The 113,792-nt window shown below is 38.6% G+C and overlaps 26 non-coding genes across 26 annotated transcripts; all 26 read left to right on the top strand.

The window, feature by feature from the left end:
* Positions 1–2,504: 2,504 nt before the first annotated feature.
* Positions 2,505–2,586, top strand: TRNAL-AAG (transfer RNA leucine (anticodon AAG)). The gene has a single exon. It is a non-coding gene; the product is annotated as a tRNA-Leu (tRNA).
* An 18,834-nt stretch (positions 2,587–21,420) lies between these two features.
* On the top strand, positions 21,421–21,502 carry TRNAL-AAG (transfer RNA leucine (anticodon AAG)). Its single transcript has one exon. It is a non-coding gene; the product is annotated as a tRNA-Leu (tRNA).
* Positions 21,503–22,881: 1,379 nt separating this feature from the next.
* TRNAL-AAG (transfer RNA leucine (anticodon AAG)) lies at positions 22,882–22,963 on the top strand. Its single transcript has one exon. It is a non-coding gene; the product is annotated as a tRNA-Leu (tRNA).
* A 15,581-nt stretch (positions 22,964–38,544) lies between these two features.
* TRNAL-AAG (transfer RNA leucine (anticodon AAG)) lies at positions 38,545–38,626 on the top strand. The gene has a single exon. It is a non-coding gene; the product is annotated as a tRNA-Leu (tRNA).
* A 1,379-nt stretch (positions 38,627–40,005) lies between these two features.
* On the top strand, positions 40,006–40,087 carry TRNAL-AAG (transfer RNA leucine (anticodon AAG)). The gene has a single exon. It is a non-coding gene; the product is annotated as a tRNA-Leu (tRNA).
* Positions 40,088–44,348: 4,261 nt separating this feature from the next.
* On the top strand, positions 44,349–44,430 carry TRNAL-UAG (transfer RNA leucine (anticodon UAG)). Its single transcript has one exon. It is a non-coding gene; the product is annotated as a tRNA-Leu (tRNA).
* A 1,359-nt stretch (positions 44,431–45,789) lies between these two features.
* On the top strand, positions 45,790–45,871 carry TRNAL-UAG (transfer RNA leucine (anticodon UAG)). Its single transcript has one exon. It is a non-coding gene; the product is annotated as a tRNA-Leu (tRNA).
* Positions 45,872–50,150: 4,279 nt separating this feature from the next.
* TRNAL-UAG (transfer RNA leucine (anticodon UAG)) lies at positions 50,151–50,232 on the top strand. The gene has a single exon. It is a non-coding gene; the product is annotated as a tRNA-Leu (tRNA).
* A 2,819-nt stretch (positions 50,233–53,051) lies between these two features.
* Positions 53,052–53,133, top strand: TRNAL-UAA (transfer RNA leucine (anticodon UAA)). The gene has a single exon. It is a non-coding gene; the product is annotated as a tRNA-Leu (tRNA).
* Positions 53,134–60,288: 7,155 nt separating this feature from the next.
* TRNAL-AAG (transfer RNA leucine (anticodon AAG)) lies at positions 60,289–60,370 on the top strand. The gene has a single exon. It is a non-coding gene; the product is annotated as a tRNA-Leu (tRNA).
* Positions 60,371–71,276: 10,906 nt separating this feature from the next.
* On the top strand, positions 71,277–71,358 carry TRNAL-UAG (transfer RNA leucine (anticodon UAG)). Its single transcript has one exon. It is a non-coding gene; the product is annotated as a tRNA-Leu (tRNA).
* A 1,379-nt stretch (positions 71,359–72,737) lies between these two features.
* On the top strand, positions 72,738–72,819 carry TRNAL-UAG (transfer RNA leucine (anticodon UAG)). Its single transcript has one exon. It is a non-coding gene; the product is annotated as a tRNA-Leu (tRNA).
* Positions 72,820–74,180: 1,361 nt separating this feature from the next.
* On the top strand, positions 74,181–74,262 carry TRNAL-AAG (transfer RNA leucine (anticodon AAG)). Its single transcript has one exon. It is a non-coding gene; the product is annotated as a tRNA-Leu (tRNA).
* Positions 74,263–78,550: 4,288 nt separating this feature from the next.
* Positions 78,551–78,632, top strand: TRNAL-AAG (transfer RNA leucine (anticodon AAG)). Its single transcript has one exon. It is a non-coding gene; the product is annotated as a tRNA-Leu (tRNA).
* A 2,837-nt stretch (positions 78,633–81,469) lies between these two features.
* On the top strand, positions 81,470–81,551 carry TRNAL-AAG (transfer RNA leucine (anticodon AAG)). Its single transcript has one exon. It is a non-coding gene; the product is annotated as a tRNA-Leu (tRNA).
* Positions 81,552–84,312: 2,761 nt separating this feature from the next.
* On the top strand, positions 84,313–84,394 carry TRNAL-UAG (transfer RNA leucine (anticodon UAG)). Its single transcript has one exon. It is a non-coding gene; the product is annotated as a tRNA-Leu (tRNA).
* A 1,379-nt stretch (positions 84,395–85,773) lies between these two features.
* TRNAL-AAG (transfer RNA leucine (anticodon AAG)) lies at positions 85,774–85,855 on the top strand. The gene has a single exon. It is a non-coding gene; the product is annotated as a tRNA-Leu (tRNA).
* A 1,379-nt stretch (positions 85,856–87,234) lies between these two features.
* TRNAL-UAG (transfer RNA leucine (anticodon UAG)) lies at positions 87,235–87,316 on the top strand. The gene has a single exon. It is a non-coding gene; the product is annotated as a tRNA-Leu (tRNA).
* A 1,379-nt stretch (positions 87,317–88,695) lies between these two features.
* On the top strand, positions 88,696–88,777 carry TRNAL-AAG (transfer RNA leucine (anticodon AAG)). Its single transcript has one exon. It is a non-coding gene; the product is annotated as a tRNA-Leu (tRNA).
* A 1,379-nt stretch (positions 88,778–90,156) lies between these two features.
* On the top strand, positions 90,157–90,238 carry TRNAL-AAG (transfer RNA leucine (anticodon AAG)). The gene has a single exon. It is a non-coding gene; the product is annotated as a tRNA-Leu (tRNA).
* A 6,643-nt stretch (positions 90,239–96,881) lies between these two features.
* On the top strand, positions 96,882–96,963 carry TRNAL-UAG (transfer RNA leucine (anticodon UAG)). The gene has a single exon. It is a non-coding gene; the product is annotated as a tRNA-Leu (tRNA).
* A 1,379-nt stretch (positions 96,964–98,342) lies between these two features.
* On the top strand, positions 98,343–98,428 carry TRNAL-AAG (transfer RNA leucine (anticodon AAG)). Its single transcript has one exon. It is a non-coding gene; the product is annotated as a tRNA-Leu (tRNA).
* Positions 98,429–102,700: 4,272 nt separating this feature from the next.
* Positions 102,701–102,781, top strand: TRNAL-AAG (transfer RNA leucine (anticodon AAG)). The gene has a single exon. It is a non-coding gene; the product is annotated as a tRNA-Leu (tRNA).
* A 1,378-nt stretch (positions 102,782–104,159) lies between these two features.
* TRNAL-AAG (transfer RNA leucine (anticodon AAG)) lies at positions 104,160–104,241 on the top strand. The gene has a single exon. It is a non-coding gene; the product is annotated as a tRNA-Leu (tRNA).
* Positions 104,242–107,279: 3,038 nt separating this feature from the next.
* TRNAL-AAG (transfer RNA leucine (anticodon AAG)) lies at positions 107,280–107,361 on the top strand. The gene has a single exon. It is a non-coding gene; the product is annotated as a tRNA-Leu (tRNA).
* A 1,377-nt stretch (positions 107,362–108,738) lies between these two features.
* Positions 108,739–108,820, top strand: TRNAL-AAG (transfer RNA leucine (anticodon AAG)). Its single transcript has one exon. It is a non-coding gene; the product is annotated as a tRNA-Leu (tRNA).
* The last annotated feature ends 4,972 nt before the right edge of the window (positions 108,821–113,792 follow it).

The following is a 113,792-nucleotide window of genomic DNA, read 5'->3' as shown; positions in this document are numbered from 1 at the left end:
ACTGAACTTAAAAGCTTGCTGAAAAGGAGCAAAGAAATGAGTATCAAATGGAAAGAAGGGTTCATATCTAAAGAAGAATATAATGCTGTCTGCAGGGAAAGCTGGGCTAGCGTTAGAAGGGCTAAAGCCAGTAATGAATTGAGGCATGCAAGAGAGACCAAAAGCAATAAGAAAGGATTTTGAAAGTAAGTCAAAAGTTAAAGAAAAGCAAAAGATGCTATAGGATTTTTAAAAGATGAAAAGGGTAATGTGGTCAATAATGATGTTGAGAAGACTGAACTTTTAAATTCCTATTTGGCTTCTCTGTTCTCTAAGAAATCAAATGTAACATCAAGTGATCTTCAATGTGCTGTAGAAGAAAAGGAACATTTGAAAAAGTCATACGTATGAGTACTGCATATGAGTGTTCATGTTAGCTTTAGGCATCAGAATTAATTACATAATTTACCATCTATGTTACATCCATGTCAGTTCAATCAATGATCAACCATTCTCAAAATTTGCCAAAATCAATCTTGGTCAAATGAGGTCTAACTGCTAGCTCATATCCCTGCTGCCTTTTTAGGATTATCAATACAGGATGAGCACAGTGATTAGCAAACATAAACAGAGCCATGCTGCTTCTGCTGCTTTCCAGTAAGTCACCCTAGTGATGAACTCATAGCTACACTGCTCTGCACTGCTGTATAATGTCTTACTTGCTGCTGCTTCTGATTATCTGTTACGTACAGGCAGGGGTGTAGGAATCCTTCATGTTTGAGTGTCCTGTATGTGGGAGATCATAGCAAGTAATCTATACCACCTAATTCAGTGATATCTAAAAATTAGCGGATGAGCCAACAGAGGAAAGATTAGTTAAATATCTGGATACAAGTCATATGTTTTGCAAAATGGTGCCCCAGAGTCAATGTAAAAACAAATCCCTGATAACTACGTTGCTCATGCATAATAACATTTGTATTTTTGTCTAATTAGATATACAATGTTTTCTGCCACTTATATCATTAGCAAATTTCTGATTTAAATAAGTTAGAGCATCCGTATGAGGTAGTGTGGCCGAGCGGTCTAAGGCGCTGGATTAAGGCTCCAGTCTCTCTGGAGGCGTGGGTTCAAATCCTATTGCAGCCATTATTTATTTGGATCTAATTTTTTCCAAAAATTAGAAAACAGTTGAGGAAGTAAAGGGGATTGAGAATTTACGAGGCAGCGTTAATTCTATCCTATACTTTTGAACTACAAAAGGTGGAAAACCTGTGAAAACTAAGATTTTAAGATTGGACTCTAGAAAGGCAGTTTTTATTGGACTCAGTAAAAAGGAAGGAAAGGTAGAATGTTATAAAGTAAAGAAATGTCCAGGAAGGATGGGAGATTTTGCTAAATTAAATTCTCACTGCACAATCAGTAACAATCCCGAAAAGAAGGAAGAATGGAAAGCATTTATGGAGACCAGGATGGCTGAATACTGAACTTAAAAGCTTGCTAAAAAGGAACAAAGAAATGAATATCAAATGAAAAGAAGGGTTCATATCTAAAGAATATAATGCTGTCTGCAGGGAAAGCTGGGCTAGCATTAGAAGAGCTAAAGCCAGTAATGAAGTGAGGCTTGCAAGAGAGACCAAAGGCAATAAGAAAGGTTTTTGGAAGTAAGTTAAAAGTTAAAGAAAAGCCAAAGATGCTATAGGATTTTTAAAGGATGAAAAGGGTAAAGTGGTCAATAATGATGTTGAGAAAACTGTACTTTTAAATTCCTATTTTGCTTCTGTGTTCTCTAAGAAAGCAAATGTAACATCAAGTGATCTTCACTGTGCTGTAGAAGAAAAGGAACATGTGAGCAAGTCATACATAAGAATACGGCATATGAATAGTCATGTTGGCTTTAGGCATCAGAATTAATTACATAATTTACCATCTATGTTACATCGATGTCAGTTCAATCAGTGATCAACGATTCTCAAAATTTGCCAAAATCAATCTTGGTCAAATGAAGTCTAACTGCTAGCTCATATCCCTGCTGCCTTTTTAGGATTATCAATACAGGATGAGCAGAGTGATTAGCAAACATAAACAGAGCCATGCTCCTTCTGCTGCTTTCCAGTAAGTCACCCAAGTGATGGATTCATAGCTACACTGCTCTGCACTGCTGTACAACGTCTTCCTTGCTGCTGCTTCTGATTATCTGTTACGTACAGGCAGGGGTGTAGGAATCCTTCATGTTTGAGTGTCCTGTATGTGGGAGATCATAGCAAGTAATCTATACCACCTAATTCAGTGATATCTAAAAATTAGCAATTGAGCCAACAGAGGAAAGATTAGTTAAATATCTGGATACAAGTCATATGTTTTGCAAAATGGTGCCCCAGAGTCAATGTACAAACAAATCCCTGATAATTGCGTTGCTCATGCATAATAACATTTGTATTTTTGTCTAATTAGTTATACAATGTTTTCCGCAACTTATATCATTAGCAAATTTCTGATTTAAATAAGTTTGAACATCCGCATGAGGTAGCGTGGCCGAGCGGTCTAAGGCGCTAGATTAAGGCTCCAGTCTCCCTGGAGGCGTGGGTTCAAATCCCACCGCTGCCATTATTTATTTGGATCTAATTTTTACCAAAAATTAGGAAACAGTTGAGGAAGTATAGGGGGTTGAGAATTTAGGAGGCAGCAGTAATTTTATCCTATACTTTTGAACTACAAAAGGTGGAAAACCTGCGAAAACTGAGATTTTAAGATTGGACTGTAGAAAGGCAGTTTTTAATGGACTCAGTAAAAAGGAAGGAAAAATAGGATGTTCTAAAGGAAAGAAATGTCCAGGAAGGATGGGGGATTTTGCTAAATTAAATTCTCACTGCACAATCAGTAACAATCCCAAAAAGAAGGAAGAATGGAAAGCATTTATGGAGACCAGGATGTCTGAATACTGAACTTAAAAGCTTGCTAAAAAGGAACAAAGAAATGAATATCAAATGTAAAGAAGGGTTCATATCTAAAGAAGAATATAATGCTGTCTGCAGGGAAAGGTGGGCTAGCGTTAGAAGAGTTAAAGCCAGTAATGAAGTGAGGCTTGCAAGAGAGACCAAAAGCAATAAGAAAGGATTTTGGAAGTAAGTCAAAAGTTAAAGAAAAGCCAAAGATGCTATAGGATTTTTAAAGGATGAAAAGGGTAAAGTGGTCAATAATGATGTTGAGAAGACTGTACTTTTAAATTCCTGTTTTGCTTCTGTGTTCTCTAAGAAAGCAAATGTAACATCAAGTGATCTTCACTGTGCTGTAGAAGAAAAGGAACATGTGAGCAAGTCATACATAACAATACGGCATATGAATAGTCATGTTGGCTTTAGGCATCAGAATTAATTACATAATTTACCATCTATGTTACATCGATGTCAGTTCAATCAATGATCAACGATTCTCAAAATTTGCCAAAATCAATCTTGGTCAAATGAAGTCTAACTGCTAGCTCATATCCCTGCTGCCTTTTTAGGATTATCAATACAGGATGAGCAGAGTGATTAGCAAACATAAACAGAGACATGCTGCTTCTGCTGCTTTCCAGTAAGTCACCCTAGTGATGGATTCATAGCTACACTGCTCTGCACTGCTGTATAATGTCTTCCTTGCTGCTGCTTCTGATTATCTGTTACGTACAGGCTGGGGTGCAGGAATCCTTCATGTTTGAGTGTCCTGTATGTGGGAGATCATAGCAAGTAATCTATACCACCTAATTCAGTGATATCTAAAAATTAGCGGTTGAGCCAACAGAGGAAAGATTAGTTAAATATCTGGATACAAGTCATATGTTTTGCAAAATGGTGCCCCAGAGTCAATGTACAAACAAATCCCTGATAATTACGTTGCTCATGCATAATAACATTTGTATTTTTGTCTAATTAGATATACAATGTTTTCTGCCACTTATATCATTAGCAAATATCTAATTTAAATAAGTTTGAACGACCGTATGAGGTATCGTGGCCAAGCGGTCTAAGGCGCTGGATAAAGGCTCCAGTCTCTCTGGAGGTGTGGGTTCAAATCCCACCGCTGCCTTTATTTATTTGGATCTAATTTTTACCAAAAATTAGGAAACAGTTGAGGAAGTAAAGGGGATTGAGAATTTAGGAGACAGCGGTAATTCTATCCTATACTTTTGAACTACAAAATGTGGAAAACCTGCGAAAACTGAGATTTTAAGATTGGACTGTAGAAAGGCAGTTTTTAATGGACTCAGTAAAAAAGAAGGAAAGGTAGAATGTTATAAAGGAAAGAAATGTCCAGGAAGGATGGGAGATTTTGCTAAATTAAATTCTCACTGCACAATCAGTAACAATCCCGAAAAGAAGGAAGAATGGAAAGCATTTATGAAGACCAGGTTGGCTGAATACTGAACTTAAAAGCTTGCTAAAAAGGAACAAAGAAATGAATATCAAATTAAAAGAAGGGTTCATATCTAAAGAAGAATATAATGCTGTCTGCAGGGAAAGGTGGGCTAGCGTTAGAAGAGCTAAAGCCAGTAATGAAGTGAGGCTTGCAAGAGAGACCAAAAGCAATAAGAAAGGATTTTGGAAGTAAGTCAAAAGTTAAAGAAAAGCCAAAGATGCTATAGGATTTTTAAAGGATGAAAAGGGTAAAGTGGTCAATAATGATGTTGAGAAGACTGTACTTTTAAATTCCTGTTTTGCTTCTGTGTTCTCTAAGAAAGCAAATGTAACATCAAGTGATCTTCACTGTGCTGTAGAAGAAAAGGAACATGTGAGCAAGTCATACGTATGAATACGGCATATGAATAGTCATGTTGGCTTTAGGCATCAGAATTAACTACATAATTTACCATCTATGTTACATCCATGTCAGTTCAATCAATGATCAACCATTCTCAAAATTTGCCAAAATCAATCTTGGTCAGAAGAAGTCTAACTGCTAGCTTATATCCCTGCTGCCTTTTTAGGATTATCAATACAGGATGAGTAGAGTGATTAGCAAACATAAACAGAGCCATGCTGCTTCTGCTGCTATCCAGTAAGTCAACCTATTGATGAACTCATAGCTACACTGCTCTGCACTGCTGTATAATGTCTTCCTTGCTGCTGCTTCTGATTATCTGTTACGTACAGGCAGGGGTGTAGGAATCCTTCATGTTTGAGTGTCCTGTATATGGGAGATCATAGCAAGTAATCTATACCACCTAATTCAGTGATATCTAAAAATTAGCGGATGAGCCAACAGAGGAAAGATTAGTTAAATATCTGGATACAAGTCATATGTTTTGTAAAATGGTGCCCCAGAGTCAATATACAAACTATTCCCTGATAATTACGTTGCTCATACATATTAACATTTGTCTTTTTGTATTATTGGATATAAAATATTTTCTGCCACTTACATCAAAAGCAAACTTTTGATATAAATATCATGAAACATAAGTAATATGTCGCGTGGCCGAGCAGTCTAAGGTGCTGGATTTAGGCTTCAGTCTCTCTGGAGGCTTGGGTTCAAATCCCACCACCACCATCATTTATTTGGATCTAATTTTTACCAAAAATTAGGAAACAGTTGAGGAAGTAAAGGGGATAGAGATTTTAGGAGGCAGCGGTAATTCTATCCTATACTTTTGAACTACAAAAGGAGGAAAACCTGCGAAAACTGAGATTTTAAGATTGGACTGTAGAAAGGCAGTTTTTAATGGACTCAGTAAAAAGGAAGGAAAGGTAGGATGCTCGAAAGGAAAGTAATGTCCAGGAAGGATGGGAGATTTTGCTAAATTAAATTCTAACAGCACAATCAGTAACAATCCCGAAAAGGAGGAAGAATGGAAAGCATTTATGGAGACCAGGATGGCTGAATACTGAACTTAAAAGCTTGCTAAAAAGGAACAAAGAAATGAATATAAAATGGAAAGAAGAATATAATGTTGTCTGCAGGGAAAGCTGGGCTAGCATTAGAAGAGCTAAAGCCAGTAATGAATTGAGGCTTGCAAGAGAGACCAAAAGCAATAAGAAAGGATTTTGGAAGTAAGTCAAAAGTTAAAGAAAAGCCAAAGATGCTTTAGGATTTTTAAAAGATGAAAAGGGTAAAGTGGTCTATAATGATGTTGAGAAGACTGAACTTTTAATTTCCTATTTGGCTTCTGTGTTCTCTAAGAAAGTAAATGTAACATCAAGTGATCTTCACTGTGCTGTAGAAGAAAAGGAACATGTGAGCAAGTCATACGTATGAATACAGCATGTGAATAGTCATGTTGGCTTTAGGCATCAGAATTAATTACATAATTTACCATCTATGTTACATCCATGTCAGTTCAATCAATGATCAACCATTCTCAAAATTTTCCAAAATCAATCTTGGTCAAAAGAAGTCTAACTGCTAGCTCATATCCCTGCTGCCTTTTAGGATTATCAATACAGGATGAGTAGAATGATTAGCAAACATAAACAGAGCCATGCTGCTTCTGCTGCTTTCCAGTAAGTCACCCTAGTGATGGATTCATAGCTACACTGCTCTGCACTGCTGTATAATGTCTTCCTTGCTGCTGCTTCTGATTATCTGTTACGTACAGGCAGGGGTGTAGGAATCCTTCATGTTTGAGTGTCCTGTATGTGGGAGATCATAGCAAATAATCTATACCACCTAATTCAGTGATATCTAAAAATTAGCGGATGAGCCAACAGAGGAAAGATTAGTTAAATATCTGGATACAAGTCATATGTTTTGTAAAATGGTGCCCCAAAGTCAATGTACAAACAATTCGCTGATAATTACGTTGCTGTTGCATAATAACATTTGTCTTTTTGTCATATTGGATATAAAATATTTTCTTCCACTTACATCAAAAGCAAACTTCTGATATAAATAACTTTAAACATATGTAAGAGGTAGCGTGGTCGAGCGCTCTAAGGCGCTGGATTTAGGCTCTAGTCTGTCTGGAGGCGTTGGTTCAAATCCCACCACTGCCATTATTTACTTGTTATCAAATTTTTACCAAAAATTAGGAAACGGTTGAGGAAGTAAAGGGGGTTGAGAACTTAGGAGGCAGCGATCATGCTATCCTATAATTTTCAACTACAAAAGGAGGAAAACCTGAGAAAACTGAGATTTTAAGATTGGACTGTAGAAAGACAGTTTTTAATGGACTCAGTAAAAAGTAAGGAAAGGTAGGATGTTCTAAAGGAAAGAAATGTCCAGGAAAGATGGTAGATTTTGCTAAATTTAATTCTCACTGCACAATCAGTAACAATCCCGAAAAGAAGGAAGAATGGAAAGCATTTATGGAGACCAGGATGGCTGAATACTGAACTTAAAAGCTTGCTAAAAAGGAACAAAGAAATGAATATCAAATGAAAAGAAGGGTTCATATCTAAAGAAGAATATAATGCTGTCTGCAGGGAAAGGTGGGCTAGCGTTAGAAGAGCTAAAGCCAGTAATGAAGTGAGGCTTGCAAGAGAGACCAAAAGCAATAAGAAAGGATTTTGGAAGTACGTCAAAAGTTAAAAAAAAGCCAAAGATGCTATAGGATTTTTAAAGGATGAAAAGGGTAAAGTGGTCAATAATGATGTTGAGAAGACTGAACTTTTAAATTCCTGTTTTGCTTCTGTGTTCTCTAAGAAAGCAAATGTAACATCAAGTGATCTTCACTGTGCTGTAGAAGAAAAGGAACATGTGAGCAAGTCATACGTATGAATACGGCATATGAATAGTCATGTTGGCTTTAGGCATCAGAATTAACTACATAATTTACCATCTATGTTACATCCATGTCAGTTCAATCAATGATCAACCATTCTCAAAATTTGCCAAAATCAATCTTGGTCAAAAGAAGTCTAACTGCTAGCTCATATCCCTGCTGCCTTTTTAGGATTATCAATACAGGATGAGCAGAGTGATTAGCAAACATAAACAGAGCCATGCTGCTTCTGCTGCTTTCCAGTAAGTCACCCTAGTGATGGATTCATAGCTACACTGCTCTGCACTGCTGTATAATGTCTTCCTTGCTGCTGCTTCTGATTATCTGTTACGTACAGGCTGGGGTGCAGGAATCCTTCATGTTTGAGTGTCCTGTATGTGGGAGATCATAGCAAGTAATCTATACCACCTAATTCAGTGATATCTAAAAATTAGCGGTTGAGCCAACAGAGGAAAGATTAGTTAAATATCTGGATACAAGTCATATGTTTTGCAAAATGGTGCCCCAGAGTCAATGTACAAACAAATCCCTGATAATTACGTTGCTCATGCATAATAACATTTGTATTTTTGTCTAATTAGATATACAATGTTTTCTGCCACTTATATCATTAGCAAATATCTAATTTAAATAAGTTTGAACGACCGTATGAGGTATCGTGGCCAAGCGGTCTAAGGCGCTGGATAAAGGCTCCAGTCTCTCTGGAGGTGTGGGTTCAAATCCCACCGCTGCCTTTATTTATTTGGATCTAATTTTTACCAAAAATTAGGAAACAGTTGAGGAAGTAAAGGGGATTGAGAATTTAGGAGACAGCGGTAATTCTATCCTATACTTTTGAACTACAAAATGTGGAAAACCTGCGAAAACTGAGATTTTAAGATTGGACTGTAGAAAGGCAGTTTTTAATGGACTCAGTAAAAAAGAAGGAAAGGTAGAATGTTATAAAGGAAAGAAATGTCCAGGAAGGATGGGAGATTTTGCTAAATTAAATTCTCACTGCACAATCAGTAACAATCCCGAAAAGAAGGAAGAATGGAAAGCATTTATGGAGACCAGGTTGGCTGAATACTGAACTTAAAAGCTTGCTAAAAAGGAACAAAGAAATGAATATCAAATTAAAAGAAGGGTTCATATCTAAAGAAGAATATAATGCTGTCTGCAGGGAAAGGTGGGCTAGCGTTAGAAGAGCTAAAGCCAGTAATGAAGTGAGGCTTGCAAGAGAGACCAAAAGCAATAAGAAAGGATTTTGGAAGTAAGTCAAAAGTTAAAGAAAAGCCAAAGATGCTATAGGATTTTTAAAGGATGAAAAGGGTAAAGTGGTCAATAATGATGTTGAGAAGACTGTACTTTTAAATTCCTGTTTTGCTTCTGTGTTCTCTAAGAAAGCAAATGTAACATCAAGTGATCTTCACTGTGCTGTAGAAGAAAAGGAACATGTGAGCAAGTCATACGTATGAATACGGCATATGAATAGTCATGTTGGCTTTAGGCATCAGAATTAACTACATAATTTACCATCTATGTTACATCCATGTCAGTTCAATCAATGATCAACCATTCTCAAAATTTGCCAAAATCAATCTTGGTCAGAAGAAGTCTAACTGCTAGCTTATATCCCTGCTGCCTTTTTAGGATTATCAATACAGGATGAGTAGAGTGATTAGCAAACATAAACAGAGCCATGCTGCTTCTGCTGCTATCCAGTAAGTCAACCTATTGATGAACTCATAGCTACACTGCTCTGCACTGCTGTATAATGTCTTCCTTGCTGCTGCTTCTGATTATCTGTTACGTACAGGCAGGGGTGTAGGAATCCTTCATGTTTGAGTGTCCTGTATATGGGAGATCATAGCAAGTAATCTATACCACCTAATTCAGTGATATCTAAAAATTAGCGGATGAGCCAACAGAGGAAAGATTAGTTAAATACCTGGATACAAGTCATATGTTTTGTAAAATGGTGCCCCAGAGTCAATATACAAACTATTCCCTGATAATTACGTTGCTCATACATATTAACATTTGTCTTTTTGTATTATTGGATATAAAATATTTTCTGCCACTTACATCAAAAGCAAACTTTTGATATAAATATCATTAAACATAAGTAAGATGTCGCGTGGCCGAGCAGTCTAAGGTGCTGGATTTAGGCTTCAGTCTCTCTGGAGGCTTGGGTTCAAATCCCACCACCACCATCATTTATTTGGATCTAATTTTTACCAAAAATTAGGAAACAGTTGAGGAAGTAAAGGGGATAGAGATTTTAGGAGGCAGCGGTAATTCTATCCTATACTTTTGAACTACAAAAGGAGGAAAACCTGCGAAAACTGAGATTTTAAGATTGGACTGTAGAAAGGCAGTTTTTAATGGACTCAGTAAAAAGGAAGGAAAGGTAGGATGCTCGAAAGGAAAGTAATGTCCAGGAAGGATGGGAGATTTTGCTAAATTAAATTCTAACAGCACAATCAGTAACAATCCCGAAAAGGAGGAAGAATGGAAAGCATTTATGGAGACCAGGATGGCTGAATACTGAACTTAAAAGCTTGCTAAAAAGGAACAAAGAAATGAATATAAAATGGAAAGAAGAATATAATGTTGTCTGCAGGGAAAGCTGGGCTAGCATTAGAAGAGCTAAAGCCAGTAATGAATTGAGGCTTGCAAGAGAGACCAAAAGCAATAAGAAAGGATTTTGGAAGTAAGTCAAAAGTTAAAGAAAAGCCAAAGATGCTTTAGGATTTTTAAAAGATGAAAAGGGTAAAGTGGTCTATAATGATGTTGAGAAGACTGAACTTTTAATTTCCTATTTGGCTTCTGTGTTCTCTAAGAAAGTAAATGTAACATCAAGTGATCTTCACTGTGCTGTAGAAGAAAAGGAACATGTGAGCAAGTCATACGTATGAATACAGCATGTGAATAGTCATGTTGGCTTTAGGCATCAGAATTAATTACATAATTTACCATCTATGTTACATCCATGTCAGTTCAATCAATGATCAACCATTCTCAAAATTTTCCAAAATCAATCTTGGTCAAAAGAAGTCTAACTGCTAGCTCATATCCCTGCTGCCTTTTAGGATTATCAATACAGGATGAGTAGAATGATTAGCAAACATAAACAGAGCCATGCTACTTCTGCTGCTTTCCAGTAAGTCACCCTAGTGATGGATTCATAGCTACACTGCTCTGCACTGCTGTATAATGTCTTCCTTGCTGCTGCTTCTGATTATCTGTTACGTACAGGCAGGGGTGTAGGAATCCTTCATGTTTGAGTGTCCTGTATGTGGGAGATCATAGCAAATAATCTATACCACCTAATTCAGTGATATCTAAAAATTAGCGGATGAGCCAACAGAGGAAAGATTAGTTAAATATCTGGATACAAGTCATATGTTTTGTAAAATGGTGCCCCAAAGTCAATGTACAAACAATTCGCTGATAATTACGTTGCTGTTGCATAATAACATTTGTCTTTTTGTCATATTGGATATAAAATATTTTCTTCCACTTACATCAAAAGCAAACTTCTGATATAAATAACTTTAAACATATGTAAGAGGTAGCGTGGTCGAGCGCTCTAAGGCGCTGGATTTAGGCTCTAGTCTGTCTGGAGGCGTTGGTTCAAATCCCACCACTGCCATTATTTACTTGTTATCAAATTTTTACCAAAAATTAGGAAACGGTTGAGGAAGTAAAGGGGGTTGAGAACTTAGGAGGCAGCGATCATGCTATCCTATAATTTTCAACTACAAAAGGAGGAAAACCTGAGAAAACTGAGATTTTAAGATTGGACTGTAGAAAGACAGTTTTTAATGGACTCAGTAAAAAGTAAGGAAAGGTAGGATGTTCTAAAGGAAAGAAATGTCCAGGAAAGATGGTAGATTTTGCTAAATTTAATTCTCACTGCACAATCAGTAACAATCCCGAAAAGAAGGAAGAATGGAAAGCATTTATGGAGACCAGGATGGCTGAATACTGAACTTAAAAGCTTGCTAAAAAGGAACAAAGAAATGAATATCAAATGAAAAGAAGGGTTCATATCTAAAGAAGAATATAATGCTGTCTGCAGGAAAAGGTGGGCTAGTGTTAGAAGAGCTAAAGCCAGTAATGAAGTGAGGCTTGCAAGAGAGACCAAAAGCAATAAGAAAGGATTTTGGAAGTACGTCAAAAGTTAAAAAAAAGCCAAAGATGCTATAGGATTTTTAAAGGATGAAAAGGGTAAAGTGGTCAATAATGATGTTGAGAAGACTGAACTTTTAAATTCCTGTTTTGCTTCTGTGTTCTCTAAGAAAGCAAATGTAACATCAAGTGATCTTCACTGTGCTGTAGAAGAAAAGGAACATGTGAGCAAGTCATACGTATGAATACGGCATATGAATAGTCATGTTGGCTTTAGGCATCAGAATTAACTACATAATTTACCATCTATGTTACATCCATGTCAGTTCAATCAATGATCAACCATTCTCAAAATTTGCCAAAATCAATCTTGGTCAAAAGAAGTCTAACTGCTAGCTCATATCCCTGCTGCCTTTTTAGGATTATCAATACAGGATGAGCAGAGTGATTAGCAAACATAAACAGAGCCATGCTGCTTCTGCTGCTTTCCAGTAAGTCACCCTAGTGATGGATTCATAGCTACACTGCTCTGCACTGCTGTATAATGTCTTCCTTGCTGCTGCTTCTGATTATCTGTTACGTACAGGCTGGGGTGCAGGAATCCTTCATGTTTGAGTGTCCTGTATGTGGGAGATCATAGCAAGTAATCTATACCACCTAATTCAGTGATATCTAAAAATTAGCGGTTGAGCCAACAGAGGAAAGATTAGTTAAATATCTGGATACAAGTCATATGTTTTGCAAAATGGTGCCCCAGAGTCAATGTACAAACAAATCCCTGATAATTACGTTGCTCATGCATAATAACATTTGTATTTTTGTCTAATTAGATATACAATGTTTTCTGCCACTTATATCATTAGCAAATATCTAATTTAAATAAGTTTGAACGACCGTATGAGGTATCGTGGCCAAGCGGTCTAAGGCGCTGGATAAAGGCTCCAGTCTCTCTGGAGGTGTGGGTTCAAATCCCACCGCTGCCTTTATTTATTTGGATCTAATTTTTACCAAAAATTAGGAAACAGTTGAGGAAGTAAAGGGGATTGAGAATTTAGGAGACAGCGGTAATTCTATCCTATACTTTTGAACTACAAAATGTGGAAAACCTGCGAAAACTGAGATTTTAAGATTGGACTGTAGAAAGGCAGTTTTTAATGGACTCAGTAAAAAAGAAGGAAAGGTAGAATGTTATAAAGGAAAGAAATGTCCAGGAAGGATGGGAGATTTTGCTAAATTAAATTCTCACTGCACAATCAGTAACAATCCCGAAAAGAAGGAAGAATGGAAAGCATTTATGGAGACCAGGTTGGCTGAATACTGAACTTAAAAGCTTGCTAAAAAGGAACAAAGAAATGAATATCAAATTAAAAGAAGGGTTCATATCTAAAGAAGAATATAATGCTGTCTGCAGGGAAAGGTGGGCTAGCGTTAGAAGAGCTAAAGCCAGTAATGAAGTGAGGCTTGCAAGAGAGACCAAAAGCAATAAGAAAGGATTTTGGAAGTAAGTCAAAAGTTAAAGAAAAGCCAAAGATGCTATAGGATTTTTAAAGGATGAAAAGGGTAAAGTGGTCAATAATGATGTTGAGAAGACTGTACTTTTAAATTCCTGTTTTGCTTCTGTGTTCTCTAAGAAAGCAAATGTAACATCAAGTGATCTTCACTGTGCTGTAGAAGAAAAGGAACATGTGAGCAAGTCATACGTATGAATACGGCATATGAATAGTCATGTTGGCTTTAGGCATCAGAATTAACTACATAATTTACCATCTATGTTACATCCATGTCAGTTCAATCAATGATCAACCATTCTCAAAATTTGCCAAAATCAATCTTGGTCAAAAGAAGTCTAACTGCTAGCTCATATCCCTGCTGCCTTTTTAGGATTATCAATACAGGATGAGCAGAGTGATTAGCAAACATAAACAGAGCCATGCTGCTTCTGCTGCTTTCCAGTAAGTCACCCTAGTGATGGATTCATAGCTACACTGCTCTGCACTGCTGTATAATGTCTTCCTTGCTGCTGCTTCTGATTATCTGTTACGTACAGGCTGGGGTGCAGGAATCCTTCATGTTTGAGTGTCCTGTATGTGGGAGATCATAGCAAGTAATCTATACCACCTAATTCAGTGATATCTAAAAATTAGCGGTTGAGCCAACAGAGGAAAGATTAGTTAAATATCTGGATACAAGTCATATGTTTTGCAAAATGGTGCCCCAGAGTCAATGTACAAACAAATCCCTGATAATTACGTTGCTCATGCATAATAACATTTGTATTTTTGTCTAATTAGATATACAATGTTTTCTGCCACTTATATCATTAGCAAATATCTAATTTAAATAAGTTTGAACGACCGTATGAGGTATCGTGGCCAAGCGGTCTAAGGCGCTGGATAAAGGCTCCAGTCTCTCTGGAGGTGTGGGTTCAAATCCCACCGCTGCCTTTATTTATTTGGATCTAATTTTTACCAAAAATTAGGAAACAGTTGAGGAAGTAAAGGGGATTGAGAATTTAGGAGACAGCGGTAATTCTATCCTATACTTTTGAACTACAAAATGTGGAAAACCTGCGAAAACTGAGATTTTAAGATTGGACTGTAGAAAGGCAGTTTTTAATGGACTCAGTAAAAAAGAAGGAAAGGTAGAATGTTATAAAGGAAAGAAATGTCCAGGAAGGATGGGAGATTTTGCTAAATTAAATTCTCACTGCACAATCAGTAACAATCCCGAAAAGAAGGAAGAATGGAAAGCATTTATGGAGACCAGGTTGGCTGAATACTGAACTTAAAAGCTTGCTAAAAAGGAACAAAGAAATGAATATCAAATTAAAAGAAGGGTTCATATCTAAAGAAGAATATAATGCTGTCTGCAGGGAAAGGTGGGCTAGCGTTAGAAGAGCTAAAGCCAGTAATGAAGTGAGGCTTGCAAGAGAGACCAAAAGCAATAAGAAAGGATTTTGGAAGTAAGTCAAAAGTTAAAGAAAAGCCAAAGATGCTATAGGATTTTTAAAGGATGAAAAGGGTAAAGTGGTCAATAATGATGTTGAGAAGACTGTACTTTTAAATTCCTGTTTTGCTTCTGTGTTCTCTAAGAAAGCAAATGTAACATCAAGTGATCTTCACTGTGCTGTAGAAGAAAAGGAACATGTGAGCAAGTCATACGTATGAATACGGCATATGAATAGTCATGTTGGCTTTAGGCATCAGAATTAACTACATAATTTACCATCTATGTTACATCCATGTCAGTTCAATCAATGATCAACCATTCTCAAAATTTGCCAAAATCAATCTTGGTCAGAAGAAGTCTAACTGCTAGCTTATATCCCTGCTGCCTTTTTAGGATTATCAATACAGGATGAGTAGAGTGATTAGCAAACATAAACAGAGCCATGCTGCTTCTGCTGCTATCCAGTAAGTCAACCTATTGATGAACTCATAGCTACACTGCTCTGCACTGCTGTATAATGTCTTCCTTGCTGCTGCTTCTGATTATCTGTTACGTACAGGCAGGGGTGTAGGAATCCTTCATGTTTGAGTGTCCTGTATATGGGAGATCATAGCAAGTAATCTATACCACCTAATTCAGTGATATCTAAAAATTAGCGGATGAGCCAACAGAGGAAAGATTAGTTAAATACCTGGATACAAGTCATATGTTTTGTAAAATGGTGCCCCAGAGTCAATATACAAACTATTCCCTGATAATTACGTTGCTCATACATATTAACATTTGTCTTTTTGTATTATTGGATATAAAATATTTTCTGCCACTTACATCAAAAGCAAACTTTTGATATAAATATCATTAAACATAAGTAAGATGTCGCGTGGCCGAGCAGTCTAAGGTGCTGGATTTAGGCTTCAGTCTCTCTGGAGGCTTGGGTTCAAATCCCACCACCACCATCATTTATTTGGATCTAATTTTTACCAAAAATTAGGAAACAGTTGAGGAAGTAAAGGGGATAGAGATTTTAGGAGGCAGCGGTAATTCTATCCTATACTTTTGAACTACAAAAGGAGGAAAACCTGCGAAAACTGAGATTTTAAGATTGGACTGTAGAAAGGCAGTTTTTAATGGACTCAGTAAAAAGGAAGGAAAGGTAGGATGCTCGAAAGGAAAGTAATGTCCAGGAAGGATGGGAGATTTTGCTAAATTAAATTCTAACAGCACAATCAGTAACAATCCCGAAAAGGAGGAAGAATGGAAAGCATTTATGGAGACCAGGATGGCTGAATACTGAACTTAAAAGCTTGCTAAAAAGGAACAAAGAAATGAATATAAAATGGAAAGAAGAATATAATGTTGTCTGCAGGGAAAGCTGGGCTAGCATTAGAAGAGCTAAAGCCAGTAATGAATTGAGGCTTGCAAGAGAGACCAAAAGCAATAAGAAAGGATTTTGGAAGTAAGTCAAAAGTTAAAGAAAAGCCAAAGATGCTTTAGGATTTTTAAAAGATGAAAAGGGTAAAGTGGTCTATAATGATGTTGAGAAGACTGAACTTTTAATTTCCTATTTGGCTTCTGTGTTCTCTAAGAAAGTAAATGTAACATCAAGTGATCTTCACTGTGCTGTAGAAGAAAAGGAACATGTGAGCAAGTCATACGTATGAATACAGCATGTGAATAGTCATGTTGGCTTTAGGCATCAGAATTAATTACATAATTTACCATCTATGTTACATCCATGTCAGTTCAATCAATGATCAACCATTCTCAAAATTTGCCAAAATCAATCTTGGTCAAAAGAAGTCTAACTGCTAGCTCATATCCCTGCTGCCGTTTAGGATTATCAATACAGGATGAGTAGAATGATTAGCAAACATAAACAGAGCCATGCTGCTTCTGCTGCTTTCCAGTAAGTCACCCTAGTGATGGATTCATAGCTACACTGCTCTGCACTGCTGTATAATGTCTTCCTTGCTGCTGCTTCTGATTATCTGTTACGTACAGGCAGGGGTGTAGGAATCCTTCATGTTTGAGTGTCCTGTATGTGGGAGATCATAGCAAATAATCTATACCACCTAATTCAGTGATATCTAAAAATTAGCGGATGAGCCAACAGAGGAAAGATTAGTTAAATATCTGGATACAAGTCATATGTTTTGTAAAATGGTGCCCCAAAGTCAATGTACAAACAATTCGCTGATAATTACGTTGCTGTTGCATAATAACATTTGTCTTTTTGTCATATTGGATATAAAATATTTTCTTCCAGTTACATCAAAAGCAAACTTCTGATATAAATAACTTTAAACATATGTAAGAGGTAGCGTGGTCGAGCGCTCTAAGGCGCTGGATTTAGGCTCTAGTCTGTCTGGAGGCGTTGGTTCAAATCCCACCACTGCCATTATTTACTTGGATCAAATTTTTACCAAAAATTAGGAAACGGTTGAGGAAGTAAAGGGGGTTGAGAACTTAGGAGGCAGTGATCATGCTATCCTATAATTTTCAACTACAAAAGGAGGAAAACCTGAGAAAACTGAGATTTTAAGATTGGACTGTAGAAAGACAGTTTTTAATGGACTCAGTAAAATGTAAGGAAAGGTAGGATGTTCTAAAGGAAAGAAATGTCCAGGAAAGATGGTAGATTTTGCTAAATTTAATTCTCACTGCACAATCAGTAACAATCCCGAAAAGAAGGAAGAATGGAAAGCATTTATGGAGACCAGGATGGCTGAATACTGAACTTAAAAGCTTGCTAAAAAGGAACAAAGAAATGAATATCAAATGAAAAGAAGGGTTCATATCTAAAAAAGAATATAATGCTGTCTGCAGGGAAAGGTGGGCTAGCGTTAGAAGAGCTAAAGCCAGTAATGAAGTGAGGCTTGCAAGAGAGACCAAAAGCAATAAGAAAGGATTTTGGAAGTACGTCAAAAGTTAAAAAAAAGCCAAAGATGCTATAGGATTTTTAAAGGATGAAAAGGGTAAAGTGGTCAATAATGATGTTGAGAAGACTGAACTTTTAAATTCCTGTTTTGCTTCTGTGTTCTCTAAGAAAGCAAATGTAACATCAAGTGATCTTCACTGTGCTGTAGAAGAAAAGGAACATGTGAGCAAGTCATACGTATGAATACGGCATATGAATAGTCATGTTGGCTTTAGGCATCAGAATTAACTACATAATTTACCATCTATGTTACATCCATGTCAGTTCAATCAATGATCAACCATTCTCAAAATTTGCCAAAATCAATCTTGGTCAAAAGAAGTCTAACTGCTAGCTCATATCCCTGCTGCCTTTTTAGGATTATCAATACAGGAGGAGTAGAGTGATTAGCAAACATAAACAGAGCCATGCTGCTTCTGCTGCTATCCAGTAAGTCAACCTATTGATGAACTCATAGCTACACTGCTCTGCACTGGTGTATAATGTCTTCCTTGCTGCTGCTTCTGATTATCTGTTACGTACAGGCAGGGGTGTAGGAATCCTTCATGTTTGAGTGTCCTGTATATGGGAGATCATAGCAAGTAATCTGTACCACCTAATTCAGTGATATCTAAAAATTAGCGGATGAGCCAACAGAGGAAAGATTAGTTAAATATCTGGATACAAGTCATATGTTTTGTAAAATGGTGCCCCAGAGTCAATGTACAAACAAATCCCTGATAATTACGTTGCTCATACATAATAACATTTGTCTTTTTGTATTATTGAATATAAAATATTTTCTGCCATTTACATCAAAAGCAAACTTTTGATATAAATAACATTAAACTTATGTAAGAGGTAGCGTGGCCGAGCAGTCTAAGGTGCTGGATTTAGGCTTCAGTCTCTCTGGAGGCTTGGGTTCAAATCCCTCTGCCACCATCATTTATTTGGATCTAATTTTTACCAAAAATTAGGAAACAGTTGAGGAAGTAAAGGGGATAGAGATTTTAGGAGGCAGCGGTAATTCTATCCTATACTTTTGAACTACAAAAGAAGGAAAACCTGCGAAAACTGAGATTTTAAGATTGGACTGAAGAAAGGCAGTTTTTAATGGACTCAGTAAAAAGGAAGGAAAGGTAGGATGTTCGAAAGGAAAGTAATCTCCAGGAAGGATGGGAGATTTTGCTAAATTAAATTCTCACAGCACAATCAGTAACAATCCCGAAAAGAAGGAAGAATGGAAAGCATTTATGGAGACCAGGATGGCTGAATACTGAACTTAAAAGCTTGCTAAAAAGGAACAAAGAAATGAATATCAAATGGAAAGAAGAATATAATGCTGTCTGCAGGGAAAGCTGGGCTAGCATTAGAAGAGCTAAAGCCAGTAATGAATTGAGGCTTGCAAGAGAGACCAAAAGCAATAAGAAAGGATTTTGGAAGTTATTCAAAAGTTAAAGAAAAGCCAAAGATGCTTTAGGATTTTTAAAAGATGAAAAGGGTAAAGTGGTCAATAATGATGTTGAGAAGACTAAACTTTTAATTTCCTATTTGGCTTCTGTGTTCTCTAAGAAAGTAAATGTAACATCAAGTGATCTTCACTGTGCTGTAGAAGAAAAGGAACATGTGAGCAAGTCATACGTATGAATACAGCATGTGAATAGTCATGATGGCTTTAGGCATCAGAATTAATTACATAATTTACCATCTATGTTACATCCATGTCAGTTCAATCAATGATCAACGATTCTCAAAATTTGCCAAAATCAATCTTGGTCAAAAGAAGTCTAACTGCTAGCTCATATCCCTGCTGCCTTTTAGGATTATCAATACTGGATGAGTAGAGTGATTAGCAAACATAAACAGAGCCATGCTGCTTCTGCTGCTTTCCAGTAAATCACCCTAGTGATGGATTCATAGCTACACTGCTCTGCACTGCTGTATAATGTCTTCCTTGCTGCTGCTTCTGATTATCTGTTACGTACAGGGAGGGGTGTAGGAATCCTTCATGTTTGAGTGTCCTGTATATGGCAGATCATAGCAAGTAATCTATACCACCTAATTCAGTGATATCTAAAAATTAGCGGATGAGCCAACAGAGGAAAGATTAGTTAAATACCTGGATACAAGTCATATGTTTTGTAAAATGGTGCCCCAAAGTCAATGTACAAACAATTCCCTGATAATTACGTTGCTGTTGCATAATAAAATTTGTCTTTTTGTCATATTGGATATAAAATATTTTCTGCCACTTACATCAAAAGCAAACTTCTGATATAAATAACTTTAAACATATGTAAGAGGTAGCGTGGCTGAGCGGTCTAAGGCGCTGTATTTAGGCTCTAGTCTCTCTGGAGGCGTTGGTTCAAATCCCACCGCTGCCATTATTTATTTGGATCAAATTTTTACCAAAAATTAGGAAACGGTTGAGGAAGTAAAGGGGGTTGAGAACTTAGGAGGCAGCGATCATGCTATCCTATAATTTTCAACTACAAAAGGAGGAAAACCTGCGAAAACTGAGATTTTAAGATTGGACTGTAGAAAGACAGTTTTTAATGGACTCAGTAAAAAGTAAGGAAAGGTAGGATGTTCTAAAGGAAAGAAATGTCCAGGAAAGATGGTAGATTTTGCTAAATTTAATTCTCACTGCACAATCAGTAACAATGGCGAAAAGAAGGAAGAATGGAAAGCATTTATGGAGACCAGGATGGCTAAATACTGAAATGAAAAGCTTGCTAAAAAGGAACGAAGAAATGAATATCAAATGAAAAGAAGGGTTCATATCTAAAGAATATAATGCTGTCTGCAGGGAAAGCTGGGCTAGCATTAGAAGAGCTAAAGCCAGTAATGAACTGAGGCTTGCAAGAGAGACCAAAGGCAATAAGAAAGGTTTTTGGAAGTAAGTCAAAAGTTAAAGAAAAGCCAAAGATGCTATAGGATTTTTAAAGGATGAAAAGGGTAAAGTGGTCAATAATGATGTTGAGAAAACTGAACTTTTAAATTCCTATTTTGCTTCTGTGTTCTGTAAGAAAGCAAATGTAACATCAAGTGATCTTCACTGTGCTGTAGAAGAAAAGGAACATGTGAGCAAGTCATACATAAGAATACGGCATATGAATAGTCATGTTGGCTTTAGGCATCAGAATTAATTACATAATTTACCATCTATGTTACATCCATGTCAGTTCAATCAGTGATCAACGATTCTCAAAATTTGCCAAAATCAATCTTGGTCAAATGAAGTCTAACTGCTAGCTCATATCCCTGCTGCCTTTTTAGGATTATCAATACAGGATGAGCAGAGTGATTAACAAACATAAACAGAGCCATGCTGCTTCTGCTGCTTTCCAGTAAGTCACCCTAGTGATGAACTCATAGCTACACTGCTCTGCACTGCTGTATAATGTCTTCCTTGCTGCTGCTTCTGATTATCTGTTACGTACAGGCAGCGGTGTAGGAATCCTTCATGTTTGAGTGTCCTGTATGTGGGAGATCATAGCAAGTAATCTATACCACCTAATTTAGTGATATCTAAAAATTAGCGGTTGAGCCAACAGAGGAAAGATTAGTTAAATATCTGGATACAAGTCATATGTTTTGCAAAATGGTGCCCCAGAGTCAATGTACAAACAAATCCCTGATAATTGCGTTGCTCATGCATAATAACATTTGTATTTTTGTCTAATTAGTTATAGAATGTTTTCCGCAACTTATATCATTAGCAAATTTCTGATTTAAATAAGTTTGAAAATCTGTATGAGGTAGTGTGGCTGAGCGGTCTAAGGCGCTGGATTAAGGCTCCAGTCTCTCTGGAGGAGTGGGTTCAAATCCCACCGCTGCCATTATTTATTTCGATCTAATTTTTACCAAAAATTAGGAAACAGTTGAGGAAGTATAGGGGGTTGAGAATTTAGGAGGCAGCGGTAATTTTATCCTATACTTTTGAACTACAAAAGGTGGAAAACCTGCGAAAACTGAGATTTTAAGATTGGACTGTAGAAAGGCAGTTTTTAATGGACTCAGTAAAAAGGAAGGAAAAGTAGGATGTTCTTAAGGAAAGAAATGTCCAGGAAGGATGGGAGATTTTGCTAAACTAAATTCTCACTGCACAATCAGTAACAATCCCAAAAAGAAGGAAGAATGGAAAGCATTTATGGAGACCAGGATGGCTGAATACTGAACTTAAAAGCCTGCTAAAAAGGAACAAAGAAAAGAATATCAAATGAAAAGAAGTGTTCATATCTAAAGAAGAATATAATGCTGTCTGCTGGGAAAGGTGGGCTAGCGTTAGAAGAGCTAAAGCCAGTAATGAAGTGAGGCTTGCAAGAGAGACCAAAAGCAATAAGAAAGGATTGTGGAAGTAAGTCAAAAGTTAAAGAAAAGCCAAAGATGCTATAGGATTTTTAAAGGATGAAAAGGGTAAAGTGGTCAATAATAATGTTGAGAAGACTGAACTTTTAAATTCCTGTTTTGCTTCTGTGTTCTCTAAGAAAGCAAATGTAACATCAAGTGATCTTCACTGTGCTGTAGAAGAAAAGTAACATGTGAGCAAGTCATACATAACAATACGGCATATGAATAGTCATGTTGGCTTTAGGCATCAGAATTAATTACATAATTTACCATCTATGTTACATCGATGTCAGTTCAATCAATGATCAACGATTCTCAAATTTTGCCAATATCAATCTTGGTCAAATGAAGTCTAACTGCTAGCTCATATCCCTGCTGCCTTTTTAGGATTATCAATACAAGATGAGTAGAGTGATTAGCAAACATAAACAGAGCCATGCTGCTTCTGCTGCTTTCCAGTAAGTCACCCTATTGATGGATTCATAGCTACACTGCTCTGCACTGCTGTATAACGTCTTCCTTGCTGCTGCTTCTGATTATCTGTTACGTACAGGCTGGGGTGTAGGAATCCTTCATGTTTGAGTGTCCTGTATGTGGGAGATCATAGCAAGTAATCTATACCACCTAATTCAGTGATATCTAAAAATTAGCGGTTGAGCCAACAGAGGAAAGATTAGTTAAATATCTGGATACAAGTCATATGTTTTGCAAAATGGTGCCCCAGAGTCAATGTACAAACAAATCCCTGATAATTACGTTGCTCATGCATAATAACATTTGTATTTTTGTCTAATTAGATATACAATGTTTTCTGCAACTTATATCATTAGCAAATATCTAATTTAAATAAGTTTGAACATCCGTATGAGGTCGCGTGGCCGAGCGGTCTAAGGTGCTGGATTAAGGCTCCAGTCTCTCTGGAGGCGTGGGTTCAAATCCCACCGCTGCCTATATTTATTTGGATCTAATTTTTACCAAAAATTAGGAAACAGTTGAGGAAGTAAAGGGGATTGAGAATTTAGGAGACAGCGGTAATTCTATCCTATACTTTTGAACTACAAAAGGTGGAAAACCTGCAAAAACTGAGATTTTAAGATTGGACTGTAGAAAGGCAGTTTTTAATGGACTCAGTAAAAAGGAAGGAAAGGTAGATTGTTATAAAGGAAAGAAATGTCCAGGAAGGATGGGAGATTTTGCTAAATTAAATTCTCACTGCACAATCAGTAACAATCCCGAAAAGAAGGAAGAATGGAAAGCATTTATGGAGACCAGGATGGCTGAATACTGAACTTAAAAGCTTGCTAAAAAGGAACAAAGAAATGAATATCAAATGAAAAGAAGGGTTCATATCTAAAGAAGAATATAATGCTGTCTGCAGGGAAAGGTGGGCTAGCGTTAGAAGAGCTAAAGCCAGTAATGAAGTGAGGCTTGCAAGAGAGACCAAAAGCAATAAGAAAGGATTTTGGAAGTAAGTCAAAAGTTAAAGAAAAGCCAAAGATGCTATAGGATTTTTAAAGGATGAAAAGGGTAAAGTGGTCAATAATGATGTTGAGAAGACTGAACTTTTAAATTCCTGTTTTGCTTCTGTGTTCTCTAAGAAAGCAAATGTAACATCAAGTGATCTTCACTGTGCTGTAGAAGAAAAGTAACATGTGAGCAAGTCATACATAAGAATACGGCATATGAATAGTCATGTTGGCTTTAGGCATTAGAATTAATTACATAATTTACCATCTATGTTACATCCATGTCAGTTCAATCAATGATCAACCATTCTCAAAATTTGCCAAAATCAATCTTGGTCAAAAGAAGTCTAACTGCTAGCTCATATCCCTGCTGCCTTTTTGAGGTTATCAATACAGGAGGAGTAGAGTGATTAGCAAACATAAACAGAGCCATGCTGCTTCTGCTGCTATCCAGTAAGTCAACCTATTGATGAACTCATAGCTACACTGCTCTGCACTGCTGTATAATGTCTTCCTTGCTGCTGCTTCTGATTATCTGTTACGTACAGGCAGGGGTGTAGGAATCCTTCATGTTTGAGTGTCCTGTATATGGGAGATCATAGCAAGTAATCTGTACCACCTAATTCAGTGATATCTAAAAATTAGCGGATGAGCCAACAGAGGAAAGATTAGTTAAATATCTGGATACAAGTCATATGTTTTGTAAAATGGTGCCCCAGAGTCAATGTACAAACAAATCCCTGATAATTACGTTGCTCATACATAATAACATTTGTCTTTTTGTATTATTGGATATAAAATATTTTCTGCCATTTACATCAAAAGCAAACTTTTGATATAAATAACATTAAACTTATGTAAGAGGTAGCGTTGTCGAGCAGTCTAAGGTGCTGGATTTAGGCTTCAGTCTCTCTGGAGGCTTGGGTTCAAATCCCACCGCCACCATCATTTATTTGGATCAAATTTTTACCAAAAATTAGGAAACAGTTGAGGAAGTAAAGGGGATAGAGATTTTAGGAGGCAGCGGTAATTCTATCCTATACTTTTGAACTACAAAAGGAGGAAAACCTGCGAAAACTGAGATTTTAAGATTGGACTGTAGAAAGGCAGTTTTTAATGGACTCAGTAAAAAGGAAGGAAAGGTAGGATGTTCGAAAGGAAAGTAATGTCCAGGAAGGATGGGAGATTTTGCTAAATTAAATTCTCACAGCACAATCAGTAACAATCCCGAAAAGAAGGAAGAATTGAAAGCATATATGGAGACCAGGATGGCGGAATACTGAACTGAAAAGCTTGCTTGAAAGGAACAAAGAAATGAATATCAAATGGAAAGAAGAATATAATGCTGTCTGCAGGGAAAGCTGGGCTAGCGTTAGAAGAGCTAAAGCCAGTAATGAATTGAGGCTTGCAAGAGAGACCAAAAGCAATAAGAAAGGATTTTGGAAGTAAGTCAAAAGTTAAAGAAAAGCCAAAGATGCTATAGGATTTTTAAAAGATGAAAAGGGTAAAGTGGTCAATAATGATGGTGAGAAGACTGAACTTTTAAATTCCTATTTGGCTTCTGTGTTCTCTAAGAAAGTAAATGTAACATCAAGTGATCTTCACTGTGCTGTAGAAGAAAAGGAACATGTGAGCAAGTCATACGTATGAATACGGCATGTGAATAGTCATGTTGGCTTTAGGCATCAGAATTAATTACATAATTTACCATCTATGTTACATCCATGTCAGTTCAATCAATGATCAACCATTCTCAAAATTTGCCAAAATCAATCTTGGTCAAAAGAAGTCTAACTGCTAGCTCATATCCCTACTGCCTTTTTAGGATTATCAATACAGGATGAGTAGAGTGATTAGCAAACATAAACAGAGCCATGCTGCTTCTGCTGCTTTCCAGTATGTCACCCTAGTGATGGATTCATAGCAACACTGCTCTGCACTGCTGTATAATGTCTTCCTTGCTGCTTCTGATTATCTGTTACGTACAGGCAGGAGTGTAGGAATCCTTCATGTTTGAGGGTCCTGTATATGGGAAATCATAGCAAGTAATCTATACCACCTAATTCAGTGATATCTAAAAATTAGCGGATGAGCCAACAGAGGAAAGATTAGTTAAATATCTGGATACAAGTCATATGTTTTGTAAAATGGTGCCCCAAAGTCAATGTACAAACAATTACCTGATAATTACGTTGCTGTTGCATAATAACATTTGTATTTTTGTCTAATTAGATATACAATGTTTTCTGCCACTTATATCATTAGCAAATATCTAATTTAAATAAGTTTGAACGACCGTATGAGGTATCGTGGCCAAGCGGTCTAAGGCGCTGGATAAAGGCTCCAGTCTCTCTGGAGGTGTGGGTTCAAATCCAACCGCTGCCTTTATTTATTTGGATCTAATTTTTACCAAAAATTAGGAAACAGTTGAGGAAGTAAAGGGGATTGAGAATTTAGGAGACAGCGGTAATTCTATCCTATACTTTTGAACTACAAAATGTGGAAAACCTGCGAAAACTGAGATTTTAAGATTGGACTGTAGAAAGGCAGTTTTTAATGGACTCAGTAAAAAAGAAGGAAAGGTATAATGTTATAAAGGAAAGAAATGTCCAGGAAGGATGGGAGATTTTGCTAAACTAAATTCTCACTGCACAATCAGTAACAATCCCGAAAAGAAGGAAGAATGGAAAGCATTTATGGAGACCAGGTTGGCTGAATACTGAACTTAAAAGCTTGCTAAAAAGGAACAAAGAAATGAATATCAAATGAAAAGAAGGGTTCATATCTAAAGAAGAATATAATGCTGTCTGCAGGGAAAGGTGGGCTAGCGTTAGAAGAGCTAAAGCCAGTAATGAAGTGAGGCTTGCAAGAGAGACCAAAAGCAATAAGAAAGGATTTTGGAAGTAAGTCAAATGTTAAAGAAAAGCCAAAGATGCTATAGGATTTTTAAAGGATGAAAAGGGTAAAGTGGTCAATAATGATGTTGAGAAGACTGTACTTTTAAATTCCTGTTTTGCTTCTGTGTTCTCTAAGAAAGCAAATGTAACATCAAGTGATCTTCACTGTGCTGTAGAAGAAAAGGAACATGTGAGCAAGTCATACGTATGAATACGGCATATGAATAGTCATGTTGGCTTTAGGCATCAGAATTAACTGCATAATTTACCATCTATGTTACATCCATGTCAGTTCAATCAATGATCAACCATTCTCAAAATTTGCCAAAATCAATCTTGGTCAGAAGAAGTCTAACTGCTAGCTTATATCCCTGCTGCCTTTTTAGGATTATCAATACAGGATGAGTAGAGTGATTAGCAAACATAAACAGAGCCATGCTGCTTCTGCTGCTATCCAGTAAGTCAACCTATTGATGAACTCATAGCTACACTGCTCTGCACTGCTGTATAATGTCTTCCTTGCTGCTGCTTCTGATTATCTGTTACGTACAGGCAGGGGTGTAGGAATCCTTCATGTTTGAGTGTCCTGTATATGGGAGATCATAGCAAGTAATCTATACCACCTAATTCAGTGATATCTAAAAATTAGCGGATGAGCCAACAGAGGAAAGATTAGTTAAATATCTGGATACAAGTCATATGTTTTGCAAAATGGTGCCCCAGAGTCAATATACAAACTAATCCCTGATAATTACGTTGCTCATACATATTAACATTTGTCTTTTTGTATTATTGGATATAAAATATTTTCTGCCACTTACATCAAAAGCAAACTTTTGATATAAATATCATTAAACATAAGTAAGATGTCGCGTGGCCGAGCAGTCTAAGGTGCTGGATTTAGGCTTCAGTCTCTCTGGTGGCTTGGGTTCAAATCCCACCACCACCATCATTTATTTGGATCTAATTTTTACCAAAAATTAGGAAACAGTTGAGGAAGTAAAGGGGATAGAGATTTTAGGAGGCAGCGGTAATTCTATCCTATTCTTTTGAACTACAAAAGGAGGAAAACCTGCGAAAACTGAGATTTTAAGATTGGACTGTAGAAAGGCAGTTTTTAATGGACTCAGTAAAAAGGAAGGAAAGGTAGGATGCTCGAAAGGAAAGTAATGTCCAGGAAGGATGGGAGATTTTGCTAAATTAAATTCTAACAGCACAATCAGTAACAATCCCGAAAAGAAGGAAGAATGGAAAGCATTTATAGAGACCAGGATGGCTGAATACTGAACTTAAAAGCTTGCTAAAAAGGAACAAAGAAATGAATATAAAATGGAAAGAAGAATATAATGTTGTCTGCAGGGAAAGCTGGGCTAGCATTAGAAGAGCTAAAGCCAGTAATGAATTGAGGCTTGCAAGAGAGACCAAAAGCAATAAGAAAGGATTTTGGAAGTAAGTCAAAAGTTAAAGAAAAGCCAAAGATGCTTTAGGATTTTTAAAAGATGAAAAGGGTAAAGTGGTCTATAATGATGTTGAGAAGACTGAACTTTTAATTTCCTATTTGGCTTCTGTGTTCTCTAAGAAAGTAAATGTAACATCAAGTGATCTTCACTGTGCTGTAGAAGAAAAGGAACATGTGAGCAAGTCATACGTATGAATACAGCATGTGAATAGTCATGTTGGCTTTAGGCATGAGAATTAATTACATAATTTACCATCTATGTTACATCCATGTCAGTTCAATCAATGATCAACCATTCTCAAAATTTGCCAAAATCAATCTTGGTCAAAAGAAGTCTAACTGCTAGCTCATATCCCTGCTGCCTTTTAGGATTATCAATACAGGATGAGTAGAATGATTAGCAAACATAAACAGAGCCATGCTGCTTCTGCTGCTTTCCAGTAAGTCACCCTAGTGATGGATTCATAGCTACACTGCTCTGCACTGCTGTATAATGTCTTCCTTGCTGCTGCTTCTGATTATCTGTTACGTACAGGCAGGGGTGTAGGAATCCTTCATGTTTGAGTGTCCTGTATGTGGGAGATCATAGCAAATAATCTATACCACCTAATTCAGTGATATCTAAAAATTAGCGGATGAGCCAACAGAGGAAAGATTAGTTAAATATCTGGATACAAGTCATATGTTTTGTAAAATGGTGCCCCAAAGTCAATGTACAAACAATTCGCTGATAATTACGTTGCTGTTGCATAATAACATTTGTCTATTTGTCATATTGGATATAAAATATTTTCTTCCACTTACATCAAAAGCAAACTTCTGATATAAATAACTTTAAACATATGTAAGAGGTAGCGTGGTCGAGCGCTCTAAGGCGCTGGATTTAGGCTCTAGTCTGTCTGGAGGCGTTGGTTCAAATCCCACCACTGCCATTATTTACTTGGATCAAATTTTTACCAAAAATTAGGAAACGGTTGAGGAAGTAAAGGGGGTTGATAACTTAGGAGGCAGCGATCATGCTATACTATAATTTTCAACTACAAAAGGAGGAAAACCTGAGAAAACTGAGATTTTAAGATTGGACTGTAGAAAGACAGTTTTTAATGGACTCAGTAAAAAGTAAGGAAAGGTAGGATGTTCTAAAGGAAAGAAATGTCCAGGAAAGATGGTAGATTTTGCTAAATTTAATTCTCACTGCACAATCAGTAACAATCCCGAAAAGAAGGAAGAATGGAAAGCATTTATGGAGACCAGGATGGCTGAATACTGAACTTAAAAGCTTGCTAAAAAGGAACAAAGAAATGAATATCAAATGAAAAGAAGGGTTCATATCTAAAGAAGAATATAATGCTGTCTGCAGGGAAAGGTGGGCTAGCGTTAGAAGAGCTAAAGCCAGTAATGAAGTGAGGCTTGCAAGAGAGACCAAAAGCAATAAGAAAGGATTTTGGAAGTACGTCAAAAGTTAAAAAAAAGCCAAAGATGCTATAGGATTTTTAAAGGATGAAAAGGGTAAAGTGGTCAATAATGATGTTGAGAAGACTGAACTTTTAAATTCCTGTTTTGCTTCTGTGTTCTCTAAGAAAGCAAATGTAACATCAAGTGATCTTCACTGTGCTGTAGAAGAAAAGGAACATGTGAGCAAGTCATACGTATGAATACGGCATATGAATAGTCATGTTGGCTTTAGGCATCAGAATTAACTACATAATTTACCATCTATGTTACATCCATGTCAGTTCAATCAATGATCAACCATTCTCAAAATTTGCCAAAATCAATCTTGGTCAAAAGAAGTCTAACTGCTAGCTCATATCCCTGCTGCCTTTTTAGGATTATCAATACAGGAGGAGTAGAGTGATTAGCAAACATAAACAGAGCCATGCTGCTTCTGCTGCTATCCAGTAAGTCAACCTATTGATGAACTCATAGCTACACTGCTCTGCACTGCTGTATAATGTCTTCCTTGCTGCTGCTTCTGATTATCTGTTACGTACAGGCAGGGGTGTAGGAATCCTTCATGTTTGAGTGTCCTGTATATGGGAGATCATAGCAAGTAATCTGTACCACCTAATTCAGTGATATCTAAAAATTAGCGGATGAGCCAACAGAGGAAAGATTAGTTAAATATCTGGATACAAGTCATATGTTTTGTAAAATGGTGCCCCAGAGTCAATGTACAAACAAACCCTGATAATTACGTTGCTCATACATAATAACATTTGTCTTTTTGTATTATTGAATATAAAATATTTTCTGCCATTTACATCAAAAGCAAACTTTTGATATAAATAACATTAAACTTACGTAAGAGGTAGCGTGGCCGAGCAGTCTAAGGTGCTGGATTTAGGCTTCAGTCTCTCTGGAGGCTTGGGTTCAAATCCCTCCGCCACCATAATTTATTTGGATCTAATTTTTACCAAAAATTAGGAAACAGTTGAGGAAGTAAAGGGGATAGAGATTTTAGGAGGCAGCGGTAATTCTATCCTATACTTTTGAACTACAAAAGGAGGAAAACCTGCGAAAACTGAGATTTTAAGATTGGACTGTAGAAAGGCAGTTTTTAATGGACTCAGTAAAAAGGAAGGAAAGGTAGGATGTTCGAAAGGAAAGTAATCTCCAGGAAGGATGGGAGATTTTGCTAAATTAAATTCTCACAGCACAATCAGTAACAATCCCGAAAAGAAGGAAGAATGGAAAGCATTTATGGAGACCAGGATGGCTGAATACTGAACTTAAAAGCTTGCTAAAAAGGAACAAAGAAATGAATATCAAATGGAAAGAAGAATATAATGCTGTCTGCAGGGAAAGCTGGGCTAGCATTAGAAGAGCTAAAGCCAGTAATGAATTGAGGCTTGCAAGAGAGACCAAAAGCAATAAGAAAGGATTTTGGAAGTTATTCAAAAGTTAAAGAAAAGCCAAAGATGCTTTAGGATTTTTAAAAGATGAAAAGGGTAAAGTGGTCAATAATGATGTTGAGAAGACTGAACTTTTAATTTCCTATTTGGCTTCTGTGTTCTCTAAGAAAGTAAATGTAACATCAAGTGATCTTCACTGTGCTGTAGAAGAAAAGGAACATGTGAGCAAGTCATACGTATGAATACAGCATGTGAATAGTCATGATGGCTTTAGGCATCAGAATTAATTACATAATTTACCATCTATGTTACATCCATGTCAGTTCAATCAATGATCAACGATTCTCAAAATTTGCCAAAATCAATCTTGGTCAAAAGAAGTCTAACTGCTAGCTCATATCCCTGCTGCCTTTTAGGATTATCAATACAGGATGAGTAGAGTGATTAGCAAACATAAACAGAGCCATGCTGCTTCTGCTGCTTTCCAGTAAATCACCCTAGTGATGGATTCATAGCTACACTGCTCTGCACTGCTGTATAATGTCTTCCTTGCTGCTGCTTCTGATTATCTGTTACGTACAGGGAGGGGTGTAGGAATCCTTCATGTTTGAGTGTCCTGTATATGGCAGATCATAGCAAGTAATCTATACCACCTAATTCAGTGATATCTAAAAATTAGCGGATGAGCCAACAGAGGAAAGATTAGTTAAATATCTGGATACAAGTCATATGTTTTGTAAAATGGTGCCCCAAAGTCAATGTACAAACAATTCCCTGATAATTACGTTGCTGTTGCATAATAACATTTGTCTTTTTGTCATATTGGATATAAAATATTTTCTGCCACTTACATCAAAAGCAAACTTCTGATATAAATAACTTTAAACATATGTAATAGGTAGCGTGGCTGAGCGGTCTAAGGCGCTGGATTTAGGCTCTAGTCTCTCTGGAGGCGTTGGTTCAAATCTCACCGCTGCCATTATTTATTTGGATCAAATTTTTACCAAAAATTAGGAAACGGTTGAGGAAGTAAAGGGGGTTGAGAACTTAGGAGGCAGCGATCATGCTATCCTATAATTTTCAACTACAAAAGGAGGAAAACCTGCGAAAACTGAGATTTTAAGATTGGACTGTAGAAAGACAGTTTTTAATGGACTCAGTAAAAAGTAAGGAAAGGTAGGATGTTCTAAAGGAAAGAAATGTCCAGGAAAGATGGTAGATTTTGCTAAATTTAATTCTCACTGCACAATCAGTAACAATCCCGAAAAGAAGGAAGAATGGAAAGCATTTATGGAGACCAGGATGGCTAAATACTGAAATGAAAAGCTTGCTATAAAGGAACGAAGAAATGAATATCAAATGAAAAGAAGGGTTCATATCTAAAGAATATAATGCTGTCTGCAGGGAAAGCTGGGCTAGCATTAGAAGAGCTAAAGCCAGTAATGAACTGAGGCTTGCAAGAGAGACCAAAGGCAATAAGAAAGGTTTTTGGAAGTAAGTCAAAAGTTAAAGAAAAGCCAAAGATGCTATAGGATTTTTAAAGGATGAAAAGGGTAAAGTGGTCAATAATGATGTTGAGAAAACTGAACTTTTAAATTCCTATTTTGCTTCTGTGTTCTGTAAGAAAGCAAATGTAACATCAAGTGATCTTCACTGTGCTGTAGAAGAAAAGGAACATGTGAGCAAGTCATACATAAGAATACGGCATATGAATAGTCATGTTGGCTTTAGGCATCAGAATTAATTACATAATTTACCATCTATGTTACATCTATGTCAGTTCAATCAGTGATCAACGATTCTCAAAATTTGCCAAAATCAATCTTGGTCAAATGAAGTCTAACTGCTAGCTCATATCCCTGCTGCCTTTTTAGGATTATCAATACAGGATGAGCAGAGTGATTAGCAAACATAAACAGAGCCTTGCTGCTTCTGCTGCTTTCCAGTAAGTCACCCTAGTGATGAACTCATAGCTACACTGCTCTGCACTGCTGTATAATGTCTTCCTTGCTGCTGCTTCTGATTATCTGTTACGTACAGGCAGCGGTGTAGGAATCCTTCATGTTTGAGTGTCCTGTATGTGGGAGATCATAGCAAGTAATCTATACCACCTAATTTAGTGATATCTAAAAATTAGCGGTTGAGCCAACAGAGGAAAGATTAGTTAAATATCTGGATACAAGTCATATGTTTTGCAAAATGGTGCCCCAGAGTCAATGTACAAACAAATCCCTGATAAGTGCGTTGCTCATGCATAATAACATTTGTATTTTTGTCTAATTAGTAGAGATGAGCGGTGTTCGACTAGAACTGTTCGCCAATCTCAAATTCGAGCTGTTTTGGGCGGTGTTCGAGTTGTTCGACGAACCCGAACGATTTGCAAAAAATTCGGCTGTTCGAGGTTATGTTCGATAACTGTTCGTGCACCAAAAGCGTGTCCTGCATGGATTGTCTGCCACTCACTGTAATGCCACAGCCATGGTGGTTGTGGCATTACAGTGATTGCCCAAATCGATGGGAACAGTGCCAACAGTGAAACATGAAAAGCCGGCAATTCAGCAGCGGCATACACCTGTACCCGACAATTTAGAACCGAAAGAATAGAGCTTCACACATAGATTAGATAGATAGAAACATGTCAGCCACATATATATGAAGTACAGTGACAGTGTTGCTTACTGTACTTGTCATTTAGCGTAAAGGATTTATCAAAAAAAATAATAGTGTTTTCATGCACCGTCTCTTTAAGAAAGCCGGCCGGCAATTCAGCATCTGTACCCGACAATTTATAACAGACAGAATAGAGCTTCACACATAGATTAGATAGATAGAAACAGGTCAGTCACATATATATGAAGTACAGTGATAGTGTTGGTTACTGTACTTGTCATTTAGTATTAAAATAAAGGATTTATTATTAAAAAAATTGGCGTGGGGTTCCCCTTAATTTTAGGCTCTAGCGGAGGTTAAGCAGACGGCTGGGGCAGATGTTTGAAGCCTGGGAAGGGGGTAATACCCACGGAGCTTCCCAGGCTACTAATATCAGCCCCCAGCTGAATACATAGCCTTTACTAGCTATTAAAATGGGGGACCCCCCAAAAAAAATGACGTGGGGTCCCCCCTAATTTAATAGCTAGCAAAGGCTAGGCAGACAGCTGGGGGCTGATATTAATAGCCCAGGAAGGGAGCCATGAATATTGGCCCCCTCCCAGGCTAGAAACACCAGCCGTCAGCCGCCCCAGAAATGGCGCATTCATAGGATGCGCCAATTCTGGCACTTAGCCTCGCTCTTCCACGCTGCCCTGGTGCGGTGGCAGGGGGTAATAGGGTTGGGGTTGATGTCAGCTTATAATGCCAGCTGACATCAAGCCCAGGTTAGTAATGGAGAGGCGTCTATAAGACACCCCCATTACTAACCCCATAGTCAAAGTTAAAAAAAACACAAACACCCAGAATAAAGTCCTTTAATTGAAATAAAGACACAGTCCTTTATTGTTCTAAATTAAACCATACTTACCGTCACGCCCATTCCAGCTGAAGCCAACGATCTCCTGCAATAAAAGAAAAATAATAAAGCAACCTCATCCTTACCTTTCCATGGTTCCCACGACAGCTTCAGCTCTGCTACATCGAGATGACAGGCTGGACCGCAGCAGAACGCTGCCATCCAGCCTCTCATCCCGCAGACACTGAGAAGCGCAGGCTTGCTTGCGCTGCTCAGCGTCTCTCTGTGACGACATCCAGATGAGCCGAGTTCATGTCCAATGAACTCGGCTCACCTCATGCACGTCACTGACAGCGTGGGAAAATTCTCAAGCTGAAGCGCTGAGTGCAGGAGAATTTTCCCACGATGTCAGTGACGTGCATAAGGTGAGCTCATGTCCAATGAACTCAGCTCACCTCCTGCACGTCACTGACAGCGTGGGAGAATTCTCCTGCACTCAGCGCTTCAGTGTGAGAATTCTCCCACGCTGAAGCGCTGAGTGCAGGAGAATTTTCCCACGCTGTCAGTGACGTGCATGAGGTGAGCCGAGTTCATTGGACATTAACTCGGCTCATCTGGATGCCCTCACAGAGAGACACTGTGGAGCGCAAGCAAGCCTGCGCTTCTCAGTGTCTGCGGGATGACAGACTGGATGGCAGCGTTCTGCTGCGGTCCAGCCTGTCATCTCGATGTAGCAGAGCTGAAGCTGTCATGGGAACCATGGAAAGGTAAGGATGATGTTGCTTTATTATTTTTCTTTTATTTCAGGAGATCGTTGGCTTCAGCTGGAATGGGCGTGATGGTAAGTATGGTTTAATTTAGAACAATAAAGAATTGTGTGTTTATTTCAATTAAAGGACTTTTTTCTGGGTGTTGTGTTTTTTTTAAATTCTTTACTAGAAATTCATGGTGGTCATGTCTAATATTGGCGTGACCCCATGAATTTCGGGCTTAGGGCCAGCTGATAATGCCAAGCTGGCCCTAACCCCTTTATTACCCAGTGAGCCACCGCATCAGGGCCCTGGATGAGTTGGGTACAGCGCCAGAAGATGGCGCTTCTATGAACGCGCCATTTTCCGGGGTGGCTGCGGACTGCAATTTGCAGCGGGGGTGGCCCAGAAAGCTTGGGCCTCCCTGCGCTGCGGATTCCAGCCCCCAGCTGCCTAGTTGTACCTGGCTGGACACAAAAACAGGGCGAAGCCCCACGTCAATTTTCTTTAAATTATTTCATGAAATAATTAAGAAAAAAGGGCTTCCCTATATTGTTGTGTCCGGCCAGGTACAAATAGGCAGCTGGTGGTTGGGGGCAGCCCGTTCCTGCCTGCTGTACCTGGCTGGACACAAATATAGTGCGAAGCCCCACATCAATTTTTTTAAAATTATTTCATGAATTTCCTGAAATAATTTAAAAAAATTTAAGTGGGGCTTCGCACTATATTTGTGTCCAGCCAGGTACAGCAGGCAGGAACGGGCTGCCCCCATCCACCAGCTGCCTATTTGTACCTGGCCGGACACAACAATATAGGGAAGCCCTTTTTTTCTTAATTATTTCATGAATTTCATGAAATAATTAAAAAAAATTGAAGTGGGGCTTCGCACAATATTTGTGTCCAGCCAGGTACAGCAGGCAGGAACGGGCTGCCCCCAACCACCAGCTGCCTATTTGTACCTGGCCGGACACAACAATATAGGGAAGGCCTTTTTTTCTTAATTATTTCATGAATTTCATGAAATAATTAAAAAAAAAGTACGTGGGGCTTCGCCCTATTTTTGTGTCCAGCCAGGTACAACTAGGCAGCTGGGGGCTGGAATCTGCAGCGCAGGGAGGCCCAAGCTTTCTGGGCCCCCCCCCCGCTACAAATTGCAGTCCGCAGCCACCCCGGAAAATGGCGCGTTCATAGAAGCGCCATCTTCTGGCGCTGTACCCAACTCATCCAGGGCCCTGGTGCGGTGGCTCACTGGGTAATAAAGGGGTTAGGGCCAGCTTGGTATTATCAGCTGGCCCCAAGCCCAAAATTCATGGGGTCACGCCAGTATTAGACATGACCGCCATGAATTTCTAGTAAAGTATTTAAAAAAAACACAACACCCAGAATAAAGTCCTTTAATTGAAATAAAGACACAATTCTTTATTGTTCTAAATTAAACCATACTTACCATCACACCCATTCCAGCTGAAGCCAACGATCTCCTGCAATAAAAGAAAAATAATAAACCAACCTCATCCTTACCTTTCCATGGTTCCCACGACAGCTTCAGCTCTGCTACATCGAGATGACTGGCTGGACCGCAGCAGAACGCTGCCATCCAGTCTGTCATCCCGCAGACACTGAGAAGCGCAGGCATGCTTGCGCTCCTCACTGTCTCGCTGTGACGGCATCCAGATGAGCCGAGGTCATGTCCAATGAACTCGGCTCACCTCATGCACGTCACTGACAGCGTGGGAAAATTCTCACGCTGAAGTGCTGAGTGCAGGAGAATTCTCCCACGCTGTCAGTGATGTGCATGAGGTGAGCTCATGTCCAATGAACTCAGCTCACCTCCTGCACGTCACTGACAGCGTGGGAAAATTCTCCTGCAATCAGCGCTTCAGCGTGAGAATTTTCCCACGCTGTCAGTGACGTGAATGAGGTGAGCCGAGTTCATTGGACATGAACTCGGCTCATCTGGATGTCGTCACAGAGAGACGCTGAGCAGCGCAAGCAAGCCTGCGCTTCTCAGTGTCTGCGGGATGACAGGCTGGATGGCAGCGTTCTGCTGCGGTCCAGCCTGTCATCTCGATGTAGCAGAGCTGAAGCTGTCGTGGGAACCATGGAAAGGTAAGGATGAGGTTGCTTTATTATTTTTCTTTTATTGCAGGAGATCGTTGGCTTCAGCTGGAATGGGCGTGACGGTAAGTATGGTTTAATTTAGAACAATAAAGGACTGTGTCTTTATTTCAATTAAAGGACTTTATTCTGGGTGTTTGTGTTTTTTTTAACTTTGACTATGGGGTTAGTAATGGGGGTGTCTTATAGATGCCTCTCCATTACTAACCTGGGCTTGATGTCAGCTGGCATTATAAGCTGACATCAACCCCAACCCTATTACCCCCTGCCACCGCACCAGGGCAGCGTGGAAGAGCGAGGCTAAGTGCCAGAATTGGCGCATCCTATGAATGCGCCATTTCTGGGGCGGCTGACGGCTGGTGTTTCTAGCCTGGGAGGGGGCCAATATTCATGGCTCCCTTCCTGGGCTATTAATATCAGCCCCCAGCTGTCTGCCTAGCCTTTGCTAGCTATTAAATTAGGGGGGACCCCACGTCATTTTTTGGGGGGGGTCCCCCATTTTAATAGCTAGTAAAGGCTATGTATTCAGCTGGGGGCTGATATTAGTAGCCTGGGAAGCTCCGTGGGTATTACCCCCTTCCCAGGCTTCAAACATCTGCCCCAGCCGTCTGCTTAACCTCCGCTAGAGCCTAAAATTAAGGGGAACCCCACGCCAATTTTTTTAATAATAAATCCTTTATTTTAATACTAAATGACAAGTACAGTAACCAACACTATCACTGTACTTCATATATATGTGACTGACATGTTTCTATCTATCTAATCTATGTGTGATGCTCTATCTTTCTGTTCTAAATTGTCGGGTACCGCTGCTGAATTGCCGGCCGGCTTTTTTAAAGAGACAGTGCATGAAAACACTATTATTTTTTTAAATAAATCCTTTACACTAAATGACAAGTACAGTAAGCAACACTGTCACTGTACTTATTATATATGTGACTGACATGTTTCTATCTATCTAATCTATGTGTGAAGCTCTATTCTTTCTGTTCTAAATTGTCGGGTACAGATGCTGAATTGCCGGCCGGCTTTTTTAAAGAGACGGTGCATGAAAACACTAATATTTTTTTTAATAAATCCTTTACACTAAATGACAAGTGCAGTAACCAACACTGTCACTGTGCTTCTTATATGTGTGACTGACATGTTTCTATCTATCTAATCTATGTGTGATGCTCTATTCCTTCTTGTCTAAATTGTCGGGTACCGGTGTATGCCGCTGCTGAATTTGCCGGCCGGCTTTTTTAAAGAGAGTGTCTTCTGAGCAGTTTGTCAGCTTTTGGACACCTTTGCAGGTGTTTTCTATGTGTTTCTATGTGTTTTTGTTTGCCTGCCATTGGTTTTAACGGTGTTCGATGGTGTTCTAAGGTGTTCGACGAACAGTTCGACGAACAGTTCCTCGAACATCCCGGTGTTCGACGAACCGAACCGAACCCGAACACTACGGGGGTGGCTCAACACTACTAATTAGTTATAGAATGTTTTCCGCAACTTATATCATTAGCAAATTTCTGATTTAAATAAGTTTGAAAATCTGTATGAGGTAGTGTGGCTGAGCGGTCTAAGGCGCTGGATTAAGGCTCCCGTCTCTCTGGAGGCGTGGGTTCAAATCCCACCGCTGCCATTATTTATTTCGATCTAATTTTTACCAAAAATTAGGAAACAGTTGAGGAAGTATAGGGGGTTGAGAATTTAGGAGGCAGCGGTAATTTTATCCTATACTTTTGAACTACAAAAGGTGGAAAACCTGCGAAAACTGAGATTTTAAGATTGGACTGTAGAAAGGCAGTTTTTAATGGACTCAGTAAAAAGGAAGGAAAAGTAGGATGTTCTTAAGGAAAGAAATGTCCAGGAAGGATGGGAGATTTTGCTAAACTAAATTCTCACTGCACAATCAGTAACAATCCCAAAAAGAAGGAAGAATGGAAAGCATTTATGGAGACCAGGATGGCTGAATACTGAACTTAAAAGCCTGCTAAAAAGGAACAAAGAAAAGAATATCAAATGAAAAGAAGTGTTCATATCTAAAGAAGAATATAATGCTGTCTGCTGGGAAAGGTGGGCTAGCGTTAGAAGAGCTAAAGCCAGTAATGAAGTGAGGCTTGCAAGAGAGACCAAAAGCAATAAGAAAGGATTGTGGAAGTAAGTCAAAAGTTAAAGAAAAGCCAAAGATGCTATAGGATTTTTAAAGGATGAAAAGGGTAAAGTGGTCAATAATGATGTTGAGAAGACTGAACTTTTAAATTCCTGTTTTGCTTCTGTGTTCTCTAAGAAAGCAAATGTAACATCAAGTGATCTTCACTGTGCTGTAGAAGAAAAGGAACATGTGAGCAAGTCATACATAACAATACGGCATATGAATAGTCATGTTGGCTTTAGGCATCAGAATTAATTACATAATTTACCATCTATGTTACATCGATGTCAGTTCAATCAATGATCAACGATTCTCAAATTTTGCCAATATCAATCTTGGTCAAATGAAGTCTAACTGCTAGCTCATATCCCTGCTGCCTTTTTAGGATTATCAATACAGGATGAGTAGAGTGATTAGCAAACATAAACAGAGCCATGCTGCTTCTGCTGCTTTCCAGTAAGTCACCCTATTGATGGATTCATAGCTACACTGCTCTGCACTGCTGTATAATGTCTTCCTTGCTGCTGCTTCTGATTATCTGTTACGTACAGGCTGGGGTGTAGGAATCCTTCATGTTTGAGTGTCCTGTATGTGGGAGATCATAGCAAGTAATCTATACCACCTAATTCAGTGATATCTAAAAATTAGCGGTTGAGCCAACAGAGGAAAGATTAGTTAAATATCTGGATACAAGTCATATGTTTTGCAAAATGGTGCCCCAGAGTCAATGTACAAACAAATCCCTGATAATTACGTTGCTCATGCATAATAACATTTGTATTTTTGTCTAATTAGATATACAATGTTTTCTGCAACTTATATCATTAGCAAATATCTAATTTAAATAAGTTTGACCATCCATATGAGGTCGCGTGGCCGAGCGGTCTAAGGTGCTGGATTAAGGCTCCAGTCTCTCTGGAGGCGTGGGTTCAAATCCCACCGCTGCCTATATTTATTTGGATCTAATTTTTACCAAAAATTAGGAAACAGTTGAGGAAGTAAAGGGGATTGAGAATTTAGGAGACAGCGGTAATTCTATCCTATACTTTTGAACTACAAAAGGTGGAAAACCTGCAAAAACTGAGATTTTAAGATTGGACTGTAGAAAGGCAGTTTTTAATGGACTCAGTAAAAAGGAAGGAAAGGTAGATTGTTATAAAGGAAAGAAATGTCCAGGAAGGATGGGAGATTTTGCTAAATTAAATTCTCACTGCACAATCAGTAACAATCCCGAAAAGAAGGAAGAATGGAAAGCATTTATGGAGACCAGGATGGCTGAATACTGAACTTAAAAGCTTGCTAAAAAGGAACAAAGAAATGAATATCAAATGAAAAGAAGGGTTCATATCTAAAGAAGAATATAATGCTGTCTGCAGGGAAAGGTGGGCTAGCGTTAGAAGAGCTAAAGCCAGTAATGAAGTGAGGCTTGCAAGAGAGACCAAAAGCAATAAGAAAGGATTTTGGAAGTAAGTCAAAAGTTAAAGAAAAGCCAAAGATGCTATAGGATTTTTAAAGGATGAAAAGGGTAAAGTGGTCAATAATGATGTTGAGAAGACTGAACTTTTAAATTCCTGTTTTGCTTCTGTGTTCTCTAAGAAAGCAAATGTAACATCAAGTGATCTTCACTGTGCTGTAGAAGAAAAGGAACATGTGAGCAAGTCATACATAAGAATACGGCATATGAATAGTCATGTTGGCTTTAGGCATTAGAATTAATTACATAATTTACCATCTATGTTACATCCATGTCAGTTCAATCAATGATCAACCATTCTCAAAATTTGCCAAAATCAATCTTGGTCAAAAGAAGTCTAACTGCTAGCTCATATCCCTGCTGCCTTTTTAGGGTTATCAATACAGGATGAGTAGAGTGATTAGCAAACATAAACAGAGCCATGCTGCTTCTGCTGCTATCCAGTAAGTCAACCTATTGATGAACTCATAGCTACACTGCTCTGCACTGCTGTATAATGTCTTCCTTGCTGCTGCTTCTGATTATCTGTTACGTACAGGCAGGGGTGTAGGAATCCTTCATGTTTGAGTGTCCTGTATATGGGAGATCATAGCAAGTAATCTGTACCACCTAATTCAGTGATATCTAAAAATTAGCGGATGAGCCAACAGAGGAAAGATTAGTTAAATATCTGGATACAAGTCATATGTTTTGTAAAATGGTGCCCCAGAGTCAATGTACAAACAAATCCCTGATAATTACGTTGCTCATACATAATAACATTTGTCTTTTTGTATTATTGGATATAAAATATTTTCTGCCATTTACATCAAAAGCAAACTTTTGATATAAATAACATTAAACTTATGTAAGAGGTAGCGTTGTCGAGCAGTCTAAGGTGCTGGATTTAGGCTTCAGTCTCTCTGGAGGCTTGGGTTCAAATCCCACTGCCACCATCATTTATTTGAATCAAATTTTTACCAAAAATTAGGAAACAGTTGAGGAAGTAAAGGGGATAGAGATTTTAGGAGGCAGCGGTAATTCTATCCTATACTTTTGAACTACAAAAGGAGGAAAACCTGCGAAAACTGAGATTTTAAGATTGGACTGTAGAAAGGCAGTTTTTAATGGACTCAGTAAAAAGGAAGGAAAGGTAGGATGTTCGAAAGGAAAGTAATGTCCAGGAAGGATGGGAGATTTTGCTAAATTAAATTCTCACAGCACAATCAGTAACAATCCCGAAAAGAAGGAAGAATGGAAAGCATTTATGGAGACCAGGATGGCTGAATACTGAACTTAAAAGCTTGCTAAAAAGGAACAAAGAAATGAATATCAAATGGAAAGAAGAATATAATGCTGTCTGCAGGGAAAGCTGGGCTAGCATTAGAAGAGCTAAAGCCAGTAATGAATTGAGGCTTGCAAGACAGACCAAAAGCAATAAGAAAGGATTTTGGAAGTTATTCAAAAGTTAAAGAAAAGCCAAAGATGCTTTAGGATTTTTAAAAGATGAAAAGGGTAAAGTGGTCAATAATGATGTTGAGAAGACTGAACTTTTAATTTCCTATTTGGCTTCTGTGTTCTCTAAGAAAGTAAATGTAACATCAAGTGATCTTCACTGTGCTGTAGAAGAAAAGGAACATGTGAGCAAGTCATACGTATGAATACAGCATGTGAATAGTCATGTTGGCTTTAGGCATCAGAATTAATTACATAATTTACCATCTATGTTACATCCATGTCAGTTCAATCAATGTTCAACCATTCTCAAAATTTGCCAAAATCAATCTTGGTCAAAAGAAGCCTAACTGCTAGCTCATATCCCTGCTGCCTTTTAGGATTATCAATACAGGATGAGTAGAGTGATTAGCAAACATAAACAGAGCCATGCTGCTTCTGCTGCTTTCCAGTAAGTCACCCTAGTGATGGATTCCTAGCTACACTGCTCTGCACTGCTGTATAATGTCTTCCTTGCTGCTGCTTCTGATTATCTGTTACGTACAGGCAGGGGTGTAGGAATGCTTCATGTATGAGTGTCCTGTATGTGGGAGATCATAGCAAATAATCTATACCACCTAATTCAGTGATATCTAAAAATTAGCGGATGAGCCAACAGAGGAAAGATTAGTTAAATATCTGGATACAAGTCATATGTTTTGTAAAATGCTGCCCCAGAGTCAATGTACAAACAATTCCCTAATAATTACATTGCTGTTGCATAATAACATTTGTCTTTTTGTATTATTGGATATAAAATATTTTCTGCCACTTACATCAAAAGCAAACTTTTGATATAAATAACATTAAACATATGTAAGAGGTAGCGTGGCCGAGCAGTCTAAGGTGCTGGATTTAGGCTTCAGTCTCTCTGGAGGCATGGGTTCAAATCCCACCGCCGCCATCATTTATTTTGATCTAATTTTTACTAAAAATTATGAAACAGTTGAGGAAGTAAAGGGGATAGAGATTTTAGGAGGCAGCGGTAATTCTATCCTATACTTTTGAACTACAAAAGGAGGAAAACCTGCGAAAACTGAGATTTTAAGATTGGACTGTAGAAAGGCAGTTTTTAATGGACTCAGTAAAAAGGAAGGAAAGGTAGGATGTTCTAAAGGAAAGTAATGTCCAGGAAGGATGGGAGATTTTGCTAAATTAAATTCTCACAGCACAATCAGTAACAATCCCGAAAAGAAGGAAGAATTGAAAGCATATATGGAGACCAGGATGGCTGAATACTGAACTGAAAAGCATGCTAAAAAGGAACAAAGAAATGAATATCAAATGGAAAGAAGAATATAATGCTGTCTGCAGGGAAAGCTGGGCTAGCGTTAGAAGAGCTAAAGCCAGTAATGAATTGAGGCTTGCAAGAGAGACCAAAAGCAATAAGAAAGGATTTTGGAAGTAAGTCAAAAGTTAAAGAAAAGCCAAAGACGCTATAGGATTTTTAAAAGATGAAAAGGGTAAAGTGGTCAATAATGATGGTGAGAAGACTGAACTTTTAAATTCCTATTTGGCTTCTGTGTTCTCTAAGAAAGTAAATGTAACATCAAGTGATCTTCACTGTGCTGTAGAAGAAAAGGAACATGTGAGCAAGTCATACGTATGAATACGGCATGTGAATAGTCATGTTGGCTTTAGGCATCAGAATTAATTACATAATTTACCATCTATGTTACATCCATGTCAGTTCAATCAATGATCAACCATTCTCAAAATTTGCCAAAATCAATCTTGGTCAAAAGAAGTCTAACTGCTAGCTCATATCCCTGCTGCCTTTTTAGGATTATCAATACAGGATGAGTATAGTGATTAGCAAACATAAACAGAGCCATGCTGCTTCTGCTGCTTTCCAGTATGTCACCCTAGTGATGGATTCATAGCAACACTGCTCTGCACTGCTGTATAATGTCTTCCTTGCTGCTTCTGATTATCTGTTACGTACAGGCAGGAGTGTAGGAATCCTTCATGTTTGAGGGTCCTGTATATGGGAGATCATAGCAAGTAATCTATACCACCTAATTCAGTGATATCTAAAAATTAGCGGATGAGCCAACAGAGGAAAGATTAGTTAAATATCTGGATACAAGTCATATGTTTTGTAAAATGGTGCCCCAAAGTCAATGTACAAACAATTCCCTGATAATTACGTTGCTGTTGCATAATAACATTTGTATTTTTGTCATATTGGATGTAAAATATTTTCTGCCACTTACATCAAAAGCAAACTACTGATATAAATAACTTTAAACATATGTAAGAGGTAGCATGGCCGAGCGGTCTAAGGCGCTGGATTTAGGCTCCAGTCTTTCTGGAGGCGTGGGTTCAAATCCCACCGCTGCCATTATTTATTTGGATCAAATTTTTACCAAAAATTAGGAAACGGTTGAGGAAGTAAAGGGGGTTGAGAACTTAGGAGGCAGCGATCATAGTATTCTATAATTTTGAACTACAAAAGGAGGAAAACCTGCGAAAACTGAGATTTTAAGATTGGACTGTAGAAAGGCAGTTTTTAATGGACTCAGTAAAAAGTAAGGAAAGGTAGGATGTTCGTAAGGAAAGAAATGTCCAGGAAAGATGGGAGATTTTGCTAAATTAAATTCTCACTGCACAATCAGTAACAATCCCGAAAAGAAGGAAGAATGGAAAGCATTTATGGAGACCAGGATGGCTGAATACTGAACTGAAAAGCTTGCTAAAAAGGAACAAAGAAATGAATATCAAATGGAAAGAAGAATATAATGCTGTCTGCAGGGAAAGCTGGGCTAGCGTTAGAAGAGCTAAAGCCAGTAATGAATTGAGGCTTGCAAGAGAGACCAAAAGCAATAAGAAAGGATTTTGGAAGTAAGTCAAAAGTTAAAGAAAAGCCAAAGATGCTATAGGATTTTTAAAAGATGAAAAGGGTAAAGTGGTCAATAATGATGGTGAGAAGACTGAACTTTTAAATTCCTATTTGGCTTCTGTGTTCTCTAAGAAAGTAAATGTAACATCAAGTGATCTTCACTGTGCTGTAGAAGAAAAGGAACATGTGAGCAAGTCATACGTATGAATACGGCATGTGAATAGTCATGTTGGTTTTAGGCATCAGAATTAATTACATAATTTACCATCTATGTTACATCCATGTCAGTTCAATCAATGATCAACCATTCTCAAAAATTTGCCAAAATCAATCTTGGTCAAAAGAAGTCTAACTGCTAGCTCATATCCCTGCTGCCTTTTTAGGATTATCAATACAGGATGAGTAGAGTGATTAGCAAACATAAACAGAGCCATGCTGCTTCTGCTGCTTTCCAGTATGTCACCCTAGTGATGGATTCATAGTTACACTGCTCTGCACTGCTGTATAATGTCTTCCTTGCTGCTTCTGATTATCTGTTACGTACAGGCAGGAGTGTAGGAATCCTTAATGTTTGAGGGTCCTGTATATGGGAGATCATAGCAAGTAATCTATACCACCTAATTCAGTGATATCTAAAAATTAGCGGATGAGCCAACAGAGGAAAGATTAGTTAAATATCTGGATACAAGTCAAATGTTTTGTAAAATGGTGCCCCAAAGTCAATGTACAAACAATTCCCTGATAATTACGTTGCTGTTGCATAATAACATTTGTATTTTTGTCATATTGGATATAAAATATTTTCTGCCACTTACATCAAAAGCAAACTACTGATATAAATAACTTTAAACACATGTAAGAGGTAGCATGGCCGAGCGGTCTAAGGCGCTGGATTTAGGCTACAGTCTTTCTGGAGGCGTGGGTTCAAATCCCACCGCTGCCATTATTTATTTGGATCAAATTTTTACCAAAAATTAGGAAACGGTTGAGGAAGTAAAGGGGGTTGAGAACTTAGGAGGCAGCGATCATAGTATTCTATAATTTTGAACTACAAAAGGAGGAAAACCTGCGAAAACTGAGATTTTAAGATTGGACTGTAGAAAGACAGTTTTTAATGGACTCAGTAAAAAGTAAGGAAAGGTAGGATGTTCTAAAGGAAAGAAATGTCCAGGAAAGATGGGAGATTTTGCTAAATTAAATTCTCACTGCACAATCAGTAACAATCCCGAAAAGAAGGAAGAATGGAAAGCATTTATTGAGACCAGGATGGCTGAATACTGAACTTAAAAGCTTGCTGAAAAGGAACAAAGAAATGAGTATCAAATGGAAAGAAGGGTTCATATCTAAAGAAGAATATAATGCTGTCGGCAGGGAAAGCTGGGCTAGAGTTAGAAGAGCTAAAGCCAGTAATGAATTGAGGCTTGCAAGAGAGACCAAAAGCAATAAGAAAGGATTTTGGAAGTAAGTCAAAAGTTAAAGAAAAGCCAAAGATGCTATAGGATTTTTAAAAGATGAAAAGGGTAATGTGGTCAATAATGATGTTGAGAAGACTGAACTTTTAAATTCCTCTTTGGCTTCTGTGTTCTCTAAGAAATTAAATGTAACATCAAGTGATCTTCACTGTGTTGTAGAAGAAAAGGAACATGTGAGCAGGTCATACGTATGAATACGGCATATGAATAGTCATGTTGGCTTTAGGCATCAGAATTAATTACATAATTTACCATCTTTGTTACATCCATGTCAGTTCAATCAATGATCAACCATTCTCAAAATTTGCCAAAATCAATCTTGGTCAAAAGAAGTCTAACTGCTAGCTCATATCCCTGCTGCCTTTTTAGGATTATCAATACAGGATGAGTAGAGTGATTAGCAAACATAAACAGTGCCATGCTGCTTCTGCTGCTATCCAGTAAGTCACCCTATTGATGAACTCATAGCTACACTGCTCTGCACTGCTGTATAATGTCTTCCTTGCTGCTGCTTCTGATTATCTGTTACGTACAGGCAGGGGTGTAGGAATCCTTCATATTTGGGGGTCCTGTATATGGGAGATCATAGCAAGTAATCTATACCACCTAATTCAGTGATAACTAAAAATTAGCGGATGAGCCAACAGAGGAAAGATTAGTTAAATATGTGGATACAAGTCATATGTTTTGTAAAATGGTTCCCCAGAGTCAATGTACAAACAATTCCCTAATAATTACGTTGCTGTTGCATAATAACATTTGTCTTTTTGTATTATTGGATATAAAATATTTTCTGCCACTTACATCAAAAGCAAACTTTTGATATAAATAACATTAAACATATGTAAGAGGTAGCGTGGCCGAGTAGTCTAAGGTGCTGGATTTAGGCTTCAGTTTCTCTGGAGGCATGGGTTCAAATCTCTCCGCCGCCATCATTTATTTGGATCTAATTTTTGCTAAAAATTAGGAAACAGTTGAGGAAGTAAAGGGGATAGAGATTTTAGGAGGCAGCGGTTTTTCTATCCTATACTTTTGAACTACAAAAGGAGGAAAACCTGCGAAAACTGAGATTTTAAGATTGGACTGTAGAAAGGCAGTTTTTAATGGACTCAGTAAAAAGGAAGGAAAGGTAGGATGTTCGAAAGGAAAGTAATCTCCAGGAAGGATGGGAGATTTTGCTAAATTAAATTCTCACAGCACAATCAGTAACAATCCCGAAAAGAAGAAAGAATGGAAAGCATTTATGGAGACCAGGATGGCTGAATACTGAACTTAAAAGCTTGCTAAAAAGGAACAAAGAAATGAATATCAAATGGAAAGAAGAATATAATGCTGTCTGCAGGGAAAGCTGGGCTAGCATTAGAAGAGCTAAAGCCAGTAATGAATTGAGGCTTGCAAGAGAGACCAAAAGCAATAAGAAAGGATTTTGGAAGTTATTCAAAAGTTAAAGAAAAGCCAAAGATGCTTTAGGATTTTTAAAAGATGAAAAGGGTAAAGTGGTCAATAATGATGTTGAGAAGACTGAACTTTTAATTTCCTATTTGGCTTCTGTGTTCTCTAAGAAAGTAAATGTAACATCAAGTGATCTTCACTGTGCTGTAGAAGAAAAGGAACATGTGAGCAAGTCATACGTATGAATACAGCATGTGAATAGTCATGTTGGCTTTAGGCATCAGAATTAATTACATAATTTACCATCTATGTTACATCCATGTCAGTTCAATCAATGATCAACCATTCTCAAAATTTGCCAAAATCAATCTTGGTCAAAAGAAGCCTAACTGCTAGCTCATATCCCTGCTGCCTTTTAGGATTATGAATACAGGATGAGTAGAGTGATTAGCAAACATAAACAGAGCCATGCTGCTTCTGCTGCTTTCCAGTAAGTCACCCTAGTGATGGATTCATAGCTACACTGCTCTGCACTGCTGTATAATGTCTTCCTTGCTGCTGCTTCTGATTATCTGTTACGTACAGGCAGGGGTGTAGGAATCCTTCATGTATGAGTGTCCTGTATGTGGGAGATCATAGCAAATAATCTATACCACCTAATTCAGTGATATCTAAAAATTAGCGGATGAGCCAACAGAGGAAAGATTAGTTAAATATCTGGATACAAGTCATATGTTTTGTAAAATGGTGCCCCAAAGTCAATGTACAAACAATTCCCTGATAATTACGTTGCTGTTGCATAATAACATTTGTCTTTTTGTCATATTGGATATAAAATATTTTCTGCCACTTACATCAAAAGCAAACTTCTGATATAAAAAACTTTAAACATATGTAAGAGGTAGCGTGGCCGAGCGGTCTAAGGCGCTGGATTTAGGCTCTAGTCTCTCTGGAGGCGTCGGTTCAAATCCCACCACTGTCATTATTTATTTGGATCAAATTTTTACCAAAAATTAGGAAACGGTTGAGGAAGTAAAGGGGGTTGAGAACTTAGGAGGCAGCGATCATGCTAACCTATAATTTTGAACTACAAAAGGAGGAAAACCTGCGAAAACTGAGATTTTAAGATTGGACTGTAGAAAGGCAATTTTTAATGGACTCAGTAAAAAGTAAGGAAAGGTAGGATGTTCTAAAGGAAAGAAATGTCCAGGAAAGATGGGAGATTTTGCTAAATTGAATTCTCCCTGCACAATCAGTAACAATCCCGAAAAGAAAGAAGAATGGAAAGAATTTATTGAGACCAGGAAGGCTGAATACTGAACTTAAAAGCTTGCTGAAAAGGAACAAAGAAATGAGTATCAAATGGAAAGAAGGGTTCATATCTAAAGAAGAATATAATGCTGTCTGCAGGGAAAGCTGGGCTAGCGTTAGAAGAGCTAAAGCCAGAAATGAATTGAGGCTTGTAAGAAAGACCAAAAGCAATAAGAAAGGATTTTGCAAGTAAGTCAAAAGTTAAAGAAAAGCCAAAGATGCTATAGGATTTTTAAAAGATGAAAAGGGTAAAGTGGTCAATAATGATGTTGAGAAGACTGAACTTTTAAATTCCTATTTGGCTTCTGTGTTCTCTAAGAAAGTAAATGTAACATCAAGTGATCTTCACTGTTCTGTAGAAGAAAAGGAACATGTGAGCAAGTCATACGTATGAATACGGCATGTGAATAGTCATGTTGGCTTTAGGCATCAGAATTAATTACATAATTTACCATCTATGTTACATCCATGTCAGTTCAATCAATGATCAACCATTCTCAAAATGTGCCAAAATCAATCTTGGTCAAAAGAAGTCTAACTGCTAGCTCATATCCCTGCTGCCTTTTTAGGATTATCAATACAGGATGAGTAGAGTGATTAGCAAACATAAACAGAGCCATGCTGCTTCTGCTGCTTTCCAGTATGTCACCCTAGTGATGGATTCATAGCTACACTGCTCTGCACTGCTGTATAATGTCTTCCTTGCTGCTTCTGATTATCTGTTACGTACAGGCAGGGGTGTAGGAATCCTTCATGTTTGAGGGTCCTGTATATGGGAGATCACAGCAAGTAATCTATACCACCTAATTCAGTGATATCTAAAAATTAGCGGATGAGCCAACAGAGGAAAGATTAGTTAAATATCTGGATACAAGTCATATGTTTTGTAAAATAGTGCCCCAAAGTCAATGTACAAACAATTCCCTGATAATTACGTTGCTGTTGCATAATAACATTTGAATTTTTGTCATATTGGATATAAAATATTTTCTGCCACTTACATCAAAAGCAAACTACTGATATAAATAACTTTAAACATACGTAAGAGGTAGCGTGGCCGAGCGGTCTAAGGCGCTGGATTTAGGCTCCAGTCTCTCTGGAGGCGTGGGTTCAAATCCCACCGCTGCCATTATTTATTTGGATCAAATTTTTACCAAAAATTAGGAAACGGTTGAGGAAGTAAAGGGGGTTGAGAACTTAGGAGGCAGCGATCATAGTATTCTATAATTTTGAACTACAAAAGGAGGAAAACCTGCGAAAACTGAGATTTTAAGATTGGACTGTAGAAAGACAGTTTTTAATGGACTCAGTAAAAAGTAAGGAAAGGTAGGATGTTCTAAAGGAAAGAAATGTCCAGGAAAGATGGGAGATTTTGCTAAATTAAATTCTCACTGCACAATCAGTAACAATCCCGAAAAGAAGGAAGAATGGAAAGCATTTATTGAGACCAGGATGGCTGAATACTGAACTTAAAAGCTTGCTGAAAAGGAACAAAGAAATGAGTATCAAATGGAAAGAAGGGTTCATATCTAAAGAAGAATATAATGCTGTCTGCAGGGAAAGCTGGGCTAGAGTTAGAAGAGCTAAAGCCAGTAATGAATTGAGGCTTGCAAGAGAGACCAAAAGCAATAAGAAAGGATTTTGGAAGTAAGTCAAAAGTTAAAGAAAAGCCAAAGATGATATAGGATTTTTAAAAGATGAAAAGGGTAATGTGGTCAATAATGATGTTGAGAAGACTGAACTTTTAAATTCCTATTTGGCTTCTGTGTACTCTAAGAAAGTAAATGTAACATCAAGTGATCTTCACTGTGTTGTAGAAGAAAAGGAACATGTGAGCAAGTCATACGTATGAATACGGCATATGAATAGTCATGTTGGCTTTAGGCATCAGAATTAACTACATAATTTACCATCTATGTTACATCCATGTCAGTTCAATCAATGATCAACCATTCTCAAAATTTGCCAAAATCAATCTTGGTCAAAAGAAGTCTAACTGCTAGCTCATATCCCTGCTGCCTTTTTAGGATTATCAATACAGGATGAGTAGAGTGATTAGCAAACATAAACAGTGCCATGCTGCTTCTGCTGCTATCCAGTAAGTCACCCTATTGATGAACTCATAGCTACACTGCTCTGCACTGCTGTATAATGTCTTCCTTGCTGCTGCTTCTGATTATCTGTTACGTACAGGCAGGGGTGTAGGAATCCTTCATATTTGAGGGTCCTGTATATGGGAGATCATAGCAAGTAATCTATACCACCTAATTCAGTGATATCTAAAAATTAGCGGATGAGCCAACAGAGGAAAGATTAGTTAAATATGTGGATACAAGTCATATGTTTTGGAAAATGGTGCCCCAGAGTCAATGTACAAACAATTCCCTAATAATTACGTTGCTGTTGCATAATAACATTTGTCTTTTTGTATTATTGGATATAAAATATTTTCTGCCACTTACATCAAAAGCAAACTTTTGATATAAATAACATTAAAAATTTGTAAGAGGTAGCGTGGCCGAGCAGTCTAAGGTGCTGGATTGAGGCTTCAGTCTCTCTGGAGGCATGGGTTCAAATCCCACCGCCGCCATCATTTATTTGGATCTAATTTTTACTAAAAATTATGAAACAGTTGAGGAAGTAAAGGGGATAGAGATTTTAGGAGGCAGCGGTAATTCTATCCTATACTTTTGAACTACAAAAGGAGGAAAACCTGCGAAAACTGAGATTTTAAGATTGGACTGTAGAAAGGCAGTTTTTAATGGACTCAGTAAAAAGGAAGGACAGGTAGGATGTTCTAAAGGAAAGTAATGTCCAGGAAGGATGGGAGATTTTGCTAAATTAAATTCTCACAGCACAATCAGTAACAATCCCGAAAAGAAGGAAGAATTGAAAGCATATATGGAGACCAGGATGGCTGAATACTGAACTGAAAAGCTTGCTAAAAAGGAACAAAGAAATGAATATCAAATGGAAAGAAGAATATAATGCTGTCTGCAGGGAAAGCTGGGCTAGCGTTAGAAGAGCTAAAGCCAGTAATGAATTGAGGCTTGCAAGAGAGACCAAAAGCAATAAGAAAGGATTTTGGAAGTAAGTCAAAAGTTAAAGAAAAGCCAAAGATGCTATAGGATTTTTAAAAGATGAAAAGGGTAAAGTGGTCAATAATGATGTTGAGAAGACTGAACTTTTAAATTCCTATTTGGCTTCTGTGTTCTCTAAGAAAGTAAATGTAATATCAAGTGATCTTCACTGTGCTGTAGAAGAAAAGGAACATGTGAGCAAGTCATACGTATGAATACGGCATGTGAATAGTCATGTTGGCTTTAGGCATCAGAATTAATTACATAATTTACCATCTATGTTACATCCATGTCAGTTCAATCAATGATCAACCATTCTCAAAATGTGCCAAAAACAATCTTGGTCAAAAGAAGTCTAACTGCTAGCTCATATCCCTGCTGCCTTTTTAGGATTATCAATACAGGATGAGTAGAGTGATTAGCAAACATAAACAGAGCCATGCTGCTTCTGCTGCTTTCCAGTATGTCACCCTAGTGATGGATTCATAGCTACACTGCTCTGCACTGCTGTATAATGTCTTCCTTGCTGCTTCTGATTATCTGTTACGTACAGGCAGGAGTGTAGGAATCCTTCATGTTTGAGGGTCCTGTATATGGGAGATCATAGCAAGTAATCTATACCACCTAATTCAGTGATATCTAAAAATTAGCGGATGAGCCAACAGAGGAAAGATTAGTTAAATATCTGGATACAAGTCATATGTTTTGTAAAATGGTGCCCCAAAGTCAATGTACAAACAATTCCCTGATAATTACGTTGCTGTTGCATAATAACATTTGTATTTTTGTCATATTGGATATAAAATATTTTCTGCCACTTACATCAAAAGCAAACTACTGATATAAATAACTTTGAACATATGTAAGAGGTAGCGTGGCCGAGCGGTCTAAGGCGCTGGATTTAAGCTCCAGTCTCTCTGGAGGCGTGGGTTCAAATCCCACCGCTGCCATTATTTATTTGGATCAAATTTTTACCAAAAATTAGGAAACGGTTGAGGAAGTAAAGGGGGTTGAGAACTTAGGAGGCAGCGATCATAGTATTCTATAATTTTGAACTACAAAAGGAGGAAAACCTGCGAAAACTGAGATTTTAAGATTGGACTGTAGAAAGACAGTTTTTAATGGACTCAGTAAAAAGTAAGGAAAGGTAGGATGTTCTAAAGGAAAGAAATGTCCAGGAAAGATGGGAGATTTTGCTAAATTAAATTCTCACTGCACAATCAGTAACAATCCCGAAGAGAAGGAAGAATGGAAAGCATTTATTGAGACCAGGATGGCTGAATACTGAGCTTAAAAGCTTGCTGAAAAGGAACAAAGAAATGAGTATCAAATGGAAAGAAAGGTTCATATCTAAAGAAGAATATAATGCTGTCTGCAGGGAAAGCTGGGCTAGAATTAGAAGAGCTAAAGCCAGTAATGAATTGAGGCTTGCAAGAGAGACCAAAAGCAATAAGAAAGGATTTTGGAAGTAAGTCAAAAGTTAAAGAAAAGCCAAAGATGCTATAGGATTTTTAAAAGATGAAAAGGGTAATGTGGTCAATAATGATGTTGAGAAGACTGAACTTTTAAATTCCTATTTGGCTTCTGTGTTCTCTAAGAAATTAAATGTAACATCAAGTGATCTTCACTGTGTTGTAGAAGAAAAGGAACATGTGAGCAAGTCATACGTATGAATACGGCATATGAATAGTCATGTTGGCTTTAGGCATCAGAATTAACTACATAATTTACCATCTATGTTACATCCATGTCAGTTCAATCAATGATCAACCATTCTCAAAATTTGCCAAAATCAATCTTGGACAAAAGAAGTCTAACTGCTAGCTCATATCCCTGCTGCCTTTTTAGGATTATCAATACAGGATGAGTAGAGTGATTAGCAAACATAAACAGAGCCATGCTGCTTCTGCTGCTATCCAGTAAGTCACCCTATTGATGAACTCATAGTTACACTGCTCTGCACTGCTGTATAATGTCTTCCTTGCTGCTGCTTCTGATTATCTGTTACGTACAGGCAGGGGTGTAGGAATCCTTCATATTTGAGGGTCCTGTATATGGGAGATCATAGCAAGTAATCTATACCACCTAATTCAGTGATAACTAAAAATTAGCGGATGAGCCAACAGAGGAAAGATTAGTTAAATATCTGGATACAAGTCATATGTTTTGTAAAATGGTTCCCCAGAGTCAATGTACAAACAATTCCCTAATAATTACGTTGCTGTTGCATAATAACATTTGTCTTTTTGTATTATTGGTTATAAAATATTTTCTGCCACTTACATCAAAAGCAAACTTTTGATATAAATAACATTAAACATATGTAAGAGGTAGCGTGGCCGAGCAGTCTAAGGTGCTGGATTTAGGCTTCAGTCTCTTTGGAGGCATGGGTTCAAATCCCACCGCCGCCATCATTTATTTGGATCTAATTTTTGCTAAAAATTAGGAAACAGTTGAGGAAGTAAAGGGGATAGAGATTTTAGGAGGCAGCGGTTTTTCAATCCTATACTTTTGAACTACAAAAGGAGGAAAACCTGCGAAAACTGAGATTTTAAGATTGGACTGTAGAAAGGCAGTTTTTAATGGACTCAGTAAAAAGGAAGGAAAGGTAGGATGTTCTAAAGGAAAGTAATGTCCAGGAAGGATGGGAGATTTTGCTAAATTAAATTCTCACAGCACAATCAGTAACAATCCCGAAAAGAAGGAAGAATTGAAACCATATATGGAGACCAGGATGGCTGAATACTGAAGTGAAAAGCTTGCTAAAAAGGAACAAAGAAATGAATATCAAATGGAAAGAAGAATATAATGCTGTCTGCAGGGAAAGCTGGGCTAGCGTTAGAAGAGCTAAAGCCAGTAATGAATTGAGGCTTGCAAGAGAGACCAAAAGCAATAAGAAAGGATTTTGGAAGTAAGTCAAAAGTTAAAGAAAAGCCAAAGATGCTATAGGATTTTTAAAAGATGAAAAGGGTAAAGTGGTCAATAATGATGTTGAGAAGACTGAACATTTTAATTCCTATTTGGCTTCTGTGTTCTCTAAGAAAGTAAATGTAACATCAAGTGATCTTCACTGTGCTGTAGAAGAAAAGGAACATGTGAGCAAGTCATACGTATGAATACGGCATGTGAATAGTCATGTTGGCTTTAGGCATCAGAATTAATTACATAATTTACCATCTATGTTACATCCATGTCAGTTCAATCAATGATCAGCCATTCTCAAAATGTGCCAAAATCAATCTTGGTCAAAAGAAGTCTAACTGCTAGCTCATATCCCTGCTGCCTTTTTAGGATTATCAATACAGGATGAGTAGAGTGATTAGCAAACATAAACAGAGCCATGCTGCTTCTGCTGCTTTCCAGTATGTCACCCTAGTGATGGATTCATAGCTACACTGCTCTGCACTGCTGTATAATGTCTTCCTTGCTGCTTCTGATTATCTGTTACGTACAGGCAGGGGTGTAGGAATCCTTCATGTTTGAGGGTCCTGTATATGGGAGATCACAGCAAGTAATCTATACCACCTAATTCAGTGATATCTAAAAATTAGCGGATGAGGCAACAAAGAAAAGATTAGTTAAATATCTGGATACAAGTTATATGTTTTGTATAATGGTGCCCCAAAGTCAATGTACAAACAATTCCCTGATAATTACGTTGCTGTTGCATAATAACATTTGTCTTTTTGTCATATTGGATATAAAATATTTTCTGCCACTTACATCAAAAGCAAACTACTGATATAAATAACTTTAAACATATGTAAGAGGTAGCGTGGCCGAGCGGTTTAAGGCTCCTGTCTCTCTGGAGTCGTGGGTTCAAATCCCACCGCTGCCATTATTTATTTGGATCAAATTTTTACCAAAAATTAGGAAACGGTTGGGGAAGTAAAGGGGGTTGAGAACTTAGGAGTCAGCGATCATAGTAACCTACAATTTTGAACTACAAAAGGAGGAAAACCTGCGAAAACTGAGATTTTAAGATTGGACTGTAGAAAGACAGCTTTTAATGGACTCAGTAAAAAGTAAGGAAAGGTAGGATGTTCTAAAGGAAAGAAATGTCCAGGAAAGATGGGAGATTTTGCTAAATTAAATTCTCACTGCACAATCAGTAACAATCCCGAAAAGAAGGAAGAATGGAAAGCCTTTATGGAGACCAGGATGGCTGAATACTGAACTTAAAAGCTTGCTAAAAAGGAACAAAGAAATGAATATCAAATGAAAAGAAGGGTTCATATCTAAAGAAGAATATAATGCTGTCTGGAGGGAAAGGTGTGCTAGCGTTAGAAGAGCTAAAGACAGTAATGAAGTGAGGCTTGCAAGAGAGACCAAAAGCAATAAGAAAGGATTTTGGAAGTAAGTCAAAAGTTAAAGAAAAGCCAAAGATGCTATAGGATTTTTAAAGGATGAAAAGGGTAAAGTGGTCAATAATGATGTTGAGAAGACTGAACTTTTAAATTCCTATTTGGCTTCTGTGTTCTCTAAGAAATTAAATGTAACATCAAGTGATCTTCACTGTGTTGTAGAAGAAAAGGAACATGTGAGCAAGTCATACGTATGAATACGGCATATGAATAGTCATGTTGGCTTTAGGCATCAGAATTAACTACATAATTTACCATCTATGTTACATCCATGTCAGTTCAATCAATGATCAACCATTCTCAAAATTTGCCAAAATCAATCTTGGACAAAAGAAGTCTAACTGCTAGCTCATATCCCTGCTGCCTTTTTAGGATTATCAATACAGGATGAGTAGAGTGATTAGCAAACATAAACAGTGCCATGCTGCTTCTGCTGCTATCCAGTAAGTCACCCTATTGATGAACTCATAGCTACACTGCTCTGCACTGCTGTATAATGTCTTCCTTGCTGCTGCTTCTGATTATCTGTTACGTACAGGCAGGGGTGTAGGAATCCTTCATATTTGAGGGTCCTGTATATGGGAGATCATAGCAAGTAATCTATACCACCTAATTCAGTGATAACTAAAAATTAGCGGATGAGCCAACAGAGGAAAGATTAGTTAAATATCTGGATACAAGTCATATGTTTTGTAAAATGGTTCCCCAGAGTCAATGTACAAACAATTCCCTAATAATTACGTTGCTGTTGCATAATAACATTTGTCTTTTTGTATTATTGGTTATAAAATATTTTCTGCCACTTACATCAAAAGCAAACTTTTGATATAAATAACATTAAACATATGTAAGAGGTAGCGTGGCCGAGCAGTCTAAGGTGCTGGATTTAGGCTTCAGTCTCTTTGGAGGCATGGGTTCAAATCCCACCGCCGCCATCATTTATTTGGATCTAATTTTTGCTAAAAATTAGGAAACAGTTGAGGAAGTAAAGGGGATAGAGATTTTAGGAGGCAGCGGTTTTTCAATCCTATACTTTTGAACTACAAAAGGAGGAAAACCTGCGAAAACTGAGATTTTAAGATTGGACTGTAGAAAGGCAGTTTTTAATGGACTCAGTAAAAAGGAAGGAAAGGTAGGATGTTCTAAAGGAAAGTAATGTCCAGGAAGGATGGGAGATTTTGCTAAATTAAATTCTCACAGCAAAATCAGTAACAATCCCGAAAAGAAGGAAGAATTGAAACCATATATGGAGACCAGGATGGCTGAATACTGAAGTGAAAAGCTTGCTAAAAAGGAACAAAGAAATGAATATCAAATGGAAAGAAGAATATAATGCTGTCTGCAGGGAAAGCTGGGCTAGCGTTAGAAGAGCTAAAGCCAGTAATGAATTGAGGCTTGCAAGAGAGACCAAAAGCAATAAGAAAGGATTTTGGAAGTAAGTCAAAAGTTAAAGAAAAGCCAAAGATGCTATAGGATTTTTAAAAGATGAAAAGGGTAAAGTGGTCAATAATGATGTTGAGAAGACTGAACATTTTAATTCCTATTTGGCTTCTGTGTTCTCTAAGAAAGTAAATGTAACATCAAGTGATCTTCACTGTGCTGTAGAAGAAAAGGAACATGTGAGCAAGTCATACGTATGAATACGGCATGTGAATAGTCATGTTGGCTTTAGGCATCAGAATTAATTACATAATTTACCATCTATGTTACATCCATGTCAGTTCAATCAATGATCAGCCATTCTCAAAATGTGCCAAAATCAATCTTGGTCAAAAGAAGTCTAACTGCTAGCTCATATCCCTGCTGCCTTTTTAGGATTATCAATACAGGATGAGTAGAGCGATTAGCAAACATAAACAGAGCCATGCTGCTTCTGCTGCTTTCCAGTATGTCACCCTAGTGATGGATTCATAGCTACACTGCTCTGCACTGCTGTATAATGTCTTCCTTGCTGCTTCTGATTATCTGTTACGTACAGGCAGGGGTGTAGGAATCCTTCATGTTTGAGGGTCCTGTATATGGGAGATCACAGCAAGTAATCTATACCACCTAATTCAGTGATATCTAAAAATTAGCGGATGAGGCAACAAAGGAAAGATTAGTTAAATATCTGGATACAAGTTATATGTTTTGTATAATGGTGCCCCAAAGTCAATGTACAAACAATTCCCTGATAATTACGTTGCTGTTGCATAATAACATTTGTCTTTTTGTCATATTGGATATAAAATATTTTCTGCCACTTACATCAAAAGCAAACTACTGATATAAATAACTTTAAACATATGTAAGAGGTAGCGTGGCCGAGCGGTTTAAGGCTCCTGTCTCTCTGGAGTCGTGGGTTCAAATCCCACCGCTGCCATTATTTATTTGGATCAAATTTTTACCAAAAATTAGGAAACGGTTGGGGAAGTAAAGGGGGTTGAGAACTTAGGAGTCAGCGATCATAGTAACCTACAATTTTGAACTACAAAAGGAGGAAAACCTGCGAAAACTGAGATTTTAAGATTGGACTGTAGAAAGACAGCTTTTAATGGACTCAGTAAAAAGTAAGGAAAGGTAGGATGTTCTAAAGGAAAGAAATGTCCAGGAAAGATGGGAGATTTTGCTAAATTAAATCCTCACTGCACAATCAGTAACAATCCCGAAAAGAAGGAAGAATGGAAAGCCTTTATGGAGACCAGGATGGCTGAATACTGAACTTAAAAGCTTGCTAAAAAGGAACAAAGAAATGAATATCAAATGAAAAGAAGGGTTCATATCTAAAGAAGAATATAATGCTGTCTGGAGGGAAAGGTGTGCTAGCGTTAGAAGAGCTAAAGACAGTAATGAAGTGAGGCTTGCAAGAGAGACCAAAAGCAATAAGAAAGGATTTTGGAAGTAAGTCAAAAGTTAAAGAAAAGCCAAAGATGCTATAGGATTTTTAAAGGATGAAAAGGGTAAAGTGGTCAATAATGATGTTGAGAAGACTGAACTTTTAAATTCCTGTTTTGCTTCTGTGTTCTCTAAGAAAGCAAATGTAACATCAAGTGATCTTCACTGTGCTGTAGAAGAAAAGTAACATGTGAGCAAGTCATACATAACAATACGGCATATGAATACTCATGTTGGCTTTAGGCATCAGAATTAATTACATAATTTACCATCTATGTTACATCGATGTCAGTTCAATCAATGATCAACGATTCTCAAAATTTGCCAAAATCAATCTTGGTCAAATGAAGTCTAACTGCTAGCTCATATCCATGCTGCCATTTTAGGATTATCAATACAGGATGAGCAGAGTGATTAGCAAACATAAACAGAGCCATGCTGCTTCTGCTGTTTTCCCGTAAGTCACCCTAGTGATGGATTCATAGCTACACTGCTCTGCACTGCTGTATAATGTCGTCCTTGCTGCTGCTTCTGATTATCTGCTATGTACAGGCTGGGGTGTAGGAATCCTTCATGTTTGAGTGTCCTGTATGTGGGAGATCATAGCAAGTAATCTATACCACCTAATTCAGTGATATCTAAAAATTAGCGGTTGAGCCAACAGAGGAAAGATTAGTTAAATATCTGGATACAAGTCATATGTTTTGCAAAATGGTGCCCCAGAGTCAATGTACAAACAAATCCCTGATAATTACGTTGCTCACGCATAATAACATTTGTATTTTTGTCTAATTAGATATACAATGTTTTCTGCCACTTATATCATTAGCAAATATCTAATTTAAATAAGCTTGAACATCCGTATGAGGTAGCGTGGCCGAGCGGTCTAAGGCGCTGGATTAAGGCTCCAGTCTCTCTGGAGGCGTGGGTTCAAATCCCACTGCTGCCATTATTTATTTGGATCTAATTTTTACCAAAAATTAGGAAACAGTTGAGGAAGTAAAGGGGATTGAGAATTTAGGAGACAGCGGTAATTCTATCCTATACTTTTGAACTACAAAAGGTGGAAAACCTGCGAAAACAGAGATTTTAAGAATGGACTGTAGAAAGGCAGTTTTTAATGGACTCAGTAAAAAGGAAGGAAAGGTAGAATGTTATAAAGGAAAGAAATGTCCAGGAAGGATGGGAGATTTTGCTAAATTAAATTCTCACTGCACAATCAGTAACAATCCCGAAAAGAAGGAAGAATGGAAAGCATTTATGGAGACCAGGATGGCTGAATACTGAACTTAAAAGCTTGCTAGAAAGGAACAAAGAAATGAATATCAAATGAAAAGAAGGGTTCATATCTAAAGAAGAATATAATTGTAATGCACACACCCGGACTGACTGGCGTGTGCGTGTTTATGTAGTGATTCCACTGTGCCATGAACCGGAGAGTGCCTGGAGGGGCGTAACTAAGTATCTGCCCGATCCGACCAAGGTCGCACGACGGCATACGACGCCAGTGCACCAGGGAGGAACCGAGAAGAGGAACCAGGGTCTACTCCAGGTCAGACTCCGGACACGGCTGTTGACCCACACCGGGGAATACAGGAACAGGCAGACTAGAGCACAGGCTGGGTAGGGTCCAGTACAGACTGGGAGACAAATTTGAAACCGCAGACGCGGTAGACAGAGCTGAGCAAAGCGAAAACCGCAGACGCGGCGGACAGAGCTGAGCAAAGCGAAAACCGCAGACGCGGCGGACAGAGCTGAGCAAAGCGAAAACCGCAGACGCGGCGGACAGAGCTGAGCAAAGCGAAAACCGCAGATGCGGCGGACAGAGCTGAGCAAAGCGAAAACCGCAGACGCGGCGGACAGAGCTGAGCAAAGCGAAAACCGCAGACGCGGCGGACAGAGCTGAGCAAAGCGAAAACCGCAGACGCGGCGGACAGAGCTGAGCAAAGCGAAAACCGCAGACGCGGCGGACAGAGCTGAGCAAAGCGAAAACCGCAGATGCGGCGGACAGAGCTGAGCAAAGCGAAAACCGCAGACGCGGCGGACAGAGCTGAGCAAAGCGAAAACCGCAGACGCGGCGGACAGAGCTGAGCAAAGCGAAAACCGCAGATGCGGCGGACAGAGCTGAGCAAAGCGAAAACCGCAGACGCGGCGGACAGAGCTGAGCAAAGCGAAAACCGCAGACGCGGCGGACAGAGCTGAGCAAAGCGAAAACCGCAGACGCGGCGGACAGAGCTGAGCAAAGCGAAAACCGCAGACGCAGAGGGAACAGGACTCTGTTCACATGGAACAGACTAGAAGGGAAAGGCAGAACCAGATACCCACAGGGTACTTGCAGAGAAGTAGCGAGTGGACCACAAACTCACAAACGGAAGTACAGTGAGAACGAGCAGGAGTTAGGTACGAGTTCAGACTCTGCAGAAAAAGGAAAGGAACGGACATAGAGAAAAAACAGGTAAAAGATAGGAGAGAGTTCAGACTGGTACTGAGTGTACGGAGGAGACCGACACTGCAGCGGGATACAGGAGCGGGTCTGGGAATACGGCCCCCAGAGAGGCGAGACGAACAGGCAAGGAGCGTGTTCAGACTAGCCTGGAAATACAGCCTCCAGGAAGGCGGAACAAACAGGCAAGGAACGAGTACAGACTGCAGGTTAAGATACACAGATAGGACACAGTACAGACATGGGAACAGATACTGCAAGACAGGTAACATAGACAGGACCTGGCATGTCAGAGACAAAAGCCAACTGACAGGGCAAGATGCTCAGGCATGGGTTAATTGGGGCAGCTGTTTAAATAACAGGTGACAGACAGCAATAGGCTGAGGACGCACAAGGGGTGTGCCTGCAGCAGGTACAAAAAGCAGGAAGTGATCGGGCGCCGCCCTTAAGCAGCAGACACTGAAGCAAACAGACAGCATGGAGGGAAGCCAGAGAGACACCCTGGACTGGAGATCAAGTGCGCGTTCTTGCACAGTGGGAGATGGACCACTATGCAAGGACGCCGCCAGGTATGTTACAGTACACCCCCCTTACGCCCCCTCTTCTTCAGGCCTGCCAGAATGTTCCGCAGGGAATTCGAGGGCCAATCCTTTACTTCAAGGAGATCACTTCCACTGTCCACTGGAGAAACTGGTCTCCTCTGGTTAGCTAGGATGCTACCTCCTATCCAGCCATCCTCAGCAACAGACGAAACAGGTGGAGTACCAGGAACAGCACACAGGGAAGTCTCTCTCCACTTATTATCAGGTAGCACCCCAGAGGGTTCAGGAGACAACTGGAAGTCCTCCGCCGGGTTGAAGGAGTGCAGAGACTCGGGGGTAACCTCTGCTTCGGGGTACATCTTGTCAAACTCACAGGATGAAATGGGCGAGGTATCAGGTACAAGGTGTAGAAAAGTCCCTGTTACCTTGTTATCTGGTGGTACCCAGGAGGATTCAGAAAACAACTGGGGGTCCTCCGCCGGGTCGGAATAGTGCAGAGACTCGGGGGTAACCTCTGCTTCGGAGTACACTAGGTCGGACTCGCTGGATGAAGCGGGCGAGGTATCAGGTACCGAATATAGAAGAGTACCTGTCCATTCGTTATCAGGTAGCACCCCGAAGGGTTCAGGAGACAACTGGAGGTCCTCCGCCTGGTCGGAGGGGTGTAGAGACTCGGGGATAACCTCTGCTTCGAGGTACATCTTGTGAAATTCACAGGAAGAAATAGACGGGTTATCAGGTACAGGGTGAGAAAAAGTCACTGTCTCTTTGTTATCTGGTGGTACCCCGGAGGAGTCAGGAAACAACTGGAGGTCCTCTGCCTGGTCAGAGGGGTGTAGAGACTCATGGGTAACCTCTGCTTCAGAGTACACTAGGTCGGACTCACTGGACGAAGCAAGCGAGGTATCAGATCCAGGATATAGGAAAGTCTCTGTCCATTCACCACCAGGTGGCACCCCGAAGGGTTCTAGAGACAACTGGAGGTCCTCCGCCTGGTCGGAGGGATGTAGAGACTCGGGAGTAACCTCTGCTTCGGAGTACACTAGGTGGGACTCACTGGACGAAGCGAGCAATGTATCAGGTACAGAGTATAGGAGAGTCTCTGTCCTTTCGCTACCAGGTAGCACCCCGAAGGGCTCAGGAGACAACTGGAGGTCCTCCGCCAGGTCGGAGGGGTGAAGAGACTCATGGGTAACCTCTGCTTCAGAGTACACTAGGTTGGACTCACTGGATGAAGCAGCCGAGATATCAGGTACCGAGTATAGGAAAGTCTCTGTCCATTCGCTATCAGGTACCACCCAGAAGGGTTCAGGAGACAACTGGAGATCCTCCGCCTGATCGGAGGGGTGTAGAGACTCAGGGGTAACCTCTGCTTCGGAGAGCACTAGGTCGAACTCACTGGACGAAGCGGGCGAGGTATCAGGTGCAGGGTATAGGGAAGTCTCTCTCCAATTGTCCTCAAGTGGTATCCCGGGGGATTCAGGAGGCAACAGGGGGTCCTCCGGTGTAAATTCTGGGTGGGCAGCAGTCTCTTCGGGCAGGAGAACTGGTGCACTACCCACGCACATTACCCGTTGGGGCTTCTTCAGGATAAAGGGAGATGAAGCTTCAGTACGGACTTCAAGGTTGGGGTCAGGAGGTCTCAGGGAGGACAGTCTCTCTGGAGGCGTGGGTTCAAATCCCACCGCTGCCATTATTTATTTGGATATAATTTTTACCAAAAATTAGGAAACAGTTGAGGAAGTAAAGGGGATTGAGAATTTAGGAGACAGCGGTAATTCTATCCTATACTTTTGAACTACAAAAGGTGGAAAACCTGCGAAAACTGAGATTTTAAGATTGGACTGTAGAAAGGCAGTTTTTAATGGACTCAGTAAAAAGGAAGGAAACGTAGGATGTTCTAAAGGAAAGAAATGTCCAGGAAGGATGGGAGATTTTGCTAAATTAAATTCTCACTGCACAATCAGTAACAATCCCAAAAAGAAGGAAGAATGGAAAGCATTTATGGAGACCAGGATTGCTGAATACTGAACTTAAAAGCTTGCTAAAAAGGAACAAAAAAATGAATATCAAATGAAAAGAAGGGTTCATATCTAAAGAAGAATATAATGCTGTCTGCAGGGAAAGGTGGGCTACAGTTAGAAGAGCTAAAGCCAGTAATGAAGTGAGGCTTGCAAGAGAGACCAAAAGCAATAAGAAAGGATTTTGGAAGAAAGTCAAAAGTTAAAGAAAAGCCAAAGATGCTATAGGATTTTTAAAGGATGAAAAGGGTAAAGTGGTCAATAATGATGTTGAGAAGACTGAACTTTTAAATTCCTGATTTGCTTCTGTGTCCTCTAAAAAAGCAAACGTAACATCAAGTGATCTTCACTGTGCTGTAGAAGAAAAGGAACATGTGAGCAAGTCATACATAATAATACGGCATATGAATAGTCATGTTGGCTTTAGGCATCAGAATTAATTACATAATTTACCATCTATGTTACATCGATGTCAGTTCAATCAATGATCAACAATTCTCAAAATTTGCCAAAATCAATCTTGGTCAAATGAAGTCTAACTGCTAGCTCATATCCCTGCTGCCTTTTTAGGATTATCAATACAGGATGAGCAGAGTGATTAGCAAACATAAACAGAGCCATGCTGCTTCTGCTGCTTTCCAGTAAGTCACCCTAGTGATGGATTCATAGCTACACTGCTCTGCACTGCTGTATAATGTCTTACTTGCTGCTGCTTCTGATTATCTGTTACGTACAGGCAGGGGTGTAGGAATCCTTCACGTTTGAGTGTCCTGTATGTGGGAGATCATAGCAAGTAATCTATACCACCTAATTCAGTGACATCTAAAAATTAGCGGATGAGCCAACAGAGGAAAGATTAGTTAAATATCTGGATACAAGTCATATGTTTTGCAAAATGGTGCCCCAGAGTCAATGTAAAAACAAATCCCTGATAACTACGTTGCTCATGCATAATAACATTTGTATTTTTGTCTAATTAGATATACAATGTTTTCTGCCCCTTAGATCATTAGCAAATTTCTGATTTAAATAAGTTTGAAAATCCGTATGAGGTAGCGTGGCTGAGCGGTCTAAGGCGCTGGAGTAAGGCTTCAGTCTCTCTGGAGGCGTGGGTTCAAATCCCATCGCAGCCATTATTTAATTGGATCTAATTTTTACCAAAAATTAGAAAACAGTTGAGGAAGTAAAGGGGATTGAGAATATAGGAGGCAGCGTTAATTCTATCCTATACTTTTGAACTACAAAAGGTGGAAAACCTGTGAAAACTAAGATTTTAAGATTGGACTGTAGAAAGGCAGTTTTTAATGGACTCAGTAAAAAGGAAGGAAAGGTAGAATGTTATAAAGGAAAGAAATGTCCAGGAAGGATGGGAGATTTTGCTAAATTAAATTCTCACTGCACAATCAGTAACAATCCCGAAAAGAAGGAAGAATGGAAAGCATTTATGGAGACCAGGATGGCTAAATACTGAAATGAAATCTTGCTAAAAAGGAACAAAGAAATGAATATCAAATGAAAAGAAGGGTTCATATCTAAAGAATATAATGCTGTCTGCAGGGAAAGCTGGGCTAGCATTAGAAGAGCTAAAGCCAGTAATGAAGTGAGGCTTGCAAGAGAGACCAAAAGCAATAAGAAAGGATTTTGGAAGTAAGTCCAAAGTTAAAGAAAAGCCAAAGATGCAATAGGATTTTTAAAGGATGAAATGGGTAAAGTGGTCAATAATGATGTTGAGAAGACTGAACTTTTAAATTCCTGTTTTGCTTCAGTGTTCTCTAAGAAAGCAAATGTAACATCAAGTGATCTTCACTGTGCTGTAGAAGAAAAGGAACATGTGAGCAAGTCATACGTATGAATATGGCATATGAATAGTCATGTTGGCTTTAGGCATCAGAATTAACTACATAATTTACCATCTATGTTACATCCATGTCAGTTCAATCAATGATCAACCATTCTCAAAATTTGCCAAAATCAATCTTGGTCAAAAGAAGTCTAACTGCTAGCTGATATCCCTGCTGCCTTTTTAGGATTATCAATACAGGATGAGCAGAGTGATTAGCAAACATAAACAGAGCCATGCTGCTTCTGCTGCTATCCAGTAAGTCAACCTATTGATGAACTCATAGCTACACTGCTCTGCACTGCTGTATAATGTCTTCCTTGCTGCTGCTTCTGATTATCTGTTACGTACAGGCAGGGGTGTAGGAATCCTTCATGTTTGAGTGTCCTGTATATGGGAGATCATAGCAAGTAATCTATACCACCTAATTCAGTGATATCTAAAAATTAGCGGATGAGCCAACAGAGGAAAGATTAGTTAAATATCTGGATACAAGTCATATGTTTTGTAAAATGGTGCCCCAGAGTCAATGTACAAACAAATCCCTGATAATTACGTTGCTCATACATAATAACATTTGTCTTTTTGTATTATTGGATATAAAATATTTTCTGCCACTTACATCAAAAGCAAACTTTTGATATAAATAACATTAAACATATGTAAGAGGTAGCTTGGCCGAGCAGTCTAAGGTGCTGGATTTAGGCTTCAGTCTCTCTGGAGGCATGTGTTCAAATCCCACCGCCGCCATCATTTATTTAGATCTAATTTTTACTAAAAATTAGTAAACAGTTGAGGAAGTAAAGGGGATAGAGATTTTAGGAGGCAGCGGTAATTCTATCCTATACTTTTGAACTACAAAAGGAGGAAAACCTGCGAAAACTGAGATTTTAAGATTGGACTGTAGAAAGGCAGTTTTTAATGGACTCAGTAAAAAGGAAGGAAAGGTAGGATGTTCTAAAGGAAAGTAATGTCCAGGAAGGATGGGAGATATTGCTAAATTAAATTCTCACAGCACAGTCAGTAACAATCCTGAAAAGAAGGAAGAATTGAAAGCATATATGGAGACCAGGATGGCTGAATACTGAACTGAAAAGCTTGCTAAAAAGGAACAAAGAAATGAATATCAAATGGAAAGAAGAATATAATGCTGTCTGCAGGGAAAGCTGGGCTAGCGTTAGAAGAGCTAAAGCCAGTAATGAATTGAGGCTTGCAAGAGAGACCAAAAGCAATAAGAAAGGATATTGGAAGTAAGTCAAAAGTTAAAGAAAAGCCAAAGATGCTATAGGATTTTTAAAAGATGAAAAGGGTAAAGTGGTCAATAATGATGTTGAGAAGACTGAACTTTTAAATTCCTATTTGGCTTCTGTGTTCTCTAAAAAAGTAAATGTAACATCAAGTGATCTTCACTGTGCTGTAGAAGAAAAGGAACATGTGAGCAAGTCATACGTATGAATACGGCATGTGAATAGTCATGTTGGCTTTAGGCATCAGAATTAATTACATAATTTACCATCTATGTTACATCTATGTCAGTTCAATCAATGATCAACCATTCTCAAAATGTGCCAAAATCAATCTTGGTCAAAAGAAGTCTAACTGCTAGCTCATATCCCTGCTGCCTTTTTAGGATTATCAATACAGGATGAGTAGAGTGATTAGCAAACATAAACAGAGCCATGCTGCTTCTGCTGCTTTCCAGTTTGTCACCCTAGTGATGGATTCATAGCTACACTGCTCTGCACTGCTGTATAATGTCTTCCTTGCTGCTTCTGATTATCTGTTACGTACAGGCAGGGGTGTAGGAATCCTTCATGTTTGAGTGTCCTGTATATGGTAGATTATAGCAAGTAATCTATACCACCTAATTCAGTGATATCTAAAAATTAGCGGATGAGCCAACAAAGGAAAGATTAGTTAAATATCTGGGTACAAGTTATATGTTTTGTAAAATGGTGCCCCAAAATCAATGTACAAACAATTCCCTTATAATTACGTTGCTGTTGCATAATAACATTTGTCTTTTTGTCATATTGGACATAAAATATTTTCTGCCACTTACATCAAAAGCAAACTACTGATATAAATAACTTTAAACATTTGTAAGAGGTTGCGTGGCAGAGTGGACTAAGGCGCTGGATTTAGGCTCCAGTCTCTCTGGAGTCGTGGGTTCAAATCCCACCCCTGCCATTATTTATTTGGATCAAATTTTTACCAAAAATTAGGAAACGGTTGAGGAAGTAAAGGGGGTTGAGAACTTAGGAGGCAGCGATCATAGTATTCTATAATTTTGAACTACAATGGAGGAAAACCTGCGAAAACTGAGATTTTAAGATTGGACTGTAGAAAGACAGTTTTTAATGGACTCAGTAAAAAGTAAGGAAAGGTAGGATGTTCTAAAGGAAAGAAATGTCCAGGAAAGATGGGATATTTTGCTAAATTAAATTCTCACTGCACAATCAGTAACAATCCCGAAAAGAAGGAAGAATGGAAAGCATTTATTGAGACCAGGATGGCTGAATACTGAACTTAAAAGCTTGCTGAAAAGGAACAAAGAAATGAGTATCAAATGGAAAGAAGGGTTCATATCTAAAGAAGAATATAATGCTGTCTGCAGGGAAAGCTGGGCTAGTGTTAGAAGAGCTAAAGCCAGTAATCAATTGAGGCTTGCAAGAGAGACCAAAAGCAATAAGAAAGGATTTTGGAAGTAAGTCAAAAGTTAAAGAAAAGCCAAAGATGCTATAGGATTTTTCAAAGATGAAAAGGGTAATGTGGTCAATAATGATGTTGAGAAGACTGAACTTTTAAATTCCTATTTGGCTTCTGTGTTCTCTAAGAAAGTAAATGTAACATCAAGTGATCTTCACTGTGCTGTAGAAGAAAAGGAACATGTGAGCAAGTCATACGTATGAATACGGCATATGAATAGTCATGTTGGCTTTAGGCATCAGAATTAGCTACATAATTTACCATCTATGTTACATCCATGTCAGTTCAATCAATGATCAACCATTCTCAAAATTTGCCAAAATCAATCTTGGTCAAAAGAAGTCTAACTGCTAGCTCATATCCCTGCTGCCTTTTTAGGATTATCAATACAGGATGAGTAGAGTGATTAGCAAACATAAACAGTGCCATGCTGCTTCTGCTGCTATCCAGTAAGTCACCCTATTGATGAACTCATAGCTACACTGCTCTGCACTGCTGTATAATGTCTTCCTTGCTGCTGTTTCTTATTATCTGTTACGTACAGGCAGGGGTGTAGGAATCCTTCATATTTGAGGGTCCTGTATATGGGAGATCATAGCAAGTAATCTATACCACCTAATTCAGTGATATCTAAAAATTAGCGGATGAGCCAACAAAGGAAAGATTAGTTAAATATCTGGGTACAAGTTATATGTTTTGTAAAATGGTGCCCCAAAGTCAATGTACAAACAATTCCCTTATAATTACGTTGCTGTTGCATAATAACATTTGTCTTTTTGTCATATTGGATATAAAATATTTTCTGCCACTTACATCAAAAGCAAACAACTGATATAAATAACTTTAAACATATGTAAGAGGTTGCGTGGCAGAGTGGTCTAAGGTGCTGGATTTAGGCTTCAGTCTCTCTGGAGTCGTGGGTTCAAATCCCACCGCTGCCATTATTTATTTGGATCAAATTTTTACCAAAAATTAGGAAACGGTTGAGGAAGTAAAGGGGGTTGAGAACTTAGGAGGCAGCGATCATAGTATTCTATAATTTTGAACTACAATGGAGGAAAACCTGCGAAAACTGAGATTTTAAGATTGGACTGTAGAAAAGCAGTTTTTAATGGACTCAGTAAAAAGGAAGGAAAGGTAGGATGTTCTAAAGGAAAGTAATGTCCAGGAAGGATGGGAGATTTTGCTAAATTAAATTCTCACAGCACAATCAGTAACAATCCCGAAAAGAAGGAAGAATTGAAAGCATATATGGAGACCAGGATGGCTGAATACTGAACTGAAAAGCTTGCTAAAAAGGAACAAAGAAATGAATATCAAATGGAAAGAAGAATATAATGCTGTCTGCAGGGAAAGTCGGGCTAGCGTTAGAAGAGCTAAAGCCAGTAATGAATTGAGGCTTGCAAGAGAGACTAAAAGCAATAAGAAAGGATTTTGGAAGTAAGTCAAAAGTTAAAGAAAAGCCAAAGATGCTATAGGATTTTTAAAAGATGAAAAGGGTAAAGTGGTCAATAATGATGTTGAGAAGACTGAACTTTTAAATTCCTATTTGGCTTCTGTGTTCTCTAAGAAAGTAAATGTAACATCAAGTGATCTTCACTGTACTGTAGAAGAAAAGGAACATGTGAGCAAGTCATACGTATGAATACGGCATGTGAATAGTCATGTTGGCTTTAGGCATCAGAATTAATTACATCATTTACCATCTATGTTACATCCATGTCAGTTCAATCAATGATCAACCATTCTCAAAATTTGCCAAAATCAATCTTGGTCAAAAGAAGTCTAACTGCTAGCTCATATCCCTGCTGCCTTTTAGGATTATCAATACAGGATGAGTAGAGTGATTAGCAAACATAAACAGAGCCATGCTGCTTCTGCTGCTTTCCAGTAAGTCACCCAAGTGATGGATTCATAGCTACACTGCTCTGCACTGCTGTATAATGTCTACCTTGCTGCTGCTTCTGATTATCTGTTACGTACAGGCAGTGGTGTAGGAATCCTTCATGTATGAGTGTCCTGTATGTGGGAGATCATAGCAAGTAATCTATACCACCTAATTCAGTGATATCTAAAAATTAGCAATTGAGCCAACAGAGGAAAGATTAGTTAAATATCTGGATACAAGTCATATGTTTTGCAAAATGGTGCCCCAGAGTCAATGTACAAACAAATCCCTAATAATTACATTGCTCATGCATAATAACATTTGTATTTTTGTCTAATTAGATATACAATGTTTTCTGCCACTTATATCATTAGCAAATATCTGATTTAGATAAGTTTGAACATCCGTATGAGGTATCGTGGCCGAGCGGTCTAAGGCGCTGGATTTAGGCTCCAGTCTCTCTGGAGTCGTGGGTTCAAATCCCACTGCTGCCATTATTTATTTGGATCAAATTTTTACCAAAAATTAGGAAACGGTTGAGGAAGTAAAGGGGGTTGAGAACTTAGGAGGCAGCGATCATAGTATTCTATAATTTTGAACTACAAAAGGAGGAAAACCTGCGAAAACTGAGATTTTAAGATTGGACTGTAGAAAGACAGTTTTTAATGAACTCAGTAAAAAGTAAGGAAAGGTAGGATGTTCTAAAGGAAAGAAATGTCCAGGAAAGATGGGAGATTTTGCTAAATTAAATTCTCACTGCACAATCAGTAACAATCCCGAAAAGAAGGAAGAATGGAAAGCATTTATTGAGACCAGGATGGCTGAATACTGAACTTAAAAGCTTGCTGAAAAGGAACAAAGAAATGAGTATCAAATGGAAAGAAGGGTTCATATCTAAAGAAGAATATAATGCTGTCTGCAGGGAAAGCTGGGCTAGTGTTAGAAGAGCTAAAGCCAGTAATCAATTGAGGCTTGCAAGAGAGACCAAAAGCAATAAGAAAGGATTTTGGAAGTAAGTCAAAAGTTAAAGAAAAGCCAAAGATGCTATAGGATTTTTCAAAGATGAAAAGGGTAATGTGGTCAATAATGATGTTGAGAAGACTGAACTTTTAAATTCCTATTTGGCTTCTGTGTTCTCTAAGAAAGTAAATGTAACATCAAGTGATCTTCACTGTGCTGTAGAAGAAAAGGAACATGTGAGCAAGTCATACGTATGAATACGGCATATGAATAGTCATGTTGGCTTTAGGCATCAGAATTAACTACATAATTTACCATCTATGTTACATCCATGTCAGTTCAATCAATGATCAACCATTCTCAAAATTTGCCAAAATCAATCTTGGTCAAAAGAAGTCTAACTGCTAGCTCATATCCCTGCTGCCTTTTTAGGATTATCAATACAGGATGAGTAGAGTGATTAGCAAACATAAACAGTGCCATGCTGCTTCTGCTGCTATCCAGTAAGTCACCCTATTGATGAACTCATAGCTACACTGCTCTGCACTGCTGTATAATGTCTTCCTTGCTTCTGCTTCTTATTATCTGTTATGTACAGGCAGGGGTGTAGGAATCCTTCATATTTGAGGGTCCTGTATATGGGAGATCATAGCAAGTAATCTATACCACCTAATTCAGTGATATCTAATAATTAGCGGATGAGCCAACAGAGGAAAGATTAGTTAAATATCTGGATACAAGTCATATGTTTTGTAAAATGGTGCCCCAGAGTCAATGCACAAACAATTCCCTAATAATTACGTTGCTGTTGCATAATAACATTTGTCTTTTTGTATTATAGGATATAAAATATTTTCTGCCACTTACATCAAAAGCAAACTTTTGATATAAATAACATTAAACATATGTAAGAGGCAGCGTGGCCGAGCAGTCTAAGGTGCTGGATTTAGGCTTCAGTCTCTCTGGAGGCATGGGTTCAAATCCCACCGCCGCCATCATTTATTTGGATCTAATTTTTACTAAAAATTAGGAAACAGTTGAGGAAGTAAAGGGGATAGAGATTTTAGGAGGCAGCGGTAATTCTATCCTATACTTTAGAACTACAAAAGGAGGAAAACCTGCAAAACTGAGATTTTAAGATTGGACTGTAGAAAGGCAGTTTTTAATGGACTCAGTAAAAAGGAAGGAAAGGTAGGATGTTCTAAAGGAAAGTAATGTCCAGGAAGGATGGGAGGTTTTGCTAAATTAAATTCTCACAGCACAATCAGTAACAATCCCGAAAAGAAGGAAGAATTGAAAGCATATATGGAGACCAGGATGGCTGAATACTGAACTGAAAAGCTTGCTAAAAAGGAACAAAGAAATGAATATCAAATGGAAAGAAGAATATAATGCTTTCTGCAGGGAAAGCTGGGCTAGCGTTAGAAGAGCTAAAGCCAGTAATGAATTGAGGCTTGCAAGAGAGACCAAAAGCAATAAGAAAGGATTGTGGAAGTAAGTCAAAAGTTAAAGAAAAGCCAAAGATGCTATAGGATTTTTAAAAGTTGAAAAGGGTAATGTGGTCAATAATGATATTGAGAAGACTGAACTTTTAAATTCCTATTTGGCTTCTCTATTCTCTAAGAAAACAAATGTAACATCAAGTGATCTTCACTGTGCTGTAGAAGAAAAGGAACATGTGAAAAAGTCATACGTATGAATACTGCATATGAGTGGTCATGTTAGCTTTAGGCATCAGAATTAATTACATAATTTACCATCTATGTTACATCCATGTCAGTTCAATCAATGATCAACCATTCTCAAAATTTGTCAAAATCAATCTTGGTGAAATGAAGTCTAACTGCTAGCTCATATCCCTGCAGCCTTTTTTAGGGTTATCAATACAGGATGAGCAGAGTGATTAGCAAACATACACAGAGCCATGCTGCTTCTGCTGCTTTCCAATAAGTCACCCTAGTGATGAACTCATAGCTACATTGCTCTGCACTGCTGTATAATGTCTTCCTTGCTGCTGCTTCTGATTATCTGTTACGTACAGGCAGGGGTGTAGGAATCCTTCATGTTTGAGTGTCCTGTATATGGGAGATCATAGCAAGTAGTCTATACCACCTGATACAGAGATATCTAAAAATTAGCAGATGAGCCAACAGAAGAAAGATTAGTTAAATATATGGATACAAGTCATATGTTTTGTAAAATGGTGCCCCAAAGTCAATGTACAAACAAATCCCTGATAACTATGTTGCTCATGCATAATAACATTTGTATTTTTGTCTAATTAGTTATACAATGTTTTACGCAACTTATATCATTAGCAAATTTCTGATTTAAATAAGATTGAACATTCGTATGAGGTAGCGTGGCCGAGCGGTCTAAGGCGCTGGATTAAGGCTCCAGTCTCTCTGGAGGCGTGGGTTCAAATCCCACCGCTGCCATTATTAATTTGGATCTAATTTTTACCAAAAATTAGAAAACAGTTGAGGAAGTAAAGGGGATTGAGAATTTAGGAGGCAGCGTTAATTCTATCCTATACTTTTGTACTACAAAAGGTGGAAAACCTGTGAAAACTAAGATTTTAAGATTGGACTGTAGAAAGGCAGTTTTTAATGGACTCAGTAAAAAGGAAGGAAAGGTAGAATGTTATAAAGGAAAGAAATGTCCAGGAAGGATGGGAGATTTTGCTAAATTAAATTCTCACTGCACAATCAGTAACAATCCCGAAAAGAAGGAAGCATTTATGGAGACCAGGATGGCTAAATACTGAACTTAAAAGCTTGCTAAAAAGGAACAAAGAAATGAATATCAAATGAAAAGAAGGGTTCATATCTAAAGAATATAATGCTGTCTGCAGGGAAAGCTGGGCTAGCATTAGAAGAGCTAAAGCCAGTAATGAAGTGCGGCTTGCAAGAGAGACCAAAAGCAATAAGAAAGGATTTTGGAAGTAAGTCAAAAGTTAAAGAAAAGCCAAAGATGCTATCGGATTTTTAAAGGATGAAAAGGGTAAAGTGGTCAATAATGATGTTGAGAAGACTGAACTTTTAAATTCCTGTTTTGCTTCTGTGTTCTCTAAGAAAGCAAATGTAACATCAAGTGATCTTCACTGTGCTGTAGAAGAAAAGGAACATGTGAGCAAGTCATACATAAGAATACGGCATATGAATAGTCATGTTGGCTTTAGGCATCAGAATTACTTACATAATTTACCATCTATGTTACATCGATGTGAGTTCAATCAATGATCAACGATTCTCAAAATGTGCCAAAATCAATCTTGGTCAAAAGAAGTCTAACTGCTAGCTCATATCCCTGCTGCCTTTTTAGGATTATCAATACAGGATGAGTAGAGTGATTAGCAAACATAAACAGAGCCATGCTGCTTCTGCTGCTTTCCAGTAAGTCACCCTAGTGATGGATTCATAGCTACACTGCTCTGCACTGCTGTATAATGTCTTCCTTGCTGCTGCTTCTGATTATCTGTTACGTACAGGCAGGGGTGTAGGAATAATTCATGTTTGTGGGTCCTGTTTATGGGAGATCATAGCAAGTAATCTATACCACCTAATTCAGTGATATCTAAAAATTAGCGGATGAGCCAATAGAGGAAAGATTAGTTAAATATTTGGATACAAGTCATATGTTTTGTAAAATGGTGCCCCAGAGTCAATGTACAAACAAATCCCTGATAACTGCGTTGCTCATGCATAATAACATTTGTATTTTTGTCTAATTAGTTATACAATGTTTTCCGCAACTTATATTATTAGCAAATTTCTGATTTAAATAAGTTTGAACATCCGTATGAGGTAGTGTGGCCGAGCGGTCTAAGGCACTGAATTAAGGCTCCAGTCTCTCTGGAGTCGTGGGTTCAAATCTCACCGCTGCCATTATTTATTTGGATCTAATTTTTACTAAAAATTTGGAAACAGTTGAGGAAGTATAGGGGGTTGAGAATTTAGGAGGCAGCGGTAATTTTATCCTATACTTTTGAACTACAAAAGGTGGAAAACCTGCGAAAACTGAGATTTTAAGATTGGACTGTAGAAAGGCAGTTTTTAATGGACTCAGTAAAAAGGAAGGAAAATTAGGATGTTCTAAAGGAAAGAAATGTCCAGGAAGGATGGGAGATTTTGCTAAATTAAATTCTCACTGCACAATCAGTAACAATCCCAAAAAGAAGGAAGAATGGAAAGCATTTATGGAGACCAGGATGGCTGAATACTGAACTTAAAAGCTTGCTAAAAAGGAACAAAGAAATGAATATCAAATGAAAAGAAGGGTTCATATCTAAAGAAGAATATAATGCTGTCTGCAGGGAAAGGTGGGCTAGCGTTAGAAGAGCTAAAGCCAGTAATGAAGTGAGGCTTGCAAGACAGACCAAAAGCAATAAGAAAGGATTTTGGAAGTAAGTCAAAAGTTAAAGAAAAGCCAAAGATGCTATAGAATTTTTAAAGGATGAAAAGGGTAAAGTGGTCAATAATGATGTTGAGAAGACTGAACTTTTAAATTCCTGTTTTGCTTCTGTGTTCTCTAAGAAAGCAAATGTAACATCAAGTGATCTTCACTGTGCTGTAGAAGAAAAGGAACATGTGAGCAAGTCCTACATAACAATACGGCATATGAATAGTCATGTTGGCTTTAGGCATCAGAATTAATTACATAATTTACCATCTATGTTACATCGATGTCAGTTCAATCAATGATCAACGATTCTCAAAATTTGCCAAAATCAATCTTGGTCAAATGAAGTCTAACTGCTAGCTCATATCCCTGCTGCCTTTTTAGGATTATCAATACAGGATGAGCAGAGTGATTAGCAAACATAAACAGAGCCATGCTGCTTCTGCTGCTTTCCAGTAAGTCACCCTAGTGATGGATTCATAGCTACACTGCTCTGCACTGCTGTATAATGTCTTCCTTGCTGCTGCTTCTGATTATCTGTTACGTACAGGCAGGGGTGTAGGAATCCTTCATGTTTGAGTGTCCTGTATGTGGGAGATCATAGGAAGTAATCTATACCACCTAATTCAGTGATATCTAAAAATTAGCGGTTGAGCCAACAGAGGAAAGATTAGTAAAATATCTGGATACAAGTCATATGTTTTGCAAAATGGTGCCCCAGAGTCAATGTACAAACAAATCCCTGATAATTACATTGCTCATGCATAATAACATTTGTATTTTTGTCTAATTAGATATATAATGTCTTCTGCCACTTATATCATTAGTAAATATCTTATTTAAATAAGATTATAATCCATATGAGGTAGCGTGGCCGAGCGGTCTAAGGCTCTGGAGTAAGGCTCCAGCCTCTCTGTAGGCGTGGGTTTAAATCCCACCACTGCCATTATTTATTTGGATCAAATTTTTACCAAAAATTAGGAAACAGTTGAGGAAGTAAAGGGGTTTGAGAATTTAGGAGACAGCGGTAATTCTATCCTATACTTTTGAACTACAAAAGGTGGAAAACCTGCGAAAACTGAGATTTTAAGATTGGACTGTAGAAAGGCAGTTTTTAATGGACTCAGTAAAAAGGAAGGAAAAGTAGGATGTTCTAAAGGAAAGAAATGTCCAGGAAGGATGGGAGATTTTGCTAAATTAAATTCTCACTGCACAATCAGTAACAATCCCGAAAAGAAGGAAGAATGGAAAGCATTTATGGAGACCAGGATGGCTGAATACTGAACTTAAAAGCTTGCTAAAAAGGAACAAAGAAATGAATATCAAATGAAAAGAAGGGTTCATATCTAAAGAAGAATATAATGCTGTCTGCAGGGAAAGGTGGGCTAGCGTTAGAAGAGCTAAAGCCAGTAATGAAGTGAGGCTTGCAAGAGAGACCAAAAGCAATAAGAAAGGATTTTGGAAGTAAGTCAAAAGTTAAAGAAAAGCCAAAGATGCTATAGGATTTTTAAAGGATGAAAAGGGTAAAGTGGTCAATAATGATGTTGAGAAGACTGAACTTTTAGATTCCTGTTTTGCTTCTGTGTTCTCTAAGAATGCAAATGTAACATCAAGTGATCTTCATTGTGCTGTGGAAGAAAAGGAACATGTGAGCAAGTCATACGTATGAATACGGCATATGAATAGTCATGTTGGCTTTAGGCATCAGAATTAACTACATAATTTACCATCTATGTTACATCCATGTCAGTTCAATCAATGATCAACCATTCTCAAAATTTGCCAAAATCAATCTTGGTCAAAAGAAGTCTAACTGCTAGCTCATATCCCTGCTGCCTTTTTAGGATTATCAATACAGGATGAGTAGAGTGATTAGCAAACATAAACAGTGCCATGCTGCTTCTGCTGCTATCCAGTAAGTCACCCTATTGATGAACTCATAGCTACACTGCTCTGCACTGCTGTATAATGTCTTCCTTGCTGCTGCTTCTGATTATCTGTTACGTACAGGCAGGGGTGTAGGAATCCTTCATGTTTGAGGGTCCTGTATATGGGAGATCATAGCAAGTAATCTACACCAACTAATTCAGTGATATCTAAAAATTAGCGGATGAGCCAACAGAGGAAAGATTAGTTAAATATTTGGATACAAGTCATATGTTTTGTAAAATGGTGCCCCAGAGTCAATGTACAAACAAATCCCTGATAACTGCGTTGCTCATGCATAATAACATTTGTATTTTTGTCTAATTAGTTATACAATGTTTTCCGCAACTTATATCATTAGCAAATTTCTGATTTAAATAAGTTTGAACATCCGTATGAGGTAGTGTGGCCGAGCGGTCTAAGGCACTGGATTAAGGCTCCAGTTTCTCTGGAGGCGTGGGTTCAAACCTCACTGCTGCCATTATTTATTTGGATCTAATTTTTACTAAAAATTTGGAAACAGTTGAGGAAGTATAGGGGGTTGAGAATTTAGGAGGCAGCAGTAATTTTATCCTATACTTTTGAACTACAAAAGGTGGAAAACCTGCGAAAACTGAGATTTTAAGATTGGACTGTAGAAAGGCAGTTTTTAATGGACTCAGTAAAAAGGAAGGAAAAGTAGGATGTTCTAAAGGAAAGAAATGTCCAGGAAGGATGGGAGATTTTGCTAAATTAAATTCTCACTGCACAATCAGTAACAATCCCAAAAAGAAGGAAGAATGGAAAGCATTTATGGAGACCAGGATGGCTGAATACTGAACTTAAAAGCCTGCTAAAAAGGAAAAAAGAAATGAATATCAAATGAAAAGAAGGGTTCATATCTAAAGAAGAATATAATGCTGTCTGCAGGGAAAGGTGGGCTAGCGTTAGAATAGCTAAAGCCAGTAATGAAGTGAGGCTTGCAAGAGAGACCAAAAGCAATAAGAAAGGATTTTGGAAGTAAGTCAAAAGTTAAAGAAAAGCAAAAGATGCTATCGGATTTTTAAAGGATGAAAAGGGTAAAGTGGTCAATAATGATGTTGAGAAGACTGAACTTTTAAATTCCTGTTTTGCTTCTGTGTTCTCTAAGAAAGCAAATGTAACATCAAGTGATCTTCACTGTGCTGTAGAAGAAAAGGAACATGTGAGCAAGTCATACATAAGAATACGGCATATGAATAGTCATGTTGGCTTTAGGCATCAGAATTAATTACATAATTTACCATCTATGTTACATCGATGTCAGTTCAATCAATGATCAACGATTCTCAAAATTTGAAAAAATCAATCTTGGTCAAATGAAGTCTAACTGCTAGCTCATATCCCTGCTGCCTTTTTAGGATTATCAATACAGGATGAGCAGAGTGATTAGCAAACATAAACAGAGCCATGCTGCTTCTGCTGCTTTCCAGTATGTCACCCTAGTGACGAACTCATTGCTACACTGCTCTGCACTGCTGTATAATGTCTTCCTTGCTGCTGCTTCTGATTATCTGTTATGTACAGGCAGGGGTGTAGGAATCCTTCATTTTTCAGTGTCCTGTATGTGGGAGATCATAGCAAGTAATCTATACCACCTAATTCAGTGATATCTAAAAATTAGCGGTTGAGCCAACAGAGGAAAGATTAGTTAAATATCTGGATACAAGTCATATGTTTTGTAAAATGGTGCCCCAGAGTCAATGTACAAACAAATCCCTGATAACTGCGTTGCTCATGCATAATAACATTTGTATTTTTGTCTAATTAGTTATACAATGTTTTCTGCAACTTATATCATTAGCAAATTTCTGATTTAAATAAGTATGAACATATGTATGAGGTAGCGTGGCTGAGCGGTCTAAGGCGCTGGATTAAGGCTCCAGTCTCTCTGGAGGCGTTTCAAATCCCACCGCTGCCATTATTTATTTGGATCTAATTTTTACCAAAAATTAGGAAACAGTTGAGGAAGTATAGGGGGTTGATAATTTAGGAGGCAGCGGTAATTTTATCCTATACTTTTGAACTACAAAAGGTGGAAAACCTGCGAAAACTGAGATTTTAAGATTGGACTGTAGAAAGGCAGTTTTTAATGGAATCAGTAAAAAGGAAGGAAAAGTAGGATGTTCTTAAGGAAAGAAATGTCCAGGAAGGATGGGAGATTTTGCTAAATTAAATTCTCACTGCACAATCAGTAACAATCCCAAAAAGAAGAAAGAATGGAAAGCATTTATGGAGACCAGGATGGCTGAATACTGAACTTAAAAGCCTGCTAAAAAGGAACAAAGAAATGAATATCAAATGAAAAGAAGTGTTCATATCTAAAGAAGAATATAATGCTGTCAGCTGGGAAAGGTGGGCTAGCGTTAGAAGAGTTAAAGCCATTAATGAAGTGAGGCTTGCAAGAGAGACCAAAAGCAATAAGAAAGGATTTTGGAAGTAAGTCAAAAGTTAAAGAAAAGCCAAAGATGCTGTAGGATTTTTAAAGGATGAAAAGGGTAAAGTGGTCAATAATGATGTTGAGAAGACTGAACTTTTAAATTCCTGTTTTGCTTCTTTGTTCTCTAAGAAAGCAAATGTAACATCAAGTGATCTTCACTGTGCTGTAGAAGAAAAGGAATATGTGAGCAAGTCATACATAACAATACGGCATATGAATAGTCATGTTGGCTTTAGGCATCAGAATTAATTACATAATTTACCATCTATGTTACATCGATGTCAGTTCAATCAATGATCAACGATTCTCAAAATTTGCCAATATCAATCTTGGTCAAATGAAGTCTAACTGCTAGCTCATATCCCTGCTGCCTTTTTAGGATTATCAATACAGGATGAGCAGAGTGATTAGCAAACATAAACAGAGCCATGCTGCTTCTGCTGCTTTCCAGTAAGTCACCCAAGTGATGGATTCATAGCTACACTGCTCTGCACTGCTGTATAATGTCTTCCTTGCTGCTGCTTCTGATTATCTGTTACGTACAGGCAGGGGTGTAGGAATCCTTCATGTTTGAGTGTCCTGTATGTGGGAGATCATAGCAAGTAATCTATACCACCTTATTCAGTGATATCTAAAAATTAGCAATTGAGCCAACAGAGGAAAGATTAGTTAAATATCTGGATACAAGTCATATGTTTTGCAAAATGGTGCCCCAGAGTCAATGTACAAACAAATCCCTAATAATTACGTTGCTCATGCATAATAACATTTGTATTTTTGTCTAATTAGATATACAATGTTTTCTGCCACTTATATCATTAGCAAGTATCTGATTTAAATAAGTTTGAACATCCGTATGAGGTAGCGTGGCCGAGCGGTCTAAGGCGCTGGATTAAGGCTCCAGTCTCTCTGGATGCGTGGGTTCAAATCCCACCGCTGCCATTATTTATTTGGATCTAAATTTTACCAAAAATTAGGAAACAGTTGAGGAAGTAAAGGGGATTGAGAATTTAGGAGACAGCGGTAATTCTATCCTATACTTTTGAACTACAAAAGGTGGAAAACCTGCGAAAACTGAGATTTTAAGATTGGACTGTAGAAAGGCAGTTTTTAATGGACTCAGTAAAAAGGAAGGAAAAGTAGGATGTTCTAAAGGAAAGAAATGTCCAGGAAGGATGGGAGATTTTGCTAAATTAAATTCTCACTGCACAATCAGTAACAATCCCAAAAAGAAGGAAGAATGGAAAGCATTTATGGAGACCAGGATGGCTGAATACTGAACTGAAAAGCTTGCTAAAAAGGAACAAAGAAATGAATATCAAATGGAAAGAAGAATATAATGCTGTCTGCAGGGAAAGCTGGGCTAGCATTAGAAGAGCTAAAGCCAGTAATGAATTGAGGCTTGCAAGAGAGACCAAAAGCAATAAGAAAGGATTTTGGAAGTTGTTATGCTGTTATGCACACGCCCGGGCTAAGCGGCGTGTGCGTGTGATTGGTAGTGATTCCACTGGACCGTGCCGGAGAGTGAATGCCTGGAGGGGCGTGACTAAGTATTCACCCGATCCGACCAGGGTCACACGACGGCATACGACGCCAGTGCACCAAGGAGGAACCGAGCAGAGGGACCAGGTGCTTCTCCAGGACAGACCCCGGACACGGCTGTTGACCCACACAGGGGAATACAGGAACAGGCTGGTAGGCTGGCACACAGACTGGAGGGTATAGGCAGGCACGACTGGTATGCAGGCAGGCGGGTATGCAGGCAGGGGGGTAAAGGCAAGCACAGCTAGAGTGCAGACAGGGAGGCACTAGCAGGTAGGAACACAGGCGGGATAGGACCCAGTACACACCGGGACTCAGGAGCAATACAGGCAGAGGGTTACAGGCAAGCACAGCTAGAGTGCAGACAAGGCTGAGCAGGGAGGACAGGGCTCTGTTCACACGGAACAGACAGGAAGGGAAAGACAGAGCCAGATACTCACACAGTACTTGCAGAGACAACAAGCAGGAGTTAGGTACGAGTTCAGACTCTGCAGAAAAAGGAAGGGAACGGACATAGAGGCAAAACAGGTAAAGGACAGGAGAGAGTTCAGACTGGAACTGAGTGTACGGAGAAGACCGACACTGCAGAGGGATACAGGAGCGGGTCCGGGAATACGGCCCCCAGAGAGGCGGAACGAACAGGCAAGGAGCGTGTTCAGACAGGACAGACCAGACACAGGAGCGGGTCTAGGAAATCGGCCACTAGAAGGCGGAACGAACAGGCAAGGAGCGTGTTCAGACAGGTCAGACAAGATACAGGAACGGGTCTAGGTAATCGGCCCCTAGAAGGCAGGAGGAACAGGCTAGGAGCGTGTTCAGACAGGTCAGACAAGATACACAGAAAGGACTCAGTTCAGACACGGGAGCTGATACCGCGAAGCAGGAGACATACAGAACTCAGTTCAGACACGGGAGCTGATACCGCAAAGCAGGAGACATACAGGACTCAGTTCAGACACGGGAACTGATACAAAAAGCAGGAGACAAGAGACGGGACCTGGCACCTTCAGAGTGCAAGCACACACTGAAGGAAACACTATGCTCAGGCAGGGATAGAAGGGAGCTGCTGAGCTATATACCAAGTGACAGACAGCAATAGGCTGAGGACGCACAAGGGGTGTGACCCACAGCAGGTACAAAAGGCAGGAAGTGATCGGGCGCCGCCCTTAAGCAGCAGAAACAGACACAAACAGACAGCATGGAGGGAAGCCAGAGAGACACTCTGGACAGGAGATCAAGTGCGCCCTCTTGCACAGTGGGAGATGGACCACCATGCAAGGACGCCGCCAGGTATGTTACAGAAGTAAGTCAAAATTTAAAGAAAAGCCAAAGATGCTATAGGATTTTTAAAAGATGAAAAGGGTAAAGTGGTCAATAATGATGTTGAGAAGACTGAACTTTTAAATTCCTATTTGGCTTCTGTGTTCTCTAAAAAAGTAAATGTAACATCAAGTGATCTTCACTGTGCTGTAGAAGAAAAAGAACATGTGAGCAAGTCATACGTATGAATACGGCATGTGAATAGTCATGTTGGCTTTAGGCATCAGAATTAATTACATAATTTACCATCTATGTTACATCCATGTCAGTTCAATCAATGAACAACCATTCTCAAAATGTGCCAAAATCAATCTTGGTCAAAAGAAGTCTAACTGCTAGCTCATATCCCTGCTGCCTTTTTAGGATTATCAATACAGGATGAGTAGAGTGATTAGCAAACATAAACAGAGCCATGCTGCTTCTGCTGCTTTCCAGTATGTCACCCTAGTGATGGATTCATAGCTACACTGCTCTGCACTGCTGTATAATGTCTTCCTTGCTGCTTCTGATTATCTGTTATGTACAGGCAGGGGTGTAGGAATCCTTCATGTTTGAGGGTCCTGTATATGGGAGATCATAGCAAGTAATCTATACCACCTAATTCAGTGATATCTAAAAATTAGTGGATGAGCCAACAGAGGAAAGATTAGTTAAATATCTGGATACAAGTCATATGTTTTGTAAAATGGTGCCCCAGAGTCAATGTATAAACAATTCCCTGATAATTACGTTGCTGTTGCATAATAACATTTGTCTTTTTGTCATATTGGATATAAAATATTTTCTGCCACTTACATCCAAAGCAAACTACTGATATAAATAATTTTTAACATATGCAAGAGGTAGCATGGCCGAGCGGTCTAAGGCGCTGGATTTAGGCTCCAGTCTCTTTGGAGTCGTGGGTTCAAATCCCACCGCTGCCATTATTTATTTGGATCAAATTTTTACCAAAAATTAGGAAACGGTTGAGGAAGTAAAGGGGGTTGAGAACTTAGGAGGCAGCGATCATAGTATTCTATAATTTTGAACTACAAAAGGAGGAAAACCTGCAAAAACTGAGATTTTAAGATTGGACTGTAGAAAGACAGTTTTTAATGGACTCAGTAAAAAGTAAGGAAAGGTAGGATGTTCTAAAGGAAAGAAATGTCCAGGAAAGATGTGAGATTTTGCTAAATTAAATTCTCACTGCACAATCAGTAACAATCCCGAAAAGAAGGAAGAATGGAAAGCATTTATTGAGACCAGGATGGCTGAATACTGAACTTAAAAGCTTGCTGAAAAGGAACAAAGAAATGAGTATCAAATGGAAAGAAGGGTTCATATCTAAAGAAGAATATAATGCTGTCTGCAGGGAAAGCTGGGCTAGAGTTAGAAGAGCTAAAGCCAGTAATGAATTGAGGCTTGCAAGAGAGACCAAAAGCAATAAGAAAGGATTTTGGAAGTAAGTCAAAAGTTAAAGAAAAGCCAAAGATGCTATAGGATTTTTAAAAGATGAAAAGGGTAAAGTGGTCAATAATGATGTTGAGAAGACTGAACTTTTAAATTCCTGTTTTGCTTCTGTGTTCTCTAAGAAAGCAAATGTAACATCAAGTGATCTTCACTGTGCTGTAAAAGAAAAGGAACATGTGAGCAAGTCATACGTATAAATACGGCATATGAATAGTCATGTTGGCTTTAGGCATCAGAATTAACTACATAATTTACCATCTATGTTACATCCATGTCAGTTCAATCAATGATCAACCATTCTCAAAATTTGCCAAAATCAATCTTGGTCAAAAGAAGTCTAACTGCTAGCTCATATCCCTGCTGCCTTTTTAGGATTTTCAATACAGGATGAGCAGAGTGATTAGCAAACATAAACAGAGCCATGCTGCTTCTGCTGCTTTCCAGTAAGTCACCCTAGTGATGAATTCATAGTTACACTGCTCTGCACTGCTGTATAATGTCTTCCTTGCTGCTGCTTCTGATTATCTGTTACGTACAGGCAGGGGTGTAGGAATCCTTCATGTTTGAGGGTCCTGTATATGGGAGATCATAGCAAGTAATCTATACCACCTAATTCAGTGATATCTAAAAATTAGTGGATGAGCCAACAGAGGAAAGATTAGTTAAATATCTGGATACAAGTCATATGTTTTGTAAAATGGTGCCCCAGAGTCAATGTACAAACAAATCCCTGATAACTGCATTGCTCATGCATAATAACATTTGTATTTTTGTCTAATTAGTTATACAATGTTTCCCGCAATTTATATCATTAGCAAATTTCTGATTTAAATAAGTTTGAACATCTATATGAGGTAGCGTGGCCGAGCGGTCTATGGCGCTGGATTAAGGTTCCAGTCTCTCCGGAGGCGTGGGTTCAAATCCCACCGCTGCCATTATTTATTTGGATCTAATTTTTACCAAAAATTAGGAAACAGTTGAGGAAGTAAAGGGGATTGAGAATTTAGGAGACAGCGGTAATTCTATCCTATACTTTTGAACTACAAAAGGTGGAAAACCTGCGAAAACTGAGATTTTAAGATTGGACTGTAGAAAGGCAGTTTTTAATGGACTCAGTAAAATGGAAGGAAAGGTAGAATGTTCTAAAGGAAAGAAATGTCCAGGAAGGATGGGAGGTTTTGATAATTTAAATTCTCACTGCACAATCAGTAACAATCCCGAAAAGAAGGAAGAATGGAAAGCATTTATGGAGACCAGGATGGCTGAATACTGAACTTAAAAGCTTGCTAAAAAGGAACAAAGAAATGAATATCAAGTGAAAAGAAGGGTTCATATCTAAAGAAGAATATAATGCTGTCTGCAGGGAAAGGTGGGCTAGCGTTAGAAGAGCTAAAGCCAGTAATGAAGTGAGGCTTGCAAGAGAGACCAAAAGCAATACGAAAGGATTTTGGAAGTAAGTCAAAAGTTAAAGAAAAGCCAAAGATGCTATAGGATTTTTAAAGTATGAAAAGGGTAAAGTGGTCAATAATGATGTTGAGAAGACTGAACTTTTAAATTCCTGTTTTGCTTCTGTGTTCTCTAAGAAAGCAAATGTAACATCAAGTGATCTTCATTGTGCTGTAGAAGAAAAGGAACATGTGAGCAAGTCATACGTATGAATACGGCATATGAATAGTCATGTTGGCTTTAGGCATCAGAATTAACTACATAATTTACCATCTATGTTACATCCATGTCAGTTCAATCAATGATCAACCATTCTCAAAATTTGCCAAAATCAATCTTGGTCAAAAGAAGTCTAACTGCTAGCTCATATCCCTGCTGCCTTTTTAGGATTATCAATACAGGATGAGTAGAGTGATTAGCAAACATAAACAGAGCCATGCTGCTTCTGCTGCTTTCCAGTAAGTCACCCTAGTGATGAATTCATAGCTACACTGCTCTGCACTGCTGTATAATGTCTTCCTTGCTGCTGCTTCTGATTATCTGTTACATACAGGCAGGGGTGTAGGAATCCTTCATGTTTGAGTGTCCTATATATGGGAGATCATAGCAAGTAATCTATACCACCTAATACAGTGATATCTAAAAATTAGCGGATGAGCCAACAGAGGAAAGATTAGTTAAATATCTGGATACAAGTCATATGTTTTGTAAACTGGTGCCCCAGAGTCAATGTACAAACAATTCCCTGATAATTACGTTGCTGTTGCATAATAACATTTGTCTTTTTGTATTATTGGATATAAAATATTTTCTGCGACTTACATCAAAAGCAAACTTTTGATATAAATAACATTAAACATATGTAAGAGGTAGCGTGGCTGAGCGGTCTACGGCGCTGGATTTAGGCTCCAGTCTCTCTGGAGGCGTGGGTTCAAATCCCACCACTGCCATTAAGTATTTGGATCTAATTTTTACCAAAATTTAGGAAACAGTTGAGGATGTAAAGGGGATTGAGAACTTAGGAGGCAGCGATCATGCTATCCTATAATTTTGAACTACAAAAGGAGGAAAACCTGCGAAAACTGAGATTTTAAGATTGGACTGTAGAAAGGCAGTTTTTAATGGACTCAGTAAAAAGGAAGGAAAGGTAGGATGTTCTAAACGAAAGAAATGTCAAGGAAGGATGGGAGATTTTGCTAAATTTAATTCTCACTGCACAATCAGTAACAATCCCGAAAAGAAGGAAGAATGGAAAGCATTTATTGAGACCAGGATGGCTGAATACTGAACTTAAAAGCTTGCTAAAAAGGAACAAAGAAATGAGTATCACATGGAAAGAAGGGTTCATATCTAAAGAAGAATATAATGCTGTCTGCAGGGAAAGCTGGGCTAGTGTTAGAAGAGCGAAAGCCAGTAATGAATTGAGGCTTGCAAGAGAGACCAAAAGCAATAAGAAAGGATTTTGGAAGTAAGTCAAAAGTTAAAGAAAAGCCAAAGTTGCTATAGGATTTTTAAAGGATGAAAAGGGTAATGTGGTCAATAATGATGTTGAGAAAACTGAACTTTTAAATTCCTATTTGGCTTCTCTGTTCTCTAAGAAAGCAAATGTAACATCAAGTGATCTTCACTGTGCTGTAGAAGAAAAGGAACATGTGAAAAAGTCATACGTATGAATACTGCATATGAGTGGTCATGTTAGCTTTAGGCATCAGAATTAATTACATAATTTACCATCTTTGTTACATCCATGTCAGTTCAATCAATGATCAACCATTCTCAAAATTTGCCAAAATCAATCTTGGTCAAAAGAAGTCTAACTGCTAGCTCATATCCCTGCAGCCATTTTAGGGTTATCAATAGAGGATGAGCAGAGTGATTAGCAAACATACACAGAGCCATGCTGCTTCTGCTGCTTTCCAATAAGTCACCCAAGTGATGAACTCATAGCTACATTGCTCTGCACTGCTGTATAATGACTTCCTTGCTGCTGCTTCTGATTATCTGTTACGTACAGGCAGGGGTGTAGGAATCCTTCATGTTTGAGTGTCCTCTATATGGGAGATCATAGCAAGTAATCTATACCACCTAATACAGTGATATCTAAAAATTATCGGATGAGCTAACAGAGGAAAGATTAGTTAAATATCTGGATTCAAGTCATATATTTTGTAAAATGGCGCCCCATAGTCAATGTACAAACAAATCCCTGATAACTACGTTGCTCATGCATAATAACATTTATATTTTTGTCTAATTAGTTATACAATGTCTTCCGCAACTTATATCATTAGCAAATTTCTGATTTAAATAAGTTTGAACATCCGCATGAGGTAGCGTGGCCGAGCGGTCTAAGGCGCTGGATTAAGGCTCCAGTCTCTCTGGAGGCGTGGGTTCAAATCCCACCGCTGCCATTATTTATTTGGATCTAATTTTTACCAAAAATTGGGAAACAGTTGAGGAAGTATAGGGGGTTGAGAATTTAGGAGGCAGCGGTAATTTTATCCTATACTTTTGAACTACAAAAGGTGGAAAACCTGCGAAAACTGAGATTTTAAGATTGGACTGTAGAAAGGCAGTTTTTAATGGACTCAGTAAAAAGGAAGGAAAAGTAGGATGTTCTAAAGGAAAGAAATGTCCAGGAAGGATGGGAGATTTTGCTAAATTTAATTCTCACTGCACAATCAGTAACAATCCCGAAAAGAAGGAAGAATGGAAAGCATTTATGGAGACCAGGATGGCTGAATACTGAACTTAAAAGCTTGCTAAAAAGGAACAAAGAAATGAATATCAAATGAAAAGAAGGGTTCATATCTAAAGAAGAATATAATGCTGTCTGCAGGGAAAGCTGGGCTAGCGTTAGAAGAGCTAAAGCCAGTAATGAAGTGCGGCTTGCAAGAGAGACCAAAAGCAATAAGAAAGTATTTTGGAAGTAAGTCAAAAGTTAAAGAAAAGCCAAAGATGCTATAGGATTTTTAAAGGATGAAAAGGGTAAAGTGGTCAATAATGATGTTGAGAAGACTGAACTTTTAAATTCTTGTTTTGCTTCTGTGTTCTCTAAGAAAGCAAATGTAACATCAAGTGATCTTCACTGTGCTGTAGAAGAAAAGGAACATGTGAGCAAGTCATACATAAGAATACGGCATATGAATAGTCATGTTGGCTTTAGGCATCAGAATTAATTACATAATTTACCATCTGTGTTACATCGATGTCAGTTCAATCAATGATCAACGATTCTCAAAATTTGCCAAAATCAATCTTGGTCAAATGAAGTCGAACTGCTAGCTCATATCCCTGCTGCCTTTTTAGGATTATCAATACAGGATGAGCAGAGTGATTAGCAAACATAAACAGAGCCATGCTGCTTCTGCTGCTTTCCAGTAAGTCACCCTAGTGATGGATTCATAGCTACACTGCTCTGCACTGCTGTATAATGTCTTCCTTGCTGCTGCTTCTGATTATCTGTTACGTATAGGCAGGGGTGTAGGAATCCTTCAAGTTTGAGTGTCCTGTATGTGGGAGATCATAGCAAGTAATCTATACCACCTAATTCAGTGATATCTAAACATTAGCGGTTGAGCCAACAGAGGAAAGATTAGTTAAATATCTGGATACAAGTCATATGTTTTGCAAAATGGTGCCCCAGAGTCAATGTACAAACAAATCCCTGATAATTACGTTGCTCATGCATAATAACATTTGTATTTTTGTCTAATTAGATATACAATGTTTTCTGCCACTTATATCATTAGCAAATATCTGATTTAAATAAGTTTGAACATCCGTATGAGGTAGCGTGGCCGAGCGGTCTAAGGTGCTGCATTAAGGCTCCAGTCTCTCTGGAGGCGTGGGTTCAAATCCCACCGCTGCCATTATTTATTTGGATCTAATTTTTACCAAAAATTAGTAAACAGTTGAGGACGTAAAGGGGATTGAGAATTTAGGAGACAGAGGTAATTCTATCCTATACTTTTGAACTACAAAAGGTGGAAAACCTGCGAAAACTGAGATTTTAAGATTGGACTGTAGAAAGGCAGTTTTTAATGGACTCAGTAAAAAGGAAGGAAAGGTAGAATGTTCTAAAGGAAAGAAATGTCCAGGAAGGATGGGAGATTTTGCTAAATTAAATTCTCACTGCACAATCAGTAACAATCCCGAAAAGAAGGAAGAATGGAAAGCATTTATGGAGACCAGGATGGCTGAATACTGAACTTAAAAGCTTGCTAAAAAGGAACAAAGAAATGAATATCAAGTGAAAAAAGGGTTCATATCTAAAGAAGAATATAATGCTGTCTGCAGGGAAAGCTGGGCTAGCGTTAGAAGAGCTAAAGCCAGTAATGAATTGAGGCTTGCAAGAGAGACCAAAAGCAATAAGAAAGGATTTTGGAAGTAAGTCAAAAGTTAAAGAAAAGCCAAAGATGCTATAGGATTTTTAAAGGATGAAAAGGGTAAAGTGGTCAATAATGATGTTGAGAAGACTGAACTTTTAAATTCCTGTTTTGCTTCTGTGTTCTCTAAGAAAGCAAATGTAACATCAAGTGATCTTCACTGTGCTGTAGAAGAAAAGGAACATTTGAGCAAGTCATACGTATGAATACGGCATATGAATAGTCATGTTGGCTTTAGGCATCAGAATTAACTACATAATTTACCATCTATGTTACATCCATGTCAGTTCAATCAATGATCAACCATTTTCAAAATTTGCTAAAATCAATCTTGGTCAAAAGAAGTCTAACTGCTAGCTCATATCCCTGCTGTCTTTTTAGGATTATCAATACAGGATGAGTAGAGTGATTAGCAAACATAAACAGAGCCATGCTGCTTCTGCTGCTTTCCAGTAAGTCACCCTAGTGATGAACTCATAGCTACATTGCTCTGCACTGCTGTATAATGTCTTCCTTGCTGCTGCTTCTGATTATCTGTTACGTACAGGCAGGGGTATAGGAATCCTTCATGTTTGAGAGCCCTGTATATGGGAGATCATAGCAAGTAATCTATACCACCTAATTCAGTGATATCTAAAAATTAGCGGATGAGCCAACAGAGGAAAGATTAGTTAAATATCTGGATACAAGTCATATGTTTTGTAAAATGGTGCCCCAGAGTCAATGTACAAACAAATCCCTGATAACTGCGTTGCTCATGCATAATAACATTTGTATTTTTGTCTAATTAGTTATACAATGTTTTCCGCAACTTATATCATTAGCAAATTTCTGATTTAAATAAGTTTGAGCATCCGTATGAGGTAGTGTGGCCGAGCAGTCTAAGGCGCTGTATTAAGGCTCCAGTCTCTCTGGATGTGTGGGTTCAAATCCCACCGCTGTCATTATTTATTTGGATCTAATTTTTACCAAAAATTAGGAAACAGTTGAGGAAGTATAGGGGGATTGAGAATGTAGGAGGCAGCGGTAATTTTATCCTATACTTTTGAACTACAAAAGGTGGAAAACCTGCGAAAACTGAGATTTTAAGATTGGACTGTAGTAAGGCAGTTTTTAATGGACTCAGTAAAAAGGAAGGAAAAGTAGGATGTTCTAAAGGAAAGAAATGTCCAGGAAGGATGGGAGATTTTGCTAAATTAAATTCTCACTGCACAATCAGTAACAATCCCAAAAAGAAGGAAGAATGGAAAGCATTTATGGAGACCAGGATGGCTGAATACTGAACTTAAAAGCTTGCTAAAAAGGAACAAAGAAATGAATATCAAATGAAAAGAAGTGTTCATATCTAAAGAAGGATATAATGCTGTCTGCTGGGAAAGGTGGGCTAGCGTTAGCAAACATAAACAGAGCCATGCTGCTTCTGCTGCTTTCCAGTAAGTCACCCTAGTGATGGATTCATAGCTACACTGCTCTGCACTGCTGTATAATGTCTTCCTTGCTGCTGCTTCTGATTATCTGTTACGTACAGGCAGGGGTGTAGGAATCCTTCATGTTTGAGTGTCCTGTATGTGGGAGATCATAGCAAATAATCTATACCACCTAATTCAGTGATATCTAAAAATTAGCGGATGAGCCAACAGAGGAAAGATTAGTTAAATATCTGGATACAAGTCATATGTTTTGTAAAATGGTGCCCCAAAGTCAATGTACAAACAATTCCCTGATAATTACGTTGCTGTTGCATAATAACATTTGTCTTTTTGTCATATTGGATATAAAATATTTTCTGCCACTTACATCAAAAGCAAACTTCTGATATAAATAACTTTAAACATATGTAAGAGGTAGTGTGGCCGAGCGGTCTAAGGCGCTGGGTTTAGGCTCTAGACTCTCTGGAGGCGTTAGTTCAAATCCCACCACTGCCATTATTTATTTGGATAAAATTTTTACCAAAAATTAGGAAACGGTTGAGGAAGTAAAGGGGGTTGAGAACTTAGGAGGCAGCGATCATGCTATCCTATAATTTTGAACTACAAAAGGAGGAAAACCTGCGAAAACTGAGATTTTAAGATTGGACTGTAGAAAGACAGTTTTTAATGGACTCAGTAAAAAGTAAGGAAAGGTAGGATGTTCTAAAGGAAAGAAATGTCCAGGAAAGATGGGAGATTTTGCTAAATTTAATTCTCACTGCACAATCAGTAACAATCCCGAAAAGAAGGAAGAATGGAAAGCATTTATGGAGACCAGGATGGCTGAATACTGAACTGAAAAGCTTGCTAAAAAGGAACAAAGAAATGAATATCAAATGAAAAGAAGGGTTCATATCTAAAGAAGAATATAATGATGTCTGCAGGGAAAGGTGGGCTAGCGTTAGAAGAGCTAAAGCCAGTAATGAAGTGAGGCTTGCAAGAGAGACCAAAAGCAATAAGAAAGGATTTTGGAAGTAAGTCAAAAGTTAAAGAAAAGCCAAAGATGCTATAGGATTTTTAAAGGATGAAAAGGGTAAAGTGGTCAATAATGATGTTGAGAAGACTGAACTTTTAAATTCCTGTTTTGCTTCTGTGTTCTCTAAGAAAGCAAATGTAACATCAAGTGATCTTCACTGTGCTGTAGAAGAAAAGGAACATGTGAGCAAGTCACACGTATGAATACAGCATGTGAATAGTCATGTTGGCTTTAGGCATCAGAATTAATTACATAATTTACCATCTATGTTACATCCATGTCAGTTCAATCAATGATCAACCATTCACAAAATTTGCCAAAATCAATCTTGGTCAAAAGAAGTCTAACTGCTAGCTCATATCCCTGCTGCCTTTTAGGATTATCAATACAGGATGAGTAGAGTGATTAGCAAACATAAACAGAGCCATGCTGCTTCTGCTGCTTTCCAGTAAGTCACCCTAGTGATGGATTCATAGCTACACTGCTCTGCACTGCTGTATAATGTCTTCCTTGCTGCTGCTTCTGATTATCTGTTACGTACAGGCAGGGGTGTAGGAATCCTTCATGTTTGAGTGTCCTGTATGGGGGAGATCATAGCAAATAATCTATACCACCTAATTCAGTGATATCTAAAAATTAGCGGATGAGCCAACAGAAGAAAGATTAGTTAAATATCTGGATACAAGTCATATGTTTTGTAAAATGGTGCCCCAAAGTCAATGTACAAACAATTCCCTGATAATTACGTTGCTGTTGCATAATAACATTTGTCTTTTTGTCATATTGGATATAAAATATTTTCTGCCACTTACATCAAAAGCAAACTTCTAATATAAATAACTTCAAACATATGTAAGAGGTAGCGTGGCCGAGCGGTCTAAGGCGCTGGATTTAGGCTCTGATCTCTCTGGAGGCGTGGGTTCAAATCCCACCACTGCCATTACATATTTGGATCAAATTTTTACAAAAAATTAGGAATTATCCTAAAATTTTGAACTACAAAAGGAGGAAAACCTGCGAAAACTGAGATTTTAAGATTGGACTGTAGAAAGACAGTTTTTAATGGTCTCAGTAAAAAGTAAGGAAAGGTAGGATGTTCTAAAGGAAAGAAATGTCCAGGAAAGATGGGAGATTTTGCTAAATTTAATTCTCACTGCACAATCAGTAACAATCCCGAAAAGAAGGAAGAATGGAAAGCATTTATTGAGACCAGGAAGGCTGAATACTGAACTTAAAAGCTTGCTGAAAAGGAACAAAGAAATGAGTATCAAATGGAAAGAAGGGTTCATATCTAAAGAAGAATATAATGCTGTCTGCAGGGAAAGCTGGGCTAGCGTTAGAAGAGCTAAAGCCAGTAATGAATTGAGGCTTGCAAGAGAGACCAAAAGCAATAAGAAAGGATTTTGGAAGTAAGTCAAAAGTTAAAGAAAAGCCAAAGATGCTATAGGATTTTTAAAAGATGAAAAGGGTAATGTGGTCAATAATGATGTTGAGAAGACTGAACTATTAAATTCCTATTTGGCTTCTCTGTTCTCTAAGAAAGCAAATGTAACATCAAGTGATCTTCAATGTGCTGTAGAAGAAAAGGAACATTTGAAAAATTCATACGTATGAATACTGCATATGAGTGTTCATGTTAGCTTTAGGCATCAGAATTAATTACATAATTTACCATCTATGTTACATCCATGTCAGTTCAATCAATGATCAACCATTCTCAAAATTTGCCAAAATCAATCTTGGTCAAAAGAAGTCTAACTGCTAGCTCATATCCCTGCTGCCTTTTAGGGTTATCAATACAGGATGAGTAGAGTGATTAGCAAACATAAACAGAGCCATGCTGCTTCTGCTGCTTTCCAGTAAGTCACCCTAGTGATGGATTCATAGCTACACTGCTCTGCACTGCTGTATAATGTCTTAGAATCATAGAATCATAGAATGGTAGAGTTGGAAGAGACCTCCTGGGTCATCTGGTCCAACCCCCTGCTCAAAGCAGGATTCACTAAATCATCTCAGACAGATGTCTGTCCAGCCTCTGTTTGAAGACGTCCATTGAAGGGGAACTCACCACCTCTCGTGGCAGCCTGTTCCACTCATTAATCACCCTAACTGTCAAAAAGTTTTTTCTAATATCTAATCTGTGTCTCCTCCCATTTAGTTTCATCCCGTTGCTTCTAGTCTTTCCCTGTGCAAATGAGAATAAAGATGATCCTTCTACAATGTGACAACCCTTGACATATTTGTAGACAGCTATTAAGTCTCCTCTCAGTCTTCTTTTTTGCAAGCTAAACATTCCCAAATCCTGCAACCGTTCCTCATAGGACATGGTTTGCAGACCAGTCACCATTCTGGTCGCTCTTCTCTGAACTTGTTCCAGTTTGTCTATGTCTTTTTTAAAATGTGGTGCCCAAAACTGTACACAGTATTCCAGATGAAGTCTGACCAAAGAGGAGTAAAGACCGATAATGACTTCACGTGATCTAGACTGTATGCTTCTGTTAATACATCCCAGAATTGTATTTGCCTTTTTTGCTGCTGCATCACACTGTTGACTCATGTTCAGTCTATGATCTATTAGTATACCTAAGTCTTTTTCACATGTACTGTTGCTTAGCTCTATTCCTCCCATTCTGTATATGCTTTTTTCATTTTTATTGCCCAGATGTAGTACTTTGCATTTTTCCCTGTTAAAAACCATTCTGTTGGTTGCTGCCCACTGCTCCAGTTTATTTAGGTCTTTTTGAATCCTCTCTCTCTCTTCTCTAGTATTAGCTATCCCTCCTAGCTTTGTGTCATCAGCAAATTTAATCAGTTTACCCTCAATTCCTTCATTTAAATCATTGATGAAGATGTTGAACAATACAGGTCCCAGGACAGAGCCCTGTGGTATCCCACTTGAGACATTCATCCAGCTGGATGTGAAGCCATTTACAACCACCCTTTGAGTCCGATCACTAAGCCAGTTATGAATCCACCTAACAGTTGCCTGGTCCATTGCATACTTGGTAATTTTTTCAATAAGGATGGTGTGAGATACTTTGTCAAATGCTTTGCTGAAGTCAAGATATACTATATCTACAGCATTTCCCTGATCCACCCAGTCAGTGATTCTGTCATAGAAGGAAATTAAGTTAGTCTGACATGACTTGTTAGTTACAAACCCATGCTGACTCTGGTTAATCACTTCATTCTTATCCAGGTACTTACATACATGATGTTTAATAATTTGTTCAAAGATCTTTCCTGGTATAGAAGTCAGACTCACCGGCCTATAGTTCCCTGGGTCCACCTTCTTCCCCTTTTTGAAGATAGGAACAACATTTGCTCTTCTTCCTTGCTGCTGCTTCTGATTATCTGTTACGTACAGGCAGGGGTGTAGGAATCCTTCATGTTTGAGTGTCCTGTATGTGGGAGATCATAGCAAATAATCTATACCACCTAATTCAGTGATATCTAAAAAGTAGCGGATGAGCCAACAGAGGAAAGATTAGTTAAATATCTGGATACAAGTCATATGTTTTGTAAAATGGTGCCCCAAAGTCAATGTACAAACAATTCCCTGATAATTACGTTGCTGTTACATAATAACATTTGTCTTTTTGTCATATTGGATATAAAATATTTTCTGCCACTTACATCAAAAGTAAACTTCTGATATAAATAACTTTAAACATAAGTAAGAGGTAGCGTGGCCGAGCGGTCTAAGGCGCTGGATTTAGGCTCTAGTCTCTTTGGAGGCGTCGGTTCAAATCCCACCGCTGCCATTATTTATATGGATAAAATTTTTACCAAAAATTAGGAAACGGTTGAGGAAGTAAAGGGGGATGAGAACTTAGGAGGCAGCGATCATGCTATACTATAATTTTGAACTACAAAAGGAGGAAAACCTGCGAAAACTGAGATTTTAAGATTGGACTGTAGAAAGACAGTTTTTAATGGACTCAGTAAAAAGTAAGGAAAGGTAGGATGTTCTAAAGGAAAGAAATGTCCAGGAAAGATGGGAGATTTTGCTAAATTTAATTCTCACTGCACAATCAGTAACAATCCTGAAAAGAAGGAAGAATGGAAAGCATTTACTGAGACCAGGAAGGCTGAATACTGAACTTAAAAGCTTGCTGAAAAGGAACAAAGAAATGAGTATCAAATGGAAAGAAGGGTTCATATCTAAACAAGAATATAATGCTGTCTGCAGGGAAAGCTGGGCTAGCGTTAGAAGAGCTAAAGCCATTAATGAATTGAGGCTTGCAAGAGAGACCAAAAGCAATAAGAAAGGATTTTGGAAGTAAGTCAAAAGTTAAAGAAAAGCCAAAGATGCTATAGGATTTTTAAAAGATGAAAAGGGTAATGTGGTCAATAATGATGTTGAGAAGACTGAACTTTTAAATTCCTATTTGGCATCTCTGTTCTCTAAGAAAGCAAATGTAACATCAAGTGATCTTCAATGTGCTGTAGAAGAAAAGGAACATGTTAAAAAGTCATACGTATGAATACTGCATATGAGTGTTCATGTTAGCTTTAGGCATCAGAATTAATTACATAATTTACCATCTATGTTACATCCATGTCAGTTCAATCAATGATCAACCAATCTCAAAATTTGCCAAAATCAATCTTGGTCAAATGAGGTCTAACTGCTAGCTCATATCCCTGCTGCCTTTTTAGGATTATCAATACAGGATGAGCACAGTGATTAGCAAACATAAACAGAGCCATGCTGCTTCTGCTGCTTTCCAGTAAGTCACCCTAGTGATGAACTCATAGCTACACTGCTCTGCACTGCTGTATAATGTCTTACTTGCTGCTGCTTCTGATTATCTGTTACGTACAGGCAGGGGTGTAGGAATTCTTCATGTTTGAGTGTCCTGTATGTGGGAGATCATAGCAAGTAATCTATACCACCTAATTCAGTGATATCTAAAAATTAGCGGATGAGCCAACAGAGGAAAGATTAGATAATTATCTGGATACAAGTCATATGTTTTGCAAAATGGTGCCCCAGAGTCAATGTAAAAATAAATCCCTGATAACTACGTTGCTCATGCATAATAACATTTGTATTTTTGTCTAATTAGATATACAATGTTTTCTGCCACTTATATCATTAGCAAATTTCTGATTTAAATAAGTTTGAACATCCAAATGAAGTAGCGTGGCCGAGCGGTCTAAGGCGCTGGATTAAGGCTCCAGTCTCTCTGGAGGTGATGGGTTCAAATCCCATCGCAGCCATTATTTATTTGGATCTAATTTTTACCAAAAATTAGAAAACAGTTGAGGAAGTAAAGGGGATTGAGAATTTAGGAGGCAGCGTTAATTCTATCCTATACTTTTGAACTACAAAAGGTGGAAAACCTGTGAAAACTAAGATTTTAAGATTGGACTGTAGAAAGGCAGTTTTTAATGGACTCAGTAAAAAGGAAGGAAATGTAGAATGTTATAAAGGAAATAAATGTCCAGGAAGGATGGGAGATTTTGCTAAATTAAATTCTCACTGCACAATTAGTAACAATCCCGAAAAGAAGGAAGAATGGAAAGCATTTATGGAGACCAGGATGGCTAAATACTGAAATGAAAAGCTTGCTAAAAATGAACAAAGAAATGAATATCAAATGAAAAGAAGGGTTCATATCTAAAGAATATAATGCTGTCTGCAGGGAAAGCTGGGCTAGCATTAGAAGAGCTAAAGCCAGTAATGAAGTGAGGCTTGCAAGAGAGACCAAAGGCAATAAGAAAGGTTTTTGGAAGTAAGTCAAAAGTTAAAGAAAAGCCAAAGATGCTATAGGATTTTTAAAGGATGAAAAGGGTAAAGTGGTCAATAATGATGTTGAGAAAACTGAACTTTTAAATTCCTATTTTGCTTCTGTGTTCTCTAAGAAAGCAAATGTAACATCAAGTGATCTTCACTTTGCTGTTGAAGAAAAGGAACATGTGAGCAAGTCATACATAAGAATACGGCATATGAATAGTCATGTTGGCTTTAGGCATCAGAATTAATTACATAATTTACCATCTATGTTACATCGATGTCAGTTCAATCAATGATCAACCATTCTCAAAATTTGCCAAAATCAATCTTGGTCAAAAGAAGTCTAACTGCTAGCTCATATCCCTGCTGCCTTTTTAGGATTATCAATACAGGATGAGCAGAGTGATTAGCAAACATAAACAGAGCCATGCTGCTTCTGCTGCTATCCATTAAGTCAACCTATTGATGAACTCATAGCTACACTGCTCTGCACTGCTGTATAATGTCTTCCTTGCTGCTGCTTCTGATTATCTGTTACTACAGGCAGCGGTGTAGGAATCCTTCATGTTTGAGTGTCCTGTATGTGGGAGATCATAGCAAGTAATCTACACCACCTAATTTAGTGATATCTAAAAATTAGCGGTTGAGCCAACAGAGGAAAGATTAGTTAAATATCTGGATACAAGTCATATGTTTTGCAAAATGGTGCCCCAGAGTCAATGTACAAACAAATCCCTGATAATTGCGTTGCTCATGCATAATAACATTTGTATTTTTGTCTAATTAGTTATACAATGCTTTCCGCATCTTATATCATTAGCATATTTCTGATTTAAATAAGTTTGAACATCCGTATGAGGTAGCGTGGCCGAGCGGTCTAAGGCGCTGGATTAAGGCTCCAGTCTCTCTGGAGGCGTGGATTCAAATCCCACCACTGCAATTATTTATTTGGATCTAATTTTTACCAAAAATTAGGAAACAGTTGAGGAAGTATAGGGGGTTGAGAATTTAGGAGGCAGCAGTAATTTTATCCTATACTTTTGAACTACAAAAGGTGGAAAACCTGCGAAAACTGAGATTTTAAGATTGGACTGTAGAAAGACAGTTTTTAATGGACTCAGTAAAAAATAAGGAATGGTAGGATGTTCTAAAGGAAAGAAATGTCCAGGAAAGATGGGAGATTTTGCTAAATTAAATTCTCACTGCACAATCAGTAACAATCGCGAAAAGAAGGAAGAATGGAAAGCATTTATTGAGACCAGGATGGCTGAATACTGAACTTAAAAGCTTGCTGAAAAGGAACAAAGAAATGAGTATCAAATGGAAAGAAGGGTTCATATCTAAAGAAGAATATAATGCTGTCTGCAGGGAAAGCTGGGCTAGAGTTAGAAGAGCTAAAGCCAGTAATGAATTGAGGCTTGCAAGAGAGACCAAAAGCAATAAGAAAGGATTTTGGAAGTAAGTCAAAAGTTAAAGAAAAGCCAAAGATGCTATAGGATTTTAAAAGATGAAAAGAATAATGTGGTCAATAATGATGTTGAGAAGACTGAACTTTTAAATTCCTATTTGGCTTCTGTGTTCTCTAAGAAAGTAAATATAACATCAAGTGATCTTCACTGTGCTATAGAAGAAAAGGAACATGTGAGCAAGTCATACGTATGAATACGGCATATGAATAGTTATGTTGGCTTTAGGCATCAGAATTAACTACATAATTTACCATCTATGTTACATCCATGTCAGTTCAATCAATGATAAACCATTCTCAAAATTTGCCAAAATCAATCTTGGTCAAAATAAGTCTAACTGCTAGCTCATATCCCTGCTGCCTTTTTAGGATTATCAATACATGATGAGTAGAGTGATTAGCAAACATAAACAGAGCCACGCTGCTTCTGCTGCTATCCAGTAAGTCACCCTATTGATGAACTCATAGCTACACTGCTCTACACTGCTGTATAATGTCTTCCTTGCTGCTGCTTCTGATTATCTGTTACGTACAGGCAGGGGTGTAGGAATCCTTCATATTTGAGGGTCCTGTATATGGGAGATCATAGCAAGTAATCTATACCACCTAATTCAGTGATATCTAAAAATTAGCGGATGAGCCAACAGAGGAAAGATTAGTTAAATATCTGGATACAAGTCATATGTTTTGTAAAATGGTGCCTCAGAGTCAATGTACAAACAATTCCCTAATAATTACGTTGCTGTTGCATAATAACACTTGTCTTTTTGTATTATTGGATATAAAATATTTTCTGCCACTTACATCAAAAGCAAACTTTTGATATAAATAACATTAAACATATGTAAGAGGTAGCGTGGCCGAGCAGTCTAAGGTGCTGGATTTAGGCTTCAGTCTCTCTGGAGGCATGGGTTCAAATCCTACCACCGCCATCATTTATTTATATCTAATTTTTACTAAAAATTATGAAACAGTTGAGGAAGTAAAGGGGATAGAGATTTTAGGAGGCAGCGGTAATTCTATCCTATACTTTTGAACTACAAAAGGAGGAAAACCTGCGAAAACTGAGATTTTAAGATTGGACTGTAGAAAGGCAGTTTTTAATGGACTCAGTAAAAAGGAAGGAAAGGTAGGATGTTCTAAAGGAAAGTAATGTCCAGGAAGGATGGGAGATTTTGCTAAATTAAATTCTCACAGCACAATCAGTAACAATCCCGAAAAGAAGGAAGAATTGAAAGCATATATGGAGACCAGGATGGCTGAATACTGAACTGAAAAGCTTGCTAAAAAGGAACAAAGAAATGAATATCAAATGGAAAGAAGAATATAATGCTGTCTGCAGGGAAAGCTGGGCTAGCGTTAGAAGAGCTAAAGCCAGTAATGAATTGAGGCTTGCAAGAGAGACCAAAAGCAATAAGAAAGGATTTTGGAAGTAAGTCAAAAGTTAAAGAAAAGCCAAAGATGCTATAGGATTTTTAAAAGATGAAAAGGGTAAAGTGGTCAATAATGATGTTGAGAAGACTGAACTTTTAAATTCCTATTTTGCTTCTGTGTTCTCTAAGAAAGTAAATGTAACATCAAGTGATCTTCACTGTGCTGTAGAAGAAAAGAAACATGTGAGCAAGTCATACGTATGAATACGGCATGTGAATAGTCATGTTGGCTTTAGGCATCAGAATTAATTACATAATTTACCATCTATGTTACATCCATGTCAGTTCAATCAATGATCAACCATTCTCAAAATGTGCCAAAATCAATCTTGGTCAAAAGAAGTCTAACTGCTAGCTCATATCCCTGCTGCCTTTTTAGGATTATCAATACAGGATGAGTAGAGTGATTAGCAAACATAAACAGAGCCATGCTGCTTCTGCTGCTTTCCAGGATGTCACCCTACTGATGGATTCATAGCTACACTGCTCTGCACTGCTGTATAATGTCTTCCTTGCTGCTTCTGATTATCTGTTACGTACAGGCAGGGGTGTAGGAATCCTTCATGTTTGAGGGTCCTGTATATGGGAGATCATAGCAAGTAATCTATACCACCTAATTCATTGATATCTAAAAATTAGCCGATGAGCCAACAAAGGAAAGATTAGTTAAATATCTGGATACAAGTTATATGTTTTGTAAAATGGTGCCCCAAAGTCAATGTACAAACAATTCCGTGATAATTACGTTGCTGTTGCATAATAACATTTGTCTTTTTGTCATATTGGATATAAAATATTTTCTGCCACTTACATCAAAAGCAAACTACTGATATAAATATCTTTAAACATATGTAAGAGGTAGCGTGGCGGAGTGGTCTAGGCGCTAGATTAAGGCTCCAGTCTCTCTGGAGGCGTGGGTTCAAATCCCACCGTTGCCATTATTTATTTGGATCAAATTTTTACCAAAAATTAGGAAACGGTTGAGGAAGTAAAGGGGTTTGAGAACTTAGGAGTCAGCGATCATAGTATCCTATAATTTTGAACTACAAAAGGAGGAAAACCTGCGAAATCTGAGATTTTAAGATTGGACTGTAGAAAGACAGCTTTTAATGGACTCAGTAAAAAGTAAGGAAAGGTAGGATGTTCTAAAGGAAAGAAATGTCCAGGAAAGATGGGAGATTTTGCTAAATTAAATTCTCACTGCACAATCAGTAACAATCCCGAAAAGAAGGAAGAATGGAAAGCATTTATGGAGACCAGGATGGCTGAATTCTGAACTTAAAAGCTTGCTAAAAAGGAACAAAGAAATGAATATCAAATGAAAAGAAGGGTTCATATCTAAAGAAGAATATAATGCTGTCTGCAGGGAAAGGTGTGCTAGCGTTAGAAGAGCTAAAGCCAGTAATGAAGTGAGGCTTGCAAGAGAGACCAAAAGCAATAAGAAAGGATTTTGGAAGTAAGTCAAAAGTTAAAGAAAAGCCAAAGATGCTATAGGATTTTTAAAGGATGAAAAGGGTAAAGTGGTCAATAATGATGTTGAGAAGACTGAACTTTTAAATTCCTGTTTTGCTTCTGTGTTCTCTAAGAAAGCAAATGTAACATCAAGTGATCTTCACTGTGCTGTAGAAGAAAAGGAACATGTGAGCAAGTCATACATAACAATACGGCATATGAATACTCATGTCGGCTTTAGGCATCAGAATTAATTACATAATTTACCATCTATGTTACATCGATGTCAGTTCAATCAATAATCAACGATTCTCAAAATTTGCCAAAATCAATCTTGGTCAAATGAAGTCTAACTGCTAGCTCATATCCCTGCTGCCTTTTTAGGATTATCAATACAGGATGAGCAGAGTGATTAGCAAACATAAACAGAGCCATGCTGCTTCTGCTGCTTTCCAGTAAGTCACCCTAGTGATGGATTCATAGCTACACTGCTCTGCACTGCTGTATAATGTCTTCCTTGCTGCTGCTTCTGATTATCTGTTACGTACAGGCTGGGGTGTAGGAATCCTTCATGTTTGAGTGTCCTGTATGTGGGAGATCATAGCAAGTAATCTATACCACCTAATTCAGTGATATCTAAAAATTAGCGGTTGAGCCAACAGAGGAAAGATTAGTTAAATATCTGGATACAGTCATATGTTTTGCAAAATGGTGCCCCAGAGTCAATGTACAAACAAATCCCTGATAATTACGTTGCTCACGCATAATAACATTTGTATTTTTGTCTAATTAGATATACAATGTTTTCTGCCACTTATATCATTAGCAAATATCTAATTTAAATAAGTTTGAACATCCATATGAGGTAGCGTGGCCGAGCGGTTTAAGGCGCTGGATTAAGGCTCCAGTCTCTCTGGAGGCGTGTGTTCAAATCCCACCGCTGCCATTATTTATTTGGATCTAATTTTTACCAAAAATTAGGAAACAGTTGAGGAAGTAAAGGGGATTGAGAATTTAGGAGACAGCGGTAATTCTATCCTATACTTTTGAACTACAAAAGGTGGAAAACCTGCGAAAACAGAGATTTTAAGAATGGACTGTAGAAAGGCAGTTTTTAATGGACTCAGTAAAAAAGAAGGAAAGGTAGAATGTTATAAAGGAAAGAAATGTCCAGGAAGGATGGGAGATTTTGCTAAATTAAATTCTCACTGCACAATCAGTAACAATCCCGAAAAGAAGGAAGAATGGAAAGCATTTATGGAGACCAGGATGGTTGAATACTGAACTTAAAAGCTTGCTAAAAAGGAACAAAGAAATGAATATCAAATGAAAAGAAGGGTTCATATCTAAAGAAGAATATAATTGTAATGCACACGCCCGGACTGACTGGCGTGTGCGTGTTTATGTAGTGATTCCACTGTGCCATGAACCGGAGAGTGCCTGGAGGGGCGTAACTAAGTTTCTGCCCGATCCGACCAAGGTCGCACGACGGCATACGACACCAGTGCACCAGGGAGGAACCGAGAAGAGGAACCAGGGTCTACTCCAGGTCAGACTCCGGACACGGCTGTTGACCCACACCGGGGAATACAGGAACAGGCAGACTAGAGCACAGGCTGGGTAGGGTCCAGCACAGACTGGGAGACAAATTTGAAACCGCAGACGCGGTAGACAGAGCTGAGCAAAGCGAAAACCGCAGACGCGGCGGACAGAGCTGAGCAAAGCGAAAACCGCAGACGCGGCGGACAGAGCTGAGCAAAGCGAAAACCGCAGACGCGGCGGACACAGCTGAGCAAAGCGAAAACCGCAGACGCGGCGGACAGAGCTGAGCAAAGCAAAAACTGCAGACGCGGCGGAGAGATGAGCAAAGCGAAAACCGCAGACGCGGCGGACAGAGCTGAGCAAAGCGAAAACCGCAGACGCGGCGGACAGAGCTGAGCAAAGCGAAAACCGCAGACGCGTCGGACAGAGCTGAGCAAAGCGAAAACCGCAGAGGCGGCGGACAGAGCTGAGCAAAGCGAAAACCGCAGACGCGGCGGACAGAGCTGAGAAAAGCGAAAACCGCAGACGCGGCGGACAGAGCTGAGCAAAGCGAAAACCGCAGACGCGGCGGACAGAGCTGAGCAAAGCGAAAACCGCAGACGCGGCGGACAGAGCTGAGCAAAGCGAAAACCGCAGACGCGGCGGACAGAGCTGAGCAAAGCGAAAACCGCAGACGCGGCGGACAGAGCTGAGCAAAGCGAAAACCGCAGACGCAGAGGGAACAGGACTCTGTTCACATGGAACAGACTAGAAGGGAAAGGCAGAACCAGATACCCACAGGGTACTTGCAGAGAATTAGCGAGTGGACCACAAACTCACAAACGGAAGTACAGTGACAACGAGCAGGAGTTAGGTACGAGTTCAGACTCTGCAGAAAAAGGAAAGGAACGGACATAGAGAAAAAACAGGTAAAAGATAGGAGAGAGTTCAGACTGGTATTGAGTGTACGGAGGAGACCGACATTGCAGCGGGATACAGGAGCGGGTCTGGGAATACGGCCCCCAGAGAGGCGAGACGAACAGGCAAGGAGCGTGTTCAGACTAGCCTGGAAATACAGCCTCCAGGAAGGCGGAACAAACAGGCAAGGAACAAGTACAGACTGCAGGTTAAGATACACAGATAGGACACAGTACAGACATGGGAACAGATACTGCAAGACAGGTAACATAGACAGGACCTGGCATGTCAGAGACAAAAGCCAACTGACAGGGCAAGATGCTCAGGCATGGGTTAATTGGGGCAGCTGTTTAAATAACAGGTGACAGACAGCAATAGGCTGAGGACGCACAAGGGGTGTGCCTGCAGCTGGTACAAAAAGCAGGAAGTGATCGGGCGCCGCCCTTAAGCAGCAGACACTGAAGCAAACAGACAGCATGGAGGGAAGCCAGAGAGACACCCTGGACTGGAGTTCAAGTGCGCGTTCTTGCACAGTGGGAGATGGACCACTATGCAAGGACGCCGCCAGGTATGTTACAATAATGCTGTCTGCAGGGAAAGGTGGGCTAGCGTTAGAAGAGCTAAAGCCAGTAATGAAGTGAGGCTTGCAAGAGAGACCAAAAGCAATAAGAAAGGATTTTGGAAGTAAGTCAAAAGTTAAAGAAAAGCCAAAGATGCTATAGGATTTTTAAAAGATGAAAAGGGTAAAGTGGTCAATAATGATGTTGAGAAGAATGAACTTTTAAATTCCTATTTTGCTTCTGTGTTCTCTAAGAAAGTAAATGTAACATCAAGTGATCTTCACTGTGCTGTAGAAGAAAAGGAACATGTGAAAAAGTCATACGTATGAATACTGCATATGAGTGTTCATGTTAGCTTTAGGCATCAGAATTAATTACATAATTTACCATCTATGTTACATGCATGTCAGTTCAATCAATGATCAACCATTCTCAAAATTTGCCAAAATCAATCTTGGTCAAATGAGGTCTAACTGCTAGCTCATATCCCTGCTGCCTTTTTAGGATTATCAATACAGGATGAGCACAGTGATTAGCAAACATAAACAGAGCCATGCTGCTTCTGCTGCTTTCCAGTAAGTCACCCTAGTGATGAACTCATAGCTACACTGCTCTGCACTGCTGTATAATGTCTTACTTGCTGCTGCTTCTGATTATCTGTTACGTACAGGCAGGGGTGTAGGAATCCTTCATGTTTGAGTGTCCTGTATGTGGGAGATCATAGCAAGTAATCTAAACCACCTAATTCAGTGATATCTAAAAATTAGCGGATGAGCCAACAGAGGAAAGATTAGTTAAATATCTGGATACAAGTCATATGTTTTGCAAAATGGTGCCCCAGAGTCAATGTAAAAACAAATCCCTGATAACTACGTTGCTCATGCATAATAACATTTGTATTTTTGTCTAATTAGATATACAATGTTTTCTGCCACTTATATCATTAGCAAATTTCTGATTTAAATAAGTAAGAGCATCCGTATGAGGTAGCGTGGCCGAGCGGTCTAAGGCGCTGGATTAAGGCTCCAGTCTCTCTGGAGGTGTGGGTTCAAATCCTATCGCAGCCATTATTTATTTGGATCTAATTTTTACCAAAAATTTGAAAACAGTTGAGGAAGTAAAGGGGATTGAGAATTTACGAGGCAGCGTTAATTCTATCCTATACTTTTGAACTACAAAAGGTGGAAAACCTGTGAAAACTAAGATTTTAAGATTGGACTGTAGAAAGGCAGTTTTTAATGGACTCAGTAAAAAGGAAGGAAAGGTAGAATGTTATAAAGGAAAGAAATGTCCAGGAAGGATGGGAGATTTTGCTAAATTAAATTCTCACTGCACAATCAGTAACAATCCCGAAAAGAAGGAAGAATGGAAAGCATTTATGGAGACCAGGATGGCTGAATACTGAACTTAAAAGCTTGCTAAAAAGGAACAAAGAAATGAATATCAAATGAAAAGAAGGGTTCATATCTAAAGAATATAATGCTGTCTGCAGGGAAAGCTGGGATAGCATTAGAAGAGCTAAAGCCAGTAATGAAGTGAGGCTTGCAAGAGAGACCAAAGGCAATAAGAAAGGTTTTTGGAAGTAAGTTAAAAGTTAAAGAAAAGCCAAAGATGCTATAGGATTTTTAAAGGATGAAAAGGATAAAGTGGTCAATAATGATGTTGAGAAAACTGAACTTTTAAATTCCTATTTTGCTTCTGTGTTCTCTAAGAAAGCAAATGTAACATCAAGTGATCTTCACTGTGCTGTAGAAGAAAAGGAACATGTGAGCAAGTCATACATAAGAATACGGCATATGAATAGTCATGTTGGCTTTAGGCATCAGAATTAATTACATAATTTACCATCTATGTTACATCGATGTCAGTTCAATCAGTGATCAACGATTCTCAAAATTTGCCAAAAATCAATCTTGGTCAAATGAAGTCTAACTGCTAGCTCATATCCCTGCTGCCTTTTTAGGATTATCAATACAGGATGAGCAGAGTGATTAGCAAACATAAACAGAGCCATGCTGCTTCTGCTGCTTTCCATTAAGTCACCCTAGTGATGAACTCATAGCTACACTGCTCTGCACTGCTGTATAATGTCTTCCTTGCTGCTGCTTCTGATTATCTGTTACGTACAGGCAGCGGTGTAGGAATCCTTCATGTTTGAGTGTCCTGTATGTGGGAGATCATAGCAAGTAATCTATACCACCTAATTCAGTGATATCTAAAAATTAGCGTTTGAGCCAACAGAGGAAAGATTAGTTAAACATCTGGATACAAGTCATATGTTTTGCAAAATGGTGCCCCAGAGTCAATGTACAAACAAATCCATGATAATTGCGTTGCTCATGCATAATAACATTTGTATTTTTGTGTAATTAGTTATACAATGTTTTCCGCAACTTATATCATTAGCAAATTTCTGATTTAAATAAGTTTTAACATCCGTATGAGGTAGCGTGGCCGAGTGGTCTAAGGCGCTGGATTAAGGCTCCAGTCTATCTGGAGGCGTGGGTTCAAATCCCACCGCTGCCATTATTTATTTGGATCTAATTTTTACCAAAAATTAGGAAACAGTTGAGGAATTATAGGGGGTTGAGAATTTAGGAGGCAGCAGTAATTTTATCCTATACTTTTGAACTACAAAAGGTGGAAAACCTGCGAAAACTGAGATTTTAAGATTGGACTGTAGAAAGGCAGTTTTTAATGGACTCAGTAAAAAGGAAGGAAAATTAGGATGTTCTAAAGGAAAGAAATGTCCAGGAAGGATGGGGGATTTTGCTAAATTAAATTCTCACTGCACAATCAGTAACAATCCCAAAAAGAAGGAAGAATGGAAAGCATTTATGGAGACCAGGATGTCTGAATACTCTACTTAAAAGCTTGCTAAAAAGGAACAAAGAAATGAATATCAAATGAAAAGAAGGGTTCATATCTAAAGAAGAATATAATGCTGTCTGCAGGGAAAGGTGGGCTAGCGTTAGAAGAGTTAAGCCAGTAATGAAGTGAGGCTTGCAAGAGAGACCAAAAGCAATAAGAAAGGATTTTGGAAGTAAGTCAAAAGTTAAAGAAAAGCCAAAGATGCTATAGTATTTTTAAAGGATGAAAAGGGTAAAGTGGTCAATAATGATGTTGAGAAGACTGAACTTTTAAATTCCTGTTTTGCTTCTGTGTTCTCTAAGAAAGCAAATGTAACATCAAGTGATCTTCACTGTGCTGTAGAAGAAAAGGAACATGTGAGCAAGTCATACATAAGAATACGGCATATGAATAGTCATGTTGGCTTTAGGCATCAGAATTAATTACATAATTTACCATCTATGTTACATCGATGTCAGTTCAATCAATGATCAAAGATTCTCAAAATTTGCCAAAATCAATCTTGGTCAAATGAAGTCTAACTGCTAGCTCATATCCCTGCTGCCTTTTTAGTATTATCAATACAGGATGAGCAGAGTGATTAGCAAACATAAACAGAGCCATGCTGCTTCTGCTGCTTTCCAGTAAGTCACCCTAGTGACAAACTCATTGCTACACTGCTCTGCACTGCTGTATAATGTTTTTCTTGCTGCTGCTTCTGATTATCTGTTACGTACAGGCAGGGGTGTAGGAATCCTTCATTTTTCAGTGTCCTGTATGTGGGAGATCATAGCAAGTAATCTATACCACCTAATTCAGTGATATCTAAAAATTATCGGTTGAGCCAACAGAGGAAAGATTAGTTAAATATCTGGATACAAGTCATATGTTTTGTAAAATGGTGCCCCAGAGTCAATGTACAAACAAATCCCTGATAACTGCGTTGCTCATGCATAATAACATTTGTATTTTTGTCTAATTAGTTATACAATGTTTTCTGCAACTTATATCATTAGTACCACAAAAAATCCCAAAGGCATATTGCCTAGTAGCACACTATATGAACCACAGGTAGTGTGCAGTAACAAATACTAAACTCCAAAAGCATGTATACCACCAAGAGAAAAGAGCGGAGCTTTTATAGCAAAGATAAAAAGGTATAAATCTTATTGACACAAAATTTAAGACAACACAAGAACATATAATAAAAAGACATGTGCAAGGGGGCTAGGAGCAGTAGCAGCGAATACTGACAGTACTAGGGGGGGGGGGGAGGGGGGATTAGGAATAACGGAATGATACATAAATGAGTCAAATAGATATAACTTGCATCCATAAAGTGCATAAATCCCCGAACCCCTAACTGTGGCAATGGGGCTCCACAAAGTAGAGCCCTACAAATGGACTATAAATTAAGGCAGTATCCAGGTTAAGTAATATGTCAGCCAAAGGAAGTCCAAATAGCAAAATGGGAAAAGTAGTGAAACCCCTCATTGGGGCATGTAGGAAAAAACCCCACAGTAGGGGAGGATAGCAGCTAGACAATGCTTACCCTAGGTCAGTAATCCAAAAAATAGAAGGGAAAGCCCACTTCCCGACGCGCGTTTCGCGTGTATATTGATCGGCTTTCTCAAGGGAAGGTGTAATGATGTGGAGACAGGACCTTAAAATACATCATGTGGGAGGTCAGGTGGTGCACCACGTGACCGTCGGGTGGCCAATCACATCCATACTGCGGCGCATGCGCAGTGGAACAAGCAGGTCCCGCAGCTGCAACACGGCTGTCACTTCTGGGAGTACGCAGCAAAGGGCTGGATAGTCGCAGAAGGGAAGACGCCGGGCGCAGCTGCACGGGGCAAGGTCGAACCACGCGCACGTGCACAGAATGTGGGCGGCAACAAAGCAGAGGATACACTAAAAAGAACAGAGCATGGGGGTCGCTCTGTTGAAAGAAGCATATCACAATGAATGGGACACCTCTCCATATAAATCAATAAATTAGCACTGAATAATAATCACATACTGAAGCACCAATGATTCATAATACATGGAATACAGGGAAATCGTTGAGTTAGATGGATACATATAACAATCTCCATCCATAGTTATGATGCATGCAGAGAATCGAAGCTAGTGATTGCGAAGACGAGGTTGGTGCGTGGCTATATATCTTGAGAGGGTAGAAAGGACCTATATAAAAATTAGTGAACAGAAATATGGAAAAACAAAAATTAAGAAACATAAAAACCACACCAAAGAAAAAAATGAAAATAGAATAAAAAATGGAAAATAATAAAGAAAAAATTAATAATTAAAAACTGCTACAAAGAAATACAACAAATACGCAGAGCAGACCAAAGAGAAAATGTCACCAGGAGGAGGTACACGCAGGGAAGTTCATAAAAATGGAGCATAACTAATGGTCTCGTTCAGACCATTAGGGGACAGAGTATCCAGTGTAACTATCCACTTAGTTTCTGTCTGGGCCAATATACGTTTCACATTACCCCCTCTTGCCCCAAGATGGACAATGTCAATGCCCCGAATAAGTAATGATGATGGATTACAATCATGAAAGAGGCGAAAATGACGGGGAAGAGTTTTTAATTCAGAGGGGTCCGTCACGGACTTGGCCGCAGCAATGTCCCTAACGTGTTCCTGGACTCTGACCCTGAGTTCCCTGGATGTAAGACCAACATAAATGAGTGGACATCCACACGTAGCGTAATAAACCACATTGGTGGAACTGCAGGAGATACGGTGTCGGATGACAAATTGTTTATCCCCTGACGCAGAGTCAAAAGTCCGGGTGCGTAGGACATTGCTGCATGCCAAGCAGTGACCACATGGAAAACACCCTAGAGTGGGTTGAAATGTTGAAAGAAAAGTTTTATTAGGAGGGACGTAATGACTCTTGACTATCATGTCGTTAAGATTTTTTGCCCTCCTCGACGTCATGGACGGAGAATCTCCAAGGGTGTCCACCAGGGCAGGTTCTGTCAATAAGATGGGCCAGTGTCTCTTAAGGATAGTGCGCATCTCGTTCCACTTTGTATTATATGTAGAGATAAAGCGAGTACTAATTATTTTTGTGTCTTTCACAGCTCGTCACATTATTTTCATGGACTATATGGCCCGTGACGTCACATGGCTCTCAACTCTAAATGATGTGTGCAAGGAGGATTTGGTTACCAACACCAATGACATTGCTCCAAATACGCAGATTTTAAGGGTACAACTTAAAGACCTCATTAGGAGGAGGACACGCACGTGGTGGAACCACGCTTTTTTGGAGAGATGCATACAGCGGGGTCTGATACCCAGGGGACTCCGTATCCAGGTGTTCCCCTCATTCCCCATTAATGACGAAGTATTTAAAGATAAATGGGAAGAATGCACCAATGCTTGCTCAAAGGGGCGTCTTACCCTTTTGAGAGACCGCAATCAGGCATCCATTATTGAAATGGAGAATGAGATAGAGGCTCTCTTAACTAATGTAAAACATGACTTGACAGTACCCGCTTTCAAGCAATTCAATGAGGAGATCGATGCAGAGATCCAGACTCTGGCAGACGAACTGCAAAAGGTCAAGGCTAACAAGTTTCAGAGGGACATTAATGACCTGAAGGCTAATAGGGTATATAGATGGAGGAATCCTCTGAGGCAATCACGCCAGCGTTCTCGGAGTGATTTATCATCTAGATCTAGATCTTCATCCTTACGCTCAGATATTTCCAGCGACCACTCTACTTTGCTCCCTAAGTCTGATAATTCAGGGCCTAGGAATAAAAATAGTAACCACTACCGAGTTAATACAAGACAAAATGCCAAACGCTCAGCCCCGACTAAGGAACAACCGACGAATGACAACCTGAATAGCCTCCAGGTAATTAATCTCTCCTCACACACTTTCTCGGAAGCAGAATTGCAGGTACTTCGTTTGGGCCTGACCTTCTCCACTTCTAATGGATTTCATCTTTTCACAGCCCTCAAGGACCTAAATCTTTTTTCACGCAAATTAATTTTGAAGAAATTGCATTATAAGGACCGTACCATGCCATCGGCAATGAGCTCTGCTGAGAGGGAGGCACTACAATCATTGGAGGACCTCCTCAGTGAACAGGCGACTGAAGCCAGAGGTAGGTTCCCCCCACAAATTTATCCAAAATCCACACGTTTTCCCCTCCTTCTAATCAGCCCAGCTGTTGAGATATTTACCAGACTGGTCTCGGAGGACTTTAGGAAAATCTCCAAGGCACGGGGACAGGATAATCTTACAGGTCCACAGAGAGCAGCCCTTAATAAACTCCTGTCATACCCTGATGTGGTATTCAAATGTGCTGACAAGGGTGGGAACGTGGTGGTTTGGCCATGTGCCCTCTATGAGAAAGAGGCACTACGGCAGTTACGTGATAAAAACACCTACACAAAATTGAGCTACAATCCGCTTCCCTCCTTCTCAGCAGAGCTACAATCCATTTTGGCTAGGGCCTTTGAGGCGAATGTTATTGATAAAAAGGTCCTTGAGGGTCTTACTGTACGGTTCCCTAGGGTCTCCACTTTCTATCTGCTGCCCAAGATCCACAAAGACGCCGTCAATCCACCGGGGCGCCCGATCGTGTCCGGTATTGAGAGCCTCTGCGAACCT

This window comes from Phyllobates terribilis, unplaced genomic scaffold (assembly GCF_046119375.1).
Source record: "Phyllobates terribilis strain yellow unplaced genomic scaffold, ASM4611937v1 Scaffold_11__3_contigs__length_659146591, whole genome shotgun sequence".
Lineage (NCBI taxonomy): Eukaryota > Metazoa > Chordata > Amphibia > Anura > Dendrobatidae > Phyllobates > Phyllobates terribilis.
This window is presented reverse-complemented; position numbering and strand designations above follow the sequence as displayed.